Below are 144,179 nucleotides of genomic sequence, written 5' to 3' on the forward strand. Positions count from 1 at the left end.
GCTTCTAAGATTACAACTTTGGCAATATCATGTGCATAGGCATGGTTGATGGGCCGTTGAGTGCTTACTAAATTGATGATGCATTTATTACCAAACAGTGAAAGCATAAACATATAAGGTGCTTTTGGGTGCGTATAATTCACTGCACAGACTGTTGTATTCAGCACAAAGGCAAATTGCCTCCTTGGTAGTTTTGACCTTTTGTCTAAAAGCAGTAATTACCATATAAGTGGGCTTAATCTTTTGTAGACATTGACAATTCAGGAAACATCTAAATTATGTGGCGCTGGCATATATGGTTGTGCTTTCCATGACTTATAAGCCATCCAAATGGCCTCATAATATTTATGGACACATGCCTGCCCTCCCCTTCTTAGATCTTCATTCCCTTTCTAGAGCATGAATTGTTTAGACTTAATTTGATCCTTCATAGTTATGTTGCAGAAACATGTTGGAGACCCTGATTTTCACAATATGTATTTAGTATTCCCCAAAAGTTTAGGTTCACATTCATTAAAAGGAAGGAACTGATGGCGTCCCCCCGCTCTTTCACGCAACTTTTCTCTGGCCACCCCCCATTCCCCCTCCCTCCTCTCAGCTTCCCCCTTGGCCTCCCCCCTTGTTGCCACGTGGCCTTGCTTAACTCTTTTGTTGGTTACTTCTCTCCCCCCCGTTTTGACCTTCGCGCCATGGAGAAATGGGCTCAACGGTCTTGGAATGGCTGCCGCTTCCTTCAGCGTGGAGGCATCCTTTTCTCCTTTCCTTCCAGGGAAGGGTCGGAGATGGCCTTGTGCTCGCCCCCTTTGGCCTTCAAAGGTGCTACCCTCTCCATATCTCGGTGGAACCCTAGTGTGGGAGCCTTTCTCCCTTGTCGTATTTGGCTTCGGGCTTTCAACATACTCCCCATGTGTGCAACCCGGGAACTTACAAGGCTATTGGTGAAGCAGTTGGGGGCTTCATCTGCGTTAACTGGAAATCTTCAAAATTCCTACGCTTTGGGTCGATACAATTGCTCATTGATTCTCTTTCGTCGAAGCTTATCCCTGAGGCGATTTGGCTTGAGATCAATGGCTTGTACTTCCGGGTTAGCTTGGCCTGGATCCCGGCTACGCCGCCTTCCAAACTCCACTTCCAGGCTACCCATCCCTCACCACGCCCCCGGGACTTTGTTTCCCCTTTAGTGTTTTAAAATGCGGGATGTGGGCAAAAGCGGTGGGGGGGCCGATGCGGCCCGGATGTGGGTGCATCACGACGATGCGCTTAATAAATGTAAAAAAATTCTAAAAAATATAAAAAAATAGGTTAATACCTAGAAAATATATATGGAGGTGATATATGTGATAGTAGGTATTTTAGTTTAATGATTAACTTCAAAATTATTAGCTGTCGGAGATTTTGTATCCAGTTATCCACTATCCCCTAGAAACTAGCTTCATAAGACAGTCAACAATCAACAACCGTAAGCATAAATTTGCACCATAAGTACAACCATAAGCACAAAAGCACAACCATCAACAGTCATAAGCACAACCATAAACAACCACAAGCACAAAATTGTGATATTACAAACCAAAAGTCAAGCTCAAGAAGAGTTAATAGTTAATAACTTAATACAATCATCCATATTGAGAGTCATTTTGAAATTTGAAATCAAAATTTGCCCCCCGATTTCTTTCCACAAATTCACCCTAACATCCCCAAATTAACAATCAAATGCATCAAATCAACATTCAAGTATCAAACAACCGCCAAATCGAAGATTTGGATGAAAAATAAATTTCTGCCAAAATTTTTTTTCCCTCGAGTTAATGCAAAAAATGGCACAAAAGTGGCTAGAAATCATCGTTTAGGGGGTTTAATACCCCTCCAAACAGTTTCCCCCATTCTTGGATGGTCAAAAAGACCATTTTGCCCCTCCTTGAGGGGCAAAATCAAAAAACATTTTGGCGGAAGGGGATGCGGTGCGATGCGGGATGCGGCTACGATGCGGCTTGATGCGACGCATAGGTCAAAAGCACATATGCGATCAGTTTTGATGTGGATCTCACTGCATACCACATGATGCGGTGATGCAGCCACATTTTAAAATAATGTTCCCCTTCTTCGGATGGTTGGACTTTGGTCGCAGTCAGAAGCGGCACCGGAGAGGTGGTCCCAACATTTCCGGCCGCCAACATCCTCATTTCTGGTGCGCAAGCCTGTGGTTGTTGTCCCTCTCATCGCCATACGCCTCACGCTGAAGTCTTGCTACCTACGGTTCCACCGTCACTGCCACCAACCTCTTCCCTTGACCATCCCCCATTGGTTGAGAGGGTGCCCTCTTCGGTCGTGAACCCCCCCTTGCCTCTGCAGGTTGGCTCTTTTTCATGCAAGTTACCTGCTGGCTCCTCTTCTTCGTGCCACATGTCGTCTACTGTGGTCTCCTTTTGGCCTTGCCTTTTGTTTCCTATTTTGCCCATGTTTCTTCTCTTCTGCCTTCTCTACCCCCTTCTTTCTCCTCTATTCCTTTTTTGACCGCCCACCCTCTCTTTGGTTCCTTCTCTATCGTCACTTGCCGCATCCTAATCCCCCTTCTGTGGAAGCCTTCCCTGACGACACGTTTGCTTTAGTGTTGCTGCCACCTCTCTTAGTTTATGCTCCCCTTTGCTGCTGCCACTTGGTGCCAATCCCATTTTCCCTGTGTTTCTCAGCCACTTGGCAGTCACCCTTCTTCCTTTTCCTTCTCTCCCTTGATGTCGCCTTTTAGAGTCTCATTCTCCACGCCGTGCTCTTCTCCCATCCCTTCGTCTGTGCAGCCTCCTTCTTCATCGGCTCTTCCGGGTTCCCTCCCCTCTTCGTCGCAAGGCTTTGCCCGTCTTCTCTAGCCTCCTTCATCACCTGCCCTTTCTTTGTAAGAGGCCTCCCCTCCCTTGTCGACCCTCGTTCGCCCATGATCCCCCCCTCAATCATGGCAAGCTCAAGCCCTCTCGCCAATCAGTTTATCCCCTAATAGCTCTCATCCCCCCACTTTGGCTCCTGCCTGTCCCCCCCCCCCCCCCCCCTTGGGTCTTGGCCTCCCTTTCTTTCGTCTCTCCCCCCATCTCTCGTGCCTCCTATCGGAGGGGTAATCTCCACCTCTCTCTCTCCACTGGGGTCTCCCCTTCCTCTTGCCCTTGGTGATTGCCCCTTTTCCCCTTCCCTGACATGTTTTGGTGGGGAGCCCCTTAGCACCCTCGTCCATCTCTCTGATGATTTTGATTCCAGCAAAGCTTTCGACGCTGCCCTGGGCGAAACCCTCAAGGTAATCAAGGTGATGGTTATGGCTTTTCTCGGCCATCAGGAGGCCTTCATCAATTTCATCGAAAATGTTTCTTCCAAGCTAACTTTAGATCCAAGAGCCGGAGGGAAATGGTTGATCTTATCTGCCACATCAACACTGATCGTGATGGGCCATTTGCTGACCCCCCCGAATGCCGATTTGCCTTCTTCGAGTGATCGCTCAGTCACTCATCTCACAGGGAGACGTTCTGCCCTCTCTCTCTCTCCCTTCTATGAAGATTTTAACTTGGAACATTAGGGGGCCTCGGTGACCCTTTGAAACGCCGGCACATTCTCAACTTCTGTCGACAACACCCACTTGCGATCCTGCCTTTGCTAGAGACTAAATTGCTTGCTGCCTTGCTCCAAGACGTGTATCAAACTTGGGGTTGACATCCCTGCCAATGGCTAGCTCTACTGTCCAATGATGCATCCGGAGGTATGTGGATCATCTGGGACCCTTCTCTTCATTCTCTGTCATCCTTTCTTATTAGGGAGTACTCAGTCTCAATCTCCCTTCTTAAGACATCGATGGTTTACCCCGGAAAGTTTCTGCTGTGTATGGCCCCATCTACCAAGCTCGAAGAGATAGTTTCAAGTCTGAACTCCAAACCATTGCCTCAGCTTTCCCCTCGACTTGGTGTATTGGGGGGGTATTTCAATATTACTCGGTGGTTTTTGAACGGCAACGATTTCGCCGGCGATGGCGTTCTCTGACTTCATTACTAGCAATCAACTGTTGGATGTACCCCTTCAAGGGGCTCGCTTCACCTGGTCGAACCACTCGGAAAATCCCTCTCTGTCTAAGCTTGACCGGTACCTTCTTTCTCTTGAGTGGGACTCATCTTTCCCCAACTCCCACTCTGTAGCCCTCCCCAAGCCTATTTCCGATCACCGGCCTATCCTTCTTAACATTGCTGCCCTGGGTTGAGGTCTCAAGCCCTTCCGTTTTTAGCTGTCTTAGTTGGAGAAGCCTCATCTTCCCTCCCTCATTGCCTTGTGGTGGCTTTCTTTCTCCCCTATTGTTCGTGGTTGGCCTGGCTTTTTCCTTCAGCGTAAGCTACATCTTTTAAAACTTGCCCTTAGGACCGGTGTAGAAACCTTTTGGGGAATTTTTTGGCCCAAAAGCGGCCTTTTCTCGACACTATTCTCCGTCTTAATTCTCGACGAATCTGCACCCCTCTCTCTTGCTAACCAAATTGAGCACTGCGAAGCAAACTTAGCTCTCCATTCCATTCTTCATAAGGAGGAAATCTTTTGGACGTAGTGCTTCAGGGTCAAGTGGTTCAAATTGGGCGATAATAACACCGACTTCTTCCATAAGATTGCGAATTGTCGCAAATGTGACAATACTATTTCCCTTATCAAAGTTGGAGATCAGCATCTCGACCAACTGCAGCTCACTTCATCTACTTTTTTCAGACCCTTTTCAAGGCCTGAGGCCTTTTATGTCATCCCTTAGTTTCAGGGCTCTCCCACCCGACAAAGTAGTGTGGTTGGAATGCCCGTTCGAAGAAGCTGAAATCCTTGAAGCAGTCAACTCCTTAGGCCACGATAGAGCCCTTGACCTAGTGGCTTCCCTGTTGCTCTCTTCCTTCAGTTTTGGGGCACCCTTAAGACTGACGTGGTGGCTTTGTTTGCTGATTTCCACTTTAGCGGAGTGATCAATAGCCATGAATGCTACCTTCCTGGCTTTAATCCCCAAAATCGAAGGTGCGGAGGAATTAAAAAACTTTAGGCCCATCAGCCTAGTCAATAGCTCTTAAAAGATCCTCTCCAAGGTTTTAGCCACTAGAATCTGTGAGGTACTAAGTTGGGTTATCTCACCCACTCAAGTTGCTTTTGTCAAGAATCGTCAAATCCTAGATGGTGGTCTTATTGCGCAAGAATGCCTTCATACCTGTTCTTTAGCAAAAACCCCTGGTTTGGTTATTAAGCTAGATTGGGAGAAGACGTATGACCACATAGGCTGGGATATTCTCGATGAGGCATTACACCGCATGGGCTTTGGTGCACATTTGTGGAGGTGGATGAGAGGGTGCATTTCCTCACACACTTTCTCGGTTATCATCATTGGCACACCCAAAGGCCTGTTTCAAGCTTCTGGGGGTCTGAGGTAAGGCGACCCCCTTCGCCTTTCCTTTTCTCTATTGCCGTTGAAGTCTTCAGTGGTTCCCTTTCAGGTCTGTACCATGCTGGTCTGGTCAAGGGCTTCTAGGCTATAGCCCCAAGGGACCTTCGGTCTCCCACCTTCAATACGTCGATGACTTCGCCCTTTTTTGTGACGCCTTACCTGTACAGGTCCACTACCTTCGCATTTTTCTCAGATGCTTCCAATGGGCTACGGGTTTCAAAGTTAACCTTGCCAAGACCAGTATGATGGGGGTGGCCATGACTTTGGAGTCAATGTCCATTTTTGCTGATCTTTCGGGCTATGATCTTTCGAGCTACAAAGGTCAACCTTTGCCTGCCTCTTATTTAGGTTTGCCTCTGTGTATTGGGAAGCCTAAAGCTAGTCAATGGTCCCATATTATTGATAAGTTCGATAGGAGATTTGTAGGATGGAAAGGCCGTTTCCTCTCCCCTACAGGTAGACTCACCCTGATCAAGGCGACTCTCTTTGACACCCTTATTTACCAAATGTCCCTTTTCTCGATCCCGGTCTCTGTGACAAATCGGCTCGAACAACTCATGATAAATTTCATCTGGTTTGGCAACGATGGAAGGAAATTTCATCTCATTACTTGGGAGACGGTCTTCACTCTAAAATCCCTTGGAGGATTGGGCATTCGCGTCATTAGGAAGACCAATGTTGCACTCATTGGTAAGTGGTGGTGGAGGTTTGCATCCCATACAGATCCCTTATGGCAATAGGTGGTTTGTCTCAAATATCGGTGCCCTCCCGAGGCTTGGTTCCTTGACTCCAGGGTCCCCTACAATGCCTCAAGTATTTAGAAGGGTTTCCATTCTTGCCTTCACCGGTTCCTCTCCCATATCCACTTTCATCCTAGAGAGGGTAACTGTATTGCATTTTGGTCGGACATTTGGCTGGGCCACACCCCACTCAGGGACTCATTCCCCACCCTTTACCAATTGGCTAGAAATCAATTATCCACCATTGCTGAGAAATTTGAACTCTTCCCTCGAGGAAGGGTTTGGACCCTCCCCTCGGGGAATGGTTTGGACCCTCCCCTCGGGGAATGGCCTTCAGAAGGCCCCTTAATGACTCTGAATTAACATGTTTTTCTTTATTTGCAGACCTTACTCCACAAATTTTTCCTCCCTTCTTGGTTTTGATAAGGTGGTCTGGAGCCTTTCCCCTTCAGAAGTGTTTTTGGTTGCCTCTTTTAATAAGGCTCTCCTCTTGTCCTCCCTTCCCCCCTCCCCCTTCGTTCCTACCCACATTGCTGCTAAGGCTTGGGATTCTTTGGCTCCCCCTAAAATCACCTTCTTTATTTGGGTGACCACCCATTAAAGGGCCTTAACTATGGACCATCTTCAAAGAAGGGGCCTGCAACTACTCAACATGTGCATCATGTGTAAGAAAGATGTTGAAACCAATGCTCAGCTCTTTCTACATTTTGAGATAGCGTCTTTCCTCTGTAACTCTATCCTCCAACTGTTTAGCTGGGTTTGGGTCACCCCTCAGACTGTTCCACAAATCTTTTCTTACCTTTCACCCCTATGGACTAGATTAGGTATGATTCTTTGGAAAGCTTCTGTGGCAGCCTTACTCTGAACTCTGTGGTTGGAAAGGAACGAGTGAACCTTTGGGGGAGAATTTTCTAATCCTGTCATGTTGATAGAAAAGGTGAGTTCTTTGGTCATCTTTTGGGCAACCAACTCTAAACCTTTCAAGTGCTTCTCAGTGGCGGACTTCTACCAAAATTGGAAGGCTATGCTTCAGTTAAGGCCTATCCAAGTTCCTAGATCAGCCTCTTGGTTACCTCCCTTTCAAGGGTGCATTAAGCTTAATTTCGATGGTTGCTCCTTGGGCAATCCAGGGCCCTCAGGGGTTGGTGGCATCTATCGCGACCATGCCGGTCGCACCCTCCTCTCCTTTGAGCAGTCCATTGATAGCTCAGACTCCACCGAGGCAGAGGCAATGGGCCCCCTTCATGGCCTTCGACACTTCAACAGGGTCTGGGGAAACTCTCTAGTGATTGAAGGAGATTTTGCCAATGTTATCCTTCTACCCCATCCCAGTGCCCTTGGAGGCTAGAGTCCGTATTTGACGAAATCCAACATAGGTGCTCCCTCTTGTAAATCGCTTGGAAGCATACGTGGAGAGAGGCCAACTCCATCGCTTAAGCCAAATTTGGAGCTCTGGGCTCAAATTCTGTGGACTGTCCACTGAAGATCACCTAGCTTGGTTTTGATCCTATTATAGTTTTGTACTTCATCTGCTCTATTATGGGCTCTATTTCTGTTCCCTTGTAAAGGGGTATTATTGTCCTTCACTACTCCTTGTGGGAATGCAACTTTTAAATTTTCTTTTTACCTCAATACAAGTAAGAATTTTCAATAAAAGAAATGTCTTTATGTCGGTAGTACATAGTGTTTGATCAGAGAGCTTGGGTTTCTTAAACATTATGGACTAAATAGATGGAGTGACTGATTATGTTTGTGGTGTCATGCTCAATTTATTCTTAATGTAAACGAAGAGATTCTATTTACTCACATATGGATATGAAATTGGTTTGCATGTTCAATACAAGGCTACATATCTAGTTTATTAATCTCACTTTTTATGACTTATGGCCAGTTTGGATGTCAAAGAAAAAAATATTCACAGCAAAAAAAATGCAAGTTTTTTCCATCTCAATTGGAAAACATTCTTGTTTTATTTTATTATATTGGTAAACTGTTTGGATGTATAATTTTATTGATTTCTCAAAAAAAACTTAGGGCCAGTGAATTTCAATGTGCTTACCCCCTGCCCTTTTTCTCCTGGTGCCTCTCAAACCTCTTGCATCTCTAGAGAGAGAGAGGGAGGGGACGATGGAGAGGATCGAAGAACCAACGTTTCTCGCCCTTTTAGGGAACTTTGCATAGGAGAAGCTCGGGCGATCGTTAACCCTGCAAAATCCACCATCGATCTTAGAGAACACGACCTTATGACACTTTTGTTGAATTGGAAGCCACTTCTTTTCCTGTGAAATGTCAGGCATGCTCTTCTTCTTTAATGGCCCCTAAACCTATGGCAATTCCTCTAGTAAAAGGTGCCAAACGAAGATTCAGAGATAAACCCACCACTGTTTTTTATGGAAAAACCAGAACCTGGTCTTATTCTCATGTCAGGATTTTCTCGTATTCTACGGGTAAAGAGGGAAAATTGAGGGTGAGGAACAATTGGGTTCGGTGAAAGAAAGGGGGAAGATTGGACCCAAAGTTTTCCTTTGAGAGAGAAGTTGGGATTTCCCAAGAGAGAGAAAAAGAAAGGAGAGGAGCACAGGGTTGAGGAAACGACTGTGGACCTGGGGTTTCTAGAGAGAGAGGGTTGGGGGCTCTTGGGATTTCTACAGAGAGAGAGAATGGTGGGCTTTCTCTCAGCTCCCTCGTAATAGATAGAGATTGAGGAATTCAGATTCCGTAAATAAAAAGCCCTGAGCTTCCCTAGAGAGGAAGACATTGAGAAAACCAAAAAAATGGCATGCCTGTTTTTGCTCTACAACTGCCTTTGATGCCTTGTGAGCTTTAAGTGAGAGAGAGGGCTTGATCTTGGGAGAGAGGTGTTCCTGACAGTAGTAGAGATTTTCTTCGCAGCAGAACTCTAGGTTTTGAACGAGAGAGAGCAGAGAGTTTCTACGCAGCAAAGCTCTAGGTTTTGGGTTTTGAACGCGAGGGAGTATAGCTCTATGTTTGCAGAGCTTTTGAAAGCAGAGCTTTGAGTTCTCTTCTCGTGCATGAGAGAGAGTAGAAAGTGACGAGGGAAAATCATGGAGGAGAGGGAAGAGAGTGAGGGTTAGAGAGAGAGATAAAGGCATAAGAAATGCGACTCAAGCCAAAAAAATCCAAGTTTAACTTGAATTTTTTTGGATGACAATTTTTGCCTTGAGATGGGATTCTTTTTTCTTTCAATCTAAAAATATGACAAAAGCATGTGGTTGTCTAAACGATTAGTCAAAGTCAGTTTCACAATATTTTTAAATTGCAATCCAAAAATATTCTAATTTTGGGCACATCCAAACTGGCCCAGCTATTGTAATTTACTTTTTTGGTTCTCTTGTTACGCTGTCTTAGGGTTAGTTTTGATGTACCTAAAATTGGAATATTTTTGAATTGCAATCCAAAAATCTTCTGAAATGGATTTTTACCGTTTGGACAACTGCAGGCTTTTGCGAGATTTTTAGATTGGAAGAAAAAAAAATCTCAAGACAAAAATTATCATCCAAAAAACTTCAAGTTAGAGTTGAACTTTTTTGACTTGAGTGGCGTTTTACACGCCTCTCTCTCTCTCTCTCTCTCTCTCTAACTCTCACCTCTTCCCTCTCCTCCCTGCTTTCCCCTCGTCTCCTTCTTCCTCTGTCTAGCGGATCACAAATTATTTTGCAGATCGTCTCTCCCATCACCCCAAACTTCCTTTGCAAAACCCTCCTCTCTCTACACCCAATGGCCATGGTCCTCGATCTCTCCATTCTCCTCATAACCAACAACTTCGTCAAGAAGAAGAAGAGTATGAAGAAGAGGATGAGGAGGATGAGGAGGAGGAGGAGGAGGATCTAGAGAGAGAACACTAGACACGCTGAAGAAGAAATTTCAGGTTTCCGAAAGTTAGGGTTTCGGGTCTAGAAAGTGCATGTTAGGCGTCTGCAATTCATGGTTTCTTTCCACAACAATACAAGTTGGGGTTATCGGAATTTCATCAATAATGCTGCTTTCAATCAGGATCGTTGCAATTTAGGGTTTTCATAGCTCAGGGGATCAGAAACCTTGGGACTCTGCATCATCAAGGGTTTACATATCTGGGCTTCTTGATTGGTTTTTTAATTTTTATTTAAGGTCTCTACAATTCAAGGCTTTTCAACTCAGGCTTTCTGCAAGTTAGGCCTTCCATCAATGGCTGAGCATTTGGCTTCAATATTTGGTACAGAGAAGGACATAGTTAACTGCCCATTCTATTTCAAGATTGGAGTTTGCAGGCATAGTGATTCTCGTCTTCATAATCGACCAACCATAAGCCCCACTCTCCTTCTCTCTAACATGTATCATAGAGTTAAGCAAGTTTGGTCTTCATAATCGACCAGCCATGGAACCCCAAAAACTCCAAGAACACTTTGAATATTTCTACGAAGACATACATGAGGCATTAAGCAAGTTTGGTGAAGGGTGCTGCAAGGTTCAAGCAAGGGCTTGGTTATTCTTATGGTGAATCAACTTTCCAAGCCTCTTCTCATTCTTCTCTGAGCAATTTTGTGAAGGCCACAAACACAGATAAATCATTGGAAGATTCAAAGCAGAAGCAGTCTTGTGAGAAATTGTGTCATATGCCAACAGATTTCACGCTCCATCTCCAAAATTCACTCCCTTGTGCAAAACCCATTATAGGAATACTATCAGGGGGCACCACATTTTGCTCTACGACCTATAGACCAGCCAAAACGACAAAGGAAAAAAAAGAAAAAAAAAAAGAGAAACGCTCTCTGTAATTATCCAAAAGAATGTCCTAAGAGTACCCATTTTGGATGTTCGGTTCTAACCAATGGTTTAAAAAATAGATCGGTGACCCGGATCGGGCTTTCAAAAAATCGATCCGGATCGGCGAATCGGCGATCTGGATCGGAAATCGGGTGAATCGGTCAGAATAAAACTTAAAAAAAATCCGAGAAAATTATTAAAATTCATTATAAATATTGTTTTTTAGGAATTCAATAAGAAATGCGCGTACTCCATTAAGAATTTTCATGTTTTTGAATGAATATGCGAATATTGATATGTTCTTTCCCTGCATGAACCGCCATTCAGCATTTAATTTACATCACACAAAAGGAGGAACATATAATTATCATGGAATAAGTATATCAACATACATGGACTACAATAAAGCATAAAATTAGTAACAAATGATCTAAAAATAAAATGATAGACGACGTTGTTGTTCTTCTTGGTCACGCTGGTGCCATTGATTGAATTCGTTTAACAATTCATTGATTCAATCTAAAAACGACTCATCGATATTAGCAGGTGTCTGACTATTCTCAATTCCCTGAGTGTTAGAGTTTTGTTGTGTTCCCAATCTAAAATCCCCGAAGATTGTCCATCCTTCATGCTCACCTGCACTGTCGTGCTCATCCCTACACTGTTGCTGTTGGGACTCGATATGCGAATAATATGGCTGGGATAGGGTGGCCTCAGAATCATCACCTCTCTCATTTTCTCTTTGATTAATATGGATTAAAAAAAAAAAAAACAAATTTTTCAAAAAAATCGATCATGGATTAAAAAAATAAAAATGACAAATTTTCAAAAAATTCTATCATGGATTACAAAAAAAAATTCAATCATGGATTAAAAAAAAAAATCACAAATTTTCAAAAAATTCTATCATGGATTACAAAAAAAAATTCTATCATGGATTAAAAAAAAAAAATCACAAATTTTCAAAAAATTCAATCATGGATTACAAAAAATTCGATCATGGATTACATAAAATTCGATCATGGATTACATAAAATTCGATCATGGATTACAAAAAAAAACAAACAAAAAAAAAAAAAAATTCAATCGTGGATTACAAAAAAAGAAAAAAACAATTCGATCATGGATTACAAAAAATTCAATCATGGATTACAAATAACTCTATCATGGGTTACAAAAAAAGCAAAAAACAAAAAATTCGATCTTGGATTACAAAAAAAAAAACAAACATTTCGATCATGGATTACAAAAAAAAAACAAACATTTCGATCATGTATTACAAAACATTCGATCATGGATTACAAAAAATTCAAACATGGGTTACAAAAAAAAAGAAAAAAACAAAAAATTCGATCATGGATTGCAAGAAAAAAAAGCAAACATTTCGATCATGGATTACAAAAAATTCGATCATGGATTACAAAAAATTCTATCATGGGTTACAAAAAAAAACAAAAAATTCGATCATGGATTACAAAAAAAAAAAAACAATTCGATCATGGATTACAAAAAAATCGATCAAGTATTACAAAAAAATCTATCATGGATTACAAAAAAAAATACATACAAAAATACAAACAAAAAAAAAAAAAAAAAAAAAAAAAAAAAAAAAAAAAAAAAAAATCCGTACGGGACTCGCCGATTCACTGTACGGACTCGTCGATTCCGTACAGTGAATCGGCGAGTCACTGTACAGAATCGTCCGGTTCTCTCTAGAACCGGACGATTCCCATTTTTTTCGCCGATTCAATCCGTCCATGGCGATTTTCGAGTCGAACCGGGCGAGTCCGGTTCGACTCGATGTTTTTTTAAACACTAGTTCTAACTATTTAATAACTCAGAATCCAATGTCTCTATTTTTTTTAAAAAAAAAATTACCAGGTGTTTTTTTTGATAATCCCAAAATTTCACTTAAAAAAAAAAACTCTTGACTAGCTCTTTAATCCGAGGGAGCAAGTGTACAATTTCCTCCCATGAGAGCATATGAGACTGCAACCGGGCCGGTGCGCCCCAGGCTGGACAAAAGCCAAAAAAACGGGCGCAGCCCAAAAACTGCTTCATTAAAGCCTGGCCTGTCCCGGACGTGCGTTTTGGGCTGGCCCAAACATAAGCGGCCCAATTAGAAGCCTTTTGTTTTTTTAAAGGGTAAGGTTTGTATAGAGCCGAAGCTCAATCAAAGTGAAGCACACCTTCAAATAGTATTGAGAAATGTGGTTTCAATATTGAAAATCTTTGTGATAGCCTTAAAATATATTTATATTTTTAATTATAAAATTTAAAGCTTCAAAAATAGGGTGGATCGAGCGGATCAATGAAAACTTGATAATCTTAAAAAATTAATGGTCCAAAATACGTTACAAGATGCAATATTTCCAAAACTTGAAATTCATTTCTTTCTCATGTCCATGCATGTTGATGTCAAGATGATCAATTTGGGGATATTTGGCCATCAAAACAACCTCTTCTAGTGAAATTTTTGAGGTAGGTTCTAATTTGTGTTTAGAGCCTTGGCTTTATATAAACTTTTTTCTTTTCTAAATCTCTTACAGCTAAAAAAATGTCACACTTTCTATGCGGCCAGCCTGCATATTCTAGAAATACAGACTTGGTAATAAATTTATTTTTTAAATATAACTTGATCTTAATTTTTATATAATATATAATATTTAACATGGAGAATGAAAAAAAAAATGAAAATTAAAAATACTAATTATATTAATAAAACATTTGAACCGATAAATACAATTGTTTTTAGATGGACCACCTATTTGCATCCATCTTTAAGATGTATACTTTATACCTCTAGACTGTGCATGTTGTAGAGATGTTGTCCAACCTGCATGAAACTATTTTCCAAAAAAGAATTCTACAAAGAAATTATATTAAAATAATTGGTTTGAAAATTTTAAAAATAAAAAATAATATTAGGAAATGAAAAGTATTTACTAAAATAATTGGCTTGAAAATTTTAAAAATAAAAAATAATATTGAAAAATGAAAAGTATTGGGAAGAGGGGTGGGGCTGGCCACTCACCCACATCATTCCCCACCCCTACCAACCCCTCTCTCTCTAAAAATCCATCCCCTCTCTCTCTTAAAAGAAAAAAATATTTTGAGTCAACGGACTCACTAGACCGCACAATCACAAATTCTTTTTCAATGGATAGGAAAATATTTTTTCAATGGATAGGAAAATATTTTAATATTTTATTTTATTATATTTAATTTCTTATAGATCACTACAAATTTGGATCCAAAATCCACACAAATAATGGGCGTTCAAGGGAGCTGCATGAAAATAGTATGAGTTGAAGGACTCATAAAAACCGGGTCCAAAATAAAAAAATGAATCATTTTCCTTAAAAAAAATTTGAGTACATTGAAAATAAATCCATTTACTTTCTATCCTTATCTTTAGAAACAAGGTTTCTCACCCCACAATCCTCTCTCTCTCAGAACCCATTCTCCCTCTACGTAAAAAAAGACCCATTTTCTCGAACTTTCTTATCTCTCTCTAGTTTTCTTCTCCACAGTTGTAGAGAAAGCCCGGAACGAGGTTACTTGCATTAGTTGGAAAAGAAAACAGCAACATGTTAAAAAAATTGATGGAATATATTAGCAGATATGTTTGTCTGCAAAGAGAGTGAGTGAGAGAAGGCATGGGCACCTTCCAAAAAGGGGCCTGCATGGATCTGGGAACACGGCAAACAACCCATGAACTCCTCCCATTGCCACCATATTCATGACAGAAATTAAAATAAATCCTTCCCTATTCTTTTTTCTTTCTTTCTTTGATTTTCTCTAACATTTTTTTTGTCTTCCACTCAGGTTTGTTGCCATTGGATTGACACCAGAAAACCTCTCAGAGACTACAAAGGTGGCTACAGTCAGTAAATATTCTCTGTTTTCTACTCTCTTCTCTACAATTCTGTTCCATAAAACAAAAAAAGAAGTTTTAGCTAGAGTGGAAATCTATTGGTATCACATGAAACTAAGTAAAGCTTTTTGAGACAGAGAGAGATGCAGGAGAGAGTGTGAGATAGAGAGATCCACTTCTCTTGTTCCTACAAAGAGAGAGAAACTAAAAATTTTGGGCCTTAGGCTGGCTCGTTAAAAGCCCGTCCAGAGAAGAGAGAAATTTTTTGGGCCATTTTGGGCGGGCACGTTAAAAGCTCGGCCTGGCACTGAAGCCAATTTTCGGTGTGAAACGAGACTGGAAATGGTCTGAAATTGCAGTCCGGCCTGGAAGCCCGAGGCCCAACCCAGAGCATTGGCAGCCCTAGATATGATTTTTATTATTTGAAGACGCATTCTGTATCATCAAACGAAAATTGAAACGAAAAATTAGAGTGCTCATCCAGTTTTTGGAGCTTGAAACATGATTGAAAAATAAAAATGGATTTTAAGAAGTTTAGTGAGTATCAAGCTTCATCAATGCAAGTCGGTTTTTTGACACATTTATTTAGGTTGGTCTCTCTCTCTTGGACCATTTTTAGATTTGTGCCTTCTTTGCGCAGTGACCATGCTAATTTTCTATGTATCATTCCAATTCTAACTGATGTCTCTGAAGAGACATCTCTCTCTCAATCAAAATTGATGCTAATTCAAGTATCGTATGATCACCTCTCTCTTTCTCTCTCTTAAATGGATACTAATTCAAGTATCATATGGTCAACCCCTCACTCGTTAACTAAAAACTCCATCGATGTGGTATTTTTTTATGTACATTGAGTATGGACTACATTGAGATTGATGTATGGTTGGAAAAAAATTTCAATGAAAGAAGACAAAAACCAGTTGCACAAAAAATAAGGCCCGACAAGGCTCACCATGAAACGAACTTTACAAAAAGTGGCCCCTGATTACACCCAATAGCAATGGTATCCAAGAACCTCGAACTTCATATAGCCCGCAGAAAATAAGGGCTCAAGTTCTTCTAATTCTCATAATCAACCATTTTCAATCAAGGGCGACGCAGTTTGAAAGTCCCCCTACCTTGCTAAAAATCAGAATCATTGTTTCTTTCCCTGTTCACATGACCTTTTTGTTTGAAATGCAATGTTGAATCACGTCCATTGCTGATCTCCACACCCATGGTACAGTTTTTCCACATGAGATAACATTAGCTGAATCCCCTTCGATTATCACTCATTATATTATGTGATTACCACAATATTTGTATCCAAATTTTATGTGGTGGACGTTAGCCAAAACCAACTTTCCTGCTTCCAAACACTTCCAGAAAAACTAGAATATTTTGAACCTGGACACGGTTAACGACACACCACACATTGCTAGGCCCATTGGGATTTAGCAACGGACCCTGCATTGTGGGACTAGATCAGCCCTTTGTTGGTCTAGTGAAACTTATTGGATCAATAGTGGTGATCTAGTCCACAAATTTTCTGGAAACTCTTTCTGTCAAAATTTCAAGTGGGGTGTTTACATTTTTATTCGTGAAAAAGAATGTCTGCTGCCCATTGATGTTGACAATTGCCGAACCACAAATATTTGTACTATGCTCTTTTTATTTTTCTATTCAATTTTTCTGGCCCTTTTTTCACTGGGTTTTATCCTTTACGTCGCTATATATAGATTTTGAATTCAAAGTGGGACTTGGCCACATGATGATGCACGTTTGACTGAATATCCTCACCACTATGTTATCGCTGTTCAATCCGGTCTACTACCATAGTCCTAGAAAGATGTTGTACAACAGTAGAATAGTGAAGCTTAAGTTGTTGAAACTTAAATGGGGTAAGACATAAGTATCTTTTAACCTTCCTCAGGTCAAGAATTCAAGATGCTCAAATTCATTTGAGATAAAAAATATCTCACATACATGAAAAATCGAAATGGGGCAACGCAAAACATAGTACACATCATTTGGGTGAAACCTGTGATATGATCCAATGAATCTGGACATTTGTAAAGAACAGCAAACACAAAACCATATCAGACATCAGGGAAGATACGAACAGTTATGAGTAAAGAAAATGGAAATGTATATGATGAGACCATTTACTTTTGATACAAGAATGTCACAATAATTGTTAACCATTGGATGTGAAATCGAATGGGTCGTGATGCATCACTAATTGAACACAAAGTCCGAAACAAACTTTCTTGAAAGCTGTGATACATTTTAATTTGTTAGATTTCATATCCAATGGCTAAGAAAAGTTATGACCTCGTACTAAAAATAAATGGTCTCACACTATACAATCCCAAAGAAAATGGGTCTAGAAGGGCAACTACTTAAGTCCTGAGTATCAACTAAAATAATTCAAGAGCATTGAGAAAGAAGAAATAACTGCCCATGAATGTGCTGCATTTATGTATTTGGACTGCATAGAAGAGTGAAAAACGAGATGCATGAACTGGGGCATATAGTAGTGGTCCTATTGGATAGTTAGAAATGATGCTGCTCGTGCTTCCATGGATAGGAAGCCGAGGAGATCAAAGATAAGCTTCTGTGTCACAATAGAAATAATTATGGTGCTGTTGTCTATCCAACATTTAAGAGAAAGCCGATGGCATCAAGTGTAATGAGTTTTTTAGGAATATTCTATAGTTAGAATATTGTAATTATAGGAATTAGGATTGAATTTTATTCATATAATATATTTAAGCTATTATAACTAGAGTAGCGATACTATGAGACCCTCCCACACTCATGTGAGTAGGACCCCAAAGGATCACTATTAAATTTTGACACAGATATCTAAAAAAGTTATCCCATACCCATGTAATAACTTTTCTAGAGATCTGTGTCAAAATTTAATGGTGATCCTTTAGGGTTCTACTCACAAGAGTGTAGGAGGGTCTCATAGTGTCATTACTCTGATAACTATAACTACATTACAAATATTAATTCATTTATCATTATTTATTATACATTTACTAATATAGATGAGATTATAACTTATCATTCTAGTTATAATAGTCATTATATTAACTATTAATATAAATAATTATATAAATATAAGAACATCATTGTAATATCTTAATAATATTTAGTTATAACACTAATTACAATTGTAATAATAATTCTAATCTACAATTGTAATAATAAATCTATTAGAATTATTATACTAGTAATAAAAAATTTATAAATGTAGTATTGTTATAGTACAAATTCTTCCAAAAATATATGGTATCTTATAATCCTATAATGATCATATTATTTTACATCCCATTTTTGTACGCAAGACAACATAACATTTCAAATATTTGAAAAAATGTGTTAAAATATTATTAAACTCATTACATATCAACAAGAGTGCTTAAAATTAGTTACATTGTAATCATGCTTATGTAAGGTGTGATGTAGGGATAAAAAACGGGCATGTAGTTTAAAAAAAAAATCACTATGCATAAATATTTCTTTACCTGCAGTTACAACAGAATACAATCAAACACCTTGACCCAATTACAACATTTAAAACACTTTTGCTCTCCAAAAATATCTATTACATACAGTTACTAGCCTCCTAGGCACAATTGCAAACACTAAGAACAATTCAATTTCAACACAATGTACAATCACAATACAACAAACACTTTAGCAACATCTCAAGAGCAACTAGAGGGAAGCATGGAAAGTCATTATCCACACTCAAAGATAACTTAGTGAGACTTAGCAACAACCCATACCGGTTTACTACGATAAAAAATATGATTAATCAATGGCCATGCTCTATACAAATGGAAGCCTTATGGAGATCAACACCTCACATGCATTTTGGGCTGAGACACACTGATTGTGGAAGGTAATAATCATCAAAATGAAAGATCTCACCATCAAAATGTGAGGCTACTGTTTCATGTACGGCTAAGATATAATATCCTCCAAATCAATGCACAATTTGAGCACATAATGCTGACCAATGAAAATTTCATGATTTGATCAAATTACTCCATGCACAAAATTTACGTCACAACATGGTGGAAATGAGATTTGACTGACATATGGTCCTAGAAAAAACTTTGATCAAGCTCTCCATTGCAGAGAATGCAGCAAGTGACCAAAATCATGTCGAGATATTACTTGATTCGGGTGTAGAGCTGCAAAGTTCTTGTGATGGAGGAGCATGGAGGCAAATCTTGTGAGAGAAGGTGTCTTGAAATCGGATATCTTGGCTCGTATTTATAATGTTGGGTTGTGGGGATCGCATCCTCTCCTGGTGAATGGAAATGCCAAAACACCTAATCATCCATTCCATTCGTTAGAATCAGCTACCATGAAATGAAATGAGGTGGATCACATACACCTTTACCATCTTAATCCATATTGCCTTTAAATTTGAATTTGAAAAACTTCCTCTCCAATTTGCTTACAGCATGTGGATGAAATCGTCCCAACCAATGTACGAATGCTACCTCACTTCATTCCAAATAACACAACCCATGCACCCCATTTGAACACGAGCTCTCTTCCCACGTGTGGAATCTGGAAAGCTCTATCACATGAGAGAGAGAGAGAGAAAGAGAGATGATGATGATGTCACGCTCTCACAGAGTGGGGTGTGGGCCCCCACACATGTGGATCCAAATGAGCCTCATGTGGTGGCCCGCTAGCCATTGGGCCTTCATATTTGCCACTTCATCCACAAGTGTAAAAGTATTATCTTTTATACTTGGATGAGGTTTCTATAAGGCCTAGGTTTTATGAAAACAAAATAAACCCTCACCTCAAATCCTCATCTAGAAAGCATTTTCGGCAATAGAAAACTCCATGATGGCTCTAAAATCATATTCCCAACACCGAAACTCAAAAAATGATACAGATCTTGGGGATCTATGAACACTTATTTTAGGGCAAAATGGACAATCTAGAAAATTTGTTACAATATACACTATTTTTAGAGCTTGAAATCATTTTTTTTTTGACAACCATAATGTTCAAGCCAAGATGATTGATGTAAAAGTTTTTTAATGCTTGAATTACTTGTTTTGCTAGAGCTGTAGCCCTATTAAACCATTTTCCTTTATATTTTGTTGGAAGTCATTGCTTTAAATGGGAAAAATAATTTATAAAACTATTACTAAAAATATTTAAAATTGTCTCCAAAATATTATTTCTTTAAATTCCAACTACTATAACTAAGGGAAATCCATTGAAAGAGAATAGGTATCAAAGATTAATATTTTCCACTTACAAAAAAGCGCTTCCCACCTTTCAAAAACTGGAATTCAACACCACTTTCTCAAACAAACCCAACGGAGCCTTTGACCCACAGTCTAGATCACAAGGTCTCGTACTTGGTCCTTTAATGTTGGCCAATAGTTGGCAGGACTATGGAACTAATGTTGATTACAAGTGCCCCCTAAGAACAAGTCGTAAGCACCAATCTCATGTCCCGATAATGCTAGGGGTATATTCTCTTCCTATACATATGCATGTCTCTTCTATAATAAGGGCAGCTTCCCATTGCGACTATCATATGCACATCTCGTGAGATCATATATTGAGGTTTTGGCTCTTGTCCTCACAAGACTCTTGATCCTCACATTGGAGTAAACACCCTCCGGTCATATGCAACTGGGCATATCTCCGATCTTGATGAAGACTGATTCTCTAAATAAATCCTCTTCAGTTGTGCTTCAGGCCTCATGGCCATTAAAGCACAATTGAAGAGTCTTGTGGTTTTATGACTCTTGTGCACACACATATATATATACAAAAGGGGAGCTTCTTAGGCCTAGACCACAAACCTCGGGTTAAAATCGTATTAGTGCTACAAGGCACTCTGAATCTGGCACTCCAAGATGTCATTCTATATCCGATGGAAACTAAGCGACATCTTGGATAGGTCACACACAAGGCCACATTCTAGTCGTATCCTCTTAGACCATTGTTCAAATATGGGCACTAAGCCCTGGATGGGTATCATCCACTCAACCCAGATGGGCATGACACAGCCTCATCCCAGAACCCCACTAATTATGCTTCCATCGAAATAAAAACATAACATGGATACAACACAAGCCTTTAGGCCACAAAATCACAAGAAATTAATAATAATAACAATAATGATGATGATGATGATGTTGATGATAATAATAACAATAGTAGTCGCAGCAATAGCAGGAGGAGGAGAAGAGGCAGTAGTAGCAACAACAATAGCAGTAATAGTAGTAGAAGTAGTAGCAGTAGTAGTAGTAGCAGGAGGAGGAGGAACAGAAGTAATAACAGTAGTAGGAGGAGTAGCAGTATCAATAGCAGTGGTAGTAGCAGCAGCAGCAGTGGAGCAGCAACAACAGTAGCAGTAGTAGTTGTCTGCTACCACTACCAATGTGGAAGCTTCTGCTACTAGGAATATTTAAAATTACATGCATTGTAATACACTTGTTAATTATAGTAAGTACAAATTATCTTAAAAAATATATTTTACTATTAACTAAAATTATATTCTTATTTATAATAACAGTTAATAATGATATTGTAATTTGAAAGTAATTCAAACTTATATTTCTCCCAAAGAACCACATATACTCTCCTTTAAGATTGGGAGAGACTTACGTGCTCTTTCTCTAGGAAATACAAAAGATTTGGAGAGAACTACCCTAAAATATCTCGTAGTTATCATCGTTGGGTTTCAAATTTTAGTTAACTTATCAAAATTCTCTCTCCCTGAAGATTGGGAAACACGTGTATTTTCTATCCCTAGCAAATAGAAAAAAAATCAGGAAAATCCTATGTTTTCTCTATCTTATATCATCAATATCGAAAATGTCTAATGCAATAGAAATATTATGGTTATGTAAGTTCATGTCAGAGACAATTTAGGAAGCCAAAAGTAATGACGGGAGAGAGATACAAGGAGAGATTTTAAGATGAAACATTTAACATACACAGTGTCCTAAACTCTTCTCTTTAAAGGTCAAGTGATTTACAATTTCTCTAGGGATAGAGATTGCTTTTATTTGTGCAATACATGTCTACCCCTTAACTGCGGTTCTAACTGGCATGTCCTTAGCGATGAGCAATAATTTGTTTACCAAAGAGTCATGTCATTTTGTAACCAAGGCCATAATTGATTGGCCCCCATATCATGAAATTTTTCAAGATATTGGGCAATCTAACAAAAAATTACATCTTATATTTTAATAATTACTTAACATTAAGATTAACACAAGTTCATACCTGACATGGAAGTTTTTCTTCATAATGAAAACAACAAACTAGCAGGATTCATTTAATAGGTATTTGTTGTGTGCAGAATCTCTACAACATGACGGGTTGCTTTTTTGGCAAAGCAAAGAGCACGGAAACACAACCACAAGAAAGCAACAAGTAAAAGCAAGAAAGAAAGAACACAAAGAACTTTTGGTTTGTCACATGTGACTACATCCACATGTGAAGACTGCTGATGGTTTTTCACTATGCAAGGGAAAGAAATATATAACATGGTTCTCACCTGAGAGAACCAGATAACACAAACTCAATCGCTCAATTAGCCTTGATCTACACCTATCTCTACGTGTAAAATCTCTCACTCTCTCTCTCTACAAAATAACTTTATATGGAGAAAAGAAAACCAAAAATCACCACAAATACCTTCCTATTCCCTAGCCTTTAGGTTAGTTTCATCTCTTCACATTGGGTTCAAGTGACCATCCCAATCCAAAAAAGAACGCTCTCCCCAAAAACTATTACCAAATAAGCATTCACATCCCCAAATAGTAGAAAGCCAGATCCGACAAACAAGGAAATCCAAAATATACCCCAATGCATGTTTGGGTGGGATTAAGGATATCCCAACAAATCTTCACCTTAGTTTGAATTTCAAGAGAGATTCCATTTGACTGTCTTCTCCAAACATGCTCCCGGAGGTCTCACCTTGGTATCACATTAATCAACAACAACCATAGCTTGAACTTTTGTTACGAAAACGACTTTGTCAAGCATATCCGCAACATTTCTTGGTCTCAATCTTCAATAATAAGATACCACCCTCAGCTATTATCTCATGGATAAAATGATACATGACATCAATAATGCTTTATGCAAACCTTGTTGTACTAGAGTACTGAACATTGACGTGCTAGACCCTGAAATCATTTTTGCCACCAAAATTTTGCACCTCAAAATTTGTATTCGGGGTCTATTACCATCGGGACAACCTTAAACTGGGCTCGAATACCACTTTGTTGTGTGTGGAAGCTCTAAAACGCGCCGGGTTGATTTTGGGGTAAAGAGAGAAAACACAACCAAAGCAAGCAACAAGTAAAAGCAAAAAAGAGAGAACACGAATTGTTTACATGGTTAGTCACCAATATGACTATATCCAAGAGAAAAGACTGTCACCCAATTTTCACTATGCAACATAAATAAAAATATGCCATGGCCTAACATGAGAGAACCGAACTCAAACTTAATCTCTCAATTAGCCTCTTTACACTCTCTCTCTCTCTACACCTACAGTCTCTCTAAACTTTTCCTCTCTCTACAAAACAACTTTATATATATATATATATATATATATATATATATATATATATATATATATAAAAGAATATTCAAAACCACCTACATGATGCCTTCCTAATCTCTTACCATTGTAACTAATAACTATATCTTTTCACTTTAGGTTCACTGGAAAATCTTAATCCAAAATAGATCTTACACCCTATAAACTCAAAAGAATATTCAAAACCACCTACATGATGCCTTCCTAATCTCTTACCATTGTAACTAATAACTATATCTTTTCACTTTAGGTTCACTGGAAAATCTTAATCCAAAACAGATCTTACACCCTATAAACTCCTACCATTGAGAAGTTTGTTAGTAGGAAGATTGATAAGCGAAGAATGAATCAACATCCCTATATAATTGGAAGCTGAACTCTACAAACTAGGAAACCTATAACAATCTCTCATGTAGGTTTAGGATAGCAATTGGCCAAGCGCCCACCACAGGCAGGTTAGCCTGGCCCTAAAAACTAGGGCCTAAGCCACAAAATGTTGATTGATGTCCGAGGCCACCTTGGCCGTCCACAACAGGGGTTTCCTTTTTTTTTGTTTTCTTTGTTCGGGTTGATTATGCCTGGCCCCGCCTAGCAAGTCTAGGGCAGGGCATGGGTCAAGGCGTCTTTTGGTTTAGGCTGGTTTAGGCCAGCCCTATAGGCACCAGGGTTGTTGGACTAGGGCCAAGGATGACCCAGACCAGATCTAGCATGTTGCCAGCTCTATGTAGGTTTACTTAGCACCAAACATCCCAACAAATAGTATTCATCTTTTATCTGTCTGCATTATTCCTATGAGCCCCTAAACCTTGAGCATGAAACACAATTCATATTTTAGCATGCATAGTGAGGAATGCCTTCTACAGAGATCCAAATCTGAAGGGAAATCTGGAATGGTGAGAGTAAGCTTTATAACCATCTTCGAGCTTTCTTTGGCTTGCTATGTCTATTGTTTGCTCACCACAAGAAAATTACATCACCAATGTCCAGAAATTTGCTGGGGATGGGTTTTGTTATTTACAATACTTAGTTGCACATAAAGCAATGCCCTTAAAATCTTATCTTTTGGGTGAAGACAAACCAATAATAGTGGTTTGAAGAAGTTAGCCTCACTTTTCAATAATGGTGTTAGCTTAGGTAGAATCATAATCACGTGATCATTGATTCGATTGCTTTGGCAAAGCGGCCATGATAAGGTCTCCAAATTCTGGTTATGTTTAGAGGGATATGGTGAAAGAGAGATGGGATATGAGGTCTAGTTCAAATCTTTCTAGTGGTGTACTGTGGAGGGGTGGGCCTTAGCCATCTTCTTAAGAAATTTAATGCTTGACTCCTCAACCATCCAAACATGAGTGTAGTAGAACGGTGAAGACAAAAGGTAACTTGACAAACCTACTACAACCTAATTTCCTCTCAAAAAACCTGAAGTTCCAAGTACGGACATGGGAATCATCAATATTCTTCATCAAAAGCACACATGCCAGTTTTAATGAACAATGGTGCTGCTACATGTAGCACATCTTAAATAATATATTCTAAAAAGTCTAAATGATTTTTGAAATGTTCCTGAAGTTTAAAAAGTTTCAAATATGCTCTCATGTAGTTCCTAGACTTCAATATAGGTTAAAAATAATTTTAAAAAAATATCGTTATAGGCCATAAGCCCATAAAATTAATTGTTTCCATAAAGAGAATATTGAATATTCTTACAGATTAAGTTTTCTCTTTGTTCATAACTTGGAGCATCTTCTCACGTCAAATACTTAGCAATATATTAAGTGATATTTGAATATCCATTTTATATAAAAACTACGTACACACATTGCGATTGAGGTGAATTGATGCATTAAGTATCAAGTAATCAATTTGTATTTTGACCTAGATATTTACAGTCTAGTGATATTGGTCTTTTTTCTCAATATGATAGGCATTTGAATCAGGAGACATCCCATAATCCTATACATATGCCACAGTTCAGAAGCTAGGTTAGGCAATTTTAGGTTCATCAGGGTACAGGGTCATGCCATACCCTTGATTTTCTATGGGAGATTGGAAGTTGTCATTCCAAAGATAACTTTATGTCGGCCACGTGTTAACTGTCAAACAGATCCTTCTCTCCGCCTACATATAGCTCAAATGATGTTTTGACCTTGAACATGCCTTTAATAAGGGAGAATGACAGCATGGAGCTTTTTAAGGGACCAGATCTCACAAAAGGTTTGCAGCCCACAATTCTATATATATGCCATAGTTCAGAAGCTAGGTCAAGCAATTTTAGGTTCATGAGGGTACCAGGTCATGCCATATCTGTGATTTTCTATGGCCAGTCGGAAGTTGTCATTTCAAAGATAACTTAATGTCGGCCACACGTTAACTGTCAAATAGTTCCTTATCTCCGCCTACATGTACCTCAAATGATTTTTTGACCTTCAATATGCCTTTAATAAGGGAGAATGATAGCATGGAGCTATTAAGTGCAAAACATCTCCTCAAGGTTTTATTTTATGACAGAATATTAAGGGACAAGATCTCACAAGGGCATTCATCAAACAGAACATATGCAATTATGTGTATCTTTAAGGCCCTTCCCAAATTTCAGGGAAGAGCAAGCCTTAGGACGCAATTTACAAATTTGCAGCTATATACGATGCATCTGCGACTTCCAAGCAATGCTATCAGCTTGACCAGTTTACTTCAGGACATTGTTACGTGGGTACTGATACAAGTGTCAGTGTCTAAAGATGTTTAGTTCTTTATTCAAAAGATCAGATATGGATAGGTTGGTAGACATATTATGTTATATTGAATAATGCTTCTATAATATAATGTAGATAAGTTTTACATTGAATACCGATATTTGTAGATAGAACATGCTCCTTGCTGTGGAGAAGTTTTGGGTTTGAATCCCAAGAATTAAGTTTTGTATTGTGTTGTTTACCGAATAACACTTTATAATATTATATAGTAAATATAAATTATTTGTTCATGTAAACAAGACACTCACGGTGGTATACTTCACTTCCTTTTGCCTGAGGTCTTGAGTTCTAACTTGGTGCTTGGGGCTCTAGTAAAATAGGCTTTTCTATATACACAGTAGCTTGAGTTGTCGAGAAGTCTTGAAGTATCATCACCTGTGACAAAAAGTTGATGAGCAGTTAACTCATCAATTAACTATGCCAGTGGTATTCATACCAAATTACCAGGTTGAATATTAAGATACACACTAAACAAAGTATCAGAAAATGATCTATTTATACAAACTGACCTTAAATGATTGATTTTTGTATTCCACCAAGAAAGAGGATTAGTAGCATATTTTCAACCAATAAAATATACATGAGAATCTACATGTACTAGCCCCAACATCATTACTGACACAATCATGAAAGCTTTGCAAGGCATATGAATTGGACGGGCCAGTGCAATTGAGCAAGTCAAATACCCCTGAATGAATACATGTCGGGAACTTATAGGAGAACGAGAAGTCATGATCTTGACCTAGTTCCCACTTAATTTGAAATAAGAGCGAGATTTTATTATATTATTAACTACCAAATATAGGTGCTAACCCACTGAGATCTACAACCATCAGCAGTTTCCTAAGATATTACTATCCCTTGATAACTTTTTTGGAACCTCAATCTTTTTAAGTTTATAGGGTCCAACAATCAAGTTCAATGGCCTTATATCCTCTTCTAGTCCAAACATCGACTTGTTAGATTTCTTTCTATGATTATCTATTAGTCCGAAAATCAGAATCAACCCCAGGGCATTTCCAAATTGAATTAACTAGGGAACTTCCTGTGTCGGTTTTTAGAAGAAGCCTGACATGCAAATGTGTATTCATAATACGTTGACTCTAGGGTACAACAACCTGGGAATTGTTCAATTTTCTAGATCATAGGAAGTTAAAGTAGTCCCATCAAAGGTCTATAGCTCCACTTAATACGGAATGGGCAATTTTATTTCAGTGCCCCTCCTATTTTCTTCTCCTTTTCCTTCATTTCTTTCAGTTTCCTCTTTTAAGGTCTATAGCATTTTCTTAATAATATGGAATTTGTTTATAATTATTCAAATTGTGTGTCACTGAGGCAACTTGACCGAACGACAGAATGAGTTTGAGTTCGAGTTTAGTATCAAACTCTGCTTTCAAGAATCACCTCAGTTAGAGCCCTTAATGAGGGACTATAGTGATGTCATTTCGGATGAGTTACCTGAAGGGTTACCATCCATTAGGGACATTCAACATCACATAGACATCGTTCTTGAGTCTAGCCTACTGAACAAGGCTGCATTTAGAATGAGGCCAAAGGAGCATGATGAGTTGCAGAGGCAGGTCACAAAGCTTCTATATCCAAGAGAGCATGAGCCCTTACGTTGTCCTGGCCTGGTTGACACCCAAAAAGGATGAGACTTGGTGCATATGTGTGCATAGTTGGGCCATTAATAAGATCACGATCAAATACCGCTTTTGAATTTTGTGCATTGATGACATGTTAAATATGCTAGCTGGTGCTACTATGTTTTCAAAGAGAGATTTGAGGAGTGGGTACCATCAAATCCCTATTCGACCTAGAGATGAGTGGAAAACTGCAATCAAAACCCGAGAGGGCCTTTATGAGTAGTTGGTAATGCCATTTGGCCTCTCCAATATGCCCGGTACTTTTATGAGGGTGATGAATCAAGTGTTCAAGCCTTTTATTCACAAATTTGTGGTGGTACACTTTGATAATATTCCAGTATACATCATTGTTGAGTAGGTGCATATGAAGTAGTTACGATTGATGCTTGACTTGTTACGAGAATAGCAGCTATACGTTCATGACAAACAACTTAAACTTTATTGGTTAACTTGTTTCAACAGAGGGGATTAAGGTTGACCAAAGGAAGATAACAGTTATTAAGGATTGCCTACTCCTACTACAGTGCATGATGTTTGTAGTTTGCAAGGGCTAGCTACTTTTTATAAGAGGTTTATTGTTGGGTTTTGTGGCTTTAAAGGCCTAGAGAACTTGTAAAAATGAAATTTTATAGTGGAATATGCACTCAGTGGGAGTGTGTGTATGTGTTGACTGACCAAGGGTTGGGTAGTTTATGGCGCTGGTTATGTCCAAAACCCTTAGCCTTGGGCATGTAGCACTACTGAGAAGGGTTTACTGTAGGTCATCCATTGTTGAGGTCGAAGAGATGCCCAGGGATGATGTTTGTAGGCCAAGAAAATTGTGTAGTCTCTTGTGTACGGTTGTAGGCCTGTGAAAGCAAGGGTCAAAACCTCAACAACCTTTCGCACGACATCACATTGACAACCGCATTACTGAGGAACAACCCTATAAAGAAACACGTGTACATGTGCATAGAGAAAGCCCGCCCCCTTTGCACTGTAGTGACAAGTGCTGGACTATTTATTTATATTTACTAATATGCCTTAGCCCAAGGTACCACATATGTGCATCAACAACCATTATACAATCTGAATAACCAAAAGAAGCAACAACTTTATTAGCATTATTTTCATTTACATCAAGAAGCAAATCTGTTCATCAATCAGATGAACTTATAAATAAATTTGAACTCGCTTCCCAATAGACACCTTTAAGAACTAGAAGAGAACTTCAAAGCCTTTTCAAGTGGAGGGACAAATACAACATTGTAACCCATATTGGGTGGAAAATATATATTAATTAATCCAAGATTAGCTATTCTTAAACGGCCTAGATGTTCCTACCCCCAATATATGAGAGTAGATGTTGTTACCCTTACTCTCCAACAACAATTAATCATTATCGGTTTAAAAAAAAAAACAATTAATCATTATGATACCAGACAAACCACTTCAAGCCTTTTGCTCCAACGTTCCCTATGCTTTCAATTTTGTAGGTTTCGGATCTTTGAGGACTGATCTTTGAAACGATCACGCTTTCTTATTGTGAAGCTCTTTGGGGATTCTAGATTAGTCTCTTGAGTGTGGGTTTTATGTTCCTTATTTTATAACTCCTAGTTTCTCTTGTTAAATTTCCAGTGAAACTTATGTTATTTGTGCTTGGATTAACTAGGTCTAGGATAACCTTAACCAGGCATGAGCTCACTCTCTATGTCGTCATTCATGTGCTCTTATTCTAGTGTTCAATGTAAGTGTAGGTCTCCTAGATTAAGGGATCATCATCCTCCATGAGAAGGGAAGTCCCTTCAAGATGGTGGAGACTTGCATGTACTCAAGAACTTCATCCCAACAGCGGTTAAATCCTTAGCCATAACAAGCATTTGGTTCACATGCTCCACCACATTGTCAACCTTCATTTGAATGACCTGTATTGCTCTAGTTGGTGGTGAGTTTTTGAGTGGTGTCATATTTTTTGGCTATTGCTTCTAGAATTTTTCTTAAATGTCTCATAAGTTTCAAACACCCTAATAAATTCATCATGCATTAATATTAGCACAGATGTCTTGAGCAATTAGGCTACCTCCATGGAACCTTTTAGCTTATTCCTTCTTCTTTAGTTGCTTACCCACTAATTGCTAGCGAGCCGGCTTTCCAGATGAGGAGACATCCCTTTTCCATTTTCTAGCCCATTTTCTATTTTTGATGATTCAGCCATTCCAATTCTACTAGCCATGGGAATCTTAAAAAGAAAAAAAGATGATCCTAAATGTACCAACAATTGAACAACGAATAATTAGCTAGATTGTAATTTTCAGTTAAGTTGCAGTCTGTGTGTTGGCAACCTAATGGTTTCCAGGTGCTCAGAAAATAATTTTTAGGTCCTCAAAAATTTGAATTAATGAACAAAGGTTTAATTAGAAACACGGAGTAAATGTCACTCAAATTGAGGACACTTGATGTGGGGCACTCCTAGTGCATTTATTTTGAAGTGATTACGGTTGTAATACTGAGAAACTATGAAGTTGGCAGCAGGTTTCTTCAAAGAAAATTCAACAGCAGGTTGGTTCAGTGGTTCATGCAAACCAAATGATAAGAGAAATTGACGGGCTCACCTTGGAGAACAAATTCCTTTCTTGCTGGAATAGTTTAATAGGAGGCATAACAATGTCGAGGTTGGCTTCCTAGAGAATGGTATTAAAAGAAGATTTCATACATCAGCAACTATAGAGATTGGTGAAGATGACCCAAAGAGTTGTAGGCAACAAGCTTGCTGGTGGCTACTGTGATGGGTGAAGCAGTTCAACCCCGCTTCCATTTTCCTTCTTTTTGGTTGAAGGCCGTGAGAAAGAGCACCACCCATTTTTCTTTGTTCAACTAACTGATAGGCAAAAAAATTGGGTTTCTATTGACTGAATAAAAGGTTCAGAGAGACAAAATTTGTATTACAGATAACTAAGATAATCCATTGGATTTCTAGAGAGAAGAAGCCCCGCTTTTAAACTCAAAAAAGATATACCTAAAAGCTATGTTGGGGTGCTAACATTGAATGGCAAATAGTGAGTTTTGGTTTATTTGGTCATCGAGATATACCTAAAAGCTATATTGAGGTGCTAACATTGAATGGAAAATAGTGAGTTTTGGTTTATTGGGTCATCGAGATAACTGCTGCCTCTGCAACATGTTTACCCAATAAACTAAAGAGATTGAGAAGTCCAATTTAGGCCTACACAATTTAGAGAGAGCAAAAACAAAACTTATGTATAAAATTACCCCAAACAAGAGTTGAAGACCATGATGATAAATAAAATGGAGGAAAAACTCAGCCCAAACAAATTATCGAGGGTAACTACTTAAAGAAAAAAGTTGTTCACTTGATGATAAACGGAGCCAATGAGAAATCTGGAGAGAATGTGGAGATTGCAGGGATGTAAAGATAGTTCTTCTCTGTAGGAATCAATTATCCAAAAACCAGGATACTAATTGGGTTCTTTCATCCCTTTATGTAGGAGATAACCATCCATTTTTAACTGATCCTCTCTGCAATGTTTACTTTGTTATCCTCTCTCCAACGTTCAATTTGTAACTATTGTTTACAGTAATTAAGTTGAACAAGATGGACCTTTTCAATTTAGATGATGCCTTTAAGGCCCATATATTTGATAGAGAACCAAACTTCCTCCACATAAGAGGGAGAGAGATTTAACATTAATAGGGGATTGTATGAATGACAAACTTAGATAGATATAGATTAAACAATGCCAAATAACAAAGTGATCCATAAGCCGCAACAATCAAATGAACGAAGTGTTATGCTTTCCAGCATCAAGAAATGCTTCAGTTGACAAGATAACTTTCCTCTAAACAAAATGGTCCACTATTTGTGTTGGCAACTAATTCAGTCAGGCTCTCTGTTTAAAGTAAACCATAGTTGGGTTCTAGTTAATGGCTCATATTCATAGTTCCATAGTAATAAAATAAGGATGCTGGATTTTCATTACAATGGGTAGGGAATTAACATTCTAGACTCACCAATAAATATATAGCACAGTAGAGGAGCCCTGCAGTGGCAGAAGTTAGCAACATGTAACTAGTTGTGTAAAGAGATTTGTTCAAAGGAACTCCTACAGCAAAAAACCACAAAGTTAAAAAACCGATTCAAGCACATAAAATGCAACTCTTAAAGAATGTTGAACAACACATGGTATATTGTAGTCATTTTGTGAACAACACCATAAAATTTCCCCATTTCACAAAGCACTGACCTAGAAAAGTAAGGAGCAGTGCAAGAAAAAATAACAAAATCGAAGCTGTCATCCAATGTCGAATTCGTTCTTTATGGTCCTGAAACACAAGGAGTTTTGCCATACACATCAGTATATATGCAACTAAAAAATGAAGAATTTATATTGTTTAATACTGGAACCTAAAAACCAAGGATATGATTACTACACACCAAAGTTGATGACAGAAGCAAATTATTTAAGACAAACTTTAAAGAGAAGATAGATAATAAAATGTTATGTTTCATTAACAAATAGCACACAAATAATAAGATAATTGCAAGGATCATCTTGAGAAAAAAAAACTATAATGGACTCTGCACACACGGTTGAGAAATTTGATAGTGGCAAAGTTTATGAATGGTGTACATGTCTCCATTTTTACAGAGTTAGATTATGTAAACCACATTTTCTTTAGCCAAAATATGAGATATGGTAAATAGAAATGAGAACTTGGAGGATATGTAGTTGGCAAGGATCAAGAAAACATTACAGAACAATACCTACACACATTTAAGTAAAAGGAATAACACACTTATCACTAACACAGAACCTCAAGCTGATATATTCACGAGTAGGAGAAATTGCTTTATAACATAGGCCTCCACAGGAACCACTAAGTGTTTTAAACTCACTGAATCTGTGTACGACTCAGCCGATTTACCCAGACTTGGAAGACCAATGCTTGCCCCTCAAATCCCATAACATGTGGCTTAACTTCAAGCTCCATATTGGTCGATAACAACACATACAAGTATGATGAAGAGATCCCTATGTTTGACATCATCACCACGTTATCATTGGTGGCCCACTAAGTGGGCCATGTGTGGGCCCCAAATGCCCATGTGAGGTCTATTAGCCATTGACCCTACATGTGCCATTGATCCCACATGTTTGGTTTTCATTTGTCACTCTAGTGTTCCTTGTTTATGAATCCCACATGTTTGGTTTTCATTAGAAAAATTCCTAAAAATTATCAAAAATACTCAAAGTATTTTTACGACAATTAATAAATTCAAGTTCTTTTGGCTCCTAGAAATATCATCAAAGGAAACCACACACTTTAGGTTTACAATCATAGATCTAGCAAAAACTTTCTCAAATCGACCTAATGGGACCCATGACCCACAGTAGAAGGGACTCATGATTGGCCCATCAAAGCCAACCAATTGGTGGAGGGACTGTGATTTAGTGGATTACAAGAGTACCCCAGAGGACAAGTATCTGAGCACCACACATTAGGACGTGGGGGTTCCTCTATCTGCACATGGGCATGTCCTTTGCTGAGCACTCTCCTAGGAAGGCAGCTTCCCATATAAAACAGTTGTCATATGCATATTGCTGCAAATGAGACTGTGATCGGGATTTGGCCCTTGTCCTCATAGGCTGCCTCTCCCACGTAGAAACACTCTATCCCAGCTCCCACTACAGACACATACCAACCTCCACTGAGGGATAACCCTTAAACCCTCGCGTTAACAACTAGGCCACTGCCGAAACCCCGTGGTCAAGGGTATCTCTGACTAACAGCCAACTCTCCTGCACCCCAGACTGCCTAGGTCCGGTGAGTCATTATGGGTGGGCGAGCCATCCAACTGTTTGAGCTCCCAGTGGAGCCAACAAATGCAATAATATAGGGATGAGTTACATGGTGTCATGGCCTTGAAAGGCCACACAAACTCAACAAGAAGTTGATGGAATTGTCAATAGCTGCAGGCTACGGGATGAGTTTGAGAAAATTGATGCAGTGATAGCTTCTTGACCTGTAACAAACCTAAAGATGGTGATTCTGATAGGAAGCCCGCCAAAGAGTTCTTATATGAAGCACTAGAACAGGCAAAGTATATCTTCATAAAAGCACATTGCAAATGCTAAAAGAAAGTTTCAAACATCACCACTGTCAAGTGGGCGAGCACAATGCACCATTCAATCCATGTAGTTGGTGACATTCAATTTCCAGTTATACTAAATTATTCCATCTTAACAAGTGAATTACTTCTTTTGTATCTATGTCCATGTATAAATTCATCAATGTGTTCAAGTTTCTTCTCTAACCCAGCTACCTCTATTAACCAGATCAATGCTAGCACCCTGAGATCAAAGAAGAGGTGTTGTATTGGAAGATTGAAACGAGATGAGAGCACCCAAACTGAAGATTGTACCACTCCAGGCACCTTCTAGATATGTCTTTTTACTCTAGAGCAGTGAAGTTCAATCCCAAATAACATAATTTACTCACCAACAGTTTCTTAATACACCACATAAAAAAATGGTTCATCAGTATATTCAATCACAAACCACGTAAATTCCCATGAGCAGTATTGTTCATTAAAGTAATGCCAGCAGGTAGGATATCGATGAGTTCCATTGAATCATTCAACTGAAATGCAAAAGAGTAATCAAAGACAAGAATGTGTGCAAGTTTAAAAACACAGAGACCAAAACAAAATCTAATGAAAGAAAATCCCCTCCATTTTATCAATATGCAGTCAATTGGCATTATATCCTATTTCTGAGCAGCAAAAGTAATCAATAAAGGGAGTGTAATGAATACCACAAAACGGACAAGAACAAGGCCAAAATGGAGTCCCACAATGCTTGTCATGATGGCCATCAAGGACCTGGAAAATGAATAATTCAATAAGTTGTGATATACTGAATGACAAATCATTTTGTGGAACATAACACCGGAAAGAAAAATCTGAAATTGAACATCCTGTCAACCCCTAGAAGAATATAGAGAATAAAGATAAATGATTCCGTTGTAAATTCAGTTAATCCTAGTAAGCTGAAGTTAGAAAATACAATCACAAATTCGCAAGATCTGAATACAATCTGAGGTAACCTCTATGAGAATACTAAGTATAGAGACTAAGATATTCAGAGAATATGAACCTTTGAAAGTACTAAATGCAAAAACAATCAAGAACTAAACCAAAACCCATCCTACACAGAAAATCTGTGGAGATAGAATTTTGTTCTCACAAATTTATATATTATATTCATTGCTTGAATTTGGAATGTGTAGCATCATATTAGGTTTCAGCCCCTCAGCTCAGTAGTTAGGCCATTGAGTTTCCAAGGTTTAAATGCCACAGCCAACATACCCCAAAGAAGGATACATCATAGCAAGGATTATATGCCTTAAAATCATTAGACAATAAAGAATTATTGTTATGAGAATGCAAGTAGATCAGATTTTGTGGTCTTTTGGTTCTTCCAACAATTGTTTAGTGGGTATCAATTACTAACTTAAGATTTGAAGGTATTTTAATTGTGTGGCCAAGCGATGATGTCACAACCCAAGTTTATAACACTAAAATTTTTGAGATGTAACAATTTATTATTAAAGAACAAAACAAATTCTAAATTTTTTGCTATATATTATACTGCTACAAAACAATTTTTCCATTCACAAATTGTCAGACTTGTACAAAGTCTATTTCACAGCTCATAATAACATGAGGATTTATATATATATACAACTTTGATATTATAAAAGTTACAAAGGCGAATTTATCCATAACTACAAACTTCTTCCAAACTACTCCTGCTACGATTACTCTGAAAAAAAATTATATAGTTTGATGAGTTTGGTTACTCAGTAAGTGACCATCATTATCCTTAAAAAAATAATCATAATTGACAAATGTAGATCTTTTCTAAAGAATGCATATTAAGCAAAATTTTGACGTATTGATTTCATACATTCTAATGCATGCTATTAGATAGATTCATTTCTGATCTTACACATATCCTGTATTCCTTATTAGACAAAGTAAATAAACATGATACATAAATCATATACACATGATTCATGTTAATATCAACATTAAGTATTAGATATAATCAAACAAGCATTCACAACCACAGAAATCCTGCAGTCATTCACAACAACAGAAGTCCTGCGATCAAGCATTCACAACAACAGAAGTTCTATAGTAAACATTCCCAAACAACTGAAGTCCTGCAGTATGCATTCACAACAACAGAAGTCCTGCAGTAGGCATTCACAATAACTGAAGTTCTGCAGTAGGCATTCACAAGAACAAAAGTCCTGTAGTAAAAGCACCAACCTCAGGTCCCAGGCTTCGGTCCAAGGTTAGAACTTCTACTATCCCATAGGAAGAAGCACCACCAACAGGTAAATCCTTTGCGTAGTACCTCATACACGCACACAGTCGCCAGCGCACTTTAGGGCTTTTGATAGGCGGAGGCCTTACAAGACGCGATCCTCTCCTTGCCCTTCTAGTTGGAGGGCATTACACTACCAAAGGGGTCCAATGGATAGTACCTCACACAAAATTTTGGGGGGGCGCAACCCTTTCAAACAGTCACATCCTAACTCTCATCCTATCACAGAAAGCCAGAGAAAGATCTCAGCTGCCGACACCATCATTCACATAGTAGATGCCCAAATTTTAGCAGCTGGCACCATCATTCATACGGTAGGTGCCCAGCCCATCATATCACACAGCATGTGCCCATATGCACATATCACACAGGATCTTATCAGTAGCATGTTGCCATGCACACATATCGTATCAGAAGCATGTTGCCATGCACACATATCATATCAGAAGCATGTTGCCATGCACACATATCTTATTACCATGCACATAAATTCAAAAGACATTATTGTATCAATTACAGGCCACATATCGATGTAGTAGATATTAGAAAACAATAATATCGTGTTTTCAAAATATCCTTGAAATTATCAATCACTTGCACATAATAAGAGCGCACAAACACTTACACAAATCACTTGTACATAATGCTTGCACATAACACTTGCATAGAACATTTGCGCAGAACACTTGCTCATAACAATTGTGTATAACACTTACGCATAACACTTGCACATAACCACTTGTACATAAAATTTACACATAACACTTACACAGAATATTTGTACATAACGGTTGCACATAATACTTGCACATAACAATCGCATATGACATTTACAATATTTAAGATTTATGCTACAAATATTACAATTAAATACAGAAGTACGCCGATTTTAACATATCGAAAATATTACGATTAAATGCAGAAATACTCTCGGAGTATTACATAAATATTTGTTTTCTTCAAATACTGATCTTACAGGAAAATGAAGTCACTTACACCTACTCTTACAATATCTAGAATTTGTACAATAAATAGCAAAATTATAATCTTCTTAAAAAAAAAATTCCATAATTTATAGTATCTAAAATTCATGACCCTAAACAGAATATCACAATTTTACCAGTAACGAAATTATAAAACTTTCACATAACTATTTCACATAACAATAAAATCATTTACGCATAAAACTTACAATGTCTAAATTCATCAGAATGGATAGAAACAATCCATTTCAATTCTAGTATTTATAGTGTCTAAAATCCCTAGCGATACAAAAATAATAAGCTTATTTTTAATAATTTACCATGTCCGAAATTCCTAACAATAGACGGAAATATCATATTTTTATTCAACGAGAAATTACCACGTTTTCAAATATTGTTTTATAGGAAAATAAGGTCACTTCCACATAAACTTTACAGTGTCTAAAAGTCATAACAATAGAACGAAATAATCAATTTTTATTTCTAATAATTTACAATGTCTAAAATTTCTAATAATAGACAAAATTAATAATTTTAACAGGAAAATGAGATCGTTTACACTTACAAATGATGAACGAAAATATCATAATTTTATTAAAAACGAACTATTTTTATCTACACCATCCATTTTCAAGATTTTCATATGTTTATAGATCTATTTGATTTTAAGCATTTTTTAAATTTAAAATTTTATAATTAGATATAAAAATCGATTTTGAGATAATCCTAAGAACATTTTGCATGACAATTATATACCTTGATAAAATTTGAAGGTGCACCTTACATCTACACCTACAAATGCATCCGCATGCAAACTACATCCAAAATTAAAATATGTGTATTATTTAAATATATTTCATATATCATGACCCAAAAAATATTACCAGACCTAGGCACATACCTCAATAGTCTTCATGCCCAAGATTTGGACCGAGACCTGACCCACTGGGTTTAAAAGGCCCATACTGAGACCCAGATCGAATCTACCCCTCAAGTACTGGGTGGGGTCAAAAAGAAGGGAATCCCCTCAATCCCTCTTGATCACGCTTTCACCACTCTTCGCCTACTCTCTCATGGCTATTTATTAATTTGTTATTTTCATCACCTTTAAAACTAACTAACTGCCCACCACGAGGTGATTGAGTTTGTAATGGACGAGCAGTGGCCTGCAAATTGGCCCCCTGAACACCCTCTCCATCAGGAATCTTGGCAACAGCAGAGGCATGAAGCGATGATGATATCTTCTTCTTCATCTTCCGCCATAAAGGAAATACCTTTCCATTTCTCATTGGAAAACTTAGTCGGAAAACACCAAAGTTTCGAGCCCCAATCCCTGCAGACCTACAGGAAGATTACGAAAGAAGATACTACTACCACCACCACCAAATGCTCGGCAGCAGGCAAAAGGACTTCCATCACCACCCCCCATGGACTGGTGTCCCTTCTCCTTCGGATTGGGGGTCGTATGGCCAACAGCAGCTGAGGAACAACAACGTTCTCTTTGATGGCTCTGCCGACTCCATGCTCTCAGATGACATGATGAAGCCTCCAATCTCCTTCCCCAATCTTAAATCGACATCATCCTCATCACAGGTGAAGCAGGAGGGTGAGCGGAGGGGTGACTCCATCTCTGACTGCAACGAGGATGACGACGAACAAAAGGGAAGGTCTGGAAGGAAACATCAATCTAAGAACCTGGTGGCTGAGAGGAAGAGAAGGAAGAAGCTCAATGAAAGGCTCTATGGCCTCCGCTCCCTCGTGCCCAAGATCACCAAGGCAGGCCAACATGACAACCCAACCCCTTCTCTCTTTTTTTTTTTAATTTTCAAACTGTGAACTCTCATTTTTATAATCCGTTTCAGTCTTTTTTCCATCTTCCTTTATTCATCTTTCAACTATGCTCTCATTTTTTTTCGAAGTAAACATATGTAATTTCGTGGGTATGAGATTGTTTGTAGATGGACAGGGCATCCATCTTGGATGATGCCATAGAGTATGTAAAGGAGCTGCAGATGCTAATGAAGGCACTGCAGGAGGAGCTGGATGTGACAACTGAGGAAGAGCAGCAGCAAGGGAACGGAGGCGATGGTGGTGCTCCTCTGGCTACGACCCCTTCCTCTGATAGCAACAACCATGGCGACTTTAGCGTCATGGGGGAGCGAGTTGAGGAATCCTCATCCTCATCACCTGCTGCATATCCCCAACATCAACAATGACTCTTCTGATGACAAGGTTCAGCAACAGCAAATGGAGGTGTGTCCGATCTCAGAGCAGATATCACGGCTCGCTCGTTCTTATCTTCATCTCTCTCCAATACTTAATCTCCAAAAACCACCTAATAGTGAAATAAGGAATGGTGATTTGTTTTCAGTTTGTTTTCAGGTTCAGGTTGAGGTTAACCAAGTAGGCGCCCATGAGTTCAACCTGAAGATATTTTGCGAGAAAAGCAGTGGTGGTTTTGCCAGGCTAATGCAGGCCATGGATGCCTTGGGCCTCGAAGTAATCCATGTTAATATCACTACTTACATGAGCCTCGTTCTTAATGTCTTCAAAGTCGAGGTATGTCTCAGAAAGGACACTACTTACATGAGCCTCGTTCTTAATGTCTTCAAGGTCGAGGTATGTCTCAACAATCCTTTCTCTGGGACAGAGCCGCCTCCCTCTCGGTTATGAGAATGCAAATTAGTGTGTTTGTGTTGTTGCCATTCTCTGGGACAGAGCCGCCACCCTCTCGGTTCTGAGAATGCAAATTGGTGTGTTTGTGTTGTTGCCAGATGAGGGATAACGAAGCTATACAGATAGAGCATGTGAGGGATTCACTTCTGAAGCTCACCCGCAATCCCAATGGCTGGCCTTCCCCTGTACCGAAATTGCAGCATGTCCACTTGCGGGAGCTTCTGCCACCAATCGGCGCCACCAACTTCTCCAGCACCCATATTTGATATGATTGTTTCATATACAATGTTTTGAATATTTTTAGTCTAAGATTTTTTGTCTTTTCTGAAATTAACCATATCTAGCAGTTTTAAATCACTCACTTTGTCTGAATTATGAACTTAATTTGTTTAAACTGCATCATGCTATTGTGGGGTTTGAATTGTTTAATGGTAGCTTATTGCTAATGGTATTCGATATGCAAACCTTGAAACCATTTCATTGCATGCAGATTTTTATCATTTTTTTAAAGAAATCTTATCGGATTAAATTCTCGCCCTCTTTTGCTCTTTATGATACTAAAGGCATTGTGGTGAGGATGTGATGCCTTGAGTTCTAATCTTAGTGTGGGCATGAGCATAGGACCTCTTCTCTCGTGTGACTATTTATACATTAAAAACATAAATATATAGGACAATCCTCTCACACAAAATGCCACAGAGTTGAGACAAAGGTGTTATTAGAAAAGTTCATGGGTGTTTTGTCATAACTAGAGTGGCATATAGATAACAAATTTATCCGTCGAACAACATCCAAGCCGTTCTTGTCTTAACAAATTTATCTGTCGAACAACATCCAAGCCGTTCTTGTCTTAACATAAACATTCATGTTTCTTACTTCTTGCTTTCTCTATTATTTCAATGCGGATCTTATTTTTTCTCTCTTCATGGCGATTCCTTATTTTCAAATTGGAAGTTGTAGCACTCGCATCAAGCACGGTGAAGTGTGGACGGAACCACCCCCTGATTGTGAAGCCAAGGGCGGCTGGGCAAGACATTGTAAGATGTATCGGTGTCGATTACATGAAACTGAGCGTAATCATTCAGGTCACCGATCTTTACGCGAAGACAAACTGTCCCAACCTGCTTTTCTCCTGATTGGTTGAACCCTTGCACAGTGATGTGGGTAGGAGTGAGGTCCCCAGATCCTAATCCCAATTAGGTGAGGATCCTTCTTGGGATCAGGTTGACTGCTGACCCTCCATCCAGCATAATCCGGTCGATAGGGCAGGCATGTAATTCACCAGCCACGAAGAGGGGGCGATTGTGAATTTTTCCTCCCAACTGAAGGTCATATTCGAAAAAGGTGATCGCTAAGCACCCACTCAGGATGGCTGGGTCCACCTCAATAGGCTCCACTTCAGTCTCGTACACCTCCGGGTTAGAAAGGGCTTGAATCAGGGCCATACGGTAGTCTTTGGACAACATACGAGCGTCATAGATACTTAGAAGGGCTGGAAGCTTTTTCAAATGCCCAACTACGTCATAGTTCACCTTATCATCATCATCCTTCTACGATGTTATTCATGTCACTGGTTTAGGTGGTAGGGTAGGTTTAGAAGCAGGTTTTGGTTGAGTTTTGGTTTGTGATACTGGCTGACTTTGTTATTCGACCGGCGCAATCTAGGTTGATGGGGAAGTCATAGAGCTTTGTATTAGGGATGTGGAGGCTTGAGGTTGAGGTTTAGGGAAAAGTGAAGGATCATGAAACCTGAGGACCTTGAGCTTCTGAGGTGTGGGCTGTAGCTTCTTCCCTGATCTTAGGCTCATTTGCCCAGTGCTGGATGATACTTCCGTGATCTGAACCATATCGGAGGCATCATTGGAACATGAGCTTGAAGATGGCTCGGTGTTGGCTTGGGCTGCCAGGGCATCAGCGACGGTTAAGAATCCAACTGCCTGGGCCATCATCATTTTTAGGCGCATCCCGTGCGACCTGCTGATGTTGGTGCCTTCGAGCTTTTTATTTAGAGCTTCGAGGTCTGGACATTGCTGAGCTGTACCTGTGAAAGAGATAGAAAAAAACAGAGGAGAAGAAGAAGAGGCGGATTATGTCCTCACCATAATTGGACGTGTGCAGGGGGCATTTTAGGTCTTGCCCTAGCACTGACAGTTGGGAATGCTTTTTAAGTCGTCACCCGCATTGGATGAGTCCTCAGCAATCGATGACTCAGGGACGTCCACCTGATTGGACGATGGGATAAGGCGAGTTGCGCCTAGGATGAAGTCTTGTAAGGTCGGCAGTGGAGGAAGGGGCTTGAGGAATTGCTCCTCAACTGGTGGTTGAGGGATATAGCTCCTTCTACGAGTGGACCTGGGCGCTCGTCTCCTTCTTGGGAGGTGTTTGATCTGTTTTATCGGGCTAATGAGTAGCCCGAGCTTCGCGGACTGCCTCACGCTTCTGGGACTTGAGCCTACTTCATCTACGGTAGACTTCCCAATGCTGAGAAGTCAAGGGCTTTGAAGGGTCTAGTGTATGCTCATAGGGGACCTGTAATGAGATTTCCTCTTGGACGGGAGTGATGGCTTGGAAGCGTTCTGGGAGAATGGCACAAACAATGTATCCTTTTTGTACCTTCTCCGTGATTATAGCTTTGAACCCAGAGATTCCCTTAGCTCATGACCCCATACCTGGTGATATGGGCACTAGAGATTTTCCGTACCCTGACCAAGACGCCTAGGTTGCCAGGTGGGCTTGGGAGTGACAAGACCCTGTTGGAGCATCGCCTCAAAGAGGCTCTGCTGAGGTCTAGTGCACTTCCCTGTGCTTGTGTCGGGAGGTATTCTTGCACTGGTAGAGCATGGACTTCTGGGTTACCATGAACTTCTTGGTGGTGCTACATCTTCTTTGCCAAGAGCTTGTGGAAGCCAGTACATTCACTCAAGTCATGGCCTCATATCAAATGATACGGACATTAGAGGTTCTCAATTCCTGGAGGCAGGAACTTGGGCTGCCTTGTTGTCTTCAGTAAGTTGAGACCTTCTTCGAGCATTATGGAGAATACTGCAAGAAGGACGGTAGGTGCCTCGTCTTCCTCTTGGATTGTCGCTACGTGGGAAGCCTCAATTGCCTCGAATGCTTTCTTTAGCTCTTCGAGCTTTATCTGACCCTTGTTAATAAGGGCTTCGATAATGTCTTTGAGCGTATAACACTATTGAGTGGGGTGGCCTACTCTTCTATGATAGGCGCAGTATCTCTCGTGTGTCTCCTGTCCAGCCTGCTCGGGGGATTTGACCTCCGGCAGCTGGATCATGTTTTGCTCTAGTAGTAACCGAAGCAGCGCAGGAACCCATTCCTTCTCGAAGGGGTACACCTTGTTCTAATGCTGGATCCAGTAGTCACTTTGATTTATATTTTAGGGGGGGGGGGACGTTGTTATAGGACTACTTTTTCTTGCCTCCATCCTGAGCTGTGCCTTGGTTGTGACTAACCCCTTTGGAGAGATCCAAGGTTTGAGGGGCGCCTTTCTTAGTGTCAGTCACAGTGACAACCGCACTAATCACCCCTTTTTGCTGGTTGCCCCGATTATTGGAACGAGAATTGCCATTGCCTCAACCATTTCCCGAGCTAGAGGGCTGCTGACGAGATCCTCCATGGTACTTAGACAGACCTTCTGTACGAACCGCTTTAGAGATGAGCTCTGACAAAGAGACTGGATTGGAAGCCTCAACATGCAGGGCAATCTCGGGCAGCATATTTTGTATGCAGGTCTGAACTATTTCTCTTTCAGTCATGGGAGTGGCCTGATAGGTTGCCAACTATATCCATCGGGTGATGAACTTATCGACTAGCTCACCAGGCTCCTGATTAAGAGGGAGGAGCTCGATGGTTTCCACATTTCTCTGGATTTCATAGAAACACTGGCAAAACAATTGCTCTATTTCTTGCCATGTGTGTACTGAGCTTGGAGGTAGCCTAACATACCATTGGAAGGATGGCTCTTCGAGAGTCTCGACGAACTGATGGAGGAGTCGCCTGTCAACTGTCGTCTCTCCACAAGCCGCTTGGAAGTGAGCGATATGCTGGTGCGGGGATGTAGTACCATTGAATAGGGGGAGCTTCCCTTTTTGATAGTCTGGGGGAAATGGGGTATGGCTTTTTGTAATTCGGCGCCCCTTGCATGCCCCGGATCTTACTCTTGAGACTGTGGGTCACCATGACATCTATATCGGCTTGTGAAACCATGCGGGGAGCAGAACTTTCTTGGGAGGCCAGTGGGGAAGTTTGCTTGGGAGTTGTGTCCTCTCCAGGCGGGGAGTTGGCCTCATGGTGAGAAGAAGGGGGCCTGGAGGCCTCTAGGTATTCCATCTTTTCGAGAATGGACTGCATCATCACCTCGAACATGTTCATTTGCTCTTCCTGGGCATCATTAGGCTCATTGATCACCATGGCTGACCGTTTCTTCTAGAGGGTCAGAGCTAGGTGGAGTAGTGGACTGTCGGGGTTGGCGAGTCGTACTCGGTAAGTCGGTCTGTAGGGGCTCAGCATGCCCCGACTGGACTTGAGTCTTGTATGCCGACTGTGTAAGGACCGATTCTTGTTAGCATTAGGTATTGAAAAAGTAGTCGGAGCTAACCGTCAGCAGATACAACTGGTGCTAAGCGTTGGCAGACACAGCCGGTGCTTAAACTTTGGCAAATCTAGTCAGCGTTAAGCGTTAGCAGACACAACCGGTGCTAAGCATTGGCAGACATAGCCGGCGTTAAGCATTGACATACTTAGCCGGTGCTAAGGGTTAGTGGACGTAGCTGGCGCTAAGGTTTGAGTGCCCAGTTGGCACTAAAATTTGAGTGCCTAGCCGTCGCTAAGGTTTGAGTGCACAATCGGCGCTTATCCAGTGCCTTAGCAATTTTTCATTTGAATCATTGAGCCCTTTATAATGGTTGGTCCTTCTTACCAAATTCTTGATGTAAAGTAGCTTCCAAGGGGTGGATAGGTCGATACCGATGATTTTACCGGTGAGGCTCTAACGAGGGGTGAACCCATTTGGCTGACCAAGCCAGTATGCAGACCAAAGTGGCCTCTCAATGTCACTTTGATTACTGACTCCGGTCGTTTTGAAGTCCATGATGGGAATGACGGAAAAGTCAATATTGAAGAAGGGGTGGCGCTCCTTCATTGCATGCACAGGAATATAGCTTATGGGGATTACTTGCCTACCCTAAGGAAATGAATGGTATGGGCAAAGGGGCTACTAATATGGTGGGGAAAAGGCCTTTGAATACAGGGGGAGTACCAATATTTGAAGGGATACTCCTCCAGGACCGTCAAGGTGTTGGTGTCGCAAAGAAACACCCTTGAATGTGCCTCTTTACTAGCAACGACCCAGTGTTTGGGCAACTCTCAATACTGTGAAAGTGCTTCTTGAGACATGGAGTCACGTTAGTAATAGCTGGCTTCTTAGGAATGGGGAAGTATGAATCTCTTTGTTAGATCTTCATTTTATTGGGGTCTTCCGATGATCGTGGCCATGTATGATGAGTTCGTTCCCCAGAACTCAGTCATCTTTGCTGGTGCTAGCTTGGGGGACGAAGAATCGCCTGCCAGTCTTCAAAAGATTTTTGAGGCTTACCAATTGATCCATGCCAAGGCTAGCAATGGTTGGGTCACCTTCACCGAATGGGTGAAATTCTTTTGTGGCGACTATCCCAAAGGCAGTCGGGGTACTCCGAGAGGAAAAGGGAAGGCAGTTGTCAAGGGGACGCCTCCCGTGTATCAATCTGGGACCAGCGATGACTGTGTCTTTTTGGCTGCATAGTTGGCCTTATTTTTATGTAAGTTCGTGCTCCTCGGATGGGTAGATGACATTCGTCCAGGCGTATTGTATGTAGCCTGTGACATGGCCAAAGGGCGCGAGTATGCCCTTGCTCAGCCAGTCTTGTGTAACATTTACCATGGCTTGGAGGCCATCTCCCATGGAAAGGCCTACAAAGGCAAAGAGGGAGGGAATGACATTGTAGGAGGAGAGGCATTTCCTAGTAATTTTATGACTCTATTCCTCATGCATTACGTGTACGGGTGGCTAGGGGCCTATTTCCCTGACACCTATGTCAAGAACCAGATCCCGGGGGGTAAACTGTGGCCTTCTTGATGAGGATTGCTAACCAAAAAGGCTATCTTCCATACCTCAGGGGTAGCTAAAAATTTATTTGGGAATGACTCCTTAAATATGCGGTGGGTCCCATTTCTAGTGGGGAGCTACATCGATCGTTCTTTCATTGATGAATTGGGAAAGAAGATAGACGACGCCCCAAAAACCATTAGGGAACTCATGTTCATCTTGAGAATTAGAGGAGGAGTTCTACCTTATCGGACTTCACATAATGCCAGACTAGAAGGGTATTTCTCCCACCGCTTCACCCGTCAGCATGGGCTTCATCAAAGTTGCCCCTTCTCCATGTTTTTCAAAAAGTGCCGAGGCAAGGTGAAAACGGGGAAAACAAAAGAGCTTGGGACTCTCCATGAGTGCTAGTTTCTAAAACACATACAGACCACCTGGTCCACATGTTTAGAAATGACTGAGATCAGCAAGTATGTGTTACCTCACTTTTGCAGGAGGGTTTGAATGACTACGGCTTATGCGAACTAGTGGAGGATCACCAGCAAGGAATACTGAGATGAGGATTATCCTTGGAAAGGAGAGAACGACAACTGGTGGCAGGAGACTAGGCAGAGGAGAGTGGCGGATCCTCTTGCTCTTGACGAAGTCTTTGTCTTGGAATATCCCTCGAACTGGCTAGCTCTAGGGATCCCTCGAGAGATATCAGCTGATGACGTCGCGCCAGAATTTCTAGCCATGAAACAGAGAATTGGGAGCGTCTTTGATAAATTCAGTTCAATATTTGAATGGGATGAGGGCCGACAGGTCCTTGGTTATGAGAAGCGTCCCACACAGGACCTGAACACACTGATTGGGAGTGGTCCTCATAGTAGACTGGTTGATGGCCCCTCCCAAGGGGAGAATTCTGAAGTGGCCGCTCCTTCCCAGACAGGGGAAAAGAAAAGAAAACGCTCCATCGCTACTGACATTCGTGTGTCGCCTCTAGTTAGTGGGCGGACTCGAAGGCGTTGGTTTGCCAATGTACCTGTGATCTCAGAACCAAGAGGTAGCTTTTCCTCCTCTAATCATTTAGCAACTCCACTTGTGCCACCTTCTGCACTTTCACCACCACCTTTTGTCTCTCCTGAATAATCTTCTTCTTCTTTAGAGACTGAATCAAACGACTCCGACCCTTCTAAGCCCATTGTTATTCCTTCTAATAGGGAAGTGACTCCGGATCTTGGGGAGGTGCCTCTGAGTCCAAGGGTCGTTCCTGAGTCGGAGCAAGCTCCTATGGAGACTGGCAAGGCTGGAGGTCCCAACGCAATTGCTCCAGGAAAGGAATCTGGTGCCGATGTGGCCTCTATGCTTTAAGGGTTTAATGCCTCGACTTAGATAGAGCTAATGATTCAAGAAGAAGGGCCTGTAGTTAATGATGACCCTCAGTATTAAGAGGTCGCTGCCTCCAGAGGGCACAGATCATGAAGATGAAGGGATTGAAATTTTCGTGGCTGAGGTTCTGGTTGCTGAGTGTTGGCTATGTGGCCTTTCAAGGCCTTAAAGTCAATAGTCTTATGCTCAGTGGGAGTTAGAGAGAGACTGAATCTGGGTGCTTGGCGTACTGGGAGTATTTGAGGCATTGAGGGTATGCATTTTGAGAGTGTGAAATCTCAGAGAGGTGTAAGGGTCACCTCTCAGTCAGAGCTATACTGATTAGAATGCCGCATAGTTGATGTGATAAGCTAGGGCTTAAAGAATCCAATTTAAAGTATTTAAAAGAGTATTTGCCCTGTATGGAATGGTCGGCTCATGGGACATAAGCCTGTATCCTGACATGAGACTGTTCCATGGCATGTGCACCCGCAGTCATATGGGGAAGCCACTCTTCTATAGTATTATACGACATAAAAGAGCTAGTGCGCATGTGCTTTGAGAGGACCCCTATATTTGAGTAGGAACATGTCCCACATGGGTGCACCAGTAATCCATAAAACCCCTGGTGACAGGAAGCTTTGGCTCAGTAACTTTGATGTGACCAATTATATGTCTCTACCATAGACTGTAGAGCATAGATCCATTGGGTCGGCTTGAGACACCGATGAAACGTCATTCAAGTTAGTCTAATGGAAGACTCCGACTAGTGTTATAAATCTAGAGATCTCATTTAGCTTTGGCCCATATTAATCTTAAATTGATGAAAAAATATTTTATAATAATGAAAAAATTGTTTAATAATATTGAGAGATTATTTAGAGAATTTTTGGGATTTTTGGAGATTTTTTCTGTTTTTTTTTAAACAATAAAATATGATTTTCAAATTTTTTTGACAGAAATACCAAACGAAGACATTTTCTAGGGATGCCACATGGATCCCATAGGGATGCCACGTGGCACCCCCACCTCCCCACGTGTGTATGACATCATGATGATGTCATATCTATGAGGGGACCTATTTGTCAATAATGTTTTGTTGGTATTATGTTATAACATGTTATCTTGTTATTTAAAGTGTTATATATTGTTATGACTTAAGTTTGATTTAAGTCACATTTTTTTTTTTTGCTCATTTATTTGATTTTTGGCATGTGTGAAGTCATGGAATTTTGAGAATTAATTTAATTCATATTAGTATCCACATATGATTTTGTAGCATGTGAGTATATCTTATGCGGGACCACCTTATAGGCTTGACCCATATGAAACTTTAGTGTTATTAAAATCCTATTAGTGGTGTCATAAGATATTTTATTCACATGTGTGGGTATCCCATATTACCTTTATGTCCATGTCCTTGTATTTTATTGACTCTTACAAATTATTCAAAAACAATGGGCATAAGTGCAAACATGAATTTGGACTTAATGGAAAATAAAATATAAAGCTAAGGGCTTCAAGGTAAAATGACTATAAACCTAGGTTTTAAGCAGTGAAAGGTGTCAAAAGCTCATCCATTGATCTTGGTGATAAGATATGGATGAGTGGCTTGGATAAAAGCCTCTCATGTGTCATTGATCTAAGGCATGAATGATCAAGATCAAATCCATCTTTATGATCTAAGTATAAAAGTAACTTATGGGATTAATTATAACCCTAACTTGAGTATTCAGAGAGACCTTGAAAAAAATGTGGTCACCCATGAGACTGTCTTCTTCCTTGAGCTTTCATTTGAATCCCTTCTATGGAGTAGTCCATCATTTATGTGATCAAGCCCATACTATTGCTTCATTAAGATATTGATTTTTCTTCTCATATTTTTAACTCCTACCTCATTTTCATTATCAAAGTTTGCTGTAATTCTTAATTCTGTAATTCTTAAAACTTGATATTTGAAGAGTCCCAAAGCAATAGCGTCGTCTATACACATAGTATGTGTAGATTAACTTGCTTACTCCATGATCTTGAGTACTTTCAACTTGATTTCTTGATCTTATTTGTTTTTCTGAAATTTTTACTGAGAATATACCACGGATGAGAGGTTTCTTTCATCATATTTGAGCATAAAAAATAGTCCATTGAGTTCCCTTTTTAATGTTGAAAAGTTCGTGCGATCCTTTATGGACCACATGATGTAGTTTCACCATAACTTCCTTATTTTGTGTAGTATCTCTCTCAAAATTTGAAGGGCTATTTTGATACATCTCTCTCATGTTTTGATCCCCATTAAGTGAAATAAATGTGATCATTTGCTTTTCATTGGATTGATCTCCTTGAGTTATTATTATCACCCGTCCCTTAGACAATGGGACCCGTCCCTTAGACAATGGGACAAAATTAAGTTCTCAAAAGACTCTTTCGTGGCTCAGGTACAAGGGGTTCGAACCATGGTTTCCCTATATATGTTTGCATGTTGATTTGATGTATTTACAATTATTAAATGGATTCATGATTGGTTATATTGAATATGTTGTGTGAATATTGAGATTGTTTTTTAATCTTGCCGTATGAGCTTAATGCTGTGCAGTATTGTTTATGTGAATTGAAATCTTATTGAATTATTATTATCAAGTGTATAATGTGTATGAGATATTATGGTATATGATGAGGATGAAGAATGGGGATGAAGTTATCATATAATTTTGATATAATGAGGAATTGCGAGTGCAAGTCATGCAATATGTTGTAGAGATGTACAATGTGAATATTTGAATATTATATTCAGTTTAATTGAATTTTTGAGTAAGGGATTTGTAAGAGACCTATTAGTGTTGAATTTTATTATTCAAATGTGAATAAACCTTGTTTGTAGGCTAGAATATATGTATTATGGTTTTGTATTGAGATATTCATGCATTTAAACCCTTGAGTTTTTATACAATGAAAGTTTTTTAAAAGATTGCATTTCTAGCCTATTGGTCTTATACCATCAGCACTGAGGGTGCAGGCCAGATGGAAGAAACCATGCTTGGGGCTGAATCGACGATTGGTGAAGTCTTAAGGGAAGAGGCTGCTTCTGAACTTGCCAATGTTGACATGGCAGTTCAGGACGGTGAGAAGCATGGGGAACAGGTTTCTTTGGAGGCAGTTGGAACAGAACTGGAGGCCCCCATAAGCGAGGGCCAAGGTAGCGAGGCTGGTATTGAAGAACCTAGGAAGGTTGAGGTTGGGGCTTCTTCAAAGTCTGAGGGGCAAGAGGCTCTAGACTTTGCTATTATTCTAGAGCCAGTGGCTCAGATAACTATCGCTGCGATAAGCCTGATCATTGAAGTCGAAGCCTCTTCAGTAGTCGTAATCCCAGCAGCACCATCTAGGCCCGGGGTATTTGGTATGATTGTAGGCATGCTTCGAGCAGGCCTTCAGGGTTGAAGAGAGTTACCTTTCAATGAGCTGGGCGACACTTTAGGCAAACTGAGGGAATTTGCTGCGACTACTGCGGTTGAGAGTGCACCAGAAGTCCTTTCCCATTTTAATGCAACCCTGAATGAGTTGGAGAGCTAGCGGTCGGGAATACTACATCATGAGGCATAATTCAACAGGCTAGCCTCCGTGGAGGAATCAATCTTGTTTCGTTTCGAGAAGATAGATTCTTGCACTAAGAAGAATGCCACAATGACTGGCTGTCAGCAGGATCTCAAGAGGGAGGCACAAGGCAGCTTCAAGAGAATGAAATAAGAGAAGAGATGCGAATATTGAGGCAGGAATTTGCTGGTCTTGAGACGGAGATGATCCAGAGGAGGGCCTTGGAGGCCTATTTGGTTACAGATTTGTTCGATCTTGCTTGCAAGTCCAAAACCATGGCGATGGAGGAGGAGACCCAAATGGTGGCTGAACTGAAAGAGGGTGTCCTGGGCACTAAGACTTCTCCTGCGGCATGCAGCGCAGAGTTCAATAGGATAATTGATCAATTTTTAAAATGAATTTTATTTTATTAACACCTGTAAAAGTTTTAATTGATGAATAAAGTGCTTTTTTTTTCTTCTGGTTGACTTTGCTATATGATTTCATTCTCCTCCTACTTTGTTGTACTTCATGCGATTTTATTTTGAACGCCTCTCGATATATTAATACCTTAGGCCTTGTTTAGCTCCATGACGGGGCTGCCTGGCTTGTATAGCTTCGAAATGGGGAGTCATTGCTTTTTCTCCTCTTAATGTTTGTTGGCCAAGTGCTCATAGTTCATTTTCCTCCATTTGGTGAGCCTGCTCACTATAGATAGTCCAGTTAGGAGGGGCTTTGGACTCTTTTAGTGGTGTGTTCACTTCAAACCCATCATAACTTTTTGTCTCATGCACGAACTCCTTGAGATGTTTTGACGCGATATGCATGACCTTCAATTGACTATGGAGACTGCGAACTGCGCTTCTTAAGTTTGCTAGGGGATCTTGCCCTTGAGGGGAAGAAGATTGCCCTTTCTCAAAATGCTTTCCTCCCCCCTGACCCAGGAAGAATAGAACTAACTGCTGATCACTGATGCAAAGAGCATCCTCTATGCTTATAGCAACCGGATTTTGAAGAATCTTTCGAGGCGGTTTGCATGCCACTTCTGCTTTCAATAGTGCAATTGGGATATGCAAGACTTTTTGATGGTCCAGCGTATAGGTGATATTCGGAGCTGGGAACACTATCCCCATGACTTGCTCAATCTCAAGAACGACCTCTGATTCATTTTTTGGCCAAGGTGGCTCAGAAGTGGGAACATAGGGTGAGGAATCCTTTTCACCAATGTTGGTTGATGGTTTCTTCAGGGATGATGGTTGGGATGTTAGAATGAATAGGGGTTAGAGGTTAAATTATGCCCTGCCTTTATTCCTCTTTGAACATCCTCAACATCTTCATGAGCGGCAGATGTTGTCTTCATTGTAGACTTGTGACCTTCATCATTAAGCTTCTAAGGCGACACCAGATCTATGAAGTAATATCTAGCATCAACGTAGTGAGTTTCGGCTATAGGGAATGGTCTTTTGTTAGCATAGACCATATGTTGTCTCCTATCTTGGCTATACTTGAAGCATTAGTGCAATGTCGATGGAACCACCCCTAGTCATAGAGCCATGGCTGACAGAGGAAAATGTTGTAGGAAGTGTTGGTGTCGATTACATGAAACTAGGCATAATCGTTCAGCTCACCGATCTTAAAATGCAGGTGAACTGTGTCATCTAGCTTCTCTCCTGACTGGTTAAACCCTTGAACTGTGACATGGGTCAGAGTAAGTTCTTCGGACCCTAACCTTAATCGAGTAAGGATCCTCCTTGGAATAAGGTTGATTGCCGAACCTCCATCTAACATAATTCAGTTTATGGGGCATGCATATAATTCATCGGTAACAAAGAGAGGGCGATTGAGAAACTTTTCTCCCAGCTATAGATCATCCTCTGAAAAGGTGATTGACATACATCCTTCTAAAATCATCGGGTCCACTTCAATAGGTTCTACTTAAGTCTCGTACACCTCTGGGTTAGAGAGACCCTGAACCAAAGCCATCAGATATCCTTCGAGAGCATGAGGGCGTCGTAGATACTGAGAAGAGCTAAAAGCTTTCGGAGATGCCCTATTGCATCATATTTCACCTTTTCTTGATCAAGGCCTTGTGCACCTAGTCCTGCCATTGTTTTGGGTGGTATGTTGGGTTGAGGAGCAGTTTTGGGTGGAAGAGGTTTATTTTGGCCTATTAGTTGATTTGATTGCAAAGTGGGCTTGGTTCGGGTGATGGAGGTTTGAGGTTTTGGAAGTGGTTGAGTATATGGGATCAAAGGTGTCCCAGGGAATTGGAGAATAGGTGGATCGTTTGTGGTATTGGGATTGGGAAGGAGCCCAGAGAGCCGTAAGATAGGCAGATTAGTCTTTTGATTAGGGAGCAATAACGGACTAGGAAACTTCATGGTGCCCGACTTCTATGGTGGAGGCTGCAGTGTCCTCCTCGATCTGAGATTTATTTGCCCCGTGAAGGGTGATGCTCCTGAGATTTGCACCATGTGGCAAGTTTCTTGAGACTAGAACATTTCCCTCTTGATTCTCTTAGCCTCTGCTCAAAGTCAGGCTTAGGGGTCCATTGGGGTTTCTTTGGCTTCGAATTTTTATGCTTCTTTGAAGAAGGTGGCTCTGCCTTTGCTTTAGCTGCCAGGGCATTAGTAACTGTCAGGAATCCTGCTTGCCTGTGCCAGGTGCTTAGGAGCCATGATTTTGCCTTCCGGATCTAGATGATCTGGAGGCACGTATCTCAGGTTTCTGGTGAACCCAAGGTTTGAGATTGCTCTATCAGAACCCAGCTCGAGAGTAAGGGCATGTATACCAATCGATGAGAGAAGAATTTTAGCTGGGTTCGGGACTTATTCGGCTGGCTCATGTGGGCGTCCTCTTATATCATGAAGAAAGCCCCGCAGCTGCTTTAGCTGGTTTGGAATCACCCCCCTTGACCTGCAACCCTCTTATTTCTACACAGCACTTCTATGGTTAATTTGTAAGACAAGTGAGTCAAGGAGACCCACCTTTTCTTAGGGCAACGTACATTCATGTAAGAGCATGATGAAACATTATGTTTTAGATAAAGATAGAAAAGAAAAGAGAAGCTCGACAGAGAGGTGAAGCTAGCATGACACCCGGACAATTATCGACTCGGAGTGGTAGCAAGATGGCTATGGACCTTAGGACTAGCATGCCGGCAATACTACTCAAAATCGAGACCGATATGACAGTGCTAAGCTAGATCTACCCTCAGTCAAGTTAGAAGATAAAAGGATGAAGAGAAGAGAGAGACGACAGAGGGAGGAAGAATCCAGACAGCATATCCTTGGCGAACAGTGATGGCTCCTAACGAGGTTCACAACAATAACTTCTCATAGGTCTCGTGACGATTACTTGTAGTAGGGCGCACGATGATGAACGCAGGGAAGCGTGGAAGAAACCAGTGCGCGGTGACGAGTATTTCCTTGACCCTCTGCGGACGGTGATGGCTATTGCCATCTGCAACTGTCATGCGATAGGGTGAAGCCACTGCGGGCGGCGATAGGCTTCGTTACCCGCGTCCTTCACTGAGGCACTTAGGATACATCTGCAGACGATGATGAGTAGTGCCATCTGTAGGCTTTGCAAAAAAGTTAGAACATAGGGAGAAAGAGACGCTTCATGGAACTGTCATCGCCATGCGCGACCTGTGAGGCTACCATAGACGCATGCATGGCACTGCCACTGCTTTGCATGGCTTCTAAGGAGAGCTCAGATGGGGAAGAAGAAGAAAGAGTAGAAGAGAGAAAAGAGGAGAGAGAAGAAAGAAAAAAGAAGAGAGAGAAAAGAGAGAAGGTTTACCTCGAACTTAGGGGTACCAGTCAAAAGTTTCTCTCACCTCACTCTCTCTCAAGTGTGACATAATAGTGGGAAGAAAGAAAAACTATATTCAGTAAAAACTCTCTCTTTTGCAAGGAGATTAATCCTCTGTGTGTCCTTTAACGTACAATACTGGTACGTATATATTGAATTTGTCCCAAACATGGGTGCAAATTGAATTAAGAAAAATAGAAAATAAGGTGCAAAATGATAGATTTTCCCCTTCCTAACAATTTATGGAATTCCAAAATAGTTCCTATGTTGCCTTAAAGCTTTTGTGATCTTGCATGAACGATCCGAGGTCATTCTGAGGCCCTCATAAGATGATTGTTTTATTGTAGGGCTCGACATGGAAATCGATTTGATACCAACTTTGAGCCATGGATCGTGTTTTTATTTCATGATTATGTGACTTGAAATTTGAGTGGATCTTGAAACTTTGGATCGAAAGTGTACTCATTCCTTGATGTTTTTCAATGATTTCTTCACTTAACTACACTAAGCATGTTGTTACGATAGCGGGGCAACAAACACAGCTCGATTCTGTACTCGAACGAACATTTTGCAACGTTGGAATTTTGGTCAGAATCTGGAATTCTGGTGACAGAATTTGTAGTTGATTCATCGGCTTCGTGTTAAGAATTTGACCATTCATCATGTACTAAGTTCGGGTCAATGATAGCCTTAGACCTTATGCCCACAATGGAATTGGTCTCGCGTCGATCGGGAGTACGAGCACCGTGATCTGGCCCCTTGAGTGAGATACAATGCTGCTGAATTTCCTGCACTTTGTTCACGGATCAGTAACTTCTCTCCATATTTTTTTCGCGCTTAGTTGTCATCACGGGGAATAGAGTGCGACCACTCCTGTTTCACTCTTTTGCCTATAACTTCTTTTTCGAGTGTCCGTTCAGGCTAAAACTTGACCCCTAATCAACTGTGCTAGTTCCAATGGTTGTTGTCTCATAGTAAATTGAGACACTGAAAATGTAGCTCTAGTTGTAGTGTCCGTTTCAATGTGCTAAAGGCTGATTTTACCGGAACTGTTTCTCAGTTTGCACTGTCTTAGACATGTCAGAATGTGACGAAACTTTGCAGGAGACATTTGAGAGATCTGATGAAGATCTTGGCTAGTTTGGGGGCTATTATGAGACCATCAAAATTTCCACTGTTTGCTAGGCGTTTATTGAGCGGGGCTCCATGTTGATGAAAAATACCTTCCAATAGTATGCCCTGCCGAATGTTGTGCTTCGAGATAATTGAGAAGTACAATCATTTACGGATTTGGAGGGATCTTGTCGAAGTCCTCACCCTCAAGGGACTATCAGGCCTTTTTTGAACTCCAAGTGCTACAAAACTTTGGTTAGCATTGTTCGCTGCTACACCAGGTTTGCTTTTGATGCTCAGGGTATCTCTGTAGGTGGGGTCCAGTCGGGGGCTTCTGACCTATCCTGAAAGTCTGGTCTCATGTAGGCTAGGGGGTTTTTGCGAGACGTACCCTGAAGCCTGTGATAATTTAGACCCTAGCTTCGTCAGTTTCTTGCCTTCATGATGGTCATTAACATTTTCGGAGGGATCTTTTAATCATTATCCTCACCCTCAAGGACTCTTGTTGTTGTTGAACTAGGGATATCTTATGCGGTTCTCACTCCTTTATGAGCCATGTTGAAATGTGGGGGATCTTATACTGTTCTCACCCCCTGATGAGCCATGTTCTTGAGAGATCTTATGCTGCTCTCACTCCTTGATGAGCCAAGTTGAAACGTGGGGGGTCTTATGCTGCTCTCACCCCTTGATGAGCCATGTTCTTGGGAGATCTTATGCGGCTCTCCCTCCCTGGTGAGCCATGTTGAAACGTGGTGAATCTTATGCGGCTCTCACCCCCTGATGAGCCATGTTCTTGAGAGATCTTATGAGGCTCTCACTTCCTGACGAGCCACGTTGAAAACTGGGGGATCTTATGCGGCCCTCACCCCTAATGAGCATTGTTGAGAGATCTTATGCGACTTTCACTCCCTGATGAGCCATGTTGAAACGTGGGAGATCTTTTGCGACTCTCACCCCTTGATGAGCCATGTTTGCTAGGAGATCTTATGCAACTCTCACTCCTTGATGAGCCATGTTCTTGGGAGATCTTATGCGACTCTAACTCCTAGACGAGCCATCTGGTGTTACGATTAGATGCTTGCTTTTGAGGATTTTAGGCAGACCTCATTAGCCAGGATCTTGATGGTTTGGAAACTAAACGTCAGCTAAGGCGGCAGCCGTGTGTCTTCCTGTCTTGTCTGTCCAAGCGCCCTTTTACGAGATTTCAATTGAACAAGTGAAGTGGCACTATGAAGATGATTTTCACCAACTCTTGTTATTTCTGGACTCTTTTACCCATGAGCTACAGTCATGTCCACCCTTTTCATCCTTTTTTACTCACGATGCCCTTTCGGGGTTTTCACCGTGCTTGGATTTTGTTTTCCACGGAACTCTCTTACTCATGGTTTCGTGACCATGCCTGTCCGTCATTTTTACTCATGGCATTCCCTTGTTTAGGTGTACACCATGTCCTTTTTTTTAAAATGCATGTTTAGTGTTGTGCCTTTGAGACCTGTGCAAAGACTTTTAACTTCATGCGGCCAGGACATGCATTATAGTTTAGAAGAGAGAAAGAGAGAGAAGAGAGAGGGGTGGAGAGAGAAAGTTGCATGCTCGAAGGGTACCAACCCTTTTCTTCTCTCTCCTCTTTCTCTCTCCAAGACGTACTCACTAGCTCAAGCAAGAATGGAAATTTTATTGAGTCCTTAAAGAATGAATCGAGCGTCCTTTTACAATGAGGCATTGCCTGTTTATATAGAATTGTTCCCAAACATGGGTGGATTGATCAAAACTAGACCTAATTGCTGAAAATTAAGATTTAATTGAAGGAAAAGAACTTCTAAAAATGGGTGAAAAAAGACTTTTTTGCCCCTGCCTAACAATGTGTGGAATTTCAGAACAGTCCCTATTATTGCTCGAGATCTTACTTGATCTTCCATGGCTGACCCGAGGGTGTTCTGATGCACATTTGAATGAAAGATTATTGTTTTCTTGTAGAGATCAGGATGACGATCGATTTGAAACCAATTTCGAGCCATGGATCGTGTTTCGAACCACGATCACGAGACTTGAAATTTGCTTAAATCTTGAAAACTTTGGATCGATGATGCGCTTGTTCCTTGATGTTTTTTTGTGATATTTTCATCGTAGCGCACTAAGAATTCCGTCACGATTGCGTGGAAACAAACGATATGCGATTTGGAGCTCGAACGAAGATTTCGCAACTTTTGAGTTTTCGGCGGAATCTGGAATTCGACAGTCAGAAGTCGGCTTCGTGCATGAAATCTGACCATCCATCATGTATGGGGTTGGGAACAATGATAGTCTTAGACCTTACGCACACAATGGAATTTGTTTCGTATTGATCCGTTGCACGGGCATCCTGACTTGGTCCATCGAGCAAGGCATGTCATTGCTGAATTTTCTGTAATTTCTTCACGGCTCGGCAACTTGTCTCTAGCTTTTCTCCCTGCTCGGACATCGTCTCGGGGTGTACCACATATCGAATTGTTTGTCTTGATGAGACGAATACACTCACCAAATTTGGGAGCGATCTGACTTGGAACATGTGAGTTAGGGACCTCGAAATTGATTGCCCATGACTGTAAAAACAGCCACCTTTAATGGTGTTTTGGTGCAGTGAGGCCACACGTGAATAGTATGCGGCCCTTTCTATTTCAATGTTTTGCTCATATCTTTGTTGTGGAGTGTCCGATTAAGCCGAAACTTAACCCAAAGGGATTTTCGACCATGCCGGATCTAATGGCGATGGTCCCATAATGATTTGAGATACCAAAAATATTATTCCAGTTGTAGGGTCCTTTTCAGGGCGCAAGAGGCCGTTTTTCTGAAAACGGTTCCTTTGTGTTCACTGCCTTAGAAATGTCTGATCGTGATAAAACCTGGCAGATGGTCTTTAAAAGTGTTGATAAAGATCTTGACCAGCTCTGGGGTCATTCCAAGACTTTCGGGAATTTTCACTATTTTGTAACCTTTATTGTCCTGCTTCCTACCAGGGACCAAGGTGCTGAAAACTACGTTCAAAACTCACACGTTCAACAAATTCTACGTATGACACCTCAAGCCTTGCTACGTCGACTTGACAACCGTCATCATGACACACGAGTGAATGACAAAAGTTGCCACGTCCTTCTGCACCGCTTGACACACAAGCGAATGACAACTGTCGCCTTCCCTGCGACGGTCTCCTGCGACGGTTCGTTCCCTATCTTTTTGGTTTCTTGCCGAAACTTCTCTTCCCCACCAAAAAACCTCTGCAAGGCCACCGAAGACATCATGAAACCACCTAAGCCCCCAAAAAAACTCCCAAAACAGACGGAAATGCCCACTGTTGCACTTCTAGCCTCTCCAACCCGTAAAACTACGGTCCGGATTCACTGTATACAGGGCAAAACCCCTTGCATTCACTGAGAAATTGCTGAAAATCGTCAAAAAACCCTCGGGTAGCTCTTTTCTCTTCCCTAAATCAAAGCCGGAGTTCACTGATTCCCCGGTGAGCTCCCCTTTTTCCACTGATTCCCGGGCAAAAAAGCTCCTTGTTTACTCCTTTTGCTCGCTCTCCTCCTACAAACTTCACCAATCCCCAGCTTGCTTTTTCTTGCCCAAACCTTCCCTTGAAAAACCTTGCCAAAATCCTTGGTTGCTTGCTGGAGCTTCCACCACAAACTCTGCCCACTGTTAAAAAAATTTTGTTTAAGTTTTTACCTTCGGTGAAAAGTGGGGAAAATGGGGTTTTACCCGCTTATATAGCCTATGCTCTCTCCAAAATGCCCCTCGCAATTTGGGAATCCCATTCACATCCAGGAGATCAAACGATAGTGAGCCAGGATCGGGTCGGGCTCCGGCCGAAGCCCAGAAATAAACCCACGCTCAGTGCCGGTTGTGTGTGTAAAGACTTCAGCACCGCCCATTTTGATTATGACTTTAGCGTTGGCTATGCGCTCGAAGCCCCAGCACTAGCTGCTTTCTTTGTAAACTCAACGCTAGTTGTGTGTTCAGACACTTAGAACCGCCTGAGTTTCAACAACCCTAGTGCTGGTTGTGTTCACACTATAGCAGAGGCCATCCTCAGCGCCGGCTGAGTTGTTAAGAAGTAGTGTTGGCCATTTTCAGCGCCGGTTGCATTTTCGAAGACTCGTCGCCGATTGAGCACTCATAAGAAATAATGGTTGTTGCACCTAGCGCCGACAGTATTTTAAGAAGCCTAGGCTGAAGCCGTGTGTGTCCTATTGCTATCCTCAGTGACGTTGCACCTTGACAATGACTTATTGAACCTAGGTCGATCAAAATCAGGTCATGACTTGTCATCCTCAATAGGAGAGCCATACTTGTACTATAGCCTATTATCCCTAGTGGAGTTAGAGTCATTTTTGCTGCTGCAACCCCCAGTGGTGCCTCACGCTTATTTATTTTGTCCTCAAGGATATAAAAGACCCACATTTGTTTCCTAATCCCCAGTGACGTTGGCTTCCGTTCGCCATCCCTCATTTGGCCACCATCTTCATCTGAGCCCTCTGCTTGTGAATGGCCTTAACCGTTTTATCCCTAGGAGTCGGATTGCCATCCACCGGCCTATTCCCCATGAAGCTCCACCTACATGACGACCCATACAATGGTCTAGATGCACGACCCTAAACTGCATGGTTCAAACTATATGACATTAAACTATAGCAGAGGTCTAATTGCATAACCTTAAACTGCATGGTACTTGTTGCATGACTTTAAAACTGCATAGCTATGGTCTAGCTGCACGACCCTAAACTGCATGGTCCAAATTATATGGCCTTAAACTGTAACGGAGGTCTAGTTGCATGACCTTAAACTACATGGTCCTAGCTGCATGACTTTAAAATTGCATAGCTATGGTCTCGATGAACGACCCTAAACTGCATGGTTCAAACTATATGACCTTAAACTGTAGCGGAGGTTTAGTTGCACGACCTTAAATTGCATGGTCCTAGCTGCATGACTTTAAAACTGCATAGCTATGGTCTAAATGCACGATCATAAACTACATGGTCCAAACTATATGACCTTAAACTATAGCGGTGGTCTAGTTGTACGACCTTAAACTGCATGGTCCTAACTACATGACTTTGAAACTGCATAGCTATAGTCTAGATGTACGGCCCTAAACTGCATGATCCAAACTATATGACCTTAAACTGTAGCAGAGGTCTAGTTGCACGACCTTAAACTGCATGGTCCTAGCAGCATGACTTTAAAACTGCATAGCTATGGTCTAGATGCGCTACCCTAAACTGCGTGGTCCAAACTATATGACCTTAAACTGTAACGGAGGTCTAATTGCATGACCTTAAACTACATGGTCCTAGCTGCATAACTTTAAACCTGCATAGCTATGGTCTAGATGCATGACCTTAAACTGCACGACCCAAACTATTTGAGCTTATAGCAGAGGTCTAGTTGCACGGCCTTAAACTGCATAGTCCTAGTTGCATGGCTTTAAATTTACATAGTTATGGTCTAGTTGTATGACCCTAAAACTATGTTATACGTCCTAATCGCATGACGTTAAAAGGCTCAGTACCATGGTCCAAACTATATGACCTTAAACTGTAGCGGAGGTCTAGTTGCACGATCTTAAACTGCATAGTCCTAGTTGCTTGACTTTAAAATTGCATAGCTATGGCCTAGCTGTATGACCCTAAAACTATAGTACACGTCCTAGCTGCATGACGTTAAAAGGCTCTCTAAGAGAGAACAAGAGAGAGAAAATTACCCATCTTCTTAAAGAGAGAAGAAGAAGAAGAAGAGTGAGAAGCGTGCTATAGAGAGGAAGAGAGAACATTTTCTTTTAAAAAGAGTACCTCCAAAAAAGAAAATAAGCATCTGAGAGAAAGAGAAGAATCTTCTCGAGAGAAATCGTAGAAAGAGTAAACCCTTTAAAAGAAATATGAGAGTTCAAGAAAGTTTGTTTCTTAGAAGGACATTGCAACTATTATTTTCATAGTGCATCTGTCTCTTTTTCTCGTGGACATAGCCCGAAAAGGTTAACCACATAAATCTCTGTGTTACTAAGTAAGCTATTTTATTTTATTTGTTTTATTACATGTTTTCCCACTTATATATACACATCAATTTGTTTTATTCTCTGTCCCATAAATTTGAGTGTCATTGTGTGCATCCGCATTGGTGCGATGGGGCTCAACTGGGTAAGCCCAACAAGGGGTATCAAAGCACGTTTCCCTTGACTTCGACACACCGCTCGGTCTTCCCTATCATCGTTTTTGGTATAGCAAACCAAGCAGTCGTAGGATGTGTAAGGAAGAACACCTCCTTGTAGGACTAGCTCATATTTGACTATCGAACGGAGTGTTTTGGGACACATTGTCAGTTAGAGGCTATCGGTGAGTGATCACTGTGCAAAGAAAGTCTTGACCGACTGACCGTCAATCATCACCTTGACCAACAATGAAGCACTTTAGTGTTGGTGACACATCAACTGACGGTGACATCCTGACAACCAGTGAGTGCTTGACCGTTGATGGATACATAACCATCGACAAATACTTGACCGTCGATGAATTGACAGCCAGTGAGTGCTTGACCACCAATGAATACTTGATCGAAGACAGATACTTGATCGATGATGGATACTTGACCGACGAAGAATACTTGACCGACAATGAGAGCTTAACAGATATTGAATCTCCTTGACTGCCAGTAAATAGAAGAGAGGGGTGTGAAAGATAATGTGTGTTGATTAAAGATGGATTCTAGTACCGAGAGTAGGATGGTATCGCTCAACGAGAAGAATTGGATCACCTGGAAGCCAAAGATGGAAGATCTATTCTATTATAGGGACTTCTACACACTCATTGAAGGGGTAGAACACAAGCTCGAAGATATGACAAACGATGAGTGGAAGAGACTAAACTGAAATATTTTTGGAACTACCGACAATAGTTGAAAGAAAATTTATTCAACCATATGTCAATGGAGACATCTGCCAAGTCATTGTGGGATAAGCTACATGAAGTTGTTCCTGGAAGATGAGCTACAAGCTATATTTTTTCTCGGTTCACTGGTGGATAATTAAGAGACTCTGGTAGTCACTGTGATTAACTCAGCACTTGACGGGATAGTTACCATGAGTCAGGTCGCTAGCAGCCTATTGAATGAGGAGACGAGAAGAAGATCCTCCAACACATCGAACTCGCAAGCTTTTGTCACAAATCGAGGAAGGTCTGGGAATGAGACCAAAATAGATTTAACCAATCTAATGATAAAGCTAGATTAAAGACTAGAAAGGGGATCATATGCTTTCTTTGTGGCAAGGAAGAGCACATCAAGAAAGAGTGTCAGATGCTAAAAAAAGAGCGGAATGATGACAAGGTCAAGAATGATGGCAGGGAAACCACTGCAGTGACTACAAATGTTGGATTGGTAAAAAATTGTGGTGATAGATGAATTAAGTTCATGCAACTTAAACTAGGTTATAGATACCAGAGCATCATTTCATGTTACTCCACATAGACGATATTTTACTTCTTATAGAGCTGGAGATTTTGTCAAAGATTGTGGTAAGGGAGATGTACACATCAAGACTGATATTGGGAAAAAGCTTGAGCTAGAAGACATCAGACATGTACCAGATATCCATCTGAACCTCATCTCATGAGGGTGTTTAAATAATGAAGGATACCACACAATGTTAGGTAAAGGACATTAGAAGCTGACAAAGGGATCTCTTGTCATAATAAAGGGCAAGAAGTGTTATTCACTCTATAAAACACAGGTGTGAATCTCTAAACCTGTGGCACATGCGACTAGGCCACATGAGTGAAAAAGGAATGCAAATCTTAGAAAAAAAGTAGATTCTTCCCAATATCAAGAATACATCTCTAACCCCATGCGATCACTATTTGTTTGGCAAACAACATAGAGTTTCTTTCTCTAGCAAGAGCTCTAAAGATACAAAAATCCATGATCTTCAGATGTATGAGGTCCTATGGATGTGAAGTCGCTTGGTGGCGCATCATACTTTGTCTTCTTCATCGATGATGCGTCAAGAAATGTGTGGATGTACTTTATAACATCGAAGGATTAATTGTTTGAGATTTTTCAGAATTTCCATTTTAAGGTGGAAAGGAGATAGACAAGCTGCTAAAGTGTCTCACATCTGACAATAGGGGGAATACACCTCAAATGCTTTCAAAAGCTATTGTGTCAAGCTTGGCATAAAGAACGAAATGATAGTGTCATATAACCCCCAACATAATGGTGTAGCAGAGAGAATCAATCGCACCATTATAAAAAGAGTTAAGAGCCTTCTATCCACCGCCAAATTACTAAAGTTGTATTCTGGTGAAGCAGTCCTCACAATCTCTACCTAATAAATAGGTCCCTATCATTTCCTATAAATGGTGAAATCTTAGAGAGAGTTTGGATCGGAACGGATATCTTTTATTCACAATTGAGGGTGATCCGGTGCAAGACATTGGTGCACATACCCAAGGAGTAAATTTCCAAGTTGAATGAAAAAGCACTCCTATGCAACTTCTTAGTGTACTCATATGAAGAGTTTGGGTATAGGCTATGAGATCCTGAGTATAAGTAGGTGATCAGGAGTAAAGATGTGGTCTTTGAAGAATACCTTTCAATCGAAGACATGAAGAAGTCAGAAAAGCCACGAATCTTCAATGGTTCAGAACATAGTTCATCATACCGTGGTACATAAAGATGGGGGAGAAGTACAATAAGAAGATGAGTCCCAAGAGTTTGACATGCTAGTTCCAGATGAAGTGGAGCAGGGGCAGCAACCTATTCAAGAAATGCCACCTACAACTAAACTGAGAAGGTCCTTTGCATAAATTGTATAACAAATACCCCGCAGCAGAGTATGTCCTATACACTGAAGGGAGTGGATCAGAAAGCTACCAAAATGTTTAGGCCGAGAAACACAAAAGGGTGTGGGTTAAACCTATGTAAGATGAAATCGAATCAGTGCATAAGAATTACACCTATGACCTGGTAAAGTTGCCTAAAGGAAAGAAGACATAGGAATTAAGTGCCGAGTAGAACCCTTTTATTGAAAAGAAGAAGGAACACACACAAAAAGTACCATACGTATTGGTCGTAGGAAATTTGATGTATGCCATGGTAAGCATGATGCCATATATCGCACACACAGTTGGCATGGTGAGCAGATTCATCGCCAATCATGGCAAGGAACACTGGGTAATAGTCAATTGGATATTCAAATATTTCAAAAGAATATCGAAGGTTTGTTTAACTTTAGGGGAGAAAAACCTGTGCTATAAGCGTACTCAAATAAAGACATGGCCAGAAAACTAGACTCTAGGAAGTCAATCTCGGGATACCTGCTTACTTTTGCAAGGGGAGCTCTTTTATGGTAGTCCAACCTACAGAAGGATGAAAAATTGTTTCTACTAGAGAAAATCCATATCAATAGGATTACGTCAGATATGATGATGAAGACCTTAGTCAGTGGCAGGCAAGACTTGTGCAGAAGCAAGGCTAATATGGGTGTCATTTAAGAATCTGGTTGATTTGTAAAAGGAAACCTCCCTCCTGGGACTGGAGGAGGAGATTGTTGAGTGTCCCATCCCACAAAGGAGGGGCATCAATGAATTGTTTCCCAATATTATGGGGATACCGTGATCACAACTCATTTGGTTGTTATGAGTAGATAACCACTCATGTGAGTTGGGATAGTGAAAGATTCTATCATTCTCTCTCTTAGAGAAAGAGGATCAGGATATCTTCCCATAAGATAACAAAATATCATTTCTTATAAAAAGGGAAAACCTCACATAGTATTAAGGTTGTTGTCTTTACCCACTTTTGACTACTTCTTTAGGCACACCACTCTTGATGTACTAGAAAAATACAGAGAGCATTCTCTGATATTGAAGAACAAGAGAGAGAAGCATGTTAGAGAGAGAAAGAGAGAAATTTTTCTTTTAGGGAGAGAGAGAAACCTCCAGAAAAGAAAATAAGCCCTGAGAGAGAGAAACCCTCTAGAAGAAATCGGAGAGCTCAATAAAGTTTGTTTTTTTTTAAGAGTATTGTAACTATTATTAATAATGGATTTATCTCTTTCACCAGTAGACATAGCCTGAAAAAGTGAACCACGTAAATCTCTGTGCCAATAAGTTATTTTATTTTATTTATTTTATTTCATAATTTCCACTCATACACACAATATTTTGGTGTATTTTATGTCTCATAAATCGGTGTTTCACTGCGTGCATCCGCATTCAAGAGGGATAGCTGGATTGGGTGAGCCCACCAGCAAGAACACATAACATGCTAGAAAGATAGAATATTGAGGAAATAGGATGGCTGATTTAAAACATGACGTATAAAATTATTCCAAAATAAGGAAGAAAAGAAAAAAAGAATGGAATTATGCAAACTAAAGAATAAGAAGGATTGAATTAAGTTACAGATGAAGAAATGAAATTAAATGAGCTTAAAGATAAAACAACGTAAACAATATAATAGAAAAAGGAACAAAACAAATAAAGGAAAGTGGATACCCAGATGGAAAAGGTGGAAGGGGAGGTAGGAAAAAAGGAAATGAAGTGAAAGTCACAACTTTTAGTCTTTTGTATCCCAACTAACCTTTGACATTTTTTGGTTCCCCGCCCCCCTTATTCTAGTTATTGGATGTTGTTTTAGTAAAGTTAAATATGATTGGTATTGTAATTATCTAGGGGCTCGTTTGGCTCATTGGATTCGGTTTTCCAGGAGTCACTTTTCCTGGAAAATGTTGGGCAATCGTGTTTGGTTCACCTAGATATGACATTGCTATTAGAATTAAGATTTCCATGGAATTCTTGAATGCTCATTCTAAGCCTAAATTTTGGAAATCTCAATTCCACCAAAATAGGTGGAATTGATAGTTCATAGAAATGACCCATTTTGCTATTGAAGAATGAAAACATAATAAAATTTTAGAGAGGAAACTATATCAAGTTTTAGAGAGAGAACATATTAAAAGTTTAAAGAGGGAAACTATAAAAATTTTAGAGAGAGAAAGTATATGAATTGTTTTAGAGAGAGAAAATACATGAATTTTTTAAAGAGAAACTATCTCAAAGTTTTAGAGAGAGAAACAATCTAAAATTTAAAGTTTGAGAGAGATCAACTTGAAATTTTAGAAAGAGAAACCATCTCAAATCTTAAGTTTTAAACAGAGAGAGTGAGTATCTTAAAATTTTAGAGAGAGAAACTACATTAAATTTTAGAGAGAGGAACTACTTAAAATTTTTTAGAGAGAAATATCTCAAAACTTTTAGAGAGAGAAACCACATGAGATTTTAAGCTTTAGAGAGAGAATGTAATAAAATTTTAAAGTTTAAAAACTATATCAAATTATAGATAGAGAAACTACCTGAAAATTTTTAGAGAGAGAAACTATATCAAATTTTAAGTTTTAGATAGAGAGAATATCTTAAAACTTTCGAGAGAGAAACTATATCAAATTTTAGAAAGAAGTACCTGAAATTTTTAGAAAGAAAAACTATTTCCAAATTTTAGATTGAGAAACTATCTCAAATTTTAAGTTTTAAAGAGTGTATAGTAAAATTTTAGAGAACAAAACTTCATGAAAATTTTAGAGAGAAAAGAAATTAAAGTTTCAAAGACAAAAAGCATCTTAAAATTTTAGTAAGAGTAACTATATAAAATTTTAGATTGAGAAAGTTTCTAAAATTTCTTAGAGAGAGAAACTATCGTAAAATATTTAGAAAGAAATGATCAAATTTTAAGTTTTAGATAGAGAAAATACCTTAAATTTTTTGAGAAGGAAACTATATTATATTGTAGAGAACGCAACTACATGAAATTGTTTAGATAGAGAAACAATATCAAAAATTTTGTAGAGAGAAACAATCTCAAAATTTTTAAAGAGAAAAACTATCTCAAATTTTAAGGATTAGAGAGAGAAACTATCTTAAAACTTTAGTGAGAGAAACTATATTAAATTTTCGATAGAGAAAGTACTTGAAATTTTGGGAGAGAGAAACTATTTCAAAAATTTAAATAGAGGAACTATCTCAAATTTTAAGGTTTAGAGAGAGAATTCATAATAAAATTTTAGGGAAAAAACTACCTAACAATTTTAGAGAGGGAAACTAATTCAAAATTAAAATTTTAGAGAGAGAAATCATCTTAAAATTTTAGAGAGTAACTATATCAAATTTTTGAGTGAAAAAGTACCTAAAAATTTTTAGAGAGAGAAATTATCTCAAATTTTTAGAAAAATATCTCAAATTTTTAAAAAAATATCTCAAATTTTAAGATTTATATAGAGAAAGTACTTTAAATTTTTAGAGAGAGAAACTATATCATATCTTAGAGAGAGAAGTCACATGAAATGTTTAGAGAGAGAAACCATCTGCAAATTTTTATAAAGAGAAATTATCTCAAATTGTATGTTTTAGAAAGAGAAAGTATCTCAAAATTTTAGAGAGAGAAACTATATCAAATTTTAGAGAGAGAAAGTATCTAAAATTTTTAGAGTAAAACTATATCAAAATTTTTATAGTGAGAAACTATCTCAAATTTTAAGTTCTTGAATGAGAGTACATTAAAATTTAGATAAAAAACCGTATCAAATTTTAGAGAGAGAAACTATTTCAAAATTTGTATTTTCTTGATTTCTACCGAATGCAGTCCAAATAGGATATACCATATTCAAGGAAATGTAAATTCCAGAAAATCTCAATTTTGAGATTGACTTTTCCAATGATTGAAAAATCCAGAGATCCAAACGGGCCCTAAGAACATATCGCTGGAATATTACCCAAATGAGAAATTATCAATACTACTATACAACCAGAATTTGTCCTTGCTTATATATGCACTATATAACTGATGTTAACGTTAATTCCTCTCAGTGTTGGCAGCTGAGAAAGCACACTATGTTGCAAGAGACCCAACAAAGGCCTTAAAGAAGTACATCGTAGAGAAAGAATCAGAGTTGAAGGTTATTAACAAGAAGATCGACGAGGTAGTTGAAGATGCAGTTGAATTTGCTGACAAAAGCCCTCTCCCACCTCGAAGCCAGCTCCTTGAGAATGTGTTTGCTGACCCAAAAGGCTTTGGTATTGGACCTGATGGACGGTACAGATGCGAGGACCCTAACCATACTGGAGGTACTGCCCAAGTTTAGACATCCTGAAGGGGTCCCACTTGTGGAATTTAGATTCAATTTCTGCTAGATCTGAAAATGAAATTTCGCTGGGGATAGTAGGCCTGTGCAAATGAGGGCCAAAACATCATTCTTGAACCATTACACAATATGTACATATGATAGCCATATTGGGAAAAGAGTCACCATTGAGGGTGATTCATATACATGTGCGAAAGATGACCCTATGCACCGTAGAGTTGCGGTTGCACTTGGTCTCGGATTTATCTCTAGTGCAGAATCTGTAATGCATGGACTAATATTATATCCCCTCACTTATTGGCTGACTATAGTGGCCCAATCATGAGCCCCTACGATGGTCTGTGGATCATGGGAACTGCTGGGTCAGTTTGAGAAAGTGAGTGATGAATATAGTCCACAGTAGAAGATGGAGTGATTCAGTTATTTTATAATTACTTGACCTAGTCTGATCCGATACCCATCAAAATTGTTTAGAATAAATTATGTTGATGTTGAATGACTTTTAGATTGATTATTTGAATTTTTAGAAGCCTCTAGATATTTTGTTTACACAAAATGGATTTATAAATAGAAAGAGATTCAATTTTCAGTATTTTAAACATTCAGAGAAAAAATAAAAGAATAAATATTTACTATAAATCATAATTATATTATTATAATTCACTATTAACTAGGGGCCCAATGGGGAGTCCACCATAACACCACATGGGGGCCCATGAGTGGGGCCCACATGGGGGCCCATGAGTGGCACGTCCCACATAGTGCATATAGTTTCCTATTTTCAAACCTTGTAAATCAAGGCATTCAATCAAATATAATAGTTTGGAAAGTTTGAGATTCAAGAAGATTTGAATATTCAAATAAAGCATGTACAAATATTTATATAAGAGATAGGAAAGTATGAAGTATTTTTTATATTTTTATTATTTGGTGGGATTAGGTTTAGGAAGCTGAAAAATAAATTTTTAGCATCTTCTTTTGAATCATGATAGTTGAACGAGATTAGAGATTGTTAGAGAGAGAAGGCATGATAATAGACAAGATTTGGGGAGAGAAAGGGCATTGATTAAAGTGATAAAGCACGATGCTATAAAGAGTTAGGGAGAGATTCATTAGAGCAAGAATGATATATTAGAGAGGAGAAAAAAGATTTAAAGAAATAAATGGCATAGTTAGAGAGAGAGAGAGGAGGTAGAGACAACAAAGACTTGCTTAGAGAGCGAGAGGAATTAGAGAGAAAGGCAAGGTTAATTCAGAGAGAGAGAGGGAGGTAGGGAGAGAGAACATGGGAAGCAAAACCGGAGAGAGGTGAACTTCCTAAAAAAGAACAATTGTTTCATGCGAGTCGGACCGTATTTTTACAATATATGGTCCAGGAATATAAAGAAATATTTTGTAGGAACCAGTCCTTCTTTAATACAATTTAAATTTGCACTTGAGTCTATAAGGGCTATTTTTTGAAAATTGAATTTTGTTTACTACTACGGTAACCGGTGTGTACCATCTCTATGTTATGATTTATCTATAGTACTTATATATTTCATTTCTTCTAGTCATTGATTTGTAAGAACATTACAATTTCCTTGTTGAGGACTCGGGTTTTCTTCCTTATTCGGTTTTATCTCCGGACTATTTTGAATTAGATTTGAAGTTCCTGTTTTAAGACTTTCTTCCTGGTGTTTGGATTGTATAAGATTTTTCTTATAGCCATTCTTTAAATCAATAAACGATTTTTCACTTTTCATTTCACTATCTTCTCATCCCTTTTGAGAATAATCATTTTTCATTTCAAGAATATGAACTCTAGTTTTAAGAGTTGATAATTCTGCTTTGACTTCCTTAATCTCATTTCTAAGGTCTTGAACAGTTGGCTCTCTTTGGGTATGATCAGATTGTTGAACTATAGGGTTTTCTTGAGGTTTAGGACTATTTTTAGTCATATTTATATATTGGATATAGCTTCTTTCCTTGTTTGGTGATCTTCTATTTTGTCAATAAGATCAAGAATTAAATTTTCGTCTTTGGAAAGAACATTTACTTCTAGGCCATTCATATTTAGAATTGTCTTATAGTAATCACAGTTGCAATTATTATTGCTATCTTCGTCTTCTGAAGTTGATGATTCATAATCAGTTCTTGAGATTATCAAATGTCCATCCTCAATGGTATCAGCATACTTTCTTCTTCTGTATCTGATGACTCATCAAAAGAAGTTTTGGGTTAAGAAGAATTTGACACAATTGCTTATTTAAGCCTTCGTCTTCTTTTTGGTACGACATTTATTTTTATAATGCCCAACTTTTCCACAATTATATTATATACACTAATACTGGTTTTTCTACACTCATTATTGAATAATCACTTTTAAAATAAAAATTTCCTTTTTTGTATATTTCATATACAACCTTGGGAACGTTCCAATTTTTTATTTGTTTTCAACATTGCTTATTTATTACTATTTACTCGCTATTATGAACATGTAAAACATTGTTATTATTACTACGAGACAATGATGTTAGAATGTTAGCCCTTTAAATAATAATTTTTTGTTCACTAACGTCTCATAACAATGAACAGGAAATAGTTCCTTTAAATACCCCTAACTCTACTGGTTCTTTGGGTTAACAGACTCACTGTGACTTTGATACCAACTACGCACAAACACATAAAACGACTATGTACAAATGCATAAACACAACTGCATACAAACAATGATACTGATATAACTAAACAAGCACGATTGATTTACAAATTACAAACTGAAACTGAAATAATACACTTACATAGATAAAGCTTGACATACCACCAAAAGAACTTGATACACTGAGATGGACCCGAGCCAAGAATAATGTGGAGATACAAGCACTTAGATACTCACATTTACAAATACTCAGACTTACAAATGCTCAGACTCTCAAGCAACTGATGCCCTCCTGTCTTAAGGATTGCCTTTTATTGACCTAATATTGGCAGACTTCAAGTTGTCTTAAGTCCGGGTCAATTATTGGAGAATCTTTAATAGTGACATAAAGGTGTCGGTGAGTCACTGTAACCTTTTTCCTGTAGCCATTATCTTTTGTCGGGATACGTGTCCTGAATAGCGGTTGGAGTCATACCGTCCCATTCTTATCGCTAGTACTTTACTTTTAGTAAAGTAGATACCTGATGTCTACTAAGTGAGGTCAATTCCGTAGCAATCATCACCATTTAGATTATCTAAATCTTCCTCTCCTTTGTCCTTTGTAGATGTAGTTGATGTGGTTAGGAGTTGTTTCTTTATCTGAGATTTAAATAGATTAGGGTTTTGGTCTTGTTTGGTTTTAAAATATTCAACCAATTTATTTGGTTCTTCTTGTGTATTAAAAAAGAGATAATTGGGAACTACATAAGTTTATTCCTTTTAGGATAATTTTGTCAGGATCTAACAAGGGGGTATTAAATTTATCCCACCATTTTATAAAGACATGTCTTTCTAATTGGGGAATATAATCACATTGATCATTATCTTCACTAATTGAGTATGCCCACCTCATAATCCAAAGGATTTCGTATAAGGTAATAAAATAGATATATAGATTCCTCTGATTTAGTGTCCTGTTACAGTTTAGGAATTTTATCCTTGATTCTTGTAAAGGAGATGGGAGAATATATACCATTGAGCCCCATGTAATGAACCATACTTTAAACCAATTGGGAAATTCCTTTAAGGATTGTAGTCTAAACTGTCTAAACCAACTATGGGATTCCATTGAATTTTGGTATGAAAAAACCATGTCCCATGCTTTTATGTAATCATAATAATTGTAGGATTTTACCTTACAACTGTTATCTTGGAGATATTTTGATTTCAATGGATCAAAGCCCCAATCCCTATAAGAGATTATGTTTAATATTTGCAACTTTGAGAATGCAAGAACAATCTTATTTCTGTAATTATGGGTAATAGCTACTGACTTGGTTTCAGTCAATATTTCTTCATAATATTCTCGGTTCTTATTTCTCATATTCGGGTGCATATGTTCTTTTTGGTATATTGAGGCTATTTCTGTAGGAGGCATTGCCTCATGATCCCTTTCTATTATTGTTAGAGGATTGTTGATGTTGCAAAAAATGAAGTTCTTTGAGAAGATTGAGCGTTTTGGCTTTGAGCCCTTAGGGGAGATTGCATTTCCTGAATTTGGTTTGATTGTACCCTATTTAGAGTTAATGATTCTGTCCTACTAAGGGATGAAGAAGATGCCTTGGAGCTTTTAGTTGAGTTTGGGTTTGGGATCAAGGCCTTATGCTTCTTGACCATGCAAAAATTCTTTTGTCAAAAAATCTGGCAATTAGCTTGATTCTCCCTTAATATATGTTCAATTTGAAAATCAAACATTGAGAGAGTTGCCTACCATTGTGAAAACATCTGTTTAGATGCTAGGTTCTTAGCATCTTTTTTTAAAACATCCTTGGCAGCTTTACAATCAATCCTGATTAGGAATTCTTAAATTAATAAATTACTTTCGAATTTAGTAACAGAATGAACTATGGCTAAAATCTCTTTTTTTATAGTCGAATACTTTTGTTGTGAGGGTTTCCACACTCCAGAAGTATATATAACTAGTTGTTCCTTATTTGAAATTTATGTTGAAGTATTCCTCCATACCCCAGCTCTGAGGCATTTGTTCCTTATTTTGTAAGATTTAGGTTTTGTTTTAATTTTCGGAACAGCTTTTGTGTGTTCAGTTCGCCAATTAGGAGGGTTCTTTTTTAGACTTTGAAATGATGGTTTACAATCTTTTTCAAAGTCTTTGTAAAAATCTTTTATATAATTTAAGCTGTCCAAAAACCTTTGCAATTGTTTTTTGTCTCTTATTTCATCCGGAACTTATCAGTAAACTAAATTGCTCTATATAATGGAATTATGGTTCCATAATGAATATTATGACCCAAAAACCTTACCTTGGATTGGAATAACTTAACCTTTTTAGCTGATACCACCAGTCATGCATTATTAACTACCTTTAAGAATATATTCAAGTGTTTCTAGTGTTGTTCTAAAGAGTTAGAGAAAATCAATACATCAGCAATATATATATATATATATATATATATATATATATATATATATATATATATATATATATATATATATATATATATATATATATATATATATATATATATATATATATATATAGGGAGTCACTGCTGTACGCCCATACGCGACTGGCCCAGATTGAATCTGGGCCATTTTGTAACAGATGCGACGCTCACAGATGTCCGATAGTGTTTGAATTTTAATATTTTTCTATGAATTCAAATCACTTTTGAAATTTTAAAATTTCGGGGTTATTTTGGTCAATTTATTTCATGTAAATGTTTTTCTTAATATTTTTCCTAGATTCGCATAATTTTTAAGGACACGCACATAAAATTTCAAGTGATTGGGATTGTAAAAAAAAAAATTAAATTGAAACACTATTGGACATCCATGGTCATCAGATCGGCCCAGATTCAATCTGGGTTGTGGGCATTTACTGTAGCAGTACGCACCTGGGCGCACAACATTTTTTCCCATATATAGGCGAAAATGAATAGTGATTTCGCCTATCCTCATCACCGTCTAAAGTTCATCGCAAAGTCACGATTGTTCGGTAGTAATTTATTTTTCATTTTTTTTCTATAAATCGGAATGACTTGAAATTTAGTGCGTATATTCATAAAAAACAAGTGAATCTACGAAAAATATCAAAACATATTTTTTATCAAAATAGTTGATCAAAATACCCTTAAAATGTTGGGGTATTTTGATAAAAATATTTTTGCGAATTATTGTTTTTATATTTTTATTACTTGGGCCTCGCTATGATGTATACACACTCAAAATTTCATGTGATTCCGATTTGTACGAAAAAAAATGAAAAATAAAACAGTACTAGACAATCGTGACAATGCGATAAACTTTGGACGGTGATGAAGGTAGGTGAAATCGCTATTTATTTTTGCCTATAGGAATTGAAAAGACTTTATATATATATATATATATATATATATATATATATATATATATATATATATATATATATATATATATATATATATATATATATATATATATATATATATGGCGCCTATAGGCGAAAGTGAATAGTGATTTCGTTTAACCTCATCACCGTCTAAATTTCATCGTGAGGTCACAATTATCTGGTAGTATTTTGTTTTTAGTTTTTTTTTTATAAATCGAAATGGCCTAAAATTTTAAAAGTATCTACATCTTACTGAGCCTCATCTAATAAAAATATAAAAACAATTATCCGCAAAAAATAAATTGACCAAAATACCCATGAAACATTTCGGGGGTATTTTGGTTAATTTATTTTATGTAACATAATTTTTTTATAATTTTCAAAGATTCTCCTATTTTTGATGAATACACTTTTCAAATTTCAGGTTATTCTGATCTGTAAAAAAAATGAAAAATAAAATACTATCAGACATTCGTGACCACATGATGAACTTTGGACGGTGATGGGGGTAGGCGAAATCACTGTTCATTTTCACCTATAGGTGTTGTGCAGTGTTTTTCTATATATATATATATATATATATGGAAAGAACTGAGATAATGCCCACTATCTCATATGAACATATGAGCCCAACGGCCTAAATTGAATCTGGGCCAATCTGACGATCACGGACGTCTAGTAGTATTTGAATTTTATATATTTTTTAAAAATTTAAGTCACTTGAAATTTTAGGTGTGCATTTATCAAAAATAGGTGAATCTTTAAAAAATATCAAAAACTTATTTTACATGAAATAAATTGACTAAAATACTCCCAAAACATTTTGAAGGCTATTTTTGTCATTTTATTTTTTACGAATAATTGTTTTTATATATTTATTAGGTGCGCCTTGATGAGAAAAACACACACCTAAAATTTTAAGTGGACTTGTTAGAAAAGAAAATTCAAGCACTATCGGACATCCGTAATCGTCAAATCCGCTCAAATTCAATCTGGGCCGTTGGGCTCATATGTTCATATGAACTAGTAGGCTAATCCCAGTTTTTTTCAAATATATATATATATATATATATATATATATATATATATATATATATATATATATATATATATATATATATATATATATAGAGAGAGAGAGAGAGAGAGAGAGAGAGAAAGCATTTAAAGATTAATAATTCAAAAAAAAGATATATCAATATCGACTCTGTTTGTCATGTCTTCATAGGAAGGGATAGCGAGAATAAAGAATTATATGTATGTCGATCTAATGATTTGAACCGTCTAATTTGTTAGTCCAGGTAGGTAATTTTCAAAATATCCTATTAATTGGATAGGTATTAGGGCCTTCTCAATAATATTTGTAATTAAAAATAAATGTTAAAAATAGGTTAATTCTAAGATGGTTGATTTTCAAACACGTTACGAAATGAAATAAAATAATTTCACATGACATCTAACAGTGTTACCAAGCATGAGAAAAAAGAGTATGAGAAACCTAAATCACAAAAATCTATTTCCTAAGAAATTCATTTAGTATACTATTTCACGAGAACCAAACATGTCCTAAAAGTTTCCCTCTCTTACGTTATTTAACTTTTTTTTCGTTTGAAATATTGACTATTAATTTTATTAGATAAAGGAATAAAGCTCCAAACACATATTACTAAACAAAGAATAGAAGAAATTAAATAATACCAAGCAATACTTTCTACATATAGGTATAATTCTCCTCAAAACACAACAAAACCCTAACCTCAAAAGATCCTACACTACCAATTGCCTAAGATCCACCATGAAACCTCTACTTGCCAACCCAAACTATTTAAAGAGACAACCCATAAATGTCTTTCCTTTTGCAACTACCTCATGGGTCGGGTTGGGGCTGTGCACAACCTATACTAAAATGGCACCCGTGCACAACAATAAAAAAATCATGGTGGCGTATAGGAGAGTGCTAGCATAAAACTAATGACCAAAAAGTATGATGTAAAAGATTAGTCAAATGAGAAGTAAGAGAAAAAGAGGATAAGGGCGGAATAATCAAGTGAGAGGGCTAAAGTGAAGAGAAGAAGGAACAAAGAAAGGGGAGGTGGAGAAAGCCAACTTTAATAACTCCCAAAAAAAAACAGTATTTTCCCACAATTAGGAATTTCAAATGCCCTAAAGGGAACATAAAAGACCATGGCAAGGCTCACAGAGGCTGCTAGGCCTTAACTTAGGCATTGATCTAAGAGATACAAAGGTGATGTAGGGCCCAATATGGTACCACAAATCCAGCATGGACTAGTGGTTTTCATGAGTCTAGAATGGTGTAATAGTGGGTTTTCAACGTCTTGATTGGGGTAAAGAGAGAATCAAATTGAGGAGTTTCCAAGATTTGGGAGTTGTTTGATTGGGGTAAAGAGAGAATCAAATTGAGGAGTTTCCAAGATTTGGGAGTTGGAATACGCTTTGGAACTTAGTGGATTATGAAATGGGAATGAGTTTGCTTTTAATATGTATGAAAAATAGGAGTCTCATATTGAAGTTAATGTATCTTGCATAGGTAAAAGGTTAGTTTTGCATATTTTATGAGTTCCAAATATGGGATTTGAACTTCCAATGTATAGGGACTTGGTTTGGGGGTCTTTAAAAACATGTAGATATCGGTGGTTTTGAGTATATAAAAGGGCTATACAATAGCTGTAAATGGGGTTGACAAATTTGAAATAAAAATTACAGCAGTTTGCTTTCGGTAGAGCTTGGCTCCCATCCTTTTCTCTCTCTACATTCTCCCTTTGTGTGTGTTTCTCTCACTAAATTGTTATAACCTTACACTTTAGCCGCATTATTTGCTATCAGAGCCTGAGTTAGTCTTGGACAGGGTGTTGTATCCATTTACACATCCCTTTCCATGGCGGCAAGGAGTAGAGATGGTCATAGCAACGTCGGAGTGAACAATGCAAGAGATGAAGAGTTGGAGCCACTTCAAAGGCAAGTTGAGTCTTTATCTTGCGACTCGAGTGGCAAGACGTTCGCAGTGAACATGAGCTCAGCTATGAATACTCAAGCAATGAGTCGGTGACCCAGATAGTGATAGACGGGTCATACTAATGGTGTGGTCATACTCCAGAGTTTGGCTCACTATGTCAACGTCCTATGTGCCAAATTGGTGATGATTTGAATGGTTATTATGGAACTCTATTTGAGAACAACCATGAAGAAACTGTTGAAAATGATGCAAAATAATAAGAGTTGTGGGGTTCATGTCTTTCTTATCACTCTCTTAGTAGATGTGAGGGTAGTTATCAGTCATAGGTAGTTGGAGTTATCTAATCACACAAGGGAGTTATCTAATCACGTCGGCTTTGTTGGTAGTCATCTAATCAGGATTTTGAGTTGTGGGTTGAGTTGTGGGTAGTTGTATACTAGCTATAGACGCCTATATATGGGCATCATATAATGAGATATGTGCAACCAGTGTATGTAACTGGTGTGCTACCAGTGGATGTAACTTGTGTGCAACCAATGTATGTAACTTGTAGACGACTATGTGAAATGAGATATATGTGAAAAGCCTTGAGTGTTTGTGTTTATCTCTCCACGAAAGAAAGAGTGTGTACTTCTTCTATAAAGTAACCACATATTTTTGGAATACCCTCACGCATCTTTCCAAAAGATACCAATAGTGGTATCAGCCCTTAGCCAAAAAATTCTTACATGGTATCAAAGCGTCCATAAAATTTCAACATGGTATCAGAGCATCCATAAAATTTCAACAAAGTATCAGAGCCCAGGTTGAGCAAAAAAAGATAAGCATCAGAGCCCAAGTTGTGAAAAAAAAAAGAAACGATAGGCATTGGCGTGGAGAGCCCAGGTTGTGAAAAAAAAAACATAGGCATTGGCGTGGAGAGCCCAGGTTGTGAAAAAAAAAACATAGGCATTGGCATGGAGAGCCCAAGTTGAGGACATGCATTGGAGAGCTCAGGTTTCCCAAAAAACAAAAAAAAGAGATAAGGAGATCATAGGTTGCCAAAGAGATAGTCGTTGGTGTGGAAATTTAGGACCAGCAGGTCAGAGACAAAACTCAAGGGAAAGGTGATAAATATTTAAATATCTTTATTTAATTTCTTACTTTATTCCATATGGCACACCCTAGTAGTCCAAATATTTTTCAACTATTGATAACAATTTTCAAGAGTAAATTTTATGAGTATTGAAAAATTCAAAGGAAAACAATGTTTGGATCTTGATAAAATAAAAAATAAAAAATAAAAGTCGTGATTTTGGCAAAAACAAAAAACAAAAAACAAAAAAAAAAAAATATTTTGATAAAAATGATAGATGATTTGCATTGAAAAAAAAAAAAAGAACAAAAAGGAAAAGAAAAAAATCTTAAATGTGATATTCTTGGAAAAAGAAGATGGAGATTTTTTAAAAAAATAGAGAAACAAAATTGGAGAGTTCTTAATGTTGTATTTTGGCAAAATTTTTCAGAAAATGAGATTAAAAAAAAAAAAAAATCTGAAAGGGGGATATGAGTAGTCTCCTCATGGGAAATCCATGACTATGTAGGCTTAGGAAAAATGAAAATTATGTTTGGGAAAGAAAAGAAAAACAGGACACCGAAGTCTTGGTATGTCGTGCCATAGAAAGACATGATGGGAAGTCCATGCTTAGTGTAAGCATAGGAAAAATGTTTTTTGAAAAAAAAAAATAGGACATCGCAATCCTAGTTTGTCATGCCATGAAAAGGCATAATGATACCATGGAAAGGCATGAGGATGCCTAATGAGAAGGCATAAAAAATAAAAGTAAAAATAAAAATAAATAAATAAATTGTGTTTAAAAAAGGGATAGTTTGTATAGAACCGAGGCTCTAAACAATCAAATTAGAGCCCACCTTCTAATAGTGTCGAGAAATATAGTTTTAATATTGGAAAGTTTTCTACTAAACTTAAATTATATTTTCATCTTTAGATATAAAATTTAAAGCTTCGAAAACAGTGTAGTTCAAGCTAATCTATGAAAGCTTGAAAATCTTGAAAATTGACGGTCCAAAAATACATTACGAGTTGCACTACTTTCAATACTTGAAATCTATTTTTTTTCTCATGTCCATGTATCTTGATGTCTAGATGATCAATTTGATGGTATTTGGGCATCAAAACAACCTCTTCTAGTGAAAGCTTTGAGATTGGATCTAATTTGATTGTTTAGAGCCTAGGCTCTATATAAACGTTTCCTTTAAAAAAAATAGGACATTACAGTTCTAGTTTGTCTTGTCATGTAAATGCATGATGATGCCATGAGAAGGCATTCAGAATATTTTTGTAAAAAAAGGGACCATAGTCCTACAGCATTGTCATAAGAAGGCATAAAAAAATAGGAGAAAAATGTTTCAAAAAAATGGAATTAAAAAGAAAACTAATTGCTGCAATTTGTTTTTGAAGAAAAGACATCAAGAAATATGACAATTGCTACTCCAAAAAGCAAGTTGAATGAACTTTTTCAAAGGAAATCATTTGAAAATTTAATTTACAAAATTATCAAGGGGGGATTGGACCATAGCCCTATTTTTATCAGTGAGATAGAAGTCGTAGGAAAAGAATTTTCAGGATCCTATATGGATACGAAAAGAGAAGCGGAACATAGTAAAGTCTATTTTGCCATATCACAATTGGCAAAAATGAAAGAAAAAATTGAAAATAAAGATGACAAAGAAGAGAAGATGAAGATTGCAAGGGAAGATAAATTTGTGAAATGAATACGCATATTGGAAAGCTTGAAGCCTTGATTTCTACAGTAAAAGAGGAAAATGAAGACCTTTGTAGTTTTATTGAAATCATGTACATGAAATTTAAATGAAAACGATAAAATTTTGCATCAAGGAGGAGTGTTGAAAATTATGCAAAATAATAGGTGTTTTGGGGCTCTCTCTCTCATACTAGATGTGAGGGTAGTTATCAGTCATGGGTAGTTCTCTCTCTTTATGGGTAGTGGGTAGTTGCAGTTATCTAATCACATAGGTGAGTTATCTAATCACGTAGGCTTTGTAGGTTGTTATCTAATCAGGTTTGTGAGTAGTGGGTTGTGAGTCATGGGTAGTTGCATAGCTGTTGTAGATACCTATATATTGGCATCATGCACTGAGATATGTGCAACTAGTGTATGTAACTTGTGTGCAACCAGTGGATGTAACTTGTGTGTAACCTGTGGATGAATATGTGAAAAGAGATATATGTGAAAAACCTTGAGTGTTTATGTTTATCTGTCCAAGAAAGAAAGAGTATGTATTTTTTCTTTAAAGTAACCAAATATTTTTGGAATACCCCCACTCATCTTTCCAAAAGATACTAACACTGGTATCAACCGTTATTCAAAAAATTCTTACATGGTATCTGAGCATCCATAAAATTTCAACATAGTATCAGAGCATCCATAAAATTTCAACATGGCATTAGAGCATCCATAAAATTTCAACATAGTATCAGAGCCCAAGTTGTGCAAAAAAAGATAAGAATCGGAGCCCAGGTTGTACAAAAAAAGATAAGAATCAGAGCCCAGGTTGTGAAAAAAAAAAAAATAGGCATTGTCGTGGAAAGCCCAAGTTGAGGAAAGGCATTGGAGAGCCAAAGTTGCCCAAAAAAAAAAAAGAGAGATAAGGAGATCACATGTTGCCAAAGAGATAGCCGTTGCGGTGGAAATTTAGGACTTGTAGGTCAGAGACAAACCTTTATTCCATATGGTACATCATAGTAGTCCAAATATTTTTCAACTGTTGATTACAATTTTCAAAGGTGAATTTTATGAGTATTGAAAAATTAAAATTAAAATAATGTTTGGGTCTTGATAAAATAATGAACATAATATAATATAAAAAAGAGGTAATTTTGAAAAAAAAACAGAAATATTCTGATTAAAATGTTAGGTGATTTACATTGAAAACAAAAAAAAGAAAAACACAAAAGAAACAAAAAAACTGAAATGTGTTGTTCTTGGAAAAAGAAGATGGAGAATTAAAAAAATGGGGAAACAAAATTGGAGAGCTCTTGATGTAGTATTTTTGCAAAAGTTTTCAGAAAATGAGATTAAAAAAAGAAAATATCTGAAAGGGGGACATGAGTTGTCTCCTCATGGGAAATCCATGCCAATGTAGGCATAGGAAAAGTGAAAATTGTTTTTGGGAAAGAAAAGAAAAACATGGCACTACAGTCCAGGTATGTCGTGTCATAGAAAGGCGTGATGGGAACTCCATGCCTAGTGTAGGAACAAAAAAACTGATTTTTGAAAAAGAAAAATAGGACATCACAATTCTAGTTTGTCATGCCATGGAAAGGCATGATGATGTCATGAAAAGGCATGAGGGTGTCTAATGAGAAGGCACAAAAAAAATTGTCTTTAAAAAAAATAGGACATCACAATCCTAGTTTGTCATGTGATGAAAAGGCATGATGATGCCATGAGAAGGCATAAAAAAATATTTTTAAAATAAAAGCGACTGCAGTCCTAGAGTGTTATCTCATGAGAAGGCATAAAAAAATGGAAGAAAAATATTTCAAAAAATAGGAATTAAAAAGAAAAATAATTATGTAATTTGTTTTTGTAGAAAAGACATTAATAAATATGGTAATTGCTACTCCAGAAAGCAAGTTGAATGAATTTTGTCAAAAGCAAAAAATGTAAAAACTAATTCACATAGCCCGACCGAACATAACCCTATTTTTATTTGTGCAATAGAAGTCGCAGGAAAAGAATTTTCAAAATCCTATATGGATACGAAAAAAGAAGAGGAACATAGTCCAGCCTATTTTTCCATATCACGATTGGCAAAAATAAAAGAAGTAATTGAAATTATTGAAGACAAAGAAGAGAAGATGAAGATTGCAAGGGAATAAGAAATTTGTGAAATGAAGAAGTATATTGAAAACCTTGAAACCCTGATTTCTACATTAAAGGAGGAAAATGAAGACCTTCGTAGTTTCATTGAAAATCATGTACATGAAATTTAAATGAAAAAGATGAAATTTTTCATCAATGGGGTGTGTTGAAAATTATGCAAATAATAGGAGTTGTGAGGTTTGTGTCTTTCTTATCTCTCTCTCTCTTAGCAGATGTAAGAGTAGTTATCAGGTAGCTTTCTCTCTCTTTATGGGTAATGGGTCGTTGGAGTTATCTATTCATGTAGAAGAGCTATCTAATCACGTAGGTGTTATCCAATCAGGTTTGTAAGTCATGGGTAGTTGCATTACTATTGTAGACTGGGCATCATGTAATGAGACATGTGCAACCAATGTGTGTAACTTGTGTGCAACTTGTGTGCAACCAATGCGTGTAACTTGTGTGTAACTTGTGGACGAATATGTGAAATGAGATATATGTGAAAGCCCTTGAGTGTGCCCAAGTTGAGGAAAGGCATTAGAGAGCCGAGGTTGCCGTAAAAAAATAAGAAGAGAGAGATAAGGAGATTACAAGTTGCCAAAGAGATAGTCGTTGGTGTGGAAATTTAGGACCAGCAGATCAAAGACAAACTCAAGGAAAAGGTGATAGATATTTAAATCTCTTCATTTAATTTCCTTCTTTATTCCATTTGGCACACCCTAGTAGTCCAAATATTTTTCAACTGTTGATTACAATTTCAAAAGTGAATTTTATGAGTATTGGAAAATTAAAATGATAAAAAACAGAAAGAAAAACAAAAAGGAAAAATTCTTAAATGTGATGTTCTTGGAAAAAGAAGATGGAGATTTAAAAAAAAAACGGGGTAACAAAATTGAAGAGCTCTTGATGTCGTATTTTGCAAAAGTGTTCAGAAAATGAGATTTAAACAAAAAAAATCTGAAAGGGGGGCATGAGTAGTCTCCTCATGGGAAATCCATGCCTATGTAGGCATAGGAAAAATGAAAATTATTTTTTGGAAAGAAAAGAAAAACAAGGGACTGCAGTCCAAATATGTCGTGCCATAGAAAGGCATGATGGGAAAGCCATGCTTAGTGTAGGCATTAGAAAAATGATTTTTGAAAAAGGAAAATAGGACATTGCACTCCTAGTTTGTCATGACATGAAAAGGCATGAGGGTACCTAATGAGAAGGCCTAAAAAGAATGAGTTAAAAAAAATAGGACATCACAGTCCTAGATTGTCATGTGATGAAAAGGCATGATGATCCCATGAGAAGGCATAAAAAAATATTTTTTAAATAAAAGGGACCACCGTCCTAGAGTGTTATCTCACGGGAAGGCATAAAAAAATAGGAGAAAAATGTTTCAAAAAAAGAGAATTAAAAAGAAAAATAATTCTGCAATTTGTTTTTATAGAAAAGACATCAAGAAGTATGCCAATTGCTACTCCAAAAAGCAAATTGAATGAATTTTGTAAACAGCAAAAAATTAAAAAATCAATTCACAAAATTATCAAGGGGAACCCGACCGTAGCCCTATTTTTATCTATGCAGCAGAACTCGCAGGAAAAGAATTTTCAGGATCCTCTATGGATACGAAAAAATAAGCGGAACACAGTGCAACCTATTTTTCCATATCACAATTGGCAAAAATGAAAGAAGTAATTGAAATTAAATATGACAAAGAAGAGAAGATGAAGAGTGCAAGGGACGAAGAAATTTTTGAAATGAAGAAGCATATTGAAAAGCTTTAAACCCTAATTTTTACATTAAAGGAGAAAAATGAAGAACTTCGTAGTGTCATTGAAAATCATGTACATGAAATTTAAATGAAAAAGATGAAATTTTGCATCAAGGGGATTGCAAAAAATTATGCAAAATAATTGGAGTTGTGGGGTTTGTGTCTTTCTTATCTCTCTCTTAGTAGATGCAAGGGTAGTTATCGGTCATGGGTAGTTACCTCTCTCTAAGTAGTTGGAGTTATCTAATCACGTAGGCTTTGTAGGTAGTTATCTAATTAGGTTTGTGTGTCATGCGTTATGAGTCGTGGGTAGCTGCATAACTACTGTACATGCCTATATATGGGCACCATGTAATGAGATATGTGCAACAAGTGTATGGACCTTGTGTTCAACCAATGGTTGTAACTTGTGTGATGAATATGTGAAAGGAGATATATGTGAAAAGCCTTGACTGTTTGTGTTTATCTCTCCAAGAAAAGTGTGTGTATTTTTTCTTTAAAGTAATCAAATACTTTTGGAATACCCCCACACATCTTTCCGAAAGATATCAACAGTGGTATCAGCCCTTATCCAAAAATTTCTTACATAGTATCATAGTGTCCATAAAAATTTAATATGGTATCAAAGCATCCATAAATTTCAGCGAAAACTTTGATATCTTCAAATATTTTCCAAAATCAGCAAGTCATCGATTGGGATTCTCCACCAGTCTTTGATGTACATCATGATGAAGAACCAGCTGAGAGAAATGAACTTGCTTCCAAGCTGATGGGGATAACTGGATTCTTCATTAATGAAGGAAAAAGAGAAAAAAATCGTGTTGATGATGAAAGTGAAGATGTTAATGAGGTGACATCTTGAGGTATAGACTGCAAAGAGCTACTTTTTCTTAATGTTGTCGGCAATCATTTGTATTTTGAGTGAAAAGACCTTACTCCCCAAACTATATGTTGCTGAACTTGAGTGTACCCTAGCTCTCTATGTCTTACCTGAATTTAGGGTGTCACCTGAGGTTCCCACCACAAAGTTCAAGCTAATTTACCTTAAACTCTCAGTTGTGGAACTTAGTATAGGGGATGCTCGCCAAAAGGTGGCTGAAATCATTCTCCATAGGGGAACTCATGCTGAGTTGTCGCTTTACTTTGATGGAAGAATCAAATTTGTTCCATATCATGCTCCCCCAAAACCTAAACCTAAGGATCTCAATATTTGCATTTTTCCCTCCCAAAATTTAGCAAGAGCAAACCTCAAAAGTTCAAAATTTTCCTTACATGCTAACAGATGAGTTTTTCCTGAGTGGATTTATTGTTGATAGTGCTGCCCACTTGCATTTCAGCGGTAGTAGTTTTCAATATGCATCAAATGTTATGAGTGAGATGTCTCTAAGAGGAATTTGTAATTGCCCATATCCATGGAGGTATTGCTTTGCATTATGTTCAAGAACTCAATGCTTTGGGCGTGAAATTTTATAATTCAGCAACTCTCCGTAATCTTGAGCATGCAAAATAAAGATATGTTCTCATAATTCGTTTGATACCTCAAATGGGTTCTAAATCAATCATTGGATTGTTACATCACAATTTATGTTTTAAAGAGGCATTCAAGCCCTTCTTTAGCCATATATTTGACTTCATCGGGTGCTGTAATGGGCCTATTGTTGGACATGTGATTGATGAGCTATTATTTCATCTTAAGTGGAAGATCTCGATAGTAACTCTCCAAGTTCGAATTGATCTCAAGTGAAAGATCCCGATGGCAACTCTCTGAGTTCGAATTGAAAAAAGTTGTGGTTGTATTGCAGGACTCGTGTTAACACATTTCAAAGTCCATGAGCGAGTATTCTTAAATGTGTTTAAGGCTAATAGTATTATGGCTTGCACTATAAAGGTGGACGTTCTCACCGAGTACTATGGTGTTTTGAATAGAAACCCAAGGGCAAGTTCTCACGAACCCAATGAGTATGATGTAGGGCCTAATATGGGACCCACAAATCCAGCCTAATTTCCATGAAACTAGAATGGTTTAATAGTGGGTTTCCAATGTCTTGATTGGGGAAAAGAGAGAGTCAAATTGAGATAGTTTCCAAGGTTTAGGAGTTAGATTGGGAAAAAGAGAGAGTCAAATTGAGGAGTTTCCAAGGTTTAGGAGTTAGAGTATGCTTTGGAACTTGGTGGGTTGTGCAATGGGAATGGGTTAGCTTTTAACATTATGGAAAATAGGAGTTATGCATTGAAGTTAATGTATTTTGCATAGGTAATAGGTTGATTTTGCATGTTTTATGAGTTCCAAATGTGAGATTTGAACTTCTAATGAATAGGGACTTGGTTAGGGACTCTTTAGAAACATGTAAACTTAGGTTTTGAGTTTATAAATTACAATAGTTGTAAATGGGGATGACAAATTTGAAATGAAAATGACAACTTTTCTTTTGATATAGCTTGGCTCTCATCCTTTTCTTTCTCTACATTCTCTCTTTGTATATGTTTCTCTCACTAAGTTGTTGTAACCTCACACTTTAGCCGCATCAAAGGGTCATCAAAAGCCCCCAAAGGATACCCCAAAGGCTTGAGAAAACCCCAATACATGATAACAAACCCCAAATAGAGGGAATATCTGATCTTAGCTTTTAACCTAATTTAGAGAGAGGAGAGTCGTTGAGAGAGAAAAGTGGCTGAAAGCCAATGAGTGTTCATCGATGAAAGGTGGAGAGAGGCTGAAGGAGACTTGCAAGAAAGGGTATTGGAGGTGAAAGGGGTGTAGCAAAGAGAGACAAAAAGAGAAAAAGAGGGGGGTTGTTTGGGAGAGAACCCCACCTTGCACCATTGATGTACAACCAATTGTTTCTCTCTCTCATAATCAAGAAAGAGAGTTTCTCAGAATCAAGAAAGAGTGGGCTAATCTAGAAGAAAACTATAGAGTTAGAGAAATGGCAAACAAAAAAAGAGATCTAAAAAAAAAAAGATAGCACAAAAGTGATAACAGAGGAAGAGATTGGAACTACAGAAAAGAGAGAATGCAATTGAGGTCAGAGAGAGTGAGATACTTGAGATCAAAAGGGGGAAAAAGGCTTTGAAGAGGTAGATCATCGGAGTCGATAGAGAGAGAGAGAGTGAGTGAGAGAGATCTGAAGAAATTTCAAGAGATAAAGAGAAAGAGAGAGATATAAGAGAAAGAAAGACAAAGGGGATTTGAGAGAGAGAAATGAGAAAAATTGGAGAGATAAGAGGGAGAGAGAGATATAAGAGAAAGAGAGACAAAGGGGATTTGAGAGAGAGAGAGAGAATCTGAGAAAGAGGAGGAGATTAGAGAAAGAAAAGAGATGAAAGAAAGGATGGCATAAAAGGGAAGGAGAGAGATTCAATGTAGCTGTAAGATGTAAAGAGAGAGACAAAAGAGAGATGATCAAGAGAGAAATTATCTAGAAAGTGAGGAAAACTAGTAAAAGAAATTAGATATGAGAGAAATAAACCGAGAAATAAGAGATTTAAGAAAGAAAGAAAGAAAATAGATAAGAAAGAAAGAATAAGAGATTGGGAAGGAACGGGACTTAGAAGGCAGAGAGAGAGAGAGAGAGAGAGAGAGAGAGAGAGAGAGAGAGAAGTTTGAGAAGAGAGAAAAAACAAGCTTTAGGATAGCACAATCTCTTGCCAATTGATTCTAAGTAGTATTATCGAGGGTTATGGCATGAAAATGATAGATGTGATGGAGGTGATGGAGCAGCAGCAGTGGTGATGGCTCTCTCTCTCTCTCTTCAAACCCTCCAAAGGATCTGCTCTCAACTCTCCTCTCCTCTCTCTCTCTCAAAATTAAAACCCTTTAAAAGATTACACTAATTTCTTTTGTCTCCAAAAGATCCCACAACTCTTTAACTATCTCACCAAAAGATTACATACATCTCTCCACTCTAAACCCTCCAAAATATTCACTCACAACACTCCCAAAATCCAAAGTTTCAAATTCTTCAAAAATACACACTACTCTTGGTCTCTCCCTCCCAAAACTCCAAATCACCCACAACTCTTAATTACCCTATTTAACTCAAACATGTGTTACTTTATATGTCAGATGAGAGATCTTGTGATGTGTCCAGCCTTAGACTAAAACTAAAAATACCCTTTGATCCTTTGTAAAAAAGAAGATTTTGCCCCTATCTCTGCATTCAATGTGTAAAATTAAAAGTATTCGACACTAGACCACATGAACAAAGACAAGTATGACACATTGGTCAACTTGATGATGTCAACATGTGGAAAGGAGAATGTGGGTCTCATTTGTGGGCCCATGTGAGGCCTATTGGACATTTGGACCACACACATGCCAATATGTCATATTTTGTGTCCTCCTTTGAAATGTTTTGCATTGTTTTATTTCCTCCATTTTTCCTTTTTGTAAAATTCATTAAAACCCCAAAATTTTAAACTAATGTTTACTGTTATTTTGGAAAATGAGATGGTTTTGGCTTTTAGAAAAATCACCGGAAGGGAAATTAGGTGCCTTGGGCATGGAACTAGGTAACTACACTCAGCTTGTTGGAATCAATTGGTGAAAAATCTGCTAGGGTTTATAACATTCACAACTATTGTGCATTCATATCAATATAAACAAGCAATGGAAACTACACAATATCAAAGCAAGAACATGGAATGAAAAATCCAGCAACATTCAATCCACAGAGCAAAAGGATTTAATGTGGTTCGGTCACAAATCATGATTTACATCCATGGGAGAATGGCGAGAGGATTTACTTACTGCTTTGGGAAGATTACAAGGTGAAATCGAGCTCAAAATATCAATTTTCAGTAGCCTTTTCTCACTCTAAAAAGAGCCCAAAAAAAGGCACCAATAATACCCAAAAAAAGGGTTCTCTTTAACACTTTCTCCACTAAAATAGAGCATACCAAGCTCTCAAGAGAAAACCCAATTGCAGTCCAATCTCTCGATCTTTTTCTCACTCTTTTTCTCTCTAAACAAAAGGGTTTTAATCCCTTTAAAAGAGTAAACTTACTATAACACCATAACTATTGGATTAGATGCAATCCAATGGCCCAAAATAAAAGAGAGAAAAGTTAAATAACACTCATACATGTGTGATTGTTTTCACATATATAATAATCTCCCACTTAAAAACAAATTACAAAGTCTCTGAAATAATCACCAATGTGTCACTGTCCATCTACCCGATGTTACGTCTCCTCTAGCCTTGAAAGCCTTCTACATATCATATTCTTTTCAGTTGAGACAACCTCTGTCAACATATCAACAAGGTTCTTCTCAATGTGAATCTTATCCACCTGCAAATCTCTATGCTTGAAGGCCAACAGAATAAAATGATATTTAACCTCTATGTGCTTTGTCTTGGAATGATAAGTTGCATTCTTAGGCAGATGAATCGGACTCCGGTTATCATAATGCACAACATATTTATCATGTTTCACCCCAAATTGGCGAAGTAACCATCTCAACCAAATCATTTTCTTCGTTGCCTCAGTCAATGCCATATACTCAGCTTTAGTTGATGACAAGGCAACAATATCTTGCAACCTTGACATCCAGCTGACTGCACCACCACCAACATTGAAAATGTATCCAGTGGTTGAACTTCTGGTATCACGGCATCCTGCATAATCTGTGTCTACATAAGCAACAACATCCAATAATGAATTTCCAAAACAAAAGCATACATTTCATGTCCCTTTCAAATACCGAAGAATCTACTTAACTGCTTGCCAATGTTCCCAACCTGAATTAGGCATAAATCTGGAAACAACTCTCACTGCATGAGCAATGTTAGGTCTAGTACAAACCATTGCATATATCAAACTACCCACAACAAAAGTATATGGAACATTCTTCATCTTACTTCTATCTACCTCATTCATGGGAGAGTCCCTTTTAGACAATTTGAAATGTGCAGTTAATGGCATAGAAATAGGTTTGCAGTCATTCATATTGAAGCGCTCAAGAACATTAGAAATATATTCAGATTGACTTAACCAAAGCTTACCTTACTTTCTGTCTCCATAGATGTGCATGCTCAAAATCTTCTTGGCCGGTCTAAGATCCTTGGTGGCAAAATGCTTGGACATTTCGAGCTTTAAATGCTTGATTTCACTCAGATCATTGCTTGCAATAAGCATATCATCAACATAAAGCAACAAAACAGTAAAAGAATCATATGTTGAACCCTTGAAGTGCACATAATGATTAAAATCGCATCTAGAATAACCTTCACTCAGCATAAAACTTGCAAACTATACAATCCCTTTTTCAACTTACAAACAAAGTTAGGATTGGTTTTGTTCCCAAAACCTTCAAGTTGACACATATAAATTTCGTCATCAAGATCGCTATGCAATAAGACAGTTTTAATATCAAGTTGTTCTAGCTCCAAATTCAAGTTAGCAACCAAAGATAAAACAACTCTAATAGAGCTATGCTTAACAACAAGAGCAAAAATTTCATTAAAAGCAACACCTGATGTTTTTCCCATAACCTTTCATCACAAGACTGGCCTTATATCGCATAAGACCATTTTCTTCTCACTTAATAGCATATACTCATTTATTCTTCAATGCTTTTTTCTAATGTGGAAGTTCGACCAACTCCCACGTATCATTTTTATGCAAAGCATCAATCTCCTGCTCTATTGCCTTATGCCACCTTTCAGCATTAAGGTAATAAATAGCCTCCTAAAAGGACTTAGATTCATCACTATCAATATACAAAGCATAATATAAGGAAGGAGAATACATTTGTGTAGGCTTGTGAGGGTGTATGGATCTTCTCAATTCTAGCTCAAATGTAACTGGTATTCCTTCTTCATATTGAACTAATTCAGTGTCAGCCTCATAACTAGCATCACCTCCATCAAACTTGTCTTGAGCTTAAGCTTGACTCTCTTGCACTTGCCGAAGTAAAACAATGGGATTTGGTTCTTGTATATCCACAACAAGCATTTCTTATTTCGGCTCTTCCTGCTTCTTTTCAGCAAACATTACATTCTCATTAAAGAGAACATCTCAACTTCTAATAGTCTTCTTTGCAATAGGATACCAAATCCTATAACCTCTATCATCACCACCATACCCAAGAAAAACACATCTTCTTGACTTAGCATCTAGCTTGGCTCTACTTTCATTGGGCACTTGAACATAGGCTTCCACCCAAATGTTATGAAGTGTTCATATGACACACTTTTACCTCTCCATAAAATTTCAAGTAGTTCACTATTCAAAGGTGCACTGGGACACTTATTAATCAAATATAAAGCTGTACTAGCAGCTTCTGTCCAAAATTTCTTACCAAGACTAGATTGTGATAGCATGCTTCTTACTATTTCAATGATGTTATATTCATCTTCTCAATGACACCATTTTGTTGTGGTGTCTCAAGAACAGTCCTTACTTTGCGAATGACATTTTCTTTACAAAAAGTATCAAAAGCATTCAAGCAATATTCACCACCATTATCAGTTTGCAAGCATTTTATAAATCTTTCTATTTCTTTTTCAACCTTGGCATTGAAAACTTTGAAAACTTAGAAAACTTGATCCTTAAATGCCAATGGATACAACCAACACTTTCTAGAATAATCATCTAAAAAAATGACAAAATAAGAAGCTCCACTAAGAGATTTAACATTAACAGGGCCACAAACATCAGAATAAATCAATTCTAATGCTTTAATTTTTCTTTGAGATTCATTTCATTTAAAACTTCATTTCTTTTAAAACTAAACATCAGAATAAATCAATTATGGCAGTCTCGGAATAGCCCCAGAACTGGCTAAGATCTTCATGAACACTTCTAAAAGTCTCCTGCCAAGCTTCGTCGCATTCTGACATCTCTAAGGCAGTGCAGACTGAGAAACAGTTTCGGTAGGATCAGCCTCTTGCACCTTGAAATGGACTCTATAACTAGAGCTATATTTTCGGTATCTCAATTTACTATAAGATCGCCTTCATTGGATCCGGCATGGTTGAAAACAGCAGGGGTCAAAATTCAGCTTAAACGGACACTCCAAGAAGAAGTTATAGGCGAAAGAGTGAAACAGAAGGAGCCACATGCTTTTCCAGTGTGGCAACCCTGACACTCAACTCCATTAAAGGGACAGTCATGAATAGTGACTTGCGACGCTTATAACTCCCTCGTTAAAGATCAGATTGTACTCAAACTTGTTGGAGCGTATTCATCTCATCAACACGAGTGTTTCAATAGATGGTACGCACCTTGACGACGCCCGAGCGTGGAGAAAAGCTAGAGAGAAGTTGCTGGTTCATGAATAAAGTACAGGAAAATCAGCAGCATTGTGCCTTGCTCGAGCGGCTAAATCATGTTGTTCACGAGCCCGATCAACCTAAAACTAGTTCCATCGTGTGCGTAAGGTTCATGGCCATCACTGGTCAGAACCTCGTATATGATGAACGGTCTAATTTCGTACACGAAGCCAACGAAGTGACTACAAATTTCGTCACCGAAATTTCAGATTCTGGTCAAAACTCCAAACTTGCAAAACCTTCGTTCGACTACGGAATCGAGCTTCATTTGTTGCCCCACGATCGTGACGACATGCTTGACATGATCCAGAGAAATAATCACAGAAAAACATCAAAGAATGAGCACACAATCGATCCAAAATTTCAAGATTCATTCAAATTTCAAGTCACATGATCGCTCCTTAGAAACATAATCCATGGCTCGAAGTTGGTAAATCGATCGCCATGCCGAGCCCTATAAGAAAACAACCATTATTCGATCAATAGGCATAAGAATGATGTCGGATCATCCATGAAAGATCATGCAATTTCTAGGGCAGTATAGGGACTGTTTTGAAATTCCACAACGTGTTAGGAAGGGGCAAATCTGTCATTTTGTACCCTATTTTCTAATTTATTTTAATTTAGTTAAATCATAATTTCCAAAAATTAGGTTTAATTTTGATCAATCCACCCAAGTTTGGGCACAACTCTATATATACCACGTACCATCATGGTATGCAAAAGGCTTGAAACCCTTCAAAAAAGAGAATTTTTACTTAATAGAATGCCCTTTCGTTCTCACTGTTGGGTCACGTTTAGAGAGAGAGAGTAGGGAGAGAGAAACATTTGGACCGATACCCATAGGCGTAAGATAAATCTTCTCCCTTTTCTTTTCTTCTTCTTCTGCTTCGGTTTGAGCCTACCTTAGAGGCCATGCACAGCAATGGCAGCGCCATGCATGCCTCTTTCTTTTCTCTATTTCCCTTCTTGTGGTTTCATAAGTCATGCATATCGATGGTAGCACCATGCGCGAGCTCCTTGGCCCCTTCTATTCCTCCATCTCTATATCTCTGTGAGGCTTGCAGACGACGCTTCTCATCAACATCCGTAGGTGTGTCTTCCACGTCTCAGTGACAAACACAGACGGTGAAATTTATTGTCGGCCACATGGGTCTCCCCCTGTTGTGCTCCTTTCACAGACAACGATGCCTCTTACCGCCCACGAGAGGTCGTGGCAATGCCTATCGCCGTCCGCAAGCTTCTTCCACTTGCTCGGTAGTTATCACTGTCCACGAGCTTCCTTCCCGAGTTCGGTGCCTATAGCCGTCTGCGATCCTTCTTCGCGCGTTCGGTGCTTGTCGCCGTCCATGAGCTTCCTTAATGCGTTTGGTGCCTATCGCCTTCCGCGAGCCTCCTTCGTGCGCTTGGTACCTCATCATCGTCTGTTGGTTCCCCTTTTCATCCCACGCCTATCGTCATGTGCCTTGTAAGAAACTATCGTTGCACGCTATGCAATTGGCAATAGCCACGCGCTTCGCAAGACGCCATCACCGCCCGCGCAGGGGTGCGCTGCCTTCTTGGGTTGCCAACGGCGATGCCCAGCACTATTCGTAGTTCACCGCTCACCCTCTAGCCGTGAGCAGTAGTGTCTAGCGCTATCCAAAGGCCGCAACACTGCCACTCCACGGTTGTGGGTGGTAATGCCTAGCGTCGTCGGGAACTCATCTCTTTGTCGTCTAGTGCATTCTTCTCATTCTTTTCTCCTCTCATTCAAACCCTTTTTCTTTTCACCACCTTAACTTCTCACATTCTTAGCCACATGAATGTGCATGCCCTAAGACAAGGGCTAGTCCTTCCGCCCACTTGTCTTGCAAATTAACCATAGTAGTGTTGTGCAAAAGACAATGAGATTGCAGGTCAAAGGAGGTGATTTCGAACCAGCTAAAGCAGCTGGGGGGCTTTCGGTCATGATCTAAGAGGGTGCCCAGGCGAGTCAGCTCGAATAAGTCACGGACCCTAGTGAGGTTGGTTCCTACCTCACATCCAAAATTCTTCTCTAACTAGTTGGATACCTACCCTTGTTCTTAAACAAGGTTCCCAAGAGAGTGATCTCAGGTCCTGGGTCTTCCGAACCTGAGACACGTGCTACCCGATCACACAGATTCGAGGAGGTGAAATCAAGGCACCTAACCAGCTTGGTGACTCCATTGGAGACTTATTACCCCTTTTTCAGTTCGCTCTTGTTTCATCAGTATCATCTTTTACTTTCTGCACTACTTTCTATGGCATCTGGGTTATTCAACATGTTCATCCGAGTCGGGGATTTTCTCATCCCTGCACTCGTGACTGTCCCACGGAAGTGAACCGCTCAAGTTTCCTTCCCTACGCTCCTTCTAATTAGTGACTCACAGTCCGGCTCCCAGGTTCTTTCTTGGATTGGTGCGAGAGGGGACTTAAAAGTCCCTGACTCCCCGTTTCCTCTCCCTGGTGGACTCTCTACCAAGGCCCCTTACATTGGTAGCACATGTACTACCGTACACATTATGTACTCTGCTACTGGCAAGTCCCTTGCCAGTCATATTGTTGGGGTACACCGGAAGGCTACCCTGATCGCTTTCGTGAGAGGTAAGTAGGTTGTCATCGCTCCTGAGGGTCCCCGTAAGGCAACCCCCCGTACTCCTGCACTACCCCGAACCTCTACACCTAGAGGCTCGTCACACAGAGGCAGAGATCCTGGGGTCTTCACCCCTCGTACACACATGAAAGCTCGTGGTCCATCCACTCAAGACACACCTCGAGGCAACTTTCATGTTGTCTCGAACTCGCATTCAAGGCTAGGCCTTCTTAGGCCACACCCTGCGTGCGTCATGCATCCTATAGCTTGGGTCAATGCTGGCTCGAGCACACAAGGTTCGACCGCTCTGTCTTCCCTCTCAACACACTTAGCTTCACCCTATGAGAGATGGTTTCCTACCCGGTCCCTTACAGACACAAACTCATGGGTCTCGACCTCCCAAGGTCGAACCAGTTGACCGAGCTAGGGCTGACCCCCAAGTCACCCGAACGGCTAACCCTAAAGGTGCACATGCACCAGCTTTGCAGGTTCCTCCTCGCTCCTGACTCAGGTGGAGTCACGAGTGGGTCCCTTCTTCTGTCACTCTACCTTCACCAGGCAAGAACCTCGAGACCTGGTACTCAAATGTCTTCCCTAAGAGTACCATCTTGAGCCAGTCTCAGGTTAGCCATGCACTTGGGACTCACAAGGGGATTCAAGGCAACGGTTTGATGTCAGACAGAAGCTTGCCACTCTCTAAGCAACAACCCAGATTGCCCTCTATCCTTGGACCCCATTCTTTGCTCCAGCTATCCACAGCCCTTGCCTGCTCAAAGAACACGGGGCAATCCAAGCCTCATGCTCGGATTTGGAGTGAGGTCCATAGCTGCCTCAAGGTTAAGTAGAAGAGAGGCCTGCAAATCCAGACCAAAGACGCCCCTAAGGCAGTTGAGGTTACCACCCTTGGTGCTCCTGTGTCATAATCCCTTCTTCCCTCTGCGGATCCCAGAGCCTGAGCCGATCTAGCAATATTGCTCAATGATCACTGCCAAGAAGCCAAGGTCTCAAGACTGTCGAGAACCGGTCCTCACAAGATCAACGTACAAGGCTCAAGTCCAGTCGGGGCAAGTTGATGCAGACCGACTTTCCACACTATTCGCCAACCTCGGCAATCCACTGCTTCACCTGGCTCTGACCTTCTAGAAGAAACAGTAGTGTCATGGTGATCAACGAGCCTGATGACGCCTAAGAAGAGCAGATGAATAGGTTTGAGGTAATGATGCAGTCCATCCTCGAAAAGATAGAGCGTCTAGAAGCCTCTAGGTCCCCTTCTTCTCACCATGAGACCGATTCTCCGTCTAGCGAGGACACAATTCCCAGGTAGACTCCCCCATCGGTCTCCCAAGACAACTCTCCTTCTCGCGGGGTTTTCCAAACTGACATAGATTCCATGGTGGCGCATAGCCTCAAGAACAAGGTCTCAGGCATACAAGAGGCGACCCTTTACCAAAATTATCAAAAGGGGAAGCTTCCCCAATTCAACGGTACTACATCCCCGCATCAGCATACTGGTCACTTCCAAGAGGCTTGTCGAGAGATGGCAACTGATAGACGACTCCTCCTACGCCAGTTCGTCGAGTCTCTCGAAGGGCCAGCCTTCCAGTGGTATGCTCGGCTACCTCCAAACTCTGTTCATACTTGGCAGGAAATGGAGCAGTTGTTTTACCAATGCTTCTATTAAGTCTGAAGGAACATGGAAACCATCGAGATCCTCACTCTGACTCAAGACCCTGGTGAGCCAGTTGACAAGTTCATAACCCGATGGAGAGAGCAGACAACCTTTCATGCCACTCTCATGACTGAAAGAGAAGCTGTCCAGACTTGCATACGGAATATGCTTCTCGAGATCGCCCTGCATGTAGAGGCGTACAATCCACCCTCCATGTCAGAGCTCATCTTTAAAGAAGTGCGTATTGAGGGTATGTCTAAGCACCACAGCGGATCTCGTCAGCAACCCTCCAATTCGAATTCTCGCTCCAACAGTCAGGGCAACCAGAAAAAGCGATGATCAGTGCGGCAATCACCGTGACTGCTACTAATAAAGCGGCCCCTCAAACCTTAGACCTCTCCAAGGCACAGACGTCTCAGGCCGAGGGCAAGTAGCAGTCCTAAAATAAGGTCTCGCCTCCTAAAAATATTAATCGAAGTGACTTCTGGATCCAGCACCAGAATAAAGTGTACCCCTTCGACAAGGAGTAGGTTCCTACACTGCTTTGACTACTGCTGAAGCAAAACATGATCCCGTTGTCGGAGGTTAGCACTCCAGAACAAGCTGGACAAGAGACATAGGAGAGGTATTGTGCCTATCACAGGAAAGTAGGCCACCCTACTCAGGATTGTTATAAGATCAACGACACTATTGAAGCCCTTATTAACAAGGGTCAGATAAAGCTCGAAGCGTTGAAGAAATAGTTTGGGGCAACAGAGGCTTCTCACATAGTAACGATCCAAGAGGGTGACGAGGCACCCGCTATCCTCCATGAACTATTCTCCATAATGTTGGAAGAGGGACACATCACGCCTAATCCTACAAGGCAGCCCAAGTTCTTACCTTTAGGAACTGAGAACCTCTGGTGCGTGTATAACCAGACACGAGGCCATGACGTCAGCGAATACACTGGCTTCCATGAGCTCTTGGCAAAGAAGATAAGGGAATGTCAGGAAGTTTGTGGTAACCCAAAAGGTCACCCTCAAGTCTCTCTTCCACTAATGCAAGAAGAACTCTCAACGCAAGCCCCAGGAGCTGCTGAGCTACACCCTTTGCTGTCCCTCTTCGAGGTGATGCTCCAACAAGATCTCACCACCCCTAAGCCAGTCTGGCAGCCTAGGCATCTAGCCTAAGGTACGAAAAATCTCTAGTGCCCATATTACCAAGAATGGGGCCACTAGCTGAAAGAATGTTGTGGGTTCGAAGCTATAGACACTCGGAAGGTACAGGAAGGCCACATCATTTGTATCATTCTCCTAGAGCACGGCTTCCAAGCCGTCACTCCCATCCAAGAGGAGATCCCACTACAAGTCCCCTATGAGCATACATTGGACCCTTCAGAGCCCAAGACTTCTCAGCCCTGGGAAGTCGACCATGGACGAAGTAGGCTTAAGTCCCCGAAGCGTGAGGCCGTCCACCAAGCTAGGGCTACTTATCAGAACGAAAGGGTGGACTGAACACCTCCTCAGGGATCCAAATGTAGACGAGCACCCAGGTCAGCTCGCCGAAGGAATTGCATCCCTCAGCCACCAGTTGAAGAAGAATTCCTCAGACCCCTTCCTCCACTGTCAACCTAGCAGGACTTCATCCCAGGCGCAGCTTGCCTCATCCCTTTGTCCAATCAAGCGAACGTCCCTGAGTCACCAATGGCTCGAGATTCGTCCAATATGGGTGACGATGCTAAAAGCCCCCCCCAATGATCAGAGATGGGGCAAGACCTAAAATACCCCCTACACAAGTCCAATTCCGACGATGACATAAAAATTGCCCGAAACATTCTAACTCTTCTTCTCCTCCCTCTTCTTCTATTTCGTTTTCGCAAGTGTGGTTCGGCAACCATCAAATTTCGACACTCTGAACATGGATCTCGAAGGCACTAGCTTAAGCAGGTCACAGCAAAAGTTCCTAAGAGAGATGCTGGCCCAGGTGGTAGGATTTTTTACAGTTGCTGATGCCCTGGCAGCCCAAGCCAAGACTGAGCCATCTTCAAGCTCCGATTCCCATGAAGCTTGGCACATGATTCACGTTCGTGAAGCATCACCCAGCTCGGGGCAAGCACCAAGTGACCCCAGTCATCGGGTCACAGACTCTCCATTCAAAGTTGACCTTTTCATTGCTTGGTCCGATCAGAGACCAGAAATCGTCTCTTACACTGGGCCCCTCCTAGAAGCAAAAATGTCAGGATCGTGTGTCTCTGCACTCGAGATCAATGAGAAGTATCCTAAATCCCCAGACAAAGAGTTGCAAGAGGCTCCGGAAGAGTGGGAAGAAGGTAGTCAGGCCACAGCTGACGAGCTTGAAGAGATAAACTTAAGGGATGAGATCGACTTAAGTCCAACTTTCATCTCAGAAAAAATGTCCCCAAAAGAGAAAGAAAGTTATATTTGCCTCCTCCGAGCGAACCGGGACGTCTTCACCTGGCAATATAATGAGATGCCCGGTCTAGACCCTCAAATTCCTCTCCACCGTCTCTGCATTGATCCGTCCATCAAACCCATGAAGAAGAAATCAAGAAGGTTTAGACCCGACCTCGAGATGCAGATCGATGCTGAGGTGAATAAGCTCAGGCAGGCTGGATTCATACATGAAGTCGAATACCCAAGATGGTTGGCGAGTGTTGATCCAATCAAGAAGAAAAATGGCCAAATCAGGGTCTGTATTGACTTTCGCAACTTGAACACCGCCTGCCCCAAGGACGACTTCCTCCTACCATTCACTGAGATGCTTGTCGATTCCACGGCTCATTGCCAGATCTTTTCCTTTGTGGATGGGTATTCAGGTTATTATCAAATCATAATGGCACCAGAGGATGAAGAGGCCACTGTGTTTTTAACCCCCAAAGGTGTCTTTTGCTACACTGTGATGCCTTTCGGTTTAAAGAACGTTGGTGCCACGTACCAATGAGCCATAACGACCATCTTCAAGGATATGATCCACAAGGAGGTCGAGTGCTATGTGGATGACTTGGTGGTGAAATCTGAAATAAAAGACGCTCACATACAAGACCTTAAAAAGGTATTCTAACGGCTGCGACGTCACCAACTCATGATGAACCCCTTAAAATGCGCCTTTGGTGTACGGTCAGAAAAATTCTTAGGGTTCATCGTGAGGAACCGTGGACTGGAGATCGAGCCGGTCAAAATCAAGGCAATTCAAGACATATCACCTCTTACAACCTTGCATGAAATGCGGTCTCTTCAAGGACAGTTGGCCTACATTCGAAGGTTCATCTCAAACCTTTCAGGACAACGCAGGTCCTTTTCACACCTCTTGAAGAAGGACACTCCCTTCATATGGGATGAGGCGTGCCAAGCTGCACTCGATGATATCAAGTAGTAACTGTTGCATCCTTCAATGAGTCACTCGGGGCACTCCTAGCATAGAACAACGATGTGAAGAAGGAAACAACACTCTATTATTTCAGTCGCAGGATGCAGGGAGCCGAGAAGAATTACCCTCCCATCAAAAAGATGTGCCTGGCCTTGATCTTTGCGGTACGGAAGCTCTGCCGTTACTTGCTCGATAACGAGGTCAAACTAATCTCGAAGGTGGATCCGATCAAGTTCCTTATGACTAGGTCAAGCCTATTAGGATACCTGGCCAAGTGGGCATTATTGCTGATGGAGTTCGACATCATGTATGTACCACAGAAGGTAGTCAAAGGTCAAGCCCTAGCAGACTTTCTTGTGGCTCACCCAATCCCTTCGGGATCTCCCCTGTCGAGTGATCTCCCGGATGAAGAAGTTTTCTATGTGGTACTAGCTCGATCGTGGGAGATGTATTTCGACGAAGCATTCCAATCTGATAGAGGGAGCGCAGGAGTCGTGTTCCTGACTCCCAACGGTGGAATGGTTCCTCTATCTTTCTCACTTGCAGAGGCATTTTCTCATAATGAAGCTTAATATCAAGCCCTCATAATAGGATTGGAGATCACCCAGGAGCTAGAACTGGAGCCTCTAAACATCTTCGACGACTATGAGCTCATCATTCAACAGCTTAAAGGGATTTATGACGTGAGGAAGGATACTCTCAAGCCTTATCACGATACAGCCAAATCTTATATGGCCTAGTTCGATGATTTCTCTCTAAGTCATATCCCTAAGAGGCTAAACTAGTAGGTCCAAACTCGGGGCTACCATTCAATTGTCTTCATCAGGAGCCACACCTGTCTGAGTAACAGAATGGAGACATGTCAACTTGAGAACCAAAGTTGATGCAGATGAAAAGAGAGATATCTGCCCACCTTATCCGTTGGAGCAGTAGAGTAGGAAATGTCCCGAGGTAAATAATCCAAAGCTGAGAAGCATGAACCTGAATTCTTCGACTCGATGTGTGTAAAGGTAGAACAAGTAGAAGACTGGAGGGAGTATCATGAATTTCATAAAGCATGGAAGGCTGCTAGAAGATCAAGCGAAATGCAACTGTATACGACGAATGTCTACCAAATACACCCTTCTTGATGGGAATGTTCTCTTTCGTCGATCATTTGACGAAATTCTCCTCAGATGCGTCGATACACAAGAAGCAACCAAAGTACTCGAAGAAGTGCATTCAGGTATCTATGGGTTGCATTAGTTCGGCCCTGAGCTCTACGAGCGCATACGCAAACTTGACTATTATTGGCCTTCAATGGTGGTTGACGCCCAAAACTATGCTAAAAGATGCCAGGTGTGCCAAATTCACTCAAGCCTCATTCATCAGCCTTCGGAGCCTCTCCATCCTATAGTAACGTCATGGCCCTTTTTCCAGTGGGTAATGCCTTTATTCTAGCAGCAGCAGATTACTTTTCCAAATGGGCTGAAGAAATTCCTCTCAAGCAAGTTTCAGAGACCAATGTGGCCATCTTCGTACGTCACCACATCATATATCGATTCGGGGTCCAGGACCGAATAATCTCTTATAATGGCCCTCAGTTCAGAAGCGATCACGTTGATTGCCTCATCAACCAGTTCGGCTTCGAGTGGAAATACTCGACCATGTACTACCCTCGAGCCAATGGTTTAGCTGAGGCGTTCAACAAAACCCTGTGCGGGGTACTCCAGAAGTTAGTTTCGAAGTCAAGGAATGACTGGCATGAGAAGCTGCCTGAGGCTCTGTGGGCCTATCGCACCACCACTAGCAATACTACAAACTCTACCCTTTATTCCTTAGTCTATGGAGGTGAGGCGGTCTTACCCCTCGAAGTTCAAATACCTTCACTCTGTGTCGTTATACATCAAGGACTAACCGAAGATGAGAGGGCCAAGCTCTGTTATCAAGAGTTTGATGCCCTTGATAAAAAGAGACTAGAGGCCCAGCAGAACTTTGAGTTCAATCAGAGGAGAATGAAGAGAGCCTTTGATGCTCATTCGCTTGTGGAGATCTAGGCTTCGCATTCAAGAGGCCAATTGTCATGCATGGGGGCCGCAAAGGAAAGTTCGAACCCAAGTGGGAAGGTCCATTCATAGTAAAAAAGGTCACACCAAACGAGCCTATATACTGGAAAACTCGGATGGAGGAGAGGCGATGCCCCCTATCAACGGGCGATACTTAAAGAAGTATTATCCCTGATATATCCCTAAAATGCGTGGCATAAAGTAAAAAGAAGGATATGGAAAAGAAGAACATTAAACTGGCTCAAAAGAAGTTCATTTCTTTCATTGCATTGGACAAGGTTACAAGCTACAATCAAAAGCCCTTTATTAGGGAGGCTACAAAGCTCTTGCATCTGAGAATAAAAGGATGGTTACAGGCCAAAAAGAAACGCCCTCAGCATGAAGAAGAAGCAAAACCACTTGAAAATCAACTTCAATTCATGTGGCAGATGTTCTCAAAAAGGAAGGTTAAAGACCAAAAGAAGAGACCAACCATTTCCGAGTTAGCTTCAATCCATCTGACATACAAAGCAGACTTCTCTGGCAAGGAGCTGGCCCATGATGGATTCCCTTCCTTCAAAACAATATGGACTTCACTGTTGTGCTGAAAGACTTCGCTGCCAACAGACCACAGTGACCGGCCCTTCTCATTTTCCATCACTCTTGACCCCCACAAGGCATCGCCGTCCATGGCCATCACCACACGCAACTCAATGCCACACGTGATCACCGTTGCAGGTGATTTAACACCGCAGGTAACCACTGTCGTGCACAGCTCAATGTTGAGTGCTACTATTACCACGGGTAGGCCTACGCCGCGTGAGACCATTGCCGCAAGCGGCATACTCTCAAGCGTGACTATCGTCGTGCACAGCCTAGAGACGCGCAAAGGTAGTGCTGCATGCGACTTAATGATGCACATGCCCTGTTGTGCCTCGGCTCCCACCATCCCCAATTCACATGAGGCATTAACTCACACGCCTCTTCGGTTTACCCAGCCATCGCTCCTCGTAGAAGGTCCACCTTCCCACGGCCCTTTGCGTCCTCGACTGTTACGGCACCGCAACTCTTCGGGTTCTCACTGGTGTTTCCCCCTTCACTGAAGATTCCCTTCGTCAATCGGGAATCCCCGTCTAACCATGTTCTTTCCCCTTTTCGACAACCAAAACTATAAAAAAACAGTCAGAATCCCCAAAAAGCTTCCCTGCAACCCTATGAGTTCCCTTCTCCCTGTTTTTGCACTTTAGCAGCTCACCACAAACTCACCGAAATTCCACTGAGTTTCTGATGAGCCCAATGTTGCTCCTCCTTCTTCTTCTTCCGATAACCAAGGGACAGTCGGATTCCCCTGACCGCTTTACAACCTCCCCGTCAGTCGCTTCTCTCTCTCTCTCTCTCTTTCTCTCTCTCTCGCTCTAAATTGTTTTACCCTTCGGTAAAACAGTAAAATGGGGTTTTTCCCCCTTTTTATACTCAACAGTGCCACAAACGGCCCCTCACAAGTTCAAAATGACGCTGCAGTCCTCCAATTCATACTGTAATAAGACCAGGCCAGGGCGGGTCAAGCTCGAGACTCAAAAGGGCTATCGTCGCGTGCTTCGTCAGGGAGCTATCGCCGCACCCTTCGTCAACAAGCTATCGTCGCGCGCTTTGTCAAGGAGCTACCACTGCGAGCTTTGTCAAGGCACTATCGTCGTGCGTCTCATTAGGACTTAACGCTGCAATCGCCTCACCAAAAGGCTATCGTCGTGCTCCTCACCAGGGGCTAATGCCGTGTGCACATCACTCAGACCTAATGCTGCGTACGCCCTCCCAGACTTGGTATCCTACGCATGCCATGGCACTCCCATCTGGACCATCGTCCTGCCTCCATAGGAAGTTCATTTCCTGTACCACAGCCTCACTCCTCAAGGAGTCAAGTCTTCAATTACGGCTCTATTCTCCGTGGAGTCACATTCTCCCCATACACCGGTATGCGCTGCATGACCCTAAATTGAACAACCACGGTCCAAACTATATGACCTTAAACTATAGCAAAGGTCTAGTTGCAGGACCTTAAACTGCATAGTCCTCATTGCATGACTTTAAACTGTACGACCATGGTCCAGCTGTATGACCTTAAACCATAATGCATGTCCTGGTCGCATGACGTTAAAAGGCTTAGTGCCATGGTCCAAACTATATGACCCTAAACTGTAGTAGAGGTCTAGTTGCACGACCTTAAACTGCATAGGTCTTGGCTACATGACTTTAAACTGCATAGCCATAGTTCGAGCTACAAGACCTTGGAACTGTAATGCAAGGAAGACAAATAGTTCATACACATGACTTTAACAGTGAGATGGACCACCTCTTTGCTAGGTATATTTCATCAACATCCCCAATGGAGTTAGGTGTATGCAAAAACAAAAAAAACAAAAAAACAAAAAAAGGGGCATACCTACCCCTTCAATCCCCAATGGGTCTATTTCGTAGCTACATCCCAGTGTGTGTCACATCCTATTACAACCCACTATCCCTAGGGAATTAGGGTCATTCTTAACTTTTCAACCCCCAGTGGGGTTACCCCTATGCTCTGGCCTGTCATCCCCAGTGAAGTTATATGAAGCTTCGTCCTTCACCCTGGGGAGTCACACTTGCCCTCTTAACCCCCAGTGAAGTTCACTTCCACTTGCCACTCCTCGTAGGCCCATCATATTCACCTAAATCTCTCTACTTGTGTATAGCCTTAACTATCTTTATCCCCTGGGAGTCAGATTGCTATCCATAGGCCAATTCCCCCATGTAGCTTCACTTACATGGCACCCACACAATGGTATATACTGCATGACCTTAAATTGCATAGCCATGATCTGCGCAGCATGACCTTAAACTGCACAGCCATGGTCCAGGTGCACGACCCTAAATTGCATGGTCCAAACTATATGACCTAAAATGTAGCGGAGGTCTAGTTGCACAACTTTAAACTACATGGTCCTCGTTGCACGACTTTAAACTGCATAACCACGATCCAAGCTATATGACCTTAAACCATAGTGCATGTCCTGGTCGGATGACAATAAACTGCTTTGCCCAGGTTCAGGAGGCATGAACTTAAAGACGCCCCCACATATGCGTACACCCCCTTTACATGCATCTTCATACACACCTTCCCTTACCAACCCATTTGTGTGCGCACACCACCTTCATTACCTCCCCAGTCAATCCATGCACCTCATTATCATCACCCATCATTCCTCAATGAGTCCTTCCCATGCTCACAAAATGGCAAACTATCCCGCCATCCATACTCGTCATCAACTAGTGGGTCACCATTTTTCTGCCACCATTCATACATCATCCATCTTTCATAGGTAGCCTCGTGTCATCTCCCCAAAGTGAGTCAAAACTACCACCATACCCATTCCATGGCCTCCACAGACTACCATTCATCACCACTATGGTCCAGTTGTATGACCCTAAACTATAGTGCACTTCTTGGCCGCATGACGTTAAAATGCTTCGCACAGGTCTCGAGGGCATGACCCTAAACACGCCTTCACAAAAAATGGGCATGGTGTACACCTGGACAAGGGAACACCATGAGTAAAAATGATAGACGTGCATAGTCACAAAACCATGAGTAAAAGAGTTTCGTGAATAAAAACCCAGGTACGGTGAAAACCCCAAGAGGGCACCATGAGCAAAAACGGATATGGGTGGACATGGCTGCAAGGCCATGGGTAAAAGAGCCCCGAACAAAAGGAAGTTGATGAAAACCGTCTCTATGGCACCACTTCTCTAGTCCTGGTGAAAACCCGCAAAGGGCGCTTGGACTGACACAAAGCAGATTGACACAGCATCATAGCCTCAGCCGACATGCAATTACAGAACAGTTATAATTCTGGCTGGTGAGGTCTGCACAAAATCCTCAACTACCAGCATCCAATCTAATCACAACACAAAATGGCTCACCCGGGAGTGAGAGCCCCATAAGATCTCCCACACTTCGCCTCCAAAAAACAACAAGAGTCCTTGAGGGTGAGGACGACGACCGAAAGGTCCCTCCAAAATGCTAAGGATCATCACGAAAGCAAGAAACTGACGAAACCAGGGCCTAACCTGCCAGAGAATTTAGGGTCACTCCTCGCTATGAGATCGCGTCGCAAAAAACCTTCCTTAGCCGACAAGCCCAGATCATCGGGATAGGGCAGTAAAAAGCCCCAGACTGGATTAGGGAGGATGGGGCCCACGAGGCCGCCTCGTCAAAATTCCCTCTAGCAGACGAGCCCAGACTTTCAGGACAGGTCAAAAGCCCCCAAATGGACCCCACTAGACAGGACCTTCAGAGATACCCTGATCATCAAAAGCAAATCTAGTGTAGCAGCAAACAATGTCGATCAAAGGTTCATAGCACTTGGCCTTCAGATAGGCCCGATTCTGGCCAATGAGGTCACTACAAAATCCTCAAGCTATCAGAATCACAAATAGTCCCTAGAAGATGAGGACTTCGACAGGATCCCTCGAAGTCTCTTCTCCCCCTACAAGTCTCCACGGGTGGACCCGTACATTACGTCCAAACGTTTGAGCACCTTAGTTGTAGCATTGCGTGGATCTCCTCAGCATTCACGTAGTCTTGTGGCTAGCTAGGGGAAATTTCTTGAATGATTGTACTTCTCACTTTTCTCGAAGCACAACATTCGGTGGGGCATGCTGTTGGAAGACATTTTCATCATCATGGATCCCCGGTCAATAAAGCCTAACAAACAGTGAAAATTTCAACAGTCTTAGAATAACCCTAGAAGTGGCCAAGATCTTTATGAGGACTCCTAAAATTCTCCTACCAAGTTTTGTCACATGTCGACATGTCTAAGGCAGTGCAGTCTAAGAAACAGTTTCGGCAGGATCAGCCTCTTGGCACTTTGAAACGAACTCTTTAACTAGAGTTATATTGTCTATGTCTCAATTTGCTATGGGACTGCCACCATTGGATACGGCAAGGTAGAAAACCCCCAGAGGTCACATTTCAGCTAAAACAGACACTTCAGGAAAACTTTATAGGCAAAATAGCAAAACAGGAGCAGCCGCACGCTATTCCCGTGTGGCCACCCTGCAACTCAGCTCTATTAAAGGGGCAGTCACGAACAGTGATTTGTGATGCTTATATCTCCCTCATCCGAGATCGGATCGTGCTCAAAAATGTTGGAACGTGTTCGTCTCATCAAGACGAGCATTTCGATAGGTGGCACGCCCCGTGATGACGCCCGAGAGCGGAAAAAAGCTAGAGAGAAGTTGATCCGTGAAGAAAGTGCAGAAAAATCAGCAACGTCATGCCTCGCTCAAGCGGCCAAATCACGCCGCTCGCGAGCCCAATCGGCATGAAACCAGTTCCATCGAGTGCGTAAGGTCCATGGCCATCGCGGTTTGAATGGTCGAATTTCGCACACAAAGCCGATGAAGTGACTGCAAATTTTGTTGCTGGAATTTCAAATTCTGACCAAAACTCCAAACTTACAAAACATTCGTTCAGGCACGGAATCAAGTTGTGTTTGTTGCCCTGCGATCGTGATAGGATGCTCAGTGTGATCCAGTGCAGCAAATTTCGTTGCTTGAATTCCAGATTCTGACCAAAACCTCAAACTTGCAAAATATTCGTTTGGGCACGGAATCTAGTTGCGTATGTTGCCCCACGATTGTGATTGTGATCCAGTGAAGAAATCATAGAAAAACGTCAAGGAACGAGCACACAATCGATCCAAAGTTTCAAGATTCAATCAAATTTCAAGTCACATGATCGTGCCCTAAAAACACGATCCATGGCTCAAAGTTGGTATCAAATTGATCGCCATGCCGAGCCCTACAAGAAAACAACCATCTTTCGATCAAATGGGCATCAGAACGACCCCTGATCATCCATGAAATATCACGTAAGATCTAGGGCAATATAGGGACTGTTTTGGAATTCCACTTGTTATGAAGGGGCACATCTGTCATTTTGCACCCAATTTTTTTAATTCACTTAAATCTTAATTTCTAGCAATTAGGTTTAATTTTGATCAATCCACCCATTTTTGGGCACAACTTTATATATACCACGTATCATCATTATACGCAAAAGGCTTGAAACCCTTAAAAAAAACAGTTTTTACTTAATAGAATTCCCTTTCCTTCTCATTGTTGGGTCATGTTTGGAGAGAGAGAGTTAGGAGAGAGAAAATTTTGGACCAATACCCCTAGGCTCAAGGTAAATCTTCTCTCTTTTCTGTTTTCCTTCTTCTTCTTCGTCTGAGCCTCCCTCAGAGGTCATGCACAACAGTGGCAGCGTCGTGCATGCCACTTTCTTTTCTTTGTTCCCCTTCCTGTGGTTTCATAGGTCACGCATGGCGATGGCAGTACCATGCACAAGCTCCTTTCCCCTTTTATTCGTCCATCCCTATATCTCAGCGAGGCTTATAGACGGCACTGCTCATCGTCGTCCGCAGATGTGTCTTCAATGTCTCAGTGAAGAACACAGATGGCGAAATTTATTGCCGCCCGCAGGGGTCTCCCCCTATTGTGCACCTATCGTAGACAACGATGCCTCTCGCCGCCCACGAGAGGTCATGAAAATGGCTATCGCCGCCTGCGAGCTTCCTCCACGTACTCAGTATTATCGCCGTCCATGAGTTTCCTTCATGCATTCGATGCCTATCGCGGTCTGCGAGCCTTCTTTGTGCATTCGGTGCATGTCGTTGTCCACGAGCTTCCTTAGTGCGTTCGGCACCTATCGCCATCCGCGAGCCTCCTCTGTGCGCTTGGTACCTCATCGTCGTCCGTCGGTTCCCCTTTGCATCCCACACCTATCGCCATGTGCCTTGTAAAGAACTATCACCGCACGCTCTGCAATTGGCTATCGCCACGCGCTTCACAAGAGGCTATCGTCGCCCACGCAGGGGTGTGCTACGTTCTCGTGTTGCCAATGGCGATGCCCAACGCCGTCCGTAGTTTACTGCTCACCCTCTAACCATGAGCAATAGTGTCTAGCACCATCCAAAGGCTGCGACACTGCTACTCCACGGTTGTGGGTGGCATCACAGAACGCAATCAGGACCCCATATCTTTGCCGTCTCATGCATTCTTCTCATTCTTTTCTCCTCTCATTCAAACCCTTTTTCTTTTCATCACCCTAACTTCTCACATTCTTAGCCACACGAATGTGCATGCCCTAAGACACGGGTGGGTCATTCAGCCCACTTGTCTTGCAAATTAATCATAGTAATGTTGTGTAGAAAATAAGGAGATTGCAGGTCAAGGGAGGCAATTCCGAGCCAACTAAAGTAACTGGGAGCTTTCCATCATGATCTAAGAGGGCACCCATGCAAGTCAGCCCGAGAAAGTCACAGACCCAGGTGAGGTTGGTCCCCATCTCACATCTAAAATTCCTCTCTCACTAGTTGAATACCTGCCCTTGTTCTTGAACAAGGTCCCGAGAGAGCGATCTCAGGTCTCGGGTCTTCCGAACCCGAGACACGTGTCACCCAATCACCTAGATCCAGGAAGGCGAGATCGAGACATTTAACCAGTAATACCTTCATACCATGCTCACTGAGATGACCCAAACGGCTATGCCAAATCTACCTATCCTCATGCTTACTAGTTGCAGCAATAATCTTCTCTGTAGCATCACTCCTTTGAGTTGTGCCATGACGAGTGTAGAGACTCCCATCTTTTTGCCCTTTCAACATTGTCATACAACCTCTTGAAATCCTCCATGAACTATTTCCAAAGGTCACTATGAAACCAGAGTCATATAACGGCCCGACTGGAATGAGATTTTTCTTTCATACCTCACATTTCCCAATGTGTGTTTCTTTCCATCTGATTGCTTGATAACAACATTTCTAATGCCCAATATTTTGCAAGCTTGATCATCACTAAGATAAACCAAGCCACCATCCACATCTGTGTAGGATGAAAAATATGACCTTTCTAGGCAAACATGAAATGAAGCACTAGAGTCTAAAGTTCAAGTACCTACAATAGACAATGTTGTGTACGCAACACTAAAGGTGACCCTATCTTCACCATCTGAAACTGTAATTGCTTCAGCATGGCTATCCTTGCCCTTGGAGTTTTGCTTCTTCTTCAAAGCATAACAATCTTTCCCTGTGTGACCAGGTTTCTTGTAATACTAACAAGTAACCTTCTTGCCCTGTGACTTGGACCTGCCTGTACTATGAGATATGCCCCTATTAAATCTACAGGGTTGATCTTTGTATTGTGCTCTTCCTCTATCTCGTGCTGTCAATGCTTGATTTGATTCGGCAAGTATTTGTGTTGATGGCTTTCTAGTCTCTTCATTTAATAATGAAGCTACAATATCTTTTAAATTAAACTTGTTACCCATTGTATTAGTCATAGTCGTAACCAAGGTATCTTAACTAGGAGGCAAAGAACTCAGCAAAAGCAAACATAATACTTCTTCATCCAAATTCACTTTCAAATACCTCAATTGTGCAGAAACTGATTAAATGCACTCACATGCGACCTAGTTGTAGCACCTTCTTTCATTTTCAAAAGAAATAATTTTTTCATCGCATGTATTTTATTTGCACTAGAAGGTTGCTCAAAAGATTGCTCTAAAGATTACCAAAGATCTGCAGACGTTTTACATTAACAAACATCAAACAAAATTGATGGTGAAACGTGTAATAGCTACCAAACATTTTTTATCAATAACATCTCACTCCCAATCTTCCATTCCAACAGGCATGGCCTCCTTACCTCAAAGTGGTCGCTCCAATTCTTTTCCAACACGATAATCTTCTATCATCATTTTCCATATTGGCCAATTACTTTGATTTAATTTTTCAAATTCCATTGCCCTTTTCATTTTCAAGAAAAAATACAACAAATAATCACAATAGCAAAAAAACATATTTCTTCACAGACACAATGAAGAACAAACCGTAGGCTCTGATACTAGTTGTTGGGATCGATTGGTGAAAAATCAACAAGGGTTTATAACATTCACAGCTATTGTGCATTCATATCAATATAAACAAGCAATAGAAACTACACAATATCAAAACAAGTACATGGAATGAAAATCCAGTAACATTCAATCCACAGAGCACAAAGGTTTAATGTGGTTCGGTCACAAATCATGATCTACATCCACGGGAGAATGGTGCGAGACTTTACTTACTGATTTGGGAAGATTACAAGGTGAAATCGTGCTCAAAATATCAATTTTCAGCAGCCCTTTCTTACTCTAAACAGAGCCCAAAAACAAGGCACCAATAATACCCAAAAATGGGTTCTCTTTAACATTTTCTCTCATTAAAACAGAGCATACCAAGCTCTCAAGAGAAAACTCTCTATGTTTTTCTCATTATATCTCTCTCTAAACAAAATGGTTTAATCCCTTTAAAAGAGTAAAGTTCCTACAACACCACAACTATTGGATTAGATACAATCCAGTTGCCCAAAATAAAAGAGATAAAAGTTAAATAAAACTCCTATATGTTTGATTTGTTTTCACACATGTAACACAGGTTACCCCAAAACTCATGATTACATTATCGAATTGACCCAAGGAACCCATGTCCCACAATTTTAAATAACGGCTCATGATTGACCAATCAATGTTGATTAATAATAAGTGGAGGTCCAAAGTTTAGTGGACTAAGGTGCACTCAAAGATACCTCTTCAGGGCTAGACTGCTTAGGCGTATGGTCAATAACAACCGGTAAGCCAGCCACCCATATGTTCCCTTTCCAGGACGAGCTTCCACTAGAGGCAATATTTTAGTATACTGGTATGAGTTCATGGGTGTTGACACCTTGAAAAGGACACATAAATCCAACAGAATCCATAAATTCTAATATTTCATTTCTTTAAAGTTTTTATTCTTAGAATGTTTGTAAAGTTTTATAACGACACATTTTCATTCTTTGTATAAAACCAAATGTATGAAGCAAGTTGCATACGAAAGCTTAGAAATTTCTCCGAACCTTCTAATGAAAAGCTCTTGATTTTTATATGAATTTTTGGCGAATATATTCCTTAATTGTATGTTTTTTTGGATTGCAATCTCGTCTTTCTCTCAAAATCCCATCATTACACCATTATTTGTGTTAGTATCTCAAAATCCCACCATTACACCATTATTTGTGTTAGTATTTCAAAGATTGAACCATTTTGTTTCGTGTTATTATTGTAAAATTAAATCATTAAACCATGATAAAAAAGATTAAACCATTTTGATTAAGTCATTATATATTTTATTAAATTTTTTCAACAATCGATTGTATGTCAGAGATAATTGTTAAAAAACGTTTTCTCTCGTGTAAGAGATTGTTTTTAAGAGGCAGTGTGTACTCTTAACATGTTATATTTCTGCTATTGCGTATAAATATGTTGCCTAATTTTGTCATACTATTTCTATTAATTATGATTGATCAAGTCATTTTTCAAATTAATTTTTGTTTTTTATGATCTCGGGCGAGTCTAGACTCCAAATTGAGCCTGGATTTGAAATCTTACCTGGAGTTTCATAGTTAGACCAAAACCCATGAGGTACCTGATACTTATGGATTTCTTTTTATTTATTTATTTATTTTTTGGGTAATAGCCCGGAAAAGTCGTTCAAAATTGTCCACTTTTAGAGGGAAGTCCCTTGTATTCTAAATTTTTGTTTCAAAATACGCCCAATTTGATTTGGGAAGAGTCGAACTAAATCTTAACCCCCTTTTTACAATTGTTGAAAAGTAATTCCACCCTTTTGATAATGGGTGTGGTTTCCATAAAGTGCACCTCCAAATTTTATTATAACATATAATTTTGATGTAAAATGTTTTTAGAATTATCTCAAAATCTATTTTCATATCTAATTGTAAAATTTTGGAACTCCAAAAATGGTTAAATTCAAGTAGATCTACATATAGAAATCTTGAAAATAGACTGTCTTGATAAAATATTATAAGATGCACTATTTTCAGGACTCAAAATTCTTTTTATTTTTCATAGTCATATATCTCGATATCGAGATGATCAATTAGAGTATTTTTCAACATTAAAACAACATTTTCCGATATATTTTTGAGGCGCATCCGTGGTCCTACATTTTAAAGTTGCAACCTTATATAAACTTTAACTTTTTCCTTTGATGATTGAACCAGATTATGGTTGCAACCTAATATAAACTTTTTCTTTTGATGATTGAACCAAATTTAGCTCAGGTTTGAACGGAGATATTTTTGAATAAGGTGTGATTTGCATACACTTGCAACTTTAACAACCAACCAAATTAAAGTGCATCCCCAAATTTTATCGGTGTTTGAAATTCTTAAGATAGGAATGAAAATATATTTTTATTTTTACTTGTAATAATTTTAATTGTAACAATAAGATCTATAAATAAAATTTAAAAAATAGACTGTCAGATAATGTATTTGAATGATGTACTCAACATACCATTTTTTCTCCATATCCTATATCACCATAGATGACCAATAACATTTAACACAAAGTCATAATTAATCTTGACCATTGGATGTGAAGTTGGGTAACTGTATTTATTTCATTGACCAAAACGACATTGTTAAAAAATGAACCTTAATTCTATATTTCAAGGTGTCTTCTTATAAACCTTTTCTTTTTAAAAACAAAAAACTGACCAAAAAAAGGACCTCTGTAAAAAAAATTTAGACATTTTTAAATTTCTGTATAAAGAATATCTCCATTAATTGTCCTAGCATCGGTCTCAACCCATTTACCCTGCACCTTAAACCTGCGAACAAATATTTCCCCTTCGGCTATTGCCATATGCCATAAAACCCAATAATTATCCGAAATTCCATCTCCCTCAAACAGTGAATGAAAACTGAGATCTCCTTTTATTGTAAAATACTGAATGAGAACTAAATAAAATTTGATCTAGATCGGTTTTTAGGTTGATTCACAGGCTTTGATAGGTATATTCTCTCAACCTTTTCTTTTTTATTTTTATTGTTCTCATGTTATTTTTCTTCCTGCAGTAACCCTTTCAAAATTTACCTTTATTGAATAAAAAATTTTGACATTTTAATGATTATGAATTTCAAATTTCAAATTTTAAAAATAATAATCATATTTTAAAAAATAATGTATAGAGAATGTATATTACCGAGACTATTTAATTTTATCAAAAAACCGTCAATCACTTTTGAAAAACTCTTAAAAACACCAGTAGACGAAATTGAATAGTGTTTTATCTTGTGTCTTTTTATGTGAAAAAATACCGCCATGAACATGCTATGTCCGTTGCAATACCGTAACAGATATAATAGGAGGTCTGTTGCAGTCTATTAATCCACACCGTCTAAAAAAGTTAGATGGTGCCAAGCCTATAGGAGAAAATACTATTCATTTTCGCCCATATATGTGTACTGGCTTCCTTCACTTTTAGACATTGAATGTGAAATTCAATTGATGAAAGTGTATCACATCTAAAAAAAATTATTTTGAACTTTGTGCCTAAACAATAACACATCCTGTTGATTTCAAATATAATGATTAATAATAATCCTAGGCCCTTATATCAAAATTTTCAAAATATAATAATCAATAATTATTGTGACCTTATTTTATCAAAATTAAATAGTCCAATTGTTCTATTATATAATGAAACAGATTCATATCCCGGGCCAGCAACCATACAACTATACATCCATCAAGCTCCTTTACTAGGCCTGCTCCCTATTGGCACTTATAGCCATAAGGCCTTGTGTAACTTTACCTATAATTGTGGGATGGGAAGCCTACAATTGTAGGAAGAATGCTATGGTTATCCAACTTTTATATAAACCAACATTCATATGAACGTTGAATGGATATTCTTAAGATCAAAGAAGATCTTTCTGAGACACTAGTTGGAAATATAACCGTTAAAGCCATTTTTCTTGTCCTTAGAAAAAGGGAAGCTAGAGAGAGAAAGAACACAGCAGCAAGAAAAAAAAAACAGAATTTTTGTGAGCAAAAAGTTAATAATAATTTATTCACTATCTATCAAAAGGGCAAGAAAAATCCGGACTCTGCGATCACCAGCCTCACGTCATCTCTTCTTTGATCTCGAGTTGGTCTCGTGCTCCACCAATTTTCACTAACACTGGTATCAGAGCAACCGGGTTCCATTTTCCTTTTTGTTTTTGTTTTTTTTTTTGGAGCTTATGTGATTTATCATCTCTCTATATTCACATTGTGTTTGTCATGATATATGAAAGATATTTTCCTCTCCTATGAATTATTGTGCTTCATTGTTTTAAGTGGTTTATTCTTACCATTTCTTCTTTTCAAGTGGAAAACCAGTATGAGTTTCTTCTTTTCTATGCAATCTCAGAGTTTTTTTGTCCGGATTTTCTCTCTCTATAAAGGGAAACTCTTCAAATCAATAAACCTGTATTGGCATTATTGCAATGAATTTAAGTGAATATCACTGATTGTCACTTAATATCATATATTTTGATAATATGGCACTTTAAACCACCTCATCCATCCAACGTGTATATCCTATTCCATATTATTTAAAGGATTGATAAGCACGTATTGTTTAAAGGCTACAAAGTTTATTAGGAAGCATATCTATAATTACTGATTCCAAAATTATAACAACATTACAGCTATTATTGGAAAGTCATTTGCCACTTGTGCAAATATATTCCCCATTAGGGTCAGCCAAATAGGATGCAACTTTGCCACGCTATATTCTCAACATGATAAAGTGATCATGTAATGCTATTGATGTATTATACCAATAGCATAATTACAAAGTGATATGGACGGATAGATATTTTAGATTTTATATGATAGAATTTTATGTCACAGAGATATAATCGTCTATGTGAATAAAATTATCTATATGGTAGAAATTTTTTTGTTTTTTGATAAATATCAGTGGCTACAATTTTTTGTTATTTTGTTGCCTTATATATTGTTGATATTTCTATTAAAAAAAAAAAAAGAGATTGAATACATATTTTCTTGCCTTATATATTGCAAATATTTCTATTATAATAATAATAATATATAAAAAAAGGGGAGACAAAAATTATAGAAAATTTATTTATTGCTCTATTATTTTTTTCATTGCTGATATTTGAATGCAATTAATACACTTACTGCCTTCGTGTGATATAGAAATTGATACTTGATGATTTTGCTCTTTTATTATAAGTGCTCACACACCCTTGATATGCTCTTGCACCCCAAATAAATAATATAAAAGAGAAATTTTATCTTTGATAATTGTGGTACTTGTTGTGATAATTTTGATAGATTGAGAAATTGTTTATTTTATTTTTTTTAAAGTATCAATTAATAACTGATATTGTTTATAAAATAATTGCAGCTTTCTATGTACAAGCATTGACGACATATGAAATTTTTTTGGTGCCTTGTTTAGCTTCTTTAGAACTTAGAGAGTATTTGTTTGCTCACATAAAACTTAGCAAATGGCTAGTAGAATAGTTATAGCTCAGGTTTCTAAAGTTGAAAAATTGAATAGAAATAATTTTGAGATATGGAAGAGGAAGATGGAATATCTCCTCATCCAAGATAGAATCATGTATGCACTAAAAGATGATACACCAGTAGTTAGTGATAAACCAACTGAAGAAGAAAAGAAAATGTTAGAAAATGTTTTAAAGGATGACCTCATAGCAAAAACATCTAGTTAACTTTTATGCAAGATGGCCTCATTAAGGTATTCGAGCATCATGAAACATCTAAGAAAATGCTAGAGCCAATAAAAATTAAATATGACTCAATCTCAGAAACACACTTTCGATTGCTATTAGAGCAATATAATTCATTTAAGATGAAGAAGGGTAATGTAGTGGAACATGTTAACAAGATGCACGTTATGGCTAAGGACTTAAGAATGAAGTCCTCGAGCGCATGCAAGTTTCCACTATTTTAAACAATCTTCCACATTCATGGAGGAAGGTGACAATTTCCCTTAGGTTAAATGCAAAATCTCTTACATTAGGGGACCTACGTATGCAACTAGCCTTAGAGCAAGAGTACATGAACAAAGATAAAAAGAGTTAAACTTATGCTTGCTCAAGGACCTTCCAATTTTAGCCAACCTAAGCCAAATAACCAGAAATTTCAAGAGAAATTTAATAAGATGAACAATAGATTCAAAAACAGAGGAACTAAGCCCTACAACTAAGAAACTAAACAACAACCACCAAAATGGTTCTTATGTGGTCAGCTAGGTTACTTAAAAAACCGTTGCCCACAGAAGAGAAACCCGCAAAATCCAAAATATAACGAAAGTGGAAGCAAGATGTGTGAAGTGATTTGTGTAGTTTCTGAGTTCTTGATGGCAGAACATGACATCAAAGTATAGTGGGTAGACTCAGGCGCTAATCGACATATTACAACATCAAAAGATCTCTTCGAGGACTTCAAAGAAATAAGAGCTGGGAAAAAATACATCAACATGGGATACAACACCTATTCTGATGTGTTAGATATAGGAGCTTATAGGTTGTATGTAGAGGCAATCGACCTTGTATTGACTGATATATATTTTGTCCTTTGCATGAGACAAAATATTGTTTCTGTCCCCTTGCTTATTAGAAAGGGATTTGGAGTCCATTTCCGATCTTTAAAAATATCAATGGGAAAGTGTGGACAAATTTATGCTTGGGGACGCTTAGTTGATGACCACAACTTTTTCATACTTCATATAAATGAAAAAGCTGACAATAAAATTTCATCTTATTCTGGTTATATTGATAATGTAATGGTTGTTGATGCATATACTTGCCATTTTAAGCTTGGTCACATAAGAAAAGACAAAATAAATAGGCTAATAAAAGTGGATCTTATTCCAAATCTAAGTAATGTAGAATTTTCAACCCGTCAGCACTGCTTGCAGGAAAAATGATTAGGAAATCATTTAACAAAAAAGATAGAGCTAATAAGTTATTGAATGTGGTCCACTTAGACATTTGTGGGCCCCTCAATGTTAAAACGCATAGAGAGATATCATACTTCATCACTTTTATTGATGACTTTTCTAGATTTGGGTACGTTTATCTAATTCACTATAAAACATAAGCTTTAGAAAAATTTAAAATATATAAAAAAAAAGTAGAAAACCAATTGGGTAGGAATAATTGAAAGATGTAATAGAACCCTCTTAGAAATGACTAGATCCATGATGGCTCGTGCTAATCTACCCAAGACCTTTTGGGGAGAAGCAATAAGCACATTCATGTATATTCTTAATAAGGTTCCAACTAAGGCAATAAATTCTACCTTTTACGAACTGTGGACAGGTAGAAAACCGGATCTATCTAACTTAAAGAAGTGGGGGTCGATTGCACATGTCCCAATTCCATATCAGCACAAAAATAAATTAGAAAATAAAACTCTAGTGTGTAATTTTTTAAGATACCTCGAATGATCAAAGGGATATCGGTTTTATCATCAAGATAAGGAACTCATTGAAAGCAAAAATGTTAAGTTCTTAGAAGATTTTATTGAAAAAAACATACATGTAGTAGATAATGATAATCAATTTAATATCCTAAATGACTTAGAACCATTACCTACAATGGATATGGATAGCCCTGATCAACATAATGATATTGAAGTACACACACCCAATGTTAAGTGGTCAAAAGAGGTCTAGAACTCCTCCATCATACCTTGATGATTTCTATGTCTATATGAATAAGGAGACAGATAACCTTATGAACCTAGATGAAATCCATGATCCGTTTGACTTCAATGATATTATGAAATCACAAGAATATCAAGAATGTCTTAATGGTCATTAAAGAAAAATTGGATTCTATTGAGAAAAATAAAGTTTGAGATTTATGCGATTTACCACCAGATAGAAAACCTATAGGTTCTAATGGATACTTTAAAAAAAATTAAAATTTGATGAATCAATTAATAAATTTAAAGCTAGATTAGTAACAAAAAGTTTTACCCAAAGAAATAGAGTCGACTATATCGACAGTTATTCCCCAGTTGCAACCTTTATATCCATTAGAATAATTTTGACAATCGTTACATACTATGACCTAGAACTTTACCAAATGGATATAAAGACTGCACTATTGAACATGAACTAAAAGATACCATCTACATGAAGCAACCTGAAGGTTTCATAATTAAAAATCAAGAAAATAAAATATATAAATAAAATAAAACTTTATATGGTTTAAAACAATCTTCAAGACAATGATACTTTTCATAATTAAAAGTCAAGAAAATAAAGTATATAAATAAAATAAAACTTTATATAATTTAATACAATCTTTAAGACACTGATACTTAACATTTCATAATACCATCCTACAAATGAGATATGAAGTAAATAAATTAGACCATTGTGTGTATGTTTTGAGGAGTGACAGTAAATTCACAATACCCTCATTATATGTAAATGAGATCCTGATAGCTAAAAATGACTTAAAAATAATTGATAAAACTAAATCATGGCTTTCTTCTCGATTTGAGAAGAAAGATATGAGAAAAAAATCTTATGTCCTAGATATAAAAATAACTAGAAATAAAAAATAAATAAATGTTATGCTTGAGCCAAGAGATATATCTTAACTCTGTTTTTCAAAGATTTCAAATGAAAAATTATAAGCCATTGTCTACTCCTGTTGAAAATGGAGTAAAATTATCTAAAAAAGATTGTCCAGCAGATTGACAAGAAAAACCTGATATTCTCTATGCACAAGCTACTAGTAGATTAGTATATACAGTAAAATGTACAAGACCAGATTTAAATTATCCCATATGACTTGTTAGTAGATATCAAAATAATCCAGGCATAACTCATTGAAAGAAGTAAAAAAAATTCTAAGATAGATTAAAGTAAAAAAGCATCTCAAATTGTATTTTCAAATAGATAAGCTTGAAGTTATAAGATATTCAGATACAGATTTTGCTGAAGATAAAAACGATAATAAGTCCACCTTAGAACATATTTTCCTCTTTGAAAGGACTATCGTTTCTTGATCTAAGAAGAAACAAGAATGTGCAAATAGAAACACGTTGAATACATTACATGTAGCACTCCTTGTACTTTCATCGTCTGGATAAAACGCTTCATAGATAACTTGAAACTGCAAATAATCGATGAACTGATCTAAATATTTTGTAATAATCAAACTGCAATTAAATTAATTCAAAATGGAGCAAATAACTCCATAAGAAGACATATAGATGTCCAATCTCACTCAGTTCAAGATGTAGATGAAAAACATGAAATAACCGTTAATTATTCACCCTCATCAGATATCAGACCGCTGACCTATTAACAAAAGATCTAAATATTGAATTACTGTCTAAACACACTAGTTTATTGAAATTTAAAAATGTCTAAATCAATCATTTTTTTTTTCATGAGTGACAAATCCACATAAACATGAAAATACTCATGATGGACATTTGTTATGGAAGACATATCCACAAAAACATGAAAAAAACCTCATAATAATAAATTTTCTAAATTTTTTTAAAAAATTATACTCAAAAGTAAAAATATACATGTAACTCCCTAAAGTGAGTATGCATGTCACTATTTAATTATAAAAAAAATGCTATGATTATACAACGTTCACATAAACTGAACATTCAAGTAAACCAACATTTACATGAATGTTGCAAGGATATCCCTCATATTAATGAATACCCTTTTCAAATACATGTAGAAAATATAACTGTTAAAGCCTGTTTTTTTTTTTTTTTTTCTCCTTAAAAAAAAAAAAAAAAAAAAAGCTAGAAAGAAAAAAAACGCAACCGCAAAAATAAAAATAAAAAAATAAAATAAAATAAAATTTTTGTGAACAAATAATAATAATTTATTCTCTCAAAAAAACAAAAAGCCAAGCTATCTTCTTTTATCTCGAATTGATCTCACGCTCCACCGATTTTAGCTACCATCCGCCTACTGTAGATTCATACTTAGACCAAAACCGATCGAAGTACCTAACACCCATAGCTTTTCCCTATTGGAGTTTCATAGTTAGACCAAAACCGATCGAAGTACCTTCGTCGCATTCTTTTTTTTTCCTTCTTTTTTTTAGGCATCAGTCGGGAAAAGTCGTTAAAAATTGTCCACTTTTAGAGGGAAGTCCCTTATATTCTACTTTTTTATTTCGAAATACGCCCAATTTGATTTAGGAAGAGTCGAACTAAATCTTAACACCCTTTTTACAATTGGTGAAAAGTAATTCGACCCTTTTGATGATTGAGCCAGATTTAGCCCCAGTTCGAACGGAGATATTTTTGAAACGGGTGTGATTTGCAAACACCGGCAACTTTAAACAACCAAATTAAAGTGCACCCCGAAATTTTCTCATGAAATACAATTTTGGTGTTTGAAATTCTTGGGATGGAATGAAAAATATAGTTTTATTTTTATTTATAATAATTTTAATTCTAATAATAAGATCTACAAATAAAATTTAAAATATAGACTGTCAGTTAACGTATTTGCAAGATGTACTAAAAATACCTTTTTTTTTTTCTCCGTATTCTATACCTGGAGAAATGATCAATAAAAAATTAAAAAAATATATTATGAGACCCTTAACCTTTAATACAAAATCACAAAACGACTTTGTTCAAAAGAGTTTAGAGATGAACCTTAATTCTATATTTTAAGGACCTCAGTAAAAATTTTGAAACATTTTAAAATTTCTGTATAAAAAAGACCTCCCTTAATTTTCCTAGCATCGGTTTCAACCCATTTACCCTGGCACCTTAAGCCTGCTAATTTTTCCATATGCCATAAACCTCTAATAATTATCCAAAATTTCATCTCCCTCAACTGCTTCTACAATGAATCAACCAAATAATTTGTGGAGAGAATAATTATCCGAAATTACATCCCCTCGATCGCTTCCACAATGAATTAACCAAAGAATTTATAAAGAAAGAGAGAGAGAATCAAAGTAAACTAATTTTCTCTGTCTTCGTTAAATGGATTTACAAGTGTATGGAAAAATTCCTAAACAGTTGGGGCACCTTCTAGGAGGGAGGTGGGTGTCGCTGATGTGAAACAATCGTCTCGAAACAACACAAGCGATCAAATTCAGGTGCGAATCTTGGCCTTCCCAAATCCCTAATCCTCTCCTTCTTCTCTTCCTTGCCCCTTTCTTTAATCTCATCCTGAACCAGCAAACCCTACCAAAAAAAAAGATAGTTAATAATCCAATTCAAACATACTCAACAAAATTATCACACAACACACAAAAACAAAGAAACGAGAGAGAGGCATACTTGGTATGGCTTTCGATGGCAGTTTTGATCTTGATGGTGATTCCTGTTAAAGAATAAGGCGCCCTTGGCCATAACCGACACGGTCAATCGTGGACCTCCCAACGCTATAAGAGGAAATCCAAAACCAACACAGATTTCGACAGGAGAAAGAGCTGAATCACAAATAAAAGAAAACCGACGGGAACGCCTGGTGGAGAAGGCAGCAATTTTAGAGAGAAAAGCGAAGAACGAATAAAAGAAGAGAGAGACAGAGAGAGAGAGAGGCGAGAATAACAAAGTTCAGAACCCGAAGCAAAGGCAGAGAGAGAAGGGGATATATAGAGGGAGATAGAGTTGTAACTCGTGATGAATGAATGAATGAATGAGAAAGAGCTGAATCACAAATAAAAGAAAACCGACGGGAACGCCGGGTGGAGAAGGCAGGAATTTTAGAGAGAAAAGCGAAGAACGAATAAAAGAAAAGAGAGAGAGAGAGAGAGAGAGAGAGAGAGAGAGAGAGAGAGGCGAGAATAACAAAGTTCAGAACCCGAAGCAAAGGCAGAGAGAGAAGGGGATATATAGAGGGAGATAGAGTTGTAACTCGTGATGAATGAATGAATGAATGAGAAAGAGCTGAATCACAAATAAAAGAAAACCGACGGGAACGCCGGGTGGAGAAGGCAGGAATTTTAGAGAGAAAAGCGAAGAACGAATAAAAGAAGAGAGAGACAGAGAGAGAGAGAGAGGCGAGAATAACAAAGTTCAGAACCCGAAGCAAAGGCAGAGAGAGAAGGGGATATATAGAGGGAGATAGAGTTGTAACTCGTGATGAATGAATGAATGAATGAGAAAGAGCTGAATCACAAATAAAAGAAAACCGACGGGAACGCCGGGTGGAGAAGGCAGGAATTTTAGAGAGAAAAGCGAAGAACGAATAAAAGAAAAGAGAGAGAGAGAGAGAGAGAGAGAGAGAGAGAGAGAGGCGAGAATAACAAAGTTCAGAACCCGAAGCAAAGGCAGAGAGAGAAGGGGATATATAGAGGGAGATAGAGTTGTAACTCGTGATGAATGAATGAATGAATGAGAAAGAGCTGAATCACAAATAAAAGAAAACCGACGGGAACGCCGGGTGGAGAAGGCAGGAATTTTAGAGAGAAAAGCGAAGAACGAATAAAAGGAAAGAGAGAGAGAGAGAGAGAGAGGCGAGAATAACAAAGTTCAGAACCCGAAGCAAAGGCAGAGAGAGAAGGGGATATATAGAGGGAGATAGAGTTGTAACTCGTGATGAATGAATGAATGAATGAGAAAGAGCTGAATCACAAATAAAAGAAAACCGACGGGAACGCCGGGTGGAGAAGGCAGGAATTTTAGAGAGAAAAGCGAAGAACGAATAAAAGGAAAGAGAGAGAGAGAGACAGAGAGGCGAGAATAACAAAGTTCAGAACCCGAAGCAAAGGCAGAGAGAGAAGGGGATATATAGAGGGAGATAGAGTTGTAACTCGTGATGAATGAATGAATGAATGAATGAATTAAGCAGGCAGAGAGAGAAGCGTGTATATATATATATCGAGGGAGAATGGAAGAGTTTTCTAGAATACATTTACAAGTTGGGAGGGAGGTGGAAGGAAAGGGCGGTTGGACTTGGATTCGAACGAAGATCAAACCATGCTTCCGGGTGTGCCAGCTCATCCCCACAACTGCCTTACTACGAATTCGTTACGTGACACGTGTCTCGTCCACGCCTTTACCCCGCCTCTTCTCCGATAACCAACATGGACTCCTGGCGAATTGTCATTTTTGAAAAGGCACCTGTCGTCTAGACCATACTCTATTTTTACTCCTTCCGTAAAGATTTTATTTGCAATGGTTTTTTTTTTTTTTATGGATGAGGTTTGTATAGAGCCGAGGTTCTAAACAATCAAAGTAAAGTGTACCTTCAAATAATATCGAAAAATGTGGTTTCTATCCTGAAAATTATTGTAATAGCTTTAAAATATATTTTTATTTTTTATTATAAAATCTAAAACTTCAAAATTAGGAAAAATTATAAAAAACCCCAATATACACTATCTATGCAACTTATCCCCATCCAAACTTTTTCTCTCATTTTTTTCTCTACAAACAACCTTTCTTCACAAAAACACCCCCCAAGGTAAAAAGTTGTTATTTTTGGACAAAAATGCCCTTTCCGTACAAGAAAAATCAATTGGCGTTAACTATTGGTCTCAAGTAGCGTATTGTTGGAGCGCAGTATACAACTGCTATCGCGAATTGTCCAGAACATATTGCCGGAGCGCGTATGTATCGAGCGCCAAAGCGCTTTGTAAGGATTGTCGTACGCACTGCCAAAGCGTGTTCATATACTACCAGAGCGTTGAATATACTGCCGGAGCGCACTATTACACTGTCGGAGCATTGTAGCTCTAAAGCCTCTATTGCCGAAGTGCTTTTATAGACTGCCGGAGCAAAATGTCTCCAGAAGGTGTACCCTGTCGGAGCGCGTTCATATACTGCAAGAGCTCTAAACACACTGCCGGAGCAAAATATATCCAGAAGGTGTACCCCGTCGGAGCGCGTTTATATACTGTTGGAGCACTGAACACACTGCACCCTATTACATTGCCCAAACGCTGTGGCTCCAAAGCATATATTGCCGGAGCATTCTTTGGGACTACCGGAGCGCATCATCTCCAGAACCTGTACTGTCGGAGCGCGTCTTTGTACTGCAGGAGCGCATTGGGTAAATTAAAAAATGGGAAACAGGAGAGAGCGTCGGAGTGCGTTCATATACTGCCAGAGCGCCCTATTACACTGCCAGAGCGCTGTGGCTCCAAAGCATATATTGTCGGAGTGTTCTTTGGGATTGCCGGAGCACATCGTCTCTAGAAGTTGGATTGCTGGAGCGTGTCTTTGTACTGCCGGAGCTCATTGGGTAAATTAAAAAATGGGAAACATGAGAGAGAAGGGCGTGTGAAAAAAATGGTAGTTTAGCCTTTTTTTCTTATTCCTTTTGAGTTGAGGGGTTTTTAGTGATAAAGGTTTTTGTGGAAAAAAAAGTGAGAGAAAAAGATTGGATGGGGTAAGTTGCATAGATAGTGTATATTGGGGGGTTTTTATAATTTTCCCTCAAAATTAATTTAAATTGAGCAAATCTATCAAAACTTGAAAATCTTGAAAATTGACGGTCCAAAAATGTGTTACAAGATGCATCATTTCCGAAACTTGAAATCTATTTGGTTTTATGTCCATGCATCTTGATGTTGAGATGATCAATTTGAGGATGTTTGGGTATCAAAACAACTTCTTCTAGTGAAATTTTTTAGGTGGACTCCAATTTGTTTGTTTAGAGCCTCAGCTCTAGATAAAATTTTTCTTTCAGTTAATATTTAAAATTACTAGGTGATTATTCTAAAAAAAATTTAAAATTTGATTTTTGTAGCACTTGATCTCCACTATCTAAAAATTGAATGGTATCTATCCAATTTTGAGACATTATTTTTTTTTCAAGTGCACTGATGTAGAGTTAGAAAATTTTTTTATTGAAATTAACCTATGAGTTGAAAAGGTCACATCCCCAATCTTTGAGTTCCTACAATTTATCCTCGGTGAGATTTTACCTAAAGGAGTAAATACGCATTCTAATCTTGAGGTGAACAAATGTGCATTCTATTCCTGAGGGAGCAGAATATCTTTTGGCTTCTAGAAATATTTTTAAAAAATAGTGTAATCACTTTCTCTACTTTTGTTATTTTGCCTAGAAAATCCGAGAATGTAACTGTTTTATTCAATAGTTGGTCGTCGCAAATTGCAAAAGTTAGTGTAAGTGACATGGGGAAAATTGTTTGTTTCATAAATTATCAATTAATTGTAAATTTATCTCAAACTAAGTAATTGTATATTACAATTTATTATAAAGCAGTCTTAAAATTGTAGTATGCTTGATAAATAGTGTTGATTTCCACATCGTTTGATAAGTTTACAAAAAAGTTTACAACAATTAACTATTTAAAAATGATCAAACAGAAAACATTGTCCAATCCTACCAATATTGGTCAATTTATGCGTATTATTTAAGATGTAGAAAGTCTCATTGAGGTAATCTCTATCGATCTTTACAGCTTTCCATGGTTCTTGCATTTCAATGGCTTATGTTTAAATCTGTAACATTGAGAGTAAGCTCTGAAACGTAACAATTAATACTATTTATTTGCTTCTTAAAGAAAGTAAAATATTTGGTGGTCCCGTGGTACCAAATTGTTTATTTGGGCTATTGGCTAATGTTGAAGGAATATTTTGACCTCTAATCTCTCAAAATTATCTTTTTTGATCTCTAAGATTAGTGGCAAAATAAATCGAGCTAAAAATGCTCCAATTACCATCCCCTTCCAAGATTGATTTTGCATTGTGATGGATGTTTAAATCTATGGTTTTGAGGATTAGATTTCCTTCTTTTCTAATTTTTTATTTTTTATTTTATTGATCAAAAGATCAATCACATATGATTCGAAAACTACAACGACAAACAGAGCCCGAAGATGGTACTTTGGCTTCAAGGCCAAAACGTAAGTATATAATATGGTGTTGTGGGACCACCATACATGTGCCGCTAAAAGTATGGGATGGCAACAGCTTGACATTAACAAAAACGAGTGTTGGTTTTGGAAAAAAGTTTATGCAAGGATGCAACCTTATATTGTAGAACTACAGATGCACCTCCAAAATCCATCGGAAAATGTAGATTTAATGTTGAAAAACCCTTTGATTATCTCGACATTGAGATGTATGACCATGAAAAATAAAAAGATTTTAAATGTCAGAAATAATACATTTTACAACATATTTTCTACACCACCCATTTTCAAGATTTTCATATGTTTATAGATCTACTTGATTTTAACCATTTTTGAAATTTAAAATTTTATAAATAGATATAAAAATAGATTTTAAGATAATCCTAAGAGCATTTTACATCAAAATTATAGAGCATGATAAAATTTGAAGGTGCACCTCACCTCTACAGCTATAGATGCATCTGTATGCCAACTGCACCCGTTGCTTTTATATTGATTTTGGTAGGCCACCTTAATTTTGGCAAAACTCACAAATGAGTTGCTCTTCACCATTGAACCCAAGGCCAGAAGTACCATTGACCCCAATGAATGTAATTATCTGACTCCATTCTCACCAAAAAGGTAGGGGCCAAAATCCACAAATGTACACCAAAAAAAAAGAGAGAAAATAAATTCGTAAACCCTATTTTTAAGTTTCATTTCTCCATAGACCCAAGCCCCAAATCTAGAAAGGTTATTGAGGGTTCCATAAAAGCGTAGAACGAAATTATGTCATTATCTTAAGAAGTTTCCTAGAAACTTCTCTAAAAATATCTACTAATAAAGTATTATTCAATGAAATATCTAGGAACCTTCTTTCGAAATATCTAGCAATAAACTATTGTTTAATGAAGTATTTAGTAACATTCTCTATAAAGTTTTTGATAAATCTCTAGAAATATCATCTTTAGCCTATAAATACCCCCAAATGGATCCATTTCCGCCAACATAGAGTTGAGAATTTCCTTTGAGCTTCTGTTAAGAGCGAGTGATTCCTCTCCAAATGGTGAGTGATTCCCTGGTGAGATTAAGTGATTCTCTCTTAATTCCTTTCCTTATCAAAAAACAGTTGTATATTATTTTGTATTGGAATAAAAGAGTGATTTCATTACCCCTATGAGTTTGCTGAGCTAAAAGCATTAGTTGAGGACTTAGTTCATGAAGTAAGAAGAAGTGGGAGGAGTTCCAACACTTCTAGTAGCCATAAAGAAAATTCTAGTGTCGCCGATGAAAACCCATTTGCGCAAACAGTTGATGGACGGCAAGAATCAGCCCTAGAGAGGTTGGCCAAAGCTATGGAAGGAGGCGATAGAAACATTCGATTTGATATTGAAGATTTCTCGGGTAACTCGATCCCGACTATTTTTTTCATTGGATAACAAGTATTGAAACTTTCTTTGAATGGAGGGATCCACCGAAACCTAAAAAAGTAAAGTTTGTTGCCACTAAACTTAAGGGCTATCCTCTAATTTGGTGGCAAGCTTTAACAAATGACCGAGTTTGGCGTGGAAAAGAAAAAATACAAACATGGTAAAAAATGAAGGAGAAACTAACTGCTCGTTTTCTTCCTTCTGATTACTATCAATCTGTATATAAAAGGTTTCATCATTTAAAACAAAAGGTAGATGAAAGTGTGCAAAAGAATTCTACCAACTTTTAAGCTGAGCTTAGGTTCCAGAAAGTGAAGAACAATTAATAGCTAAATATGTTAGTGGGATGCTACAAGATGAGCTTGAACTACTACATCTATGGGATATGAATGAAGCCTACCAAATGGCCTTAAAGGCTGAACAAAAGTTGAAAAAACTTTCTTATCGATTAGAGCGAGGGAAACCGTCAAAGGCTTCAAAGGGTAAAATTGTCATAAGAATGCTACAAAACACTAGCCTCCAAAACCCTCAAGTAGCGAACAAGGATAATGCAAATACCTCAAAGGCTACTACTACTAGAAATCCTTCAAACACTTGTTTTAGGTATGGAGAAATGGGTCATAAAGCTTTTGAATGTCCAAAGAAGAAACTACATTTTCTAGACCCTATGGGAGAAGAAGAAGTCGATGAACCAGAACTTTATGGAACCAAGGATGACAATGAAGGAGAGAGTATGGTGATTAGGCATGTCCTAACAGCCCCTAAAAGCGAATCCGCTGAAGACTGGTTAAGAACAAAAATCTTCCGAACCAAATGCACTGCTTATGGCAAGGTATGTACCCTAATCATTGACTCTTGGTCTTTTGAAACCATAGTCTTTACTGAGATGATAAAAAACTTAAGACCGAAAAGCACCCACATCCTTATAAAATTGGGTGGTTTAAAAGGGGCGGTGAAGTTCCAGTTGACAAAATGTGCTTGGTTATTAAATTCAGCATAGGAAAATAGTACCACGATGAAATTTGGTGCGATGTTCTTCCTATGGATGCATGCCACCTCATTCTAGGAAGGCCATAGCAATATGACCATGGTGCAGTACATGATGGCCGACAAAACACTTACTCGATCGTTAAAGATGGAGTCAAGGTATGTCCTTGGCCCTTATGAGATTCTCCTTCCCCTCAAGTCCTCAAAGACAAAAATGTCAACTCGTTATCTTTTAAAGCTTTTATGAAAGCAAAAGAGGAAGATTTAATTTAAGTGTTAGTAGCCAAAGAACAACGAGGAGAAGCGTACAATGTACATGAAGATGTTAAAGACAAACATAATGAATTTGTTGATGTGACCCCTGATTAGTTACCAAAGGGCCTACCTCCAATGAGGGATATCTAGCATCAGATTGACTTAGTGCCAGGTGCAAGCCTCCCTAACATACCCCACATACCCCACTACCAAATGAGTCCTATTGAGCATCAAGAGCTCCAGAAGTAGGTTGATGAGTTCCTTCGCAAGGGATTTATCCAAGAAAGTATAAGACCTGTACCTGTTCCTGCCTTGTTTACACCAAAGAAGGATAGGTCTTGGAGAATTTGCATAGACAGCCGAGCAATCAACAAGATCATTGTCAAATATCGATTTCCAATTCCATGCGTTAATGATAAGCGCGATGAGCTAGCCGGTTCAAAAAATTTTTCAAAAATAAATCTACGTAGCGGATATCATCAAATTCGAATACGCTCAGGAGATGAGTGGAAGACGGCCTTTAAAACAAAAAATGGACTCTATGAGTAGTTGGTAATGCCATTTGGGCTGTCAAATACTCTCATCACATTTATGAGGCTAATGGTACAGGTCATGCATCCCTTTCCATGGGCTAGCCACCTTCTATCGCTGGTTCATCAGGAATTTTAGTTTTATTATTGCACCAGTCACTGATTGCATAAAGCAAGGAGAGTTTCGGCGGACTGAAGCTGTTGAAGAAAGTTTTAAAACAGAAAATAACTGAAGCTTCAGTACTAGCTCTACCGACTTTTCGAAGGTTTTTGAGGTGGAATGTGACGCTTCACACAATGGCATCGGCACAGTCCTCTGCCAATAAAGGTGACCTGTATACTTCTTTAGTTAAAAACTCAATACAGCCAAGGTACAATACTCAACTTATAATATTGAATTTTATGCAATTGTGTAGACACCTCATTTTTAAAACTAAGAAATTATGTGATAATCTTGAACCCTTAGGACCGCACTATCCTAGTAAACCCCTGAACCATAGACCATCATAGTCGGTAATCCCTATCATGTGATCCAGAATCTTGCAAGACCATTGTTTTAGTAATAAATCAAGTAAAAATAAAAAACAGCTTATTTTTACCTATTTTTGGTAGGCAATATCACAAAAACACAACTGCTAATTTTGGTCAGATTTAGGCTCCCTTTAGCCCCCAAAATGGAAATTTGGCTGGCAAATTTTCTTGGAATTGATATGTATCCATTCTAATATGATTTGAGCTTTTATATAAACACATTTTGTGACCTATTTAGGGTTGGACTTTGTTAACCCATAAACCAAAAAACCTGAGCCTTGGAGAGACCAGAGAGAAAACAGATACTAGATATAGACAAGTTATAGCCAAACCCTAACCATTAAACTTGCAACTCTAAACTTATAATAGGTCCAAGATAACCATTCAATTAAGTCAAGGTTTGGTCAACATTGAAGAGAGACAAAGAGGATCCCCAGTATAAACATAGCTGTGGTGATCCTGATATGGGTGAGGCCTCGAAGCCTTGGGTGTCGAGCCAACTGACCCGACCAGGTATTTTTCTTATTATCTTTTCATTTATTTTGTTCGATCTAGGTTTTTATTCGTATTTCATTCAATATTTCGAATTTTTGGATCTATGCTGGCTCTGCCACTGATCTGAGATCAGATCTATTCGTTTCCGAATAGATCTGACCTCGGATCAGAATTTGATTGTCCCACTCTCTATCACTTTTAAAATCAGTTTGTGGTACGGATCTGCGGGATCTTCCTCTGAAAATCTCTCTGATTTGCACGGTAAACAACTTAGTGCCCACCGTGGGGCATTTCAAGCTAGATCTATGCACGAAAAAAAAGGACAATAAATAAATAAAACAGCCCCCGATCTCCTTTTGAGGGCTGTTTATATATATATATATATATATATATATTTTTTTTCCATACGAAAACCTTGCTTCGATTCTTTTCTATAATTTAATATTTCTTTTCTTTATTTATCTGCTCGTAAGTATAACATAAAATAAAATAAAATAAATCGTTCGCTTTATCATTCTTATTGGCATCATTTGAATATCTCTGTCACCATTATTCTTTGGGTTTATCTTATGCACCTAAGGGAATTGGATTAAGGTTTGGGTCTATGCTTCCAAGGGAATTGGATAAAAGTTGGGTCTCATGTGTTATTTAAAGTAACAAGAAGAAATAATAGTGAGAGAGAAGGCTTTTTGAACTTTAATAAGAGAAAGAGGTCGTGCAAGGTTCGTAGTCGTAAGGGTCCAAGTACATATGTGCGTAGCCTGATATGCGTTCGACTCATTCTCCTTTGCAAAGCAAAATAAGCAGGCGTTCTCTATTCGTGTTTTTACCTCAGCAAAAGCCAGTTTTCCCTGCTGCCCATCAGACCCTGCGCCCCTGAAAACTTGTTTTGCACGTGCGCACAACCGAGTATAACAGTTACAGTTTCTCTCTCGGATCACAAATTTTTTGGTTTTTATTCGTTATTTTCTTTTCTACGACCTGGGTAATCTTTTGGACTTTTTTTTGGCCTCTATAAAAAAAAAAATTTCTAAGGCCTCATCGGCTTGAAACAGAAAGAAAAAAAAGAAAAAGAAAAAAAAGGTTTGCTCTTTTATGATTTTATTTCAAAAAATAAAAACTTTTAAGGCCTTTCTGGTTCAAAAAAATAAAAATAAAAGTGATGGTTGTTGTGAAATTTTTGTTTTTGTAAGGCCATTCTATCTCCAAAAAAAGAAAACTTTTGCTAAAAGAAGAACTTTCTTTGTTTCAAAAAAGAGAAAAGAAAATTAGGCCGCTGTGTAAAAAAAAAAAAACAAATTGTTTTATTTTCTTTTATGGCCATTATATCTCCCAAAAAAGAAAGTCGTGTGTTTAAGGCCATCTATCTTATAAAAACAAAAATACAAAAAAACAAAAAAGGCCAAAAGGAAAAAGAAAATTGAACATTTAACCATTCTTTTTAAAAAATCAGCAGTTTTTGTTTTGGCATCTTTGTGTCAAAAAAAAAATAAAAAAAATTGCACCCTTTCTTGTTCATTTTAAAATCTTCCATATACTTATTCTTTTAAAAAAAATAAAACTTTTAAGGCCTTTTTCATTTTCAAAAAGGAAAATTTTCTTTGCAAGAAAAAAAAATTAAGGCTTATTTTGTTTTAAAAAAAATCACTTTTGTTACAAAAATTTCTTTCTTTAAAGCCACTTTATTTTTATTATTTTTTTTAAAAAAGAATATTTACTTAAAAGGAAAAATCACCTCTCAAGCCTCTCCCTCGTTTCAAAAAAAAAAAAACTGTCAAAAACAAAAAAAAAATCTCCTTCATTTCTTTGCTTGTAATTCAGCATTTGCCACTTCTTTCTCTTTTCATTAAAAAAAAAAAAATTTCCAAGGTCACCTGCAGTCTCTCTCTAATGATACCTTGATCGAGTCACCCTCGATTCGGGGTGTGCTCAACTAGGCACGGGTTGTGCTTGGTTCCACTTTTATTTACTGTATACCTTCTTAGGGGTTACTTACCCCCGCACCTAAATTGTGCTTTTGGTCGGTCAAGACTCCAACTCAAAAAACACTTCACTCAGCACGATTTGTGACAAGTCCTCACATTTCTTTGTTTCTTGTATGTTTGTTTGCTTGCCACTTTCTTTTTACTTGCGTGCTCCTTTACTCACCATTTCACACAATGGATAGGGGAAGCCTGGGAAACCAATAAATTTTTTTGAAAACCTCCAAAATCCGGCATTAACTGTCGTGAGGGGAACCTAGTTTTGAGAGCCGAGGCAGTTGAGATTCGTGTAACTTTAATTGTGAGCACCCCTCCGTAATCCTTAGCCTCAAAGCAACTCCACATAGAGTAGAACCTGGTTGATTCATTTGACAAGTAATCAGGACTTACATGGGGACCTACTCAGCCTAGCCGCATTTCAATAGTTAGAAACCTACTCAGACCGAGCCTACCCATAGTTTAGGGCAAAGTTTTCGAGTATATATTTTGTTTATCTCAGTTGATTAGTCATAGATCTCAGTCCAGATCCGCTTCTAGTCCGAGTTGAAACCTTCTAGATTCAAGTCAAGACTTGTACCCGGTCTAGCCTAGGTCTGAACCAGGGTCACACTCAGATCTGAACCTAGGACCCTTTTTGGTCTGAGCCAAGGCTCATGCCAAATCTCACCTAGACCGTAGTCCGGGTCCACACTCGGTCTAAATTTGAAACCTTCTGAGTCCAAGTCCAGGCTTGTGCCCAGCCTAGCCCAGATCTGAATCAGGTTCACACCTAGGTCCGAACCTAGGCCACCTTTTGGTCCGAGCCAAAGGCCCGTGCCTAACCCAACCTTGATTCAGTCCGAGTCAACAGCTGGTCTGATAACCAATCCTTCTAGGTCCAAGCCCAGGCTTGTGCTCAACCTAGCCCAGGTCCAAACCAGGTTAACGCCTAAGTCTGAACTTAGACCCCCTCTCGGTCCGAGCCAAGACTCATACCCATCTAGTCAAGATCTTAGTCTAGGTCCTAGCCTAGGTCTAAGTATAGAGTTGCCTCTAAAACTAGTCTAGGTTCATCCTAGCTCAGCTTTCAAACTGAAACCCATCGAGTTTAACAAGGTCCATCCAGTCTAATCCTAGATTAGGTCTAGATTCAGAGTTTATCCTAGACTTAGACTAGGTTCACCTTAGTTTAAGGTTCAAACCTAAGTTCATCAAGTTAAGACACAGGTCTTTCTAGCTCTAGGACAAGGCTCATGCTCAGTTAAGACCGACTCTTGAATCAGGTCCAAACCAAGTTTGTACTCCAATCTTTCTACTCTAGCATGAGTTTAGGAGTTATGACCCAGGATCAAAGCAGCGCAAGGTCAAACCCTATGGTTCCAATCTAGTCTAGATCCAGAGAACCTAGCCAGTTTGAGAGGTACCGTCACTGTGCTTCCTCACAAATCCATAGCACTCGTGTCAGTGAGCCGAGTCTCAACCGACATACAACCATACCTAGTGGTCTGAGCCGCCAATTGGTAACCCTCAGGGCCATATTTAAAAGCTACAGGCCAACTAGTTAGTAGGGTCCATAACACCCTGAATAGTCTAGGAGTTAGGCCTGGGGCAATCCTCCAGGACATGGAGGTTAGCCTTACATCCAGTTGACATGCCAAGAGTAAGGCCCCAGCCTAGATCCCTGGGTCAACCAATTTTAGCCGGGTTAACCCCAATGTTCAATTAGCAGCCCAACATTTCATTCTTTGTAAGCGGCTACTTAGGGGGAAAGTGGGTTCATACACAGTTAGGGAAAGTCTACCCAAGCAACCCAGCACCAGTGAAAGTTAGAGTTTTGACCTAACCAGGTATCAAAGCAATCCTAGGGTGCATGCATACTTTTAAGATCTGTTGAGCCGAGGGTACATCATCCAGCGTAGTCAATACAAGCAGGTTAGGTCAGAAGCTCAAGCTATAAGGCATGCCCAACCTGTTGGCTCAAACCAGGATAACCCTAGGGGTGCTTGCCTGCCAACCCAATCGACTAGGGGCCAAGGGTTTAACTCTAGTCATCACTCGAGCCCAGGACTACCTAGGGGGCAGACTCCATCTGTCAGTAGTTATGGTCTTCCTTCACTCTTTCAATCCAGTGTTGGGACAAGAGATTACCCTGACCCCAGGGATAGATCATCCAGTCATGGTTAAGGGCAGGTAGAACTAGGTGCAAAAGTTTAGAGGTCTAGTCATCATAGCAACTCAAGTTGTACATCCCAGTCAAGTGGTGATCCAATCCTGCAGGCTTTCTTGTGTGGCCACGTAGTGTAAACTCCAAGTAATGGATCAACTCAGGCCCAGTTAAAACCAGGTGAGTCTATAGGCCGACAACCGGCACACCGAGTTCACCACACTCCCTTGGCTCAATTCTTGAGGCAACCCACTACATGGGCCCAACAACTAGCCTATATAAGCCACTTACCACAAATCCAAGTTCAACAAACCATGCAACCGAGCTAGGTCACTATTATAACAACTCAATTCACCCACATGAGACACCTTCAAAAATCTTTAGAGAAAATGAGAATATGGAATTTCTCAGCTCCTAAAGCCTATGTACAAGAAACTTTAGGACACCTCGAAGATCTACCAGTAGGGTTTGTGTTGCCACAATTTAGATTCAAATTTTATGGGAAAGATGATCTTGAGGCACACATCAACATCTACTTATTAATTATCCATACACTGTGAAACCTACCTAACCAACTTAAGGTAATGTTCTCGCATAGCTTATCAGAAGAGCCCTTGATGTGGCACCAGAAATTCATGGATAACCCTCAAGCAACTCCTGACAAAATGTTCAGGCAATTTTCCTCCTACTATTGAGGGACAGGGTCAAGACTCGTCACCCTTGATGAGTTAAGTTCCACCAAACAAAAGTCAGGCAAATCTCTTTCTGACTTTATAACCAGATTCAGAGAGGCCGCTATGCGAGTTGTTGAAACTCCACTTCGTGAAGCCATGAAGGTAGACATGGTATTAGAGAACATGACTCCAGAATATGTCACCTTCTTCAGTAAGGGGGCAGTCCCTTACTCGTTTGACGTTATGCTCGAAAGAGTATCGCGATATGAGCGAGCCAATGAAGATGAAGCCAAAGTCTCTAACGACCTAATGATAGTCAACCCTCCACAAGAAGGAGATGAAAATGAGGACACGCCTAGTGAAGACCCTCTCAAGGAAGAGAGGTGGAATTGATCGAGAAAAAAAGTCCTTCTGCAAACTATCCACGAGAAGAGACAAAAAAGTACTCTACCACATGGAGGATGTAGACTTCCACACCAAGGGAATTCTCTCCCATTGATGAACGTATGACTAATGTCCTTACGAAGTTTTTTAAAGCAATGCTTATAGAATTACCTGCAGTAACCAGGAATCCTCCCTTCCATGGGGAAGATACATCACAATGGTGTGATTGACATCCAAATTATGCCCACAACATCGATGAATGTCGACATTTTAGGCATAGAATTCAGGACCTCATTGATAATGACAAGACAAATGTCACAAAGAAAGAGGTCGATGACAAAGAAGAACCAAAACTCTAGATATCTCGACAAACAATTCTAATGTAAACTTGATTAACTCAGAAGAATCACAAACTGCACCCAAGACAGAAGAGCATTCACAATGGCCTTGGAGCACAAGAGAAAATCAACTGGAAAATCTGATAGATGAAGAAAAAATCAAGCATAAGCTCACCCGGGAGTTAATGACTACGGATCCTCAAAATCAAAGTAATGAGGATATCCTTAGCTCCAAGCCCATAACCCAAGAAAAGGCAAAAGAAATGGTCATCGTATGCGAAATTCCACTCCAAGATACAATTTCAAAAGTGGTGCAAGAGGTCCCCATCATCGAAAAACAAACTAGGGTAGATGATCCTTTCAATCTGTACTTCCAAATTAACATAATAAATGATTCGCACATGTGTGACAATGAATCAAACTTGTAAGAGCAAGATGAACTCGAGCATAAGCTCAACCAAGACTCAGAAGCTGTGGATTCTCAAACTCATGGTGACAAGAAAAACCTTACTTTCTGGACAATAACTCAAGAGAAGGCAAATGAGCAAATATTCAAGGAGACCTATTGCCTCAAATATCAAAAGAAGTTGACCTTCTAGAAATTCTAAGAGGCCCACCTGGGTTGCCTTCACAAGACTTCCTAGATGATCCACCCATCTGGGATGGGGAATTAAAAGCTGAGGACCAAATTGCATCACCTTCTCAAGAGGAGAGATTTCTAGAGATTAACTGGGGCGGGAGTACAACTCCGATAACCGGGGCACCCCCATATCTAAAAAGATCATCTCGTGCAAAAGAAGTTCCTAATGGAACAGAAAGCCCTATATGGGAAACCCCCATCAAACTAGTCAATTGGGGCAGTCTCCTCTTATGAAGCTAGTACAACATGGGTAGTTAATGAGATTGAGCCCTTATTTGTTAACTCTCAACATGCCAAATGCCATCCACTATTAACTCAGTCGCTCAACTTGTGCGATAGTCTCACCCAAGCTCGAGCATTGAGAAGGAGCCTACCACGTTAACTCCTGAAAAGAAACACAAAATTTGGAATGAAAAAGATAATTGAAAAGGAATTGGGTGATCACTCACGTCTCGCAAAAAACCAAATGGGGCATTCACGCCTCAAATTTTAAAAGGCATTAACACCTAATGAGTAACACAAATTATATCTTTAACGGGGAGAAACTAATGAGCTTATCCGTCCATGCAAAAGATTGAGGTATTAGGAAACTAAGAGTGATTCTTAGTCCCAAAATCAAGGTTCAAGTGGGGTAATTCAAAGGATAAATCCAAGGGGAACTCGACGACCATTGTCAAAGAAATATTGGATATCAACCTGGGGCAAGGGAAATTAAAGGACGACTAATATTAGAACCTCCCTTCCACCTGGATAAGGGACAGATGCTCAAATTCTTACATAGTCTTAAAGTGAAATGGAAAATAAAAAAAAAAACCATTGACTCTTCTTCTTCTTTCTCCTCCTCTTCCTTTGTCATCATTTTATTTGTTAAAAAAAAAAAAAATGGAAAGAAAATCTGCTGGGCTAAAAATCTAAAAGGAAACCCAAGCGTTGGAAAAAAGACAACCAGGCTGAACACCTGAAAGGGACCTCAGAGCAATGAAAAATAAATAATAATAAAAAAAATCCGCAGGGTTTCAAATCCGAAAGGAATCCCAAGCATTGAAAAAAATGCTACCGGGCTGAAAACCCGAATGGGACCCCTAGGCAATGAAAAAGAAGAAGTTATCTCCTTTCCTTCTATTCTCCAAAGTCTTTTCTCTCTAAACATCTTATCTTCCTGAGTCAGAATGGTGTCAAAAGAAAAATCAATGAGTAGTAGCCTGATGGAACACTGTTAAGAACCTCGATCATCTGGACTTCAAAAGTTGAATGGTGGAGGAATGAAATCGAAAATTCAAAGAGATTTTGAATACCTAGGGGCAGTATCATGTGTTCTTCAAGACTCTATTTTGCTCGAAAACTCTAGCGAACTATCCTTTGAATTGATATACAAGAGCCGAGGTTAAAAGATAAAGAAATACTTGATGATTCTTCTTCTCTAAGATTCAAGCAAGGACCAGACATGCTCATATAGGGTCCACTAAAGGGGTCACAAGTGGTTAAACTGTAAAACCCATATTAAAAAAAAAAAAAAAAAATCTTAAAAATTTCATTTCAAAACATTTCTTTTAAAAAGCACTCTATAGTTGTATGAGTATAATTGCCAACTACCCTGTCCATCATTGCATGATGTTAAACTGCTTAGAGGGTTATATGGTTGCAAGAGCTAAAATTGCTAGCTAAAAATTTGTTTTTCAAAATATATTTCTCATTTGAAAATTTTCATTATACGTCTTGTATTTTCAAAAAACTTTGCTTTTTTAAAAAAAACTGTGACATTTCCCAAGTTCCGGGTTCTATTTCAAAATTCCCCCCTTGTTTTCAAAATTTCTAAAAATAATTTTAAACACGAAGGAGTTTGGACACCTGTATATGATGATTACCGCATTGCCGCCTCATCTCTCTCTTCAGAATTGACTAGGCAAACATTTTCTTAAACTAGAAAAACCTATATAAGACCATAAGAAACCCTTAAAAAATCAAAGAAAATGTCAGGTTTAAGAATGAGACGTTGTGAAAAGCTCTGAAGTTAAGTGGCATGACCAGAAAATCCAACTCGAGTTTGAAGCTTGTGTAACTCACTGACGTCTCATGCCAAAAACCCTAGGATGAAAATGCCCTTAGTGGGTAAGCGGGGAGCACACTTGGTGGGATTGTTGGTGTGCCTTCTGACGACAAAACGTTAAGATGAATTTTAAAATGTCTGTATTATCTTTGCCGCTAACCTACCCCTTGAAGGACAAGGAGCGTCAAAGAGTGTCTACTTCTTTGCCACTCACCTATCCCTTAAAGGATAGGGAGTGCCAAAAAAGGGCAGCTGTAGACACCTCATTTTTAAAACTGGCAAATTCTGTGATACTCTTGAACCCTTAGGACCACCATCATAGTCTGTGATCCCTATTCTGTGATTCAGAATCCTGTGAGGCCATTGTTTTAGTAATAAATCAAGTGAAAATAACAAAATAGCTTATTTTTACCTAATTTTTTGGTAGGCAATTTCATAAAAACACAACTGCTAATTTTGGTCAGATTTGGGCTCCCTTTGACCCCCAAAATGGCAATTTGGCAGGCAAATCTGCTTGAAATTTGTATATATTCATTCTAGTATGATTTGAGCCTTTATATAAACACATTTCGTGACGCATTTAGGTTTGGACTTTGTTAACCCATAAGCCAAGAAACCTGATCCTTGGAGAGACCAGATAGAAAACATATAGTAGATCTAGATAAGCTCTAGTCAAACCCTAGTCATTAAACCTGCAACCCTAAGCTTAGAACAGGTCTAAGATAACCATTCAACTACGTTAAGGCTTGGTCAATATTGAAGAGAGGCAGAGACGTTCCCCGGTATAAACATAGTCGTCGCAGTGGGCGAGGCCTCAAAGCCTCGAGTTTACCGGGCCAATTGGCTCGGCCAGGTATTTTTCTTATCATCTTTTTATTTAATTTTCAGTTATTTTTGTTAGATCTAGTTTTTTATTAATATTTTATTCAATATTTCGTGTTTTGGATCTATGCTGGCTCTGCCACTGATGTGAGAGCAGATCTATTCGTTTTCGAGTATCTCAATCATGAGGATGGTTTCTGAAAGCTTATGTTGGCTCAAAACTCAATTCCCATAGTTAATTTTTATTACTCTAATAATAACTAAATGTAAATTCCAACAAATGTAGAGGGAGAGAGTTATTTAGTTGACAGAGAGAGATGCATTGAGGCATGCTGAGAGAACTTGAAGTGATTGTTACTAACCATTTAACGTGACAAAGATTACAGTTGCTCTGCTCAGAAGGATGGTTGAACAATACACAAAAACAATCGGGAGACTTCCTAAACTTCCACAATGGGATAGAAAGAGAGTATGAAAGCTAATGAAGAGAGAGAGAGCAGTAGGGTTGTCAAGCATGCTACTCCATTATTAGAGGGCATCCTAGAGCAATGTTCCGTGGAAAGGGAGAAAGAGCGATTATATTTCAGGAAAATTGTAAAAAACTCCTCAAAATGGACGTGTTACGCACTTTATCCCACCCAACTTTTTCTAGCAAATACTTCTATATAAAAGTTCATTTTTTTTGGATGAAAATACCCTTCTCTCACATAACAAATTATTTTCATTGGAGAGAGCGGTCCGGCATTTTGAACAGGCGGTTTGGCGATTATTTTTGCTGGAATGGCCGGTCCAGCGTTTCATGGTGATGATCCGGCGTTTCATGGTAGCGGTCCGGCATTTCATGATAGCAGTCTGGCATTTTGAAGGGACAAGCCGGCGTTTTGATATGGCGGTTTGGCATTTTGAAGGGGCAGTCCGGCGTTTTGAAGTAGCGGTTTGGAGTTTTGAAGTGAGCAATCCGGCGTTTTGAAGTAGCGGTCTGGCGTTTTGAAGTGAGCAATTCGACGTTTTGAAGTAGCGGTCTGGCGTTTTGAAGTGAGCAATCCGGCATTGTACAAGTGTGGTACGACGTTTCCTTTTATTGGGATCCGAAAGTGATTTATCACATGAGGGAAGGGTACTTTTGTCAAAAAAAAAAACCTTTTTGTATAGGGGGTACTTGCTAGGAAACATGATTTTTTGTGAGAAGTTGCTAGGAAAAGTTGGGTAGGGGTAAAATGCGTAAAAAGTCCATTTTGGGGGGGAAGGGGGGGGGGGGGGGGGGGGGGGGGGTGCAATTTTCCCTTATACCCTTTAGATTCTCAACATAAAGAATTTTTTTTATAATTGTCTTTGCATTAATAATTTATGATGTATAACTAACTAACAATCTCTATAAGACATTAAAAATTAAGATTAATAATAATAAAAAAGAGGACGAATGTTGTTCATCACCTTCACCAACTAAGGCCCCGGCCCAAATCTCTGAGTTAGCTGATCTCAGCAGTGTGAACCCCCATGGTCAATTAGCAGCCCAACAATCCAGTCTTGGCAACCAACTAGTTAGTGGGTGAATGTCACATATAACTAGGGAAAGTCTACCCAAGCAACCCATCACTAGTAAAGATCAGGGTTTTGACCTAACTCGATATAAAGACAATCCTAAGGTGTATGCTTACTTTCAAGACCTGCTCAATAGAGGATACACCATCCAGTTCACTTAATCTAGAAAAGTCTGGTCAGAAGCTCTAGCCATAGGCCAAGCCCAACATTTTGGCTCAAACTAGGATAATCTTAGGGCTGTTAGCCTACCAATCCAACCCACTATGGGCCAGGGGTCTAGATCTAATCATCACTCAAGCCCAAGACTGCTAAGAGGGCAGACTCCCTCTAGCAGTAGTTGTGGCATTCAGACCAGTGCTAACGCAAGGGAGTACCCTAACACTAGGGATAGATCGTCCAATCAAGGTTAGGGTCAGGTAGAACTCGCCGCTCAAGGTCAGAGGTCTAGTTGTCGTAACAACTTGAATCATCCATCCCAGTTAAGTGGTAGTTCTATCCTGCATGCCTCCTTGCATGGCCAACTCATGCAACCTCAGAGTAATGGGTATACTCTGACCCAATTCAACTCGGGTGAGTCTACAAGCCAACAACCGGCACATCAAGTTCAACTCATTCCTTAAGCTCAGTCTTTGGGGCAACTCGCTACATGGGCCCAACAACCAGTTCATACGAGTCACATACCACAAAATCAGGTTCAACAAACCATACAACTAAGCCAGCTCACAGCTACAATGACTTCTCAATTCGCTCTTATAAAAAATGCCCAAGACTCTTTAGAGAAAATGAGAATATGGGATTTCTCAACTCCTAATGCTTATGTACAAGAAGTTCTAGGATACCTAGAAGAACTACCAGTGGGGTTTGTGATGCCACAGTTCAGAAATATATTTTCAGGGAAAGGGAATCCTACGGCACACATCAATGCCTACTTATTTATGGTCCATACACTATGAGACCGACCCAACCAACGTAAGGTCATGTTCTTGCATAGCTTGTCAGAAGAACCCTCGATGTGGCTCCAAAGATTCATAAACGATAACCCTCAAGCAACTCTTGACGAAATGTTTGAGCAATTTTCCTCCTGCTATAGTGGAGGAAGGCTAAGACCCATCACCCTTGGTGATCTAACTTCCATTGAACATCTCAGGGTCATGCAATATGAACCGGGGCTAAGTGTTTTAGGGATGCAGAATGGACTGTGGATGAATAGATTAGGGTCTTGCAGTATGGACCGAGGTTGAGCATTTAGGGTCCTGAAATATGCATCGAGGTTGAGCAGTTTAGGGTCACATAGTATGGACTGAGGATGAGACATTTAGGGTCATGCAGTATGAAATGAGGCTTAGCAGTTTAGGGTCATATAGTATGAACCGAGGCTGAGCAGTTTAAGGTCATGCAATATGGACCGAGGCTAACCAGTTTAAAGGCCATGCAATATGGACCGAGGTTGACTGTTTACGATCATGGAGTAAGGATCGAGGCTTAGCAGTTTAGGGTCATGCAGTATGGACCGAGGCTGAGCAATTTAGTGTCATGCAGTATGGACTGAGGCTAATCAGTTTACAATCATGCAGTATGGACCGAGGCTGAGAAGTTTAAGGACTTACAGTATGGACCACGGATGAGCAGTTTTGGCTCATGCAGTATGAAATGAGGCCGAGCAGTTTAGGGTCATGCAGTATGGACGAAGGCTGAGCTGGTTAGGGTCATGCAGTATGGACCGAGGCTGAGCAGTTTTGGGTCACGCAATATGGACCAATGTTGACTGTTTAGGGTCATCCAATAAGGCCTGAGGCTGAGTAATTTAGGGTCATGCAGTATGAGCCGAGGTAGAGAAGTTTAGTGTCATGCAGTATGGATCGAGACTGAGTAGTTTAGGGGATGTAAAGAACGAGGCTATGCAGTTTAGGGTCATGCAGTATGAAACGAGTCTGAGCAGTTTTGGCTCATGCAGTATGTATCGAGCCTGAGCAGTTTAGGGTGATGCCGTAGGTACCGAGGCTGAGCAGTTTGGGGTCATGCAGTATGGACTGAGGTCGAGCCATTTAGG

At 39.1% G+C, this 144,179-nt stretch overlaps 2 protein-coding genes, 1 long non-coding RNA gene and 1 other non-coding gene across 11 annotated transcripts; 1 reads left to right on the forward strand and 3 right to left on the reverse strand.

Annotated features, from left to right (window-relative positions):
- Nucleotides 1–15,410: 15,410 nt before the first annotated feature.
- Nucleotides 15,411–15,509, reverse strand: LOC148780472 (U6 spliceosomal RNA). Its single transcript, XR_016041814.1, has one exon. It is a non-coding gene; the product is annotated as a U6 spliceosomal RNA (small nuclear RNA).
- A 1,147-nt stretch (nucleotides 15,510–16,656) lies between these two features.
- LOC110006920 (uncharacterized) lies at nucleotides 16,657–71,873 on the reverse strand. Of its 8 annotated transcripts, XM_088846774.1 has the most exons (7): nucleotides 71,757–71,873; nucleotides 36,146–36,422; nucleotides 34,624–34,690; nucleotides 32,052–32,130; nucleotides 31,819–31,910; nucleotides 26,413–26,539; nucleotides 16,657–16,853 (listed from the first exon to the last, which is right to left on the reverse strand). In XM_088846774.1, the coding sequence occupies exons 3-6, from the start codon at nucleotides 34,681–34,683 to the stop codon at nucleotides 26,453–26,455; spliced, it is 318 nt and encodes a 105-aa protein (XP_088702900.1). In that variant the 5' UTR covers nucleotides 34,684–34,690; nucleotides 36,146–36,422; nucleotides 71,757–71,873; the 3' UTR covers nucleotides 16,657–16,853; nucleotides 26,413–26,452. The 8 variants fall into 8 exon arrangements, with proteins under 8 accessions (XP_088702900.1, XP_088702898.1, XP_088702899.1 ...); XM_088846772.1 differs by lacking the exons at nucleotides 36,146–36,422; nucleotides 71,757–71,873 and adding an exon at nucleotides 35,055–35,242; XM_088846773.1 differs by lacking the exons at nucleotides 36,146–36,422; nucleotides 71,757–71,873 and adding an exon at nucleotides 34,965–35,232.
- Nucleotides 38,524–40,337, forward strand: LOC18430410 (transcription factor ABORTED MICROSPORES). Its single transcript, XM_006840565.4, has 4 exons — nucleotides 38,524–38,962; nucleotides 39,145–39,378; nucleotides 39,569–39,745; nucleotides 39,961–40,337. The coding sequence occupies exons 1-4, from the start codon at nucleotides 38,573–38,575 to the stop codon at nucleotides 40,126–40,128; spliced, it is 969 nt and encodes a 322-aa protein (XP_006840628.4). The 5' UTR covers nucleotides 38,524–38,572; the 3' UTR covers nucleotides 40,129–40,337.
- Nucleotides 71,874–122,355: 50,482 nt separating the features above from the next.
- Nucleotides 122,356–123,863, reverse strand: LOC148780473 (uncharacterized). The gene is made up of 2 exons (XR_016039934.1): nucleotides 122,801–123,863; nucleotides 122,356–122,704 (listed from the first exon to the last, which is right to left on the reverse strand). It is a non-coding gene; the product is annotated as an uncharacterized LOC148780473 (long non-coding RNA).
- Between the last annotated feature and the right edge of the window lie 20,316 nt (nucleotides 123,864–144,179).

The sequence above is a fragment of the Amborella trichopoda genome, chromosome 9 (assembly GCF_054954075.1).
Source record: "Amborella trichopoda isolate Santa Cruz 75 chromosome 9, AtrichopodaSantaCruz75HAP2 v2.0, whole genome shotgun sequence".
Taxonomy (NCBI): Eukaryota; Viridiplantae; Streptophyta; class Magnoliopsida; order Amborellales; family Amborellaceae; genus Amborella; species Amborella trichopoda.

What these genes read in the sequence shown, in the direction of transcription:
- LOC18430410 (XM_006840565.4), top strand. Translation starts at nt 38,573, where the DNA reads ATGCTCGGCAGCAGGCAAAAGGACTTCCATCACCACCCCCCATGGACT. An exon ending in TCGTGCCCAAGATCACCAAG is followed by an intron (nt 38,963 to 39,144) that starts GCAGGCCAACAT and finishes GATTGTTTGTAG; the next exon opens with ATGGACAGGGCATCCATCTT. An exon ending in CCTCATCCTCATCACCTGCT is followed by an intron (nt 39,379 to 39,568) that starts GCATATCCCCAA and finishes GTTTGTTTTCAG; the next exon opens with GTTCAGGTTGAGGTTAACCA.
- LOC110006920 (XM_088846771.1), bottom strand. Translation starts at nt 34,683, where the DNA reads ATGGCCATCATGACAAGCATTGTGGGACTCCATTTTGGCCTTGTTCTT. An exon ending in TTGTTCTTGTCCGTTTTGTG is followed by an intron (nt 32,131 to 34,623) that starts GTATTCATTACA and finishes CTTGTGTTTCAG; the next exon opens with GACCATAAAGAACGAATTCG. An exon ending in ACTGTGCTATATATTTATTG is followed by an intron (nt 19,144 to 31,818) that starts GTGAGTCTAGAA and finishes ATGGATGATTAG; the next exon opens with GTGTTTTGGCATTTCCATTC.